At 41.2% G+C, this 107,617-nt stretch overlaps 2 protein-coding genes and 1 non-coding gene across 4 annotated transcripts; 2 read left to right on the top strand and 1 right to left on the bottom strand.

Annotated features, from left to right (window-relative positions):
- The first annotated feature begins 10,669 nt into the window (after nt 1–10,669).
- Nucleotides 10,670–17,983, top strand: LOC144528470 (fibrinogen-like protein 1). Of its 2 annotated transcripts, none has more exons than XM_078267072.1 (7): nt 10,670–10,986; nt 13,106–13,274; nt 15,932–16,091; nt 16,301–16,398; nt 16,479–16,567; nt 17,176–17,372; nt 17,553–17,983. In XM_078267072.1, the coding sequence occupies exons 2-7, from the start codon at nt 13,163–13,165 to the stop codon at nt 17,785–17,787; spliced, it is 891 nt and encodes a 296-aa protein (XP_078123198.1). In that variant the 5' UTR covers nt 10,670–10,986; nt 13,106–13,162; the 3' UTR covers nt 17,788–17,983. The 2 variants fall into 2 exon arrangements, with proteins under 2 accessions (XP_078123198.1, XP_078123189.1); XM_078267063.1 differs by lacking the exon at nt 10,670–10,986 and adding an exon at nt 12,542–12,648.
- trnar-ucu (transfer RNA arginine (anticodon UCU)) lies at nt 11,125–11,216 on the top strand. Its single transcript is given in 2 exon segments — nt 11,125–11,161; nt 11,181–11,216. It is a non-coding gene; the product is annotated as a tRNA-Arg (tRNA).
- Nucleotides 17,980–103,441, bottom strand: LOC144528480 (uncharacterized). The gene is made up of 18 exons (XM_078267085.1): nt 103,284–103,441; nt 84,586–86,244; nt 84,082–84,498; nt 81,635–81,866; nt 69,690–69,908; nt 63,442–63,663; nt 62,931–63,098; nt 47,056–47,174; nt 45,790–46,137; nt 38,445–38,511; nt 30,274–30,397; nt 30,027–30,117; nt 27,386–27,491; nt 27,016–27,089; nt 23,513–23,611; nt 22,351–22,467; nt 21,982–22,079; nt 17,980–19,519 (listed from the first exon to the last, which is right to left on the bottom strand). Exons 2-18 carry the CDS (start codon nt 85,777–85,779, stop codon nt 19,306–19,308), a joined length of 3,909 nt encoding a protein of 1,302 aa, XP_078123211.1. The 5' UTR covers nt 85,780–86,244; nt 103,284–103,441; the 3' UTR covers nt 17,980–19,305.
- Nucleotides 103,442–107,617: the final 4,176 nt, after the last annotated feature.

Here is a 107,617-nt window from a genome sequence, read left to right as displayed (position 1 = left end):
ATTTAAACAAAAGTCAAGGACAACACAAGTAAACACAAAATGCAATTTGTAAATGAAGGTGTTTATTATTAAAGGTGAAAAAAAATCCAAACCATCATGGCCCTGTGTGAAAAAGTGATTGCCCCCCTTGTTAAAACATACTATAACTGTGGTTGTCCACACCTGAGTTCAATTTCTCTAGCCACACCCAGGCCTGATTATTGCCACACCTGTTCACAATCAAGGCATCACTTAAATAGGAGCTGCTTGACACAGTAAGGTCCACCAGAAGATCCTTAAAAGCTACACATCATGCCGAGACCCAAAGAAATTCAGGAACAATTGAGAAAGAAAGTAATTGAGATCTATCAGTCTGGAAAGGGTTATAAAGCCATTTCCAAAGCTTTGGGAATCCAGCGAACCACAGTGAGAGCCATTATCCACAAATGGCGAAGACATGGAACAGTGGTGAACCTTCCCAGGAGTGGCCAGCCGCCCAAAATTACCCCCAAGAGCGCAGCGACGACTCATCCAAGAGGTCACAAAAGACCCCACAACAACGTCCCAAAGAACTGCAGGCCTCACTTGCCTCAGTTAAGGTCAGCGTTCATGCCTCCACCATCAGGAAAAGACTGGGCAAAAATGGCCTGCATGGCAGAGTTCCAAGGAGAAAACCACTGCTGAGCAAAAGAACATCAAAGCTCGTCTCAATTTCTCCACATCTTGATGATCCCCAAGACTTTTGGGACAACATTCTGTGGACCGATGAGACAAAAGTGGAACTCTTTGGAAGGTGTGTGTCCAAGTATATCTGGCGTAGAAGGAACACTGCATTTCATAAAAGAACATTATACCAACTGTAAAATATGGTGGTGGTAGTGTGATGGTCTGGGGCTGTTTTGCTGCTTCAGGACCTGGAAGACTTGCCGTGATAAAAGGAACTATGAATTCTGCTGTCTACCAAGAGATCCTGAAGGAGAATGTCCGACCATCTGTTCGTGTACTCAAGCTGAAACGAACTTGGGTTCTGCAGCAGGACAATGATCCTAAACACACCAGCAAGTCCACCACCCGAATGGCTGAAGAAAAAACAAAATGAAGACTTTGGAGTGGCCTAGCCAAAGTCCTGACCTGAATCTATTGAGATGTTGTGGTATGACCTTTAAAAAGGCCGTTCATGCTCGAAAACCCTCTAATGTAACTGAATTAGGACAATTCTGCAAAGATGAGTGGGCCAAAATTCCTCCAGGACGCTGTAAAAGCCTCATTGCACGTTATCGCAAACGCTTGGTTGCAGTTGTTGCTGCTAAGGGTGGCCCAACCAGTTATTAGGTTTAGGGGGCAATCACTTTTTCACACAGGGCCATGATGGTTTGGATTTTTTTTCACCTTTTAATAATAAACACCTTCATTTACAAATTGCATTTTGTGTTTACTTGTGTTGTCCTTGACTTTTGTTTAAATTGGTTTGATGTTCCGAAACACTTAAGTGTGACAAACATGCAAAGGAACAGGAAATGAGGAAGGGGGCAAACACTTTTTCACACCACTGTAGTACACCACCACAGTCTGTCACTCAGTCATTATACAGAGCATCTGAGTGGGATTGCTCCTTGGGCCCGTGATACATCATATCCCACTGATATATATCTTTTGTGGACAAGGAAACATTAAAAAATATCAGATACAGACAGAAACTTTTGTAATTTTCTTTACATTTTACTTTTTTAATTTAGTCACATACTTTTATTTAGACCTTTTATATTTTGTCTGCATGTAAGTGTATACAGTATCTGGGAAATGATGTGCTGTGTGTGTATGTATGTGTGTATATATATATGTGTATGTGTGTATATATATGTATGTGTATGTATGTGTATGTATATATATGTATGTGTATGTATATATATATGTATATATATATGTATATATGTATGTATATGTATGTATATGTATATATATATGTGTATATATATGTATATATGTGTATATATGTATATATGTATGTATATATATATGTATGTATATATATATATGTGTGTATATATATATATGTGTGTGTGTGTGTATATATATATATATATATATATATGAGAGAGAGAATTGTGAAAATCAACATGAGACTATTCTAATATTGTGTGAGTGTTATTCTGACTGAAGTGAAATGAGTCTGTGTGAACAGATCAATCTGAGTCGGGGTTAAAATATAGCATTAATAAGTCATTTTCCAGGGCTTTAATTTCTACATCAGATTTGTCTGATATTAACTGAGTGACAGTCTGAGGTGGTGTTATATCAATCTGAAGTGAAATGAGTGTGTAAACAGGTTTCCTTTTCAGATCAGCCTGAATAAGAGTTAAAATATAGCCTTAATTAGCCATGTTCAAGGGCTTTAATTTTAAAATCCTACATCAGATTGATGTGAATTCTTTAAAATGTCACTTTGGGGTGGTGAAATGAGTCTCTGGAAAAGGTAGGTTGTCTTTGAACACAAATTAAAAATGCCTTTGGCAGCAGCCATAAGGGGGGATACTAGCTTCCCAGGTGTTATGGTAGGGGGTGTAGTGCACAAACTTTATGCAGATGATCAATTACTTTTTGTGCAGATCAATACCCTGTCTGCTCGGGATCATTGACTCTTTCTTGAAATGTTCAGGTTATAGGGGAAATTGGTCCAAGTCAGAAGCGTTACCTTTAACAGCTCAGTGCCCCGTCACAGCCTTGCAATCGGGTGCATTTCGGTAGCCAAAGCAAGGTATGGTATATCTGGGTATCTTATTCACTACCCAGTTAAAAGACCTAGTTAAAGTTAGTTTGGATCCATTATTTAATAAAATCTCTTGATGTGATGGCAATAGATGGGTGACTCAAAAGCAGGGAAGGTCAATGTTTTAAAAATGGTTTGTGTTCCAAAGCTCAACTACTTTGTCCAATATCTTCTTTTGGGGGTTCCTCTGTCATACTTTAAATGGTTTGACAGGATAACAAAGACATAGGTTTGGGTCTACCAAAACTGTTGTATTATTACTTAGTTTTTTTACTTTAGGCATGTGGTCCACTGGTCACTTCCTCCTGAGAGAGCCCCACCCTGGTATTGTATTGAGCAATCTGTTTTTGCCCCATTATCACCCTTGCAATGCCTGTCTGTTAAACTGTATGGTAAGGCAAATACACGTCCAATAATCTCTCGCTTAAATGTCGTTTGGACAAAAGTGGCCCGGCTGTTTGAACTGGATCCATATCCATATCCAACCAAATACTTTATCAAGTGTTTGGCAAAATCAAAAGTTATGTATTGGTACTGTTTTTGGAGGGATTGGTTGGAAAAGGCAATTGTTACACGGGGGGATCTGTATCTCGGTGGCATATTGAACTCCTTTGAGGATGTGGTACAGCAATTTGGAATCACGAGGTCTCAATTTTTTTTAGATATGTGCAACTTCTTCATCTGTTAGTGGGGATTTTTGGATCCAGTTCTTCAGCCCCGAAGGCACCAGAATGTTAAAGGTTAAGGTGTTGTTGAAATATGGAAAAGGTCATGAGGCTTCTGGGTATTATTCTATGCTTATGCAGAACCTGGGAGATGGAGCCTGGATAGCCCTCAAAAAGACATGGGAAAGGGATCTGAGTATTACACTGCATGATGAGCAGTGGGACAGAATTTGTAGGAATATCAAAACTATGTCACATGACGTGAGGGTGCTCCTCATTCAGTTCAAGATTATCCATCGTTTCTTTTGGACTCCCTCCAGATTATCTGAAAGACACACCAAATTTTTGCAGATCTAAGACAGATGACAGCCAATTACTACATGTCCTATGGTCCCGTGATATGGTCCAGGAATTTTCGATTGGGATACATGATAACCTATGTCGGATTGCAGGGACCCTGGTTCCATTCAGCCCAAGATTATTTGTTCTGAGAAAAGGGTCCATCCTTAACAGGATGGATTAGCACATAAAAAGCTGGGTACAGACTAGTTTAATGATAGCTAGACAGATTATTTTAAGAGGATGGAAGAATGAAGGGGTGCCCTCAATCCAGGTGTGGGCTTGTAAAATGGCTAGGGTGGCGGCGTTTGAAAAAATGTCATATAAACGGTTTGCCAGAGTGGTTTGTGTGTCCTCCAAAGTCTCTAACGTTAGCTGCAGTGAAATGTCAGGGCAGGCAGGCACTGAGCTGTCACTCAAACGTACCAAAAACTCATTAGCCAATGGGGACGCACCCCTGTAAGACCTGCCAACGTGAGAGGTTTGGGCCAGAATTGCAAACAAAGAGTTTGGCAGCGCAAACGAAAAAGCTGGGAGCGCAACTGCAAACGTGATGGAGAGAGTAAAAGAAGCAGAGGGAACTGTAAAGAAAAGGACATATTATCAAACGAATAAAAGACCAATAGTTTACAACTACACAAATGTTTGCAAGTTTTAAGTTTAACCTTTGAGGTGACAATTTTTTTGCTTGAGTTAGTGATTTTTGTTTGATGCTTGAGAAGTTTTGCTTGGAATTAAAGGCACAAAAATAATCCCACAGTTTTGAATTTTGGTTTGAGTAAAGTGGCTAACTTTTTGAAGTCAATCGACTCACACAGTTGTATAGACATCCCAGGATCAATACACATATTAACCCATGCTTCCTCCCGCTTTTGGTGTTCCTGCGTATTTACTAACCAGCAGCTGTCGGGCCGCCGGTGAAAGCCCGCCTGTAGTGTTCTCTGTCCTATGGTTGTCTCCGTCATGCTGCCTGGCCCTGTACCCATACATCCACACCCTGTACCAGGGTTAGCTTCTGTTTCAGGAAAAGGGGGCTTTGCGTTCTCCTTTACAAAAGGTAAGGTAAGCTAGGTTAGCCTCCTTGTGCGCTCTTCTCAAATGTAATTTCAAATTCGTGGGATTTTTCCCTTTAATACATTTTCCACATATTTTACCACCTTCCACTGCAAACATAATCAAACAGGAATCTTCCGCTTTCTTCCGACTTTCGGTACTGCCGTGGAGCCAGGCGAGGGGCATGGACAATGTTGTGTTCAATTTGACATGGAATTTCTGGGTTCCCAGTCGGAAACTATATATGTCTATGGCATAGACAGGTCTATGGTCGGAAATGTCAACTCTGAAAGATATAACATTATTTTCTCTATGAAAGACATTGACAAAGACGAAAACTAAGGACATTTACTCGATAATTTCATTTAGTTAGTTTTGCAAACAGACATTACAGTTTTTGTTAGTTTTTTGTAACGCCTGTTCAAATGTTTTTTCCCACCTAGGTTGTAGTTAATATTTCATGAGTTAGTCCAATATAGAAAGCCTGAGTCACATTTTAGCTTTTTTTGCTTACATAGTAGTAGTGTATAGCAGCTGAATCTAAACATGATCATCAGGTAAACGGCACATGAATTCAAGTTAATGTAATAGGAACTTAGTGTAGCTCTCGATGTAAACAGCTAGATACCCGTAAACCAGCTAATCACATTAATTACAGTATTATTTCATCAAATATCAGTGTGTGGCAGGTTGTCTTAGAGCTCAAATCATCATCAGCTATGTAAAAATAATACTGCTACTATCTTACATGAGCAGACCACTTTAACAGTGGAAGCGAAAGGCCACTTCTTCACTGCCCCACAGTCCATCAGTGCGTGTTCAGAGCCGTCACAATCAGAATAAAAGCGCCACGCAGGCAGAGGTTCAGTCAAGTTGTCTACTTTACTGGTTGAAACAGTGGAGCCACAGTTGAGCTGTATGCACACCACAGCTGTCTCCTTGAGACTCCATGAGTGTCGGTAGCTCACTGGTCTCCACTCTTTCTGATGCTCCACCTCCTGTCTACCAGCACAGCGGGTGTCTCCTTTCACCAACCTCACATACTCGTCCTCTGCAATTAAATCATCAGTCACAAGCTATGTACAATATATCAACACCCATGTGAAATCAAAATACAGGAGGATATGAGTGCTGGCCTGCTGTTGATCAGATACAAATTAAAAATGATCCTCACTAGTTCGGGGATGTCTCAAAATGTCCCAATTAAATATCTGTCTATTGAGCTGCTGTTCAGACAAGCTGTCATGGAATCCCAGAACATAGTTTGGCTTTGTTCTACATATTAGATATTATCTTGATAACTACTACTAAAACATTTTAATAAATGTAGCTAAAAAATTTACTTTTTTTTTAAATTAACTGGATACTTTGTCTCCTCCATTGACCAACTCAGGTTTACCTTTTACAGCGAGAAAGACAGTTCTTGGCTTAGAGAAAATTTCTAAACTGAAATCATATTTGTAATCACATTGATAAGTCCCTGTATGGGCATCCTCTGCCACAGGAAAGATGAAGATGGCTTTCCCATTAACAGGTGACTGGGTCTGCTCAGTGGGGTGTTCACATTACCAGAATCAGACCCTTAAAGGGTATACACGGTGATAAAAGGTTCACGTGGACGTTCTGCAAAGAAAGAAAGTTAAGGGACTATTCTATTCTTTATAAATCAGACCCTAAGAACTACTGTGGCGTTTGTGGCAATGTATACTAGACTTTCTTGAGTAAAAGTCAGATTGTCTTCCTCCCAAATCACCGCACCACCAACCATCTATATATCCCTCACACTCTAATTAACAAACATGTACACCAGACAAAAAATGGTACGATAAAATATATTCACTTTTTTGTTGATTTCAAGAAAGCTTTCAACTCTATTAGGCAGAGGCTCTTTTTACAGACTTCTACACTGAGGTATAGGGGGCAAAATGTATGATCTGGTTAAATCAGTGTATTTGGAAAATATGTGTGCTGTTAAAATTGGAGACAAACAAACTGAATTCTTCACCCAGAGAAGAGGTGTTCGGCAGGGTTGCAATTTAAGTCTGACCTATTTTATGTGCCTATTAATGAGCTTGCTGAGCTGGATCAATGTGCTGCTCATGGCCTCTCCCTCGATAGAGAGGTGAAGTCTCTGTTTTATGCTGATGACCATGTTCTACTGTCTCCTACTGAACACGGACTACAACAACAGCTGGATATAAGCCGCATTTTGACTGCAGAACCCTTTCCCCGGAACTAGAAACATTTCGAGGAACTTGTTGCATTCTTTATGTTAATAACCACATTCAACCATGAAGGTACAAACTCAGAACATCAAGAATCGCTTAGAAGTACACCAGCTTTAAATAAGCCAAACTACAAGTGCAATGTAAGTGCAACAAGTAAGTGCAAATTTTTTTTTTTATAACCATCATCTTCTTAATCTGGGTGCAGTTGGAAGAGATGTGTTTTTAGACTGCAGCGGAAGATGTGTAGACTTTCAGCTGTCCTGATGATTGACCCAAGCAATCGGCCCGTTCCAAACAGCCATGCGATCCAAACGGGTCTAGTATTTTAAATGCCTAGTGTCCATGTTTACCTATGACTGTACCAGTTCATCAAATAGAAAATAGTCTTGTCTTTGACAATATTTAATACACATTTAGCCAAAATTCTGCCAGACATATTTGACGTCTTTGAAAACTTTGAGATATTGACAATAAATTTAGATTACTGTGTTGATATGACACATGCCTTTGGAATGGGAGATCTGGGTTATACCCACTGTGATACATCAACCAGCATACATCAGCATGTGTCCCTGAGGAAGACATTGTGCTCCAGAGGAGTGCAACCTCTGGAGCAATTGTAAGTCGCTTTGGATAAAAACATCAGCTAAATGACATGTAATGTATTCAACATGTTCCACTGTGGGGTCAATCACTAAGAACATGTCTTGCAGTGGGTTCTTGCCATACAAGTGACTGTAGAATGACAGAGTCTACTATCTTTTGTAACTCAGCTTTATTTGCTGGCAAATCACAATCAACAACAAGCAACAAGCGGCAACTGGTAGTCATGAGCACAATGTAGGTTCTGTCGTAAAGCAGTGTAACACTGTCGAAACAACTGCTATAATATATGACAGTGACAAACCTTCAACCTATAGGTCACAACTGCTCTAGGCTACATTTTGCAGGGAACCTGGTCAGGGAAATGCTTAAATGCCTTTCCAAATACTACATCATAATGTTGTAGGCTAATCCATGCTTTTCCAAATTTACAAGCAATGATTTTAAATGATATATAGTTAAGTATTTGAGTAGTGCCATCATAGCCATACTCTTTCCCACCTGGGTATGAGTAAACAGACAATTTGAAAAAGGAGAGTGTGACTCAGCAGCAACAGCTAACTGCGGTTTAGGTGAGTGTGATGAAAGACTGATGTGTGAGCCTACCTCCCAGGGCGAACCTTGGGGCACATCTTGACGGATTCCATGGGGAAAGGGGAGAGTGAAGCTCGGTTGGGACCACACCCTAGAGACCGCTATGCAATGCTCCCCAGTTCCCGGTAACAGAACCATCCCCTCTCAGGCCAGGTCATATATATCATATTTTTAAATATATATATATATATATATATATATATATATATATATATATATATATATATATATATATATATATATATATATACTGTATGTGTTCACTAACAAGTCTAAAACAAGACACCTGCTTAATCTTTCAGCTGAAATTGCAATCAGCAGTTTTCTATTCTGTTTTGAATGCGTGGTTAACAGTTTTGACAGCAGTGTGTTAGCATTTGAACAAAGTGCTGTAAATCCACAGTGTTGTGCACGTTGTGGTTAAAGTCATGGGATAAGTGTTTAGAGTTTTGAAAACTGTGTCAGGCAATGAAAAACGAACTAGAGATTGGTTCAGGTGAACTAATGCTGTACAGACTGTAGTTAGAGTTTTGCACATCTGTCTCCAGTTGTGCCCACTGTGGTGTAGCCATAAAAAAATCAGAATGTTCATTTTTATGACTCGATCCATAGATAAACTTGTTGCTGGACACTGAGTATCGCTGAACCCACGGATGGAGCTATAGCATGTTGTTTGAATCATGTGTGTTAACATGGACATGAATATTGCGGTTATGAGGCTTATCCCGTTTTTGATCACATTCGGGATATGATGTTTACATGGCACAAACGTCCCCTCATAGCTGACAGCTGCCTGCTCTGAGCGCATCCACCTCTCTCTCTCACAAAACGCTTCAGTAAAAATATTTTCATGATCTGGTCATCATGATATGATAAAAGTACGCTAGGAGCACAATACACAAAATATTATAAGATCAGCTGATTTCTGGCGCAGTAAACTGCTTCAGCAGGCGTTTTTTGTGCATACTATGAAATAGAATAGCCGGTGCCACTGCTTGTGTTATTATATTTTCTGGGTCACATGATAGTGATATAACCAAAAGATCTATTTGTTTGAAAAACTAATACATAAAAAAATATATTTTTCTTTAAATATTTAGAATATATTAATATTAAGAAACGATTAATTATACAGCAAAATTTGGTAGTGTTACAACTCTACACACACACACGTTTATTTTACTTGTACAGTGGCCTACACTATAATTGTACATTTTATATCAGTATTTGGTAATTCATCTGCTTTAACTCCCTCTGAGGTGACAGTGTGGCCCATCCAATGTAGTTGACACTGCTCACCTTGTACTGTATCAATGCAGCAATTATCAAGCTGTCAGCCATTATGTGGACTCCTCGAGGAATTTCCCAGTATTTTGTTTCAATATGCATTCATTAAAGTGAATTGACTGGCAAAACAGTCAAAGGCAGTTGACAACAACACACAGACCAAAACTAAAACAGACATTCCGCACCAGAATGTAAATTTCAAAGGAGATAATACTGGCTTTAGCATTGTTGTCAGAGAAGATAGTATTTCAACTTAGCATGTTACCTTAGTATATGATGACATATTGTGGTGGTCATTTTTTGATTTAATTAATGAATACATATATTACATATTGTTCCTTTAAGAGTCTTTCTTTCAGGTGCTGATCATTCATGCATGCTAAACACAATCTTGTCTCTGATCATGTCGTTTTCTGAGGCACCGAATTCACAGTCTTTTGACTTTTGCCTGAGTTCAGTCACGTATTTCTCTAATTGTGATAGACTCTATCACATAGGATGTGCCCAAAACTGATGTCACTCGAATACTGGGCGCCTCCCTAGGGAGGTGTTCCAGGCACGTCCAGCTGGGAGGAGGTCTCGGGAAAGACCCAGGACTAGGTGGAGGGATTATATCTCCAACCTGGCCTGGGAACGCCTCGGGATCCCCCAGTCGGAGCTGGTTAATGTGGCTCGGGAAAGGAATAGCCTACTGTATTTTTCTTAGGCTGGCTCTGAAATCTGTTTTGGGAAACACCGCGATCCGTTACACGTTTTCTTCCTCTCAGAAACTATTCAAAAATTACTTTCAACTACCTTTTCAATACCTAAATGCCAGCAGGGGTTTAAACATGAACATAAAAAAACAAACAGTTTAAAAAAAACATTTTAGGAAGAACGGTGTTTGTTTACAAAAGTTACTAATTTGTGTCACTGAATTGCTCAACACAGGGGATACTGCCATCTTGTGTGCGGGGGGGGGGGGGTTGTCAATTAAAAAAAATAAATAATAAAAGGTAGTGGCTAACAAAGACTACACATGTAGAGGGTTAAAGAACGTAGAGCCGCTAACATTCTAAACTCTGCATTACTCCCACGCATAAACGTAACATTACGTGCCTGTCATTGGCCCATAGTTGTTTCCAGATTTCTTATCTAGAGTAACTATTCATACTTTGCACGTGACGTCACAACTACTGGCTGGCCTGGCGGGCAAGAACGTCATTCTCCTAGCAACGAAATCTAGTAAGCTAATCAAGGATCTTACCAGGACGTCGCCAGTTTTACCATACAAAAGTTGGTGTTTTGAGGTGAAAACTACATGCCAGATAGTTGTTGGGCGATTGCATGCACTAACCACCGAGGAGAGAATCCGGGGTTATGTTTTTATCGGATCCCATCTGATAAGGATCAGACGTGCAACCGTATCAGCAAATGGGACTTGGCAACCTTCACAGTATACACGTCTGTGCAGTGATTCATTTCATCAAAGGTATGTCGTTTTGAGGTTTGTAATATGTATGTAGTGACAGAACGTAGAGACAAAACACAGCTCTACTGTGTAGAAACAACTTTTGACAATAATATCGAGAGACTGTTTTTAATGTTTAACGAGTGATAGCCAACAGGTGGCTCCGTGGCGCAATGGATAGCGCATTGGACTTCTAGTCAAGCACTTGAGCAGTGATTCAAAGGTTGTGGGTTCGAGTCCCACCGGAGTCGCATTTTTCTTTTTTCAGTCGCGCTCCGTAAATTACAGAGATTTCGTGACACAAATAGTATGGTGTTGGTCTATGTTGGTTTTACATTAAATGCAGTCACCTAACTTGTATATCCGAGTGGCTCATGGTTCTCTTAGCTAACCTCCGTTTTGCTTTCCTGCTTTCTTGTTATATTTTACTTAGCTTAGCAAAAGTGTGACTTCAGATAACAAACAAGTCACATAGTATTGAGCGTAAAAAATGACATGCTGAAATAAGTACATAAAATTCATACTTAAATCAATGAATGAATACATGTTGGCAATTCAAATATGAAATATGGAAATAGAGAAACATTTATTTAGTTAATTGTTGAAGTATTCATTACAGCATATTCATGTTTTGTCAATTTTATTTATTTATTAAAATATATATTTAGTCATCTAATTATTTAAGCTTTTATGTATGTATTTAAATGTGTTTTTGCTGAATAAGTAATTAAATTATTAAATTATAATTATATTATATTATTTAATTATAAATATTGGTAATTAATCAGGAAATTAAAAAAAAGACTAATCTACAAAACTTCTACAAATCCACATTTATACTTTTTATATTTCTACCTTTTTCATTTATTAATTTCGTTTCTGTATTTATGTTAATGAGGTAGATGGTAATCTAATCTTTCAATCTAATCTAACTGTGGCAGGATTGATTCAGGTCCACTTTGCCTTACAGTATACCTCATTAACATACAGACACAAATACTGAAATTAAGTTTTAAGTTTTTTAAGTTTATTCGTACATTTATTACTGCCTCTACCAACATTTTTTTTATTATTAATTTATGCATTGAATTATTTATGAACGTATGTCAGTATTTATTTATTTTAGCATTTATGTATTGATTTAATCATTGACACATTTTTTGTCTTAAATAATCCCAAATGACAACTGTGTAACAAACAAATAACTACTCTGTTGTTAATAGATTTGTTAATGTTGCTGGAATTACAGACAGTGGAAAAGTGAAATCTTAAATTATAACACACATTCATAATTGGAACATTTGGTCACTGGCATCACCTGTGGTCACATCACATGAGTGAAACTATAGCCAAGTGAAATTATTGTAGGCCCTTTGGCAGTTTGTAGGTTCAGTTTGAGGCATTAGGTATTAGCAGGAGACAATAACTATTTATTCTAGCCACTAGATGGAGGCTATGTGTCAGTAATGTGCAGTTTAATAATCTCTAGCCATGGTCAAAAAGAGCAGTGAACAATATCAGCAACAGCCAAACAGGACAGAGGAGAGAGGAAGTCCGTTAGACTCTATAGACAAAGTGAGACAAGAGTCACGAGTGTGGCAGTTTGAGTCAATCAGATCACTGATTATGAGAATGCTGAGGACATCAGTGGCCTTTCTTCTTCACATGGTTGCCTCTCTGGCGGTAAGAAAATCCAACTTATTTTCACTATATCATACTAAAGACTATACTCTAATTACTCCATATACAGACAGTTTGGATTTTCTGAGCGTAGATGTTTGAGATATAAAATGCCAGTTACAAAAGAGCAGCAATCTCTTTCCTGAAACAGTGTCTCTACACTGGATAACAAAGACATGACTGGACAGTTTTTATACGGACTATTTCTTTGGTAAATCAGTAGTTCATATGCAAAACTACTGTCAAGAAGCCCAGCTTGTTTTTTATCTGACCAACTCAAGGAGATTTTAGAAGGTTCATTGTTGATTTTAAACTATAAAAACGCAAAGCCACAGAATGTCAAACATGAAACATTTATTCTTTGCATAATGGTTGCAGTTTTTATCTGGTTCTACCCTTAAAGTCTGTGTGTATCACTCGATGTACCAGGTACTAATCTTCTCTTTCTGTCTCTTTTCAGGCCCCTGTGCCATGTGAGGAGAATGTGGTCCATTTGGAAGCAAAGATCCAGGGCCTGATGAATGTGATCAACAACCAGCATCGCTACATCCAGGACCTCCACAGCAGCCAGGCACAGCATCTGGAGCACATACCCAACTCACACCTGGGCCCTGAGAACCTCTATAGAGGTAGGGAGAGATACATACATTAGCGTTTACTGTATCTGCCTTCACTTCAAAACTTCCTACATTGTGTCACTTGTTGGCTGTCCTACCTGCCTAGCTATCTACAAACCATTCTTTAGTGTTAAAGCTATGCTAATTAGTATTTTATTAACAGTGGATTAAATGACCAGTTGTAATGTAAAAGGGTTTTGCTTGTAGTGGCAAACCCACAGAGAATAATTACCAACTCTTTAGCCTCTATTAGCACATTGTTTTAGTTTTTGAGCCTAAAAACTGCTCATATTAACCTTGTTTCCAACTGCAGCAGATGTTTGGTTGTATTGTTTTTTATATGTATGTATCTCAGCTAAAACAACTTTGTAAGGCTATTATGTCAGGTCTTGGTCAGCCAATCAGCAGTTAGCATTTAGTGTTTTATGCTGCCTTTAAATGTGGTTGTGTTTACTGTGTTTACGATAAGAGTCCATGAACACACTTCTGTTGTGGTAATTACTACCTCGTAAGTGGGGAGCTCAGAGTTCACGAGTTTTGGCGTGTTTGACGTTTTCAGAAATGGCGCAAAGTAATAGAGCGCACTACCAGAGCCGCCCTTTGCATCTACCAATTGGTAGGTCGGTCATTCAATCCCTGGCCCCTGCAGTCTACATGTACTTGGGCAAGACACTGAACCCGGAATTGCTATTGGTGTGTGAATGTGTGAATGTTTATCTGATAAGCAAGTGGCACCTTGTTAGCAGCCTCGGCCACCAGTGAATGAAGTGTGTTTGAATGGTGAATGGTATCGAAAAGCACTGAGTCGTTAAGACTAGAGAAGTGCTATATAAATGCAGTCCATTTACCATGGTAGTTCATTTTTCTGTGGATGTAATTATATTAATGTTAATATATATGTTAATATTTTGTCATTTTAGTCGTAGATTTAGAGTTTTTTGTTCATAATTTGATATTAATTAATGTTGATATTAATGACCTCATCTTTTGCCTTTATGTTTTTTGCATTACGTTACCTGCTTGTTCGCCTCCTTCCAGCCGCCGACAGTAACCTTAAAGCTGTAGTGCGCAACCATTTTATATTAATGAACGTCTGTTACATTCAAGCCATTGCCAAATTACTTGATACAAAGCAAATTAAAGGTGCTCTAAGCGATGTCATGCGTTTTTTAGGTCTCATACAGCAAACATCTCCTCACTATCCGTGAGCTGCCTGTCCCCTGAACACACTGTAAAAAAAAACGTTGTCTCTGTAGACAGCCCAGGCTCCACAAACGGCAACAAAAACAAACTGCGCCAACCTGCACCACGAAAAAAAAACTGTGTTCCAGCCAATAACCGACAAGAAGGATTTGGGGGTGGGGGTTGGGGGGTTAGTGTGTGGAAGACATAGACAGTTAAAGAAATGGACAAAGTGACACCATTGTTTTCAACAGAAACCAGTGAAGGACATTAGAAGCACTTTTCTGGTGATGGCTGAGCGTTACTGCACAGCCTCCAACTGAGAGAGACGACGTAAATGTGCCGTGAGCAACCTGTCTGAAAGTTGTAAGTCTTCTGGTAGCTGTGCCAAGAGAAATCTCAATCATTCCGAATCTTGCAGAGACGGAGAGCGTAGGTATATGTAAGGAGATAACATAGGCACAGGCTAATTATTGCTAACTAAAATGCTAGTTAACATTAGTAATTAAACTTAAACAGCTAATGTAAGTCGAAACTGCCTGCGAGCTTCTCCTGTACTATATGGTAATTCCTCTACTAAGTCGCGTGGTTATGACACAATCGTTAGCCTATTTTTACAAAAACGTCTGCTACGGAGCCATAATGTGAGATACAAGGTAATGTAGCCTTTTATACATTGTCGTGTTTCTTTTTAAATAAACAATGGACAAATAAAGTCTTTATACGCTTCAGATGTAAAGTTACTCGCTGTCAAAGTGGTGCCAAAATGAATGGCAGTCAATAGGATGCTAACGGCGGGTGATGGCTTGATAGCAACAAAATGGCTCCATAGGAGCTACGCTTTGCGGAGGCTGGCTTACCCCCTTGGTGGAAGGGAGGGGGAGGGGACAGGATGAGGAGGAGGGAGGGGCGAGCTAGCCTTCGTTTAGTTTGAAAATACTTCGAACGTCAACAAGAAGTGACATCACCCATCATCGCTTAGAGCACCTTTAAGCTTATCAGCTCCACAAAACTATATTTGTTAATATGGCTATGTTGACAAAATGGTTTAGTCATCAATTACAATACATCAATTTACAAGATAATTACCTCTTCTGAAGAATCCATCATATTTTTTTATCCTCTGTGTTAGCAACTGCGTGGAGGAGGGGTGGGGGTGATGCGCGATCACCAAAGGCTTGCGTCATGTGGATGCTCCGACAGTGTTGTTGTCATTACATCGAACTCCTCATGGGGGCAACATAAATGACTCACTATAGCTTTAATGCTGCCGTTGCCGAGCGGCAGCGTTCTCATGACTTACCACTTGAGTTCCATTAAAAGTCAGCATTAGGCAATTCAGGAAAAAAATACTTCCAGCCGCTAGGAATCTCACAAAGATGTAAAGCAAATATGTCTGTGCGTTTCTGTTTGCTTCTATTGCGTTAATACCAATTATTCACCTACATGGTTTTAATATTTTACCTTGTATATCTTTGTGCATACAGACTGCTCTGAGGTGTTTGCAGACGGTAACGTGGCCAGTGGCCTGTATGTGATTCGTCCAGATGCCTCTCTCGCCGCACTGAGCGTCTACTGTGACATGAACAACGGAGGAGGATGGACTGTCTTCCAGAGGAGAAGAGATGGCAAAGAGAACTTTGACAGGTGTGTGTGTGTGTGTGTGTGTGTGTGTGTGTGTGTGTGTGTGTGTGTGTGTGTGTGTGTGTGTATCCTATACTCACATCTCAACTACATAATTGTCTCAAAAGAAATGTCAAAGGTGAGAGCTTGCCTCGCATTTTTGGTTCCTTTTTTTGTGTATAAATTAAATTCTTTCTTGTATGTGCATGTATGTATAATCATTGTGTGTCCAGAGCGTGGGTGGAGTACAAGCATGGATTTGGAGACCTCTATTCCCCTGATGGAGAATTCTGGCTGGGCAATAAACCTCTACATGCTCTCACCTCACAAGGTGTGTGTTTATGTATGTGTGGTTTGCATGGTTTGTTAGACATTATGGGATTGTTGCCTGTGTAACTCAGTGTTTTCTAGGAAACTACACCCTGCGGATCAACATGGAGGACTTTGAGGGTAATCAGCGCTATGCAGAGTACAAGAACTTTAAAGTGGATGATGAAAAGGTAAAACAGAGACACTAGCAAAATTAAAATAGTATGAGAAAGTAAAAAGGCACTTAGTCCCATGGTTGAGGGTTGTCTTATTAGTTATTGCAACACATTTGTTTTAACCTCGCCCTCTCTTTATTTCCCATAACAGTATTCTTATTTAGACTGTTTTATGACCTTCGTTATGGGAACAACAGCGAGGACGTCTGGCTCCAGTCCTGCCAGCTGACAGCTGTTCATTTCTTCCTATGCAATCTCCTTTAACCATTTTTCTTTGTCTTACCATCATACTACTAACCCCTTACTGCTCCTTAATCTTCCTCTCGACACATTTTCCTCTTCTTATCTCTATCCATTCACTTTTTCCTCCATTGCTCCTATTGCTATCTTTTCCATCCTCTTGTTGGCCTATCTTGATGTCATTTTTGCGCTCTATTCAGAACAAAACTTCATCACCTCCATCAACCTACAGTATCATAAACGTGAATTTAAAATATGCCACATTTCTTGCAGTCCTAAAAGTTTGTTATAGTAATTTTATAGTGTAAAATGTAAAAAAGCGCTTTTGCAACAGCAACGATTTATTCAAAACTCTTTGCTTTTACTCCCCTGTTCACGGAAAGGACCAGTACCAATTACATATGAGAGAGTACACTGGGGATGCAGGGAATGCCCTGGCTGATGGGCCCCCCTTTGCTGGGCAGAAATGGACCAGTCCAGGCTTGGGCTCAAGCGGGGTCAAGTTCAGCACCTATGACCACAAGAATGACGGTGACGCTAGGTGTATCAGACACAGCAAGTCAGGCTGGTGGTTCAGCAGGTAATAGACTGATACTTCAGGTTCAGTCTCACTGTGGCATTCAATTCAATTATGCCGCTAAGAACAACATGCAAATTAATAATAGAAAATAAAGGGAGAAAAGTTGAAAATGGCAATATACAAAACACGAACGAGAGTATATATGTCTAATCTTTTTTTCCTTTTACTTCCTCATCACAGGTGTGATTCAGGCAACTTGAATGGTCACTACTACAAAGGGCCGTACCAAGCAATGGCGGATGACGGGGTGGTGTGGTACACATGGCACGGTTGGTGGTACTCCATTAAATCCGTAGTCATGATGGTACGAGCCGCTGACCTCGAACATCCGCCACTGGTAAATGCGCCGTTACCGGGACAACGTGATTCCAGAAAAGCTGCAGGCGACATCATTGATGTTCCTCATGGCCGATAGGCTGAAGGCAAGTTTGGAAGCAACGCGTCTCCCTACTAGAGCTGAAAAGCTTCCTGTTTTTTGTTTTTTTTTACACATTTGACTTAAACTTAACATTTTCACCCAAGCCTTTCCTGATCTTTGCTTGTTTGACTTTTTCAAAAAATGTATACCATTGCATTTATTTTAATGTTCAAAATAAAACAATGTTGCTTTACTCTAATGTCATATTGTATTTATTCTGTGTCCAAAATAAAACATGGTGAACTGAGGCAATTTTAGTACATTTGAGGTTTTTCAGGACAAACAGGCCAGTTATCGGTCAGTTACAGAGTCTGGGAGTTGTTCTGGTGATTTTATATGTGACCCAAAGCAAAAACAGATATTTGTGATTTTAGAGGAGGTGGGGGAGTCGTATGCCTTTGTTAATGAGAGATTTAAAGGAAAAAGTAAAGTGGGAAGGGGGTGAACACTGTCCTGGCCAACACACACTGCATATTTGGCTCTGAGATAGTGACGGTCAAATGAAGCTTCGCGAACCACTCTTTATTTTCTGAGCTCACTAGCTGGCGCTCTCTGTTCAACAAAGGGTTGAAAACACACTGAATTGCCATTCCTTTAACCTTTTTCTTTGAACAGAGAGCGCCATCTAGTGATCTCAGAAACTAAAGACAGTGGTTCGCAAAGCTTTATTTGACCATCACTACTCTGAGATGCCTGCTCAGATTTGACATCCGAGGGTGATTACATTCCACATAGTTGATTAAGGTAGAGGGTTGTGAGGAGCTTACACGGAGGAACAGATATCCTTTGGATGAAAGGTTCATGTCAGTAAAGGTCAGTTCCTCAAATGAACGAACTGAATATTTTTTCCTGTTTTCCCACAGTAGGACATCAAGTTCATCCACTTCTTTCAGAGGTCCAAAGCAGATTGATTGAAGTGATTGAGCTTCGCTCTTAAGGGGGAAAAAAACAACATCCTCTTTAAAAAAAGGGAAAAAGCAAAAGAATCCATGCTAATCAAGAAGTACCCGTCATTTTATGATTTGCTAAACCCAAACAACTTTGAGTATGTTTACATATGCCACAAATCCAAGGTTTTCTCTTATCCACCCCTTATCCACCAGAGTGGTATAAAAGAGCAGGATTAACTGAACTTAAACTGTACAACATTTTAGAAATAAAAGGTAGTAATAGTCAAAACGAGAGTGAGGCGCCATGTACAGACCCTGAGGTGTGCCTGTTTATTTGTGTTTTCTTCAGAAAAAGAAGAAAGGTTTGTTGAAGAACCAGGCATTTGGTAGAGAACAAGGCCAGTCCCACTCTCAGATTTAAGTGCATCGGTGCCACTGCAATGTCTTTTCGCTTTCAAAATAAGCGTCTTTAATGCAATTTATTCCAAATGTACAAGTTTATCATTAACATCCAACAACACCACTGTGACTGAAGTCTTCCTCTGTATTTGGAACAGCTCTGCGAGGCTTGTAAAGGTTATGAGGAGAAGCAGGAGGAGGAAGGGGTCGTTGCTTGTTGTTGGGGTTATCTGGGCGATACAGGTGCAGTTGTGGGGAAGGAGGCAGAGTTCCGTGGTGAGTTGAAGGGTGAGGTGGGTGAGAGGCGGCGGGGGCTCGCCAGCAGGTCACCGTTGTGCAGCTTCCACAGCAGCTCCTCATTCTCCATGGACAGACGCTTGTTGACCTTGGACTCTTTCTGCAGCGTCTGCTGGAGAATGGCCTGTTCACTGGACAGCTGCCTGCAGGGGGAGACAGAGAGCTGGAGTGGGCTGAAGGGAGACACACTGTGGCTATCATGGTTCATAAAGATTAAAGGTCCCATGGCATGAAAATATCACTTTATGAGGTTTTTTTTTAACATTAATATGAGTTCCCCCACCCTGCCTGTCAGTGTTGGGAAAGTTCACTTTCTACATGAACTAGTTCAAAGTTCAGTTCACAAATTTTGAACTAAGTTCACAGTTCCAAAAATGAACTAGTTCATAGTTCTTTTTTTCCATATGTTGCTGCGAGCCATTATTTATCAAAATTATTGCCACACAACCTTGTTGTGGATTTTGAATTATTTGTTTACATCTGGCAATAATTTTGCCAACACATCATGTGTATGTGCTCCTTTAATCCGCCGGCATGCCAGTACTGCAGAGTATCTCTTAGAAACATCAGTTTTGTTTAGCCAGTGGAGAGTGATGCCCATAAATGCCTTGTTCACAGCTGACCAGCAATCCGCTGTTGTGCACACAGCATCGATCTCAAACAGTTCAGTCTTAAGTTCACATATGTTTTCTTTAAATTTCTTGTTTAAGTGTCTGTACTTTTTTTCTTGATGGCACCTTTTTGGATGGCTGCAACCCCTTAATTAAGTTTATGAAAGCTGGGCTTTCCACTTTACTCAAAGACAATATACTGCATCACCAGGTTGTCCAGCTGGGAGATGACAACGGAGCCGCTACTGTACGCAGTTAATGGGATTTGGGTCGAGGATCTGCCTTGAAAGGCTAGCCGGTTGCTTCAGTTCAATGTGCTGTTTCAGGTCTGCTGTGGATGTGACTGAAGTGCGGATTTTCTTTTTGAAAATCAAAGTTTGCACAGAAATGTAAGAGTTTTCCATCCTCACCGACCTTGTCACGAAACCCGTTTAAATGATCATACGAGGCCTCCATGCTGCTTTTTGTTTTGATGACGCATGCGGCTGATTGGGTGTTCTTTCCGCTACATATTAAGGCCTGTTTACTGTGTGTTTTCGCCTGGAAGGCTCTATAGAAATCTGGCACCCTATTGAGTTAAACTGAGAGAGCGTGCCGTTCACAGACACCAGAATGAACGAGTTCACAGTAACGTTCATCAGGCAGTAATACAGTACGTTCAGTTCACGTTCGCCCAAAATATGAACGAGTTCATGAACTATCGTTCAATAAACGCGTTCAGGCACAACAGCCTATGGTCCCCCAGTGGCTAGAAATGGCGATAGGTGTAAACCGAGCCCTGGGTATTCTGCTCTGCCTTTGAGAAAATGAAAGCTCAGATGGGCTGATCTGGAATCTTGCTCCTTAGGAGGTCATAAGGAGCAAGATTACCTTCCCTTTCTCTGCTTTGCCCGCCCAGAGAATTTGGCCCACCCATGAGAGAGAGAGAGAGACATCTTGGCTTTCAAATGAGCAAAGTGGCCTGGTCAAGGCCACACCCCCACCCTTAATTTGAGATTATTGTTAGTGTTAAACTGTTTAAACTCAGGGCCTCACAATAAAGACACTTCCTTTATCTGGCTGATATAAGCAATTGTCTAGACCGAAACACAATGTCCTATTTTATAGATTATGAGTTAAAGAAAAGGCAAATGTGAGAAAAAGGTCAGATGTGAGATAAAACCACAGGAAAACATGACTGATGACCTTTTGTTCACTCTGCGTGGGCTAAAAGTCCACAGACAATCCACAATCCACAATCATTTCACATATAGATCTAACTAATTTAAATGTGTCAGTAAAAATCCTACCCTAAATTAGGGATGGGCAATATATTGATATTATATCGATATCGTGATATGAGACTAGATATCATTTTAGATTTTGGATATCGTAATATCGTTATATGACATTACTGGTGTCTTTCTATGGCTACATTACAGTAAATGTATGTCATTTTCGAAACTTATCTATTATTTACTTTTACCCACTTAGTCAGTATATCCACATTACTGATTATTGTTTGTCACAAATCTCATTGTGTAAATATTGTGTGAAAGCACAATATAACTATTGGTGCTTACCAATAGCTTACCCTACAATATTGTCACAATATCGATAGAGGTATTTTGTCAAAAATATTATGATATTTGATTTCCTCCATATCCCCCAGCCCTACCTTGAGTTTTATCCTGTTTGTAGTCACTACCTCAGAGGGTAAGACCTCATAATACTTGGTATCTCAGGCAGGTTAAATCAACAGTGAGTCTTATCTGTTACAAGTCTAATGTTGTCATGAAGTAGAGACAGATGGATTACTGAGAGAGGAGTGGAGCAAAATCAGGAGGCACATAGACTGAAAAATCCGGCTGTAGAGCAGATGGCAAAACTAACACCTCTGCAGAGAGATGAATCACCATCTCACCACACACACACACACACACACACACACACACACACACACACACACACACACACACACACACACACACACACATAGCACCGGGAGAACGTACTTGGAGAGAGCCGCGTGTTTGTCCATCCTGGCCTTGTAGTCCTCGTTCTCCTGTTGGACCTTCGTCAGACACTCCTGCAGTTTCACATTAGTCTCCAACTGTGACACACAGTAACAAAAAGACTATATAGTCTATATAGGCATATATTCCTCTGAACGGTGACAATATGTCTGGACTGCATGCTTCGTGCTCATCTTCAATTTAGCAATTTTCCCCCACAACAGTGAAGAAAAAGTCAAAAAGTAATCAGATTTCTTTCTGAATACTGGACTTTTGTGAGAATGAAAAAGCCTCTGAAAAAGCATTTAGACCACAGGGGGGCAACTGACACTCCAAGATGATAATATGTGAAAGAAAAAAGATGCTTACTAGTTTGTCCATTTCCATGAGCTTCTTCTCCTTATGGTGCAGCTGGTTGTTCTTGATCTCCAACACCACCTTAAGACTCTCCAGCTCCTGCTCCAGGTAGACTGTGTGGGAGTCCTTCTGCACAAATAAACAAACATACAAGTTAGAGCAGGCTACATGAAACTGTAATGTCCTCTGTGGGGAAAGCAGCTCCCTGAGGCAGCACAGACAAAGACAGGAATACTGATTACAAGTCACCATGTGATCATGCTTATCATGTCATTTCTGTGAGCTAAAGGCTCTGACACACCAACCCGACGGCCGACGGTCAGCAGAAAAGGCAGTCGGACTGATCAGTCGGCTCCCTGAGGTCAAAAACGTGACTCGGAACACAACGAAGCGACGCCGACTTGAGCGTACATTCTGCATGTGTGCGAGACGTAATACGTCTCCATAACAGCAGGCGGTGCTAATCTGTATTGTCGCCCAAAAAATGAAAACCGGAAATGACGGAACATCTCTCTAGACCTAGTAAACACAGAGCACGCTGTCGTCAGTCATTGTTTTCATCAGCGAGTGTTGATAGTAGTCATTACTCGCTGAACGGAAGAAAATACAATGGCTAGTAATGAGAAGATACTGGCGTTGTCAGCAACGGTTTTCTCGTCACTGGCCGATTCAACAAGTCAAATCGGCCCAAATGAACGGCTCCTCCGACTGACGACAGCACGGAACACACCGAATCGGGGGGGTAACCACCACCAATCCATTGGGCTGTCAATCTGACAATTGTGATTTTCATTGGATCAGAGTTCTGTTGCTTGGCTCCCTGTTCTGCCAATCTTCCCAGCCCTTGTCACATGACCAACTAATGTTTCTATGGTGACTATCTAAAATTCTGATACCATGGAACTAGCAATGGAATTGTTTTTCAAAAAAATGGCAGACTGAGTCTATAGAAAATGTGTATTGTATTCTGATATACAGAATACAATACACCCACCCCCTGTGCCAACCCACTCAAAAAATCCTGGAATTGCCCCTGGTGGTTAGAGATGTCAGTTGATGGGGCTCAGAATACATTTAGAGTGTGTGACTCTTCCAAACCAGCAGGGGGAGGTTGTGTTAAACAGATTCAGACCAACCCTCTGTCAATTATTATCACAGATGTAACCATCTTTACCAGATTTTTGTCAGTGAGTATTTGCTTCCTCCTCTCCTCTTCTGCTTTCAGCTTCTCATTCAAAGCCGCCTTCTCTGCTGACAGCTCAGATATTTTCTCCTGGTAAGGGGGATAGAGGTGGACAGAGACAGAAGACGTAAGAATTATTGAGTGAACACTGAGCTTTGGTTCTTACCAATTTAGACGGACACTTCAGAGTCAGAAACAGTACCTGCGTAAACTCATCAAAATGCTGCTTCTTCACTGTGGACCTGAGAGGGATTAAAACACTTTACTGCCAATATAAAGAATGAGCAAAGTGTTTGTTTTTGTTTATGCAGGAAAGATGTGCTGTATGATGTGACACATTAGAACTTTTAGAATTCATCTTCCTGCAGAAATCTGTCCTTTTTCTTTACATGTATTCATACCTATCATAACTTTGAGTATGGCAGGCAGCACACTGACACATTATAAGAAATAATCTTTCTATGATAAATCATCCGCACTCCTTTTGGGCTATTTTTTCCTGGAAAAAACAATTTTTGTGTAGCAAGGCAACTAATTTTTTTCTATCCAAACTGAAAAATGATGTGGTTAGAATGCTATAGCACGTTTAGTAAACTCTAGTCTCGCTTTGCCAGGGCCACGTTCACACGACAACACGTTTCTTTAAACTGAAACTGGGGTTGGTTGAACACACTGTTGTGTGTGCAAGCGCTGTGCCTTTTTACTATCAAGAGTTTACATACACGTCTCTGCTGATTGGGTATTACCTGTGACACAGCCAATACTGTAAACAAGAGACACACCCACCAAATGAGAGAAAACATAACTCAAAGCCTGTTGCACACCGTTGGAAACCGTAGCAAAAACGGTACACACTGTTTTGAGATTGAATGTGCCCCAGACCTTCCTCCACAGCGCTGCGAAGGAGGGTCTGGGTAGTCCACACAGCATTCCAGGATGGGAGAAAAACATGCTCTGGTTTATTGGCATTTCTTTAAACCAATCACAATCGTCTTGGGTGGTGCTAACCGCCCGGACGGAGCCACGGTGCCGCTGCAAAGTAGCCTCGGGAAGGTACTTGTTTTGGTGGAACGTGTACATTCAAAGGTTGTTTTAGTCGTGCAACAGAAAACTCAGATTGGACAGATAGTCTAGCTAGCTGTCTGGATTTACCCTGCAGAGATCTGAGGAGCAGTTAACCATAGTCCTCATAAATCCACCGGAGTTTAGAACGCCAACACAAAGGAAGAGGAAGGGGACGGACACCTGGCCGAAAAGAGAGATTTCACCGGAGCAATCCCAGAGGTGGTTAGAACCTCTAACCACCATACACTGTAAGATCCTCTGCTCTTATCTGCTATAGGTCTACTGGACATTCAGTGCTTATGCAGGGAAAATTAGATACACACTTTACACACACTGCTAATACTCACTGTGTTATTAAAGAAATAGTTCACCCAATAACAAAATACACTTTATTTAGTAGGCCTACTCACCTCTCTAGGCTCTCTATGGTCCCAGAAAAGGTTTTCTATCAAATGGTGTTAAGGACAGCAGAGCGCCCGAAAAATGAAAGCATATCAGTGCAAACAGACTTTGACGGAGTCCGAATGAAAGACAGCAGAAAGGTTCTAAAATATGGCATGAGGATTATGTCATATCTTGCGAGCACGAAGAAAACATGCTCACGAGCAAATTATATCATTTCACACGTTCAGATATTACTCTCTCCGAACCAATTCAACAATCAAGAGTTGTACAGGCAGCTGCGAGTGTGAAACATAGGGAGAGGGAAAGAATGGCACCTGAGTGTATTAAGCTGCACGGGCCCGTGAGTGTCTGCTTTGCGATCACTGGAGGGCATACACACTCTGGCAGGTAAACTCTGCTCTCGAATTGGATTTCTGCTCGCCCGAATGAAACCGACTTTGACAGAAACCAGAGGGAGGCACTGGCCCTCCTATGATTGATCACTTTTAGGGCAATCTCACCCACACAGAGCTTATTAGTCTAATTCAGAAAGCCCGGAGTGTAGCCTACCGGCTGAAAAAAAACGTTTTTTTTTCTGTCTTTGACAATGTAGCGCAAGACAGCACCGTAAATAAAGTAATGTATGTAAGTGTCTCTCATCTGTTTTGTTGTTGGGATGCAATGCTTTTGAAATGTCTGTAAATCCTTGCCAATGTACCCTTATCTCATAACATAAGAGCTAGCCTCAGCTACCATGGCTATTGTTTAGCCTGGCCAGCCAGTTTGATTAGCCTAATCTATAACAGAAATTTAGAGCCAACTAGCCAGATACTTATATTGTTTTTGGCATGTTTAACTTATTAGTGGAACGTGATCACACTTGAACTTTACATCATAGGCCACGTCATAAAACATTATTTCTGTTTCTGGATTAATCAGATTGAACAACAGCCATATTAGCTAAGGCTAACGTTAGCTCTAATGTTAAAGGTAGGCTATATGGTTACATAGATCGGCAAGAATTTCCGGACATTTATCGCACATATCCCAACAACACAACGGATGAGAGACACTTATACAGTCCTTTATTTACGGTGCTATCTTGCACTACATTGTTAAAGTTACTATATGTATGTAACTATATGTGTAATTTTTCATCTGATGATCATAAGTGACCAGTAACAGTAAATGAGACTAACAGTGAAAAGAATGCTATTATTATTATTATAGCTTTTATTAATGCCTTTGCCCGGGTCCGATTTTCCCTGCAAAGTCACAAAATGATTCTTTAACGAATTTTTGTTTATAATATGAAGAATTGTAAAATATAATTTTCCTGAAGCTGTTAAGTCAGAAAGTTACGGCTTGATCATAAGTATTAAGTAAACTGGACACTTTTAAAAGGGAGTCAAAACATGTTTTAGTCCAATGAACCTCAATTGCAGCTTAATTGCAAACAGGTGTAGGCATAAAGCCAAAATATTCCCAAAACATGCTCCTTGGGAAAAACGTTAACGTCATGCCCTGTTCATATTAACTAAACAAACTGGCCTTTGGGGTCAAGTGTAGTCAGATCCGGGCCCAGGTCCCGGATGTGAAAGCCCCCTTACAGCATCAATTCCATTTGATTTTTATATTTTAAATTGCTACCTGCCTCCAGAATTTGGAGACACACTCACAGGCACGTGGTGGCTGCTCTGTGAGCGTGCTGCTTAGTTTAATACACGCAGGTGCCATTCTTTCCCTCTCCCTATGTTTTGTTTCACGCTTGCAGCTGCCTGTACAACTCTTGATTGTTGAATTGGTGCGCAGAGTGATATCTGCGCATGTGAAATGATAGAATTTGCTCGTGAGCGTGTTTTATCGCTCTCGCAAGCTATGATTTAAACCTGATGCCATAAAAAAAGTCTGAAAACCTTTCTGAAACTTCCTGTGCAGCATTATTCTTCCTAAGTTTCTTGTATCCATTTGTGGGCTCACTAAACTATTGCTAAAAGCATCTTTTGAAACCTTTGTGTTAATATTAATATATGAACGTCTCTTACAGAGAGAGATGTTTCAGTCTCCTTCAGAGTTTTATTCAGGTTCTCCAGGTCTGTCTGCTGGATCCTCTTTAGCTCTGAAATGCGCAAACATATACACAAACACACATTTATTTATTTTTAATTTAACATTTTACACAAACACATTAGCATCAAGTGATCGAGCAAAACAACGGACTAATCAGTAATGACTAATCTTGAAAATACTCATTCAATATTTTAAAGCAATTAATTACAACACAGTACAATTAAATATGGAAAGAACTTCAGATAATCCTCAGTTTTATGAATGACAGTGTTAGACTGGTAAACTTACAATATTGTAATAATATTTAAAATATTAAGCTGTGGTATGTATTTGTCCTGCACACACCTTGTGTGGAGGTCTCATACTCCAGTTTGAGAGACTCCATATTCTGGCTGTGACTCACTTCCTGATTCTTTCTCTCTGCTTCCTGTTGGCTCCTCAGCTCCTCCACCTGAAAGATGAAGATGCAAATTAGGGCGGTGTGCAAATTACTTTATAGCGCTTAATCACCGCTAGTACCAGCCCTGCTCGACTCGGCTGCGGTGCCCCGTCCTCCATTTTCCATTGAAGATTTAGTATCGCCTCATGCGTGAGGCAAGCGTGACTGAAAACTGCCGTGACCTAACGCGACACACACACACACAGAATGTGGAAGGTGTGTAGTGTTTTTGATTCTCGGCATGTGGCTGTTTGCCAGAAGACACATTTAGTTTCAAAAGAAGCTGGAGGCAGCAAATAAATCACCGCTGGCTAAATTATTTAAAAATGGGGGTCTGTTCAGGACACCCCCGTCTGTTGCTAGCGATGATGACGCAGTGATTAGTGACGATTCTCTCCGACCAATCAGTAGTCTGCAGGTTTTCACATCACCTTTTGGTATCGCCTCAGCTCGCTTGGAACCTCGACAGAGGTGATACTAAACAAATTACCTGTCAGCTAGTACCAGGGACTTTTTTTTCATAATGGAAAACCTAAAAAGGCGAGTAGAGTCGAGGCGAGTAGAGTAGGTGCCATGTAATGGAAAAATGCCATTAGCAAAGCCAAGTGAAACTAATGCCTACCATAGAAGACTTTGAAATGACTTAAATGTGACACCGTCCCACATCACATTGTCACTGAGTTTTAGTCACGGACTATACCATTTTACTAGCCTGGGCCTACCAGACTCTCGTACATTTCATTTGTACAGAGAGTCTGGCCACTCTCCATTGACAAGTGTTAACTTCCTTGAAAGTACTCTGTTGAAGTTTAAAACTATTGGATCTGCCCAGAGCCACTCTGGATCTGCCATAACCAATCGCTAACGTTTGGTCGTGACGTATGTCATGCGCATGTGCAACAAGAGGGGAGACCAACAACTATCGGCTTATATTTAGCATTAGCATCGCTAGCATTAGCCTTAGCCAACTCCTTCACCACTAACAGAGCGAGCTGGAAAATCTAATTTTTCCCGAACCCCATGGAGAGGAGTGCCACAACATCATGGCCACCAACACAACTCAGCAAATATTGTTCTTGCTCGGGCTTTAACTTCTGGATATTCGGCAGCGTTGCTGCCACAACGGATCGAATGGCTTCCCTCGCATCTTTCTCATGCACGTCCTAATGTCATTGTTCTCAGCCACTCCCTCTGTTCGCTGATTGGACCGCCAAATATTTGGCCGGAGAAAACCCAAGAATATACTGCGAACCCAGGCGGAGTACTGAAGGGAAATGACAATTGAGTGGAAGTACGTAGGAGGGCGGAGCCGGGCTACCATTTTACTACCAAGACTTAAAATTTACAATAATATCAAACACGTTAATTTTGTCAAAACGTCAAGATGGGAAAAGACAGACTCAAGAGTTCAGTCTGAGGAGGGTAGGATGATGTCCAAGGTGTTTACAGTAATTCAAAGAAGCAGTAGAGACATTTTGTTTCCAGTCAGAGCTCTGTGCAGCGTCTTTGGTGTTTCCATCATCTTAGATAATAATGTTCAAGATTCAGAGAGATCAATGCATTCAATTACATGGAGGGCTGCACGATTATGGCCAACATGATAATCACGATTATTTTGATCAATATATTGATCACAATTAATTCTCACAATTATTTGTTGATTTTAACCAAAACAAATTTTATTGTCACATAGGCTAATTATAACTGCTTTCACATCCATATTGTGCTACATTCCTGCCAATACATCCTTATTGTGCTACATTCCTCCTTTGTTGAAAGATACTATGGAGTATGCCATTTCAGCTGTTGTGCGACCGCTTTCCAAACATGTGCGTTTGCCCTGAAAAGATGCAGGTAACGTAATTTTCTGTTCATGTTAACGGCGCATGTTAAAATCCGGTGCCAATAGGGCACCGATGCCCGGTATCTACCGGACGAAATAGCAACGCGGATTATGGTGATTATGATGTTACTCTGTCCTCTGTGACTGTCTACATATAAACTAAGCTGCGCGGTGCAGGGAACAACTCTGACTGGCTCATGGAGGCACATGTTCAGAGAGTGGTTTACGTAGCTTTGGAAAAAAAAAACTTGATACAGAGCGTTCTATGAACGGAATGAAGCATTTTAAATATCGCTCCATCACGTGAATTTAATCGTGAGAAGCCAAAATCGTGATCGTGATTAAAATTTGATAAATTTTGCAGCCCTATTACATATCATGTTTCATTGAGTGCTGTCTCTGTCACCTGTTGTGTTCAACTGTCATTATTTCATAATAAAACTTGGTTTTATAGGAGAGACTTAGGCTGAAGAATATTTTACAAGACAAACATGCAACTACTTGTTACTGTATACACACAGAAGAGTGACTAACAACATTTGATAAAAAAATTAAACCATCTAACATTAACCACTGAGACAGGAAAAGGTCATTCCCATCCAGTTTGACTTAGGAGACTAAGGTCAGGAGACTAACCCTATGAAGTGTTTGTGTGTGTGTGTGTGTGTGTGTGTGTGTGTGTGTGTGTGTGTGAGTGAGCTGACCTGCTGTTCCATTAACATGCGGCATTTGTCAGCCTCCTCCTGGTACGTCTGGTGGACTTTGTCCCACTCTGTTTGGTAAAAACTCCTCAATCTGACACACAGAGGAACATACAAATAGACACAAATTACATCCAGAGAACAGTAAAATCACAGTGTGGTAACACTGAGGAGTTATAGTTATAAAAATCACATGTATGTGAGGATGAGTGTCCAGCTGTGAGCACAGCAGCAGAGATGAATGCCACACCTGTCCTCCAACTGCACTAGCTCCTCCTTGTGGTGCTCCTCCTGCCTGTTCAAGGCCTCCTCCAAGCTAAAGCGCACTTCCTCCTTCTCCTTCTGCAGTCGGTCGCAGCACTGTGATGATGAAACTGAAAGGAGACAAGAAGAGCGAGAGGAAATGTTAATTTGTACTACTGACTATTAACACTTCAAGGACCCTTTAAAGTACCTGGACTTGTGTTTGGGAATAAATGTTTCATATGAAATGTGGAAGAGAAAAGGAGAGAGTGACCGAGCAAGAAGCCGCCCGACAAAATTAAATCTCAGACAGGCTTTTAGTTGGGGAGAGCGAAATAAAAAGGTGGCCATCTTGTCTCTGTAGTTTTTGATCATGTGTAGTGTAATCATAACACATGCACATGTACAGCTGTTCATATTTACGACAGTGTAAGTGAATTGCACTCTAAAACTGTAGGGTTCGCCAAATCCCAAAAAATCCAGATTCTTACACAATGTTGCTATAAAGTGTGATTTCCATAACATACACTGATACAATCATCATATCACATTATGTCAGTTCAGACTATACGGAGATTGGACATGCCTGGAACTGTCAGTGTCTCAACAGGTAATGAATAACAGATGTTGTGTGTGTGTGTGTGTGTGTGTGTGTGTGTGTGTGTTCTTCAGCATTCTCTGACAACCACATTCCAGTTCAATTACTCTTACAGCAGACATGAGATCCAACCCTGAAACATCTGCAAGTCAGCTCAGAAGTATGCAGCAAGACTCATTCTTCTCATTACTAATTTGAACTCTCACAAGCACATGCCTGCTTCCCTCTGTCTTTACCTATCATCACACGCCATTTTGATTTAAGTAAAAATATCCAGATAAAGAATTCCTGGACTACCAAAGTTCCCAGATTTACAGCAGTGATCTTTCACTCACTTAGTGTTTTTACATGCAGATAAAAAAAAACGATTATATCTGGGTTAAGGCAATACCCTGATTTCTCAAACGCCATGTAAACACTTTACCCCGATTAAAATCAGAGTTCTCATAACTCCTTCAGTAACTGGGATATTCCTGCATATTAACCCAGTCTCACGGCAGTTCGTGAAATGGTCACGTTATTTAATCTATTAATTCGTGTTCACAGGGACGTTTTTTTCGTGGTGGCCAGCAGGAAAATGTAAAGTAATGTATTTCAATGGGAGTTATATTTCGTGATCACAGCACGAATACGGTAGGGAGTAGTATGAAAAGCCGCGTAGGGAGGTTGGTCGTGGTGGTGGATGGGTCAAACAATACAGGACTTTCACCCGGGAGACTGGTGTGTGCGTGTGGCGTTTTGTTTCCCCGTTGTTTTCCTAATCACAACCGTCCCGTTATTGTCGCGCGTCCCCCGCGGCCGTCTCCCACCGTGTGAGGCGTCCTTTCCCCGTTGTTTTTTTCCTAAACCCAACCTCTGAATAGATGGTTCCCATTTCGTGCTGGCCACCACGAAAAAAACGAGATAAACGTGTTGTTGTACACAAATCAATAGATTAAAAATAACGTGACAATTACATGAACTGCTGTGAGACCGTGTTGTGCATATATGCAGTATATAACCGGAGTATGATCAGGTTAAGCATCTGCACATTGTTTTTAAACCGGAAATAATTTGTCAGCGCTGTGAGTCGTGGTCGTTACCATACAACAAAACCATACCATACAACAAAACAGCGATGCCTGAATCAGCGGTACATCGGGAAATGGCTAAACAGATTGTCCATCTCCGGGGCTGTCAACACTGTGTTTCGGCAAAAAAAGTGGAGGGACCGAGCAGCCCCCGCTGCAGCCGTTGACTAACGTTAATATTAATTAGCTAACAAAGTTAGCTTGCTAATTCCACCTGACACTGGGTGACACTTGTTACAGATATAATGATCCGAACAAGTTGTCAATTGTCTGGCGAGAGCACTGTGCTTTCCTATGCTGTGACAAGAGAGTGTAAATGAAATATCCAGTTGTTAAATTTTACTAATTTCGGTGGCCTGTCTGTGTAATTTCGACATCAACAAATCAAGAAAAGCCAGTTGTGCATTGGTAGAGCGTCACCTCCTGTACCGGAGTAGGGTGACAAGACGTCCCGGTTTGACCGGGACAGTCCCGCTTTTGAGTTGCATGTCCCGAGTCCCGACAAAAGCCTGTCGAGACGCTAAAATGTCCCGGTTTACACCAAAGTGTCCCGGTTGTCAGCGATTACATAGCTGACGTGGTCTTATTATAGCCCAGTCATTAACTAAACCCATGTAGAAAGACTAATAAAGCGTCCAGCGTATGATTTTAACAATGTGTGTGTCAGTCAATCGTACCGGCCTGCGTCTGCATAATCTGTGCAGCCAGCATTACAATGTATATTTGTAAACATTGTTGCAATGCCTCTTCTTATCTGTCTCGTTTTAACCATAGACCATAGTGAAAGAAAGGGACACAGCGCCACTGGGTGGAAATGTTCGCGCATTTCGAAAGCAGGGAGTTTCCGTTCAAAAATGTAGGTCTATGTCAGTTCGCCATGTGTCTACCGGGCACAAATGCTCCCGTTGAGCGGATCTTTTCGCTCATGAACAACACATGGACTGACGAAAGGAACCGCATGACCATTCCCACCTTAAAGGCGCTACTTGTCACACGGGCCAATCTTTCCTGACACCTGTGCGCAATTTCACAGTAGGCTCAACCAACAAATTAATTCTTGAGCAAATTCAATCTCTGCTCTATCAAATGAGATTACATTTGTGTGTGTGTGTGTGTGTGTGTGTGTGTGTGTGTGTGTGTTGTTGTTGGTTAGAATAACACTGGTAACACTTTACGGTAAGGGTACATGAATTATCATGAATGCATGCATTAATTAATTAATTGATGTATGTATTATTATGCATTATGTAATTAATGATTTATGTATTACTGCATTCCTTAATATCCCATGAATCATCAGGAATTGACGTGTTCCTAGTCTGTCATTCGTGACCTCATACATGAAAAACACAACTAAAGCATTAGGTAAGTGGGCACATCATTATGAATTATGATTTATTAAGCACGATCATGATTATTTATTTTTCTTCAAAAAAATGCGGTCATCACTGCACAAATTCTGATTTGAACACAACTTGTGCATAATGATGTTGTACCCACCTTACCTAATGCTTTAGTTGATGTGTTGTTCATGCATGAGGTCATGAATGAGAGGCTATGAACTCATGTCAATTCCTGATGATTCATAAGATATAAAGGAATGAAGTAATGCAAAAATCATGAATTAATTCATGCATGAATTCATAATTCATGCACTAAAGTGTTACCATAACTTTAGTTCAAGCCTGTGGCAGCAGTTCCAAATAATTTGTTTAGTGCCATGCAATCAAAAATACCTTTTCACGAAGTTTTTCACAAGTTCAGTGGGTTTAATTCTGAAAAATAAAGTTGGTCCCACATGAAACTCACTCAATGTCTTTTAATATTATTTCTTAGATATGTAGGCTTCATACCAAGAACATTCATGAATATTAACTGAGATACCCTATTATGTTGTGAGCAGTAGGCCTATGTGTGCTGTTGGCAAAACTGTGTCTACTCTGTCTGTGTCTATGTCTGACCTGGGCTGGCACATGTTCAGGTTAAAAAGCGTGTGCATGTGCGTGTGCGTGCACAAGCAATACGGTCACGCGCAAAGTGTCCCGGTTTTAGTTCCGGGAAATCTGGTCACCCTATACCGGAGGAAGAGTTACTCCTGTCATTCCTCCCATTCTTCCCCGCTCGTGAATATGGGGAGACCCGGTATAACCTGGATATTCACTTAATGACTTAACACTGCTGTGTGTGAGTGTGTAGTCAGAACCTTCCGCTCTCTATGTGTTGCCATTCTCAAACTCTGTTCGCTTCAAGAAACAACAACAAACTTCGAGTTAGCAGCGACACGCTGAAAATGGCAAGTTTTGAAGAAAACTTAGATTGTGCAGTAAGGATGGCCTGCTTGGTTCATTCGGGGAATGATTGTAAAGATCTCCAAAGAATATGTTTACTTCATTTCCTCTCTAACTGGGGCGTTTTGGGACCGATTGTTGTGGACGAAGTACACACGGCGATACACTGGTAAGAGCAAATGACGTTAAACCATGTATTGAGCTAATTTTAATAGCTCACGTTACTGTATTGTGGTAACAGTTAACTTAATTTAATATTGTATATGGAGTTTTCGTTCAAGTTCTTTCCTCAGACCATTTTGCAGAGCCACCGTCGCTGCGTACAAAGCCTAGCGCCGTCCAAAAAGATTGTTATTGGTTTAAAGAAATAGAATAACCCAAAGCATTTTTTCTTCTATCACAAAATGTATGTGCTGTGTAGCCACACCTTACTCCAGCGCTGTGGATATAGGTCTGGCAATGCGAGACTACTCAGCGTGTTATGTATTGGAGGAGTAGGGACCAGGGACACATGGATGCCATCACTTAAAAGGGTACATTTAATCAAAGCCCCTGTACATACACATTGACTGTGCCTGCAATAATAATAATGTTCTACCTTATATAACTGTGTGGTAACAACTGTCTGTAGCTGGGACACTTGCTGTTTCCCTCTAAATGGAGCTCTATAGTGCAAGTGAAAGCGCCTGTCACCATGCTGATGGAGACACAAAGCCAACGACAGCTGAGCTTTAACACAAGCTTGCTCTCTATCATAGACTGGAGAACACAAACTCTGTGTGTGTGTGTGTGTGTGTCTGTGTCTGTGTGTGTGTGTGTGTGTGTAACAGCAGGTGCTTAGCAGGGGGCGGTGTAATATAATGACATAATTTGAGAAGAGACCCCTCTTCTTCCCCTAGTATAAAAATGTCTACCTGGGGGTCATTTGTGCGATCATGAGGTGGTATGAGGGCTTTACTTTTTTTATTCAGATAAAATGAAAACATGAGGCAGTAAATGCAAGGAAACAAGGAAAACAGAGAGCGATTAAGAAAATGCACCTGACATGTTTAGAAGAAAGCCAAAGCATTTCAGGCCATAGTATTTAGAACTATATTGTTGGATGCAGACACAAGAGAGCTATTATAAAACTAAACATTTGGTTACGCTATATATATGCATATGCAAACATTGATCACATAAGAAGCAATGTTACTGTAATCTGTTCACCTCAAGTCCTCCTGTTCACCTCAAGTCTTCCTAAGTATAAACCTCCTATCAAACATGCATGTTTTAGAAGCACCGTTTGATTAGAAAATAATGTCATTTCAGGATTATTGAGACAAGTTGAGGAAAGCAGAGGAAGCAGGAATGCTGCTCTAACCTGATCCTAATAGTTGCAGCAGCAGTTGTGTTACAGTAACTCTACATTGTAAACCTTCACAGGAAAACAATTTAAACCATTTAAAATTACCCACTGAGACAGGAACAGGTCTTTCCCATTCAGTTTGACTTGGAGACTAACCCTATGAGGGTTTAACAGAAAGAGTGTACATGTGTGTGTGTGTGTGTGTGTGTGTGTGTGTGTGTGTGTGTGTGACAGCAGGGGTCTATACATTGCTGACATTCCTCAGCTCTGTGTGTAAAGAGAAGAGCCAAAGGTCAACACGCAGTAAAAGAAAAGATTATATTCACTGCTGCTCCGAATGATGAACAGAGGAAAAGTGGAAGGAGAGGGGGTGTTTTAGAAAGTAAGTGATGGTGAACAAAAAAAGGCTTTCAGGATGTGCTCTTCTGTTGTGTGTGTATATGTGTGTATGTGTTATATATAGGGCTGTCAATCTATTAAAAAATGTAATCTAATTAATTACATACTCTGTGATTAATTAATTGAAATGAAACATTATTAACGGTGCCTGAACCAATACTTTTTAAGAAAGTAAAAAAAGAAAAGAAAAAAAAGGGTACTAAACAACAGTTTGTGACATTAAATAACGGCTTGTTTATTGCTAAGGCCATATGGTCAAAATGAAATGTTTAATAATAATGTATAACAATAACAATAACTTATTTCACTAGTAAATTTCTGTTGAACGACAAGAACAACCACCAGATGGTAAAGGACATTTACAATAACTTCAAATGCACCATGAGACTGTGGTTTACCAGTTTCATTGAACGCACCGTCTGTGTTGTTTCTCCGACAGCAGCTGCAGATTGTTGCATACCGGTTAAATCCTCTACAGTGAAACACAGTCAAACTTTACACCGTTTAGCGTTAGCTGTCAGCATTTTAACCGTTTTTAATCCAGCTACTAGCTAGCGGTAGGCTAACGTTAGCTGCTGTCGAGTATAGTGTTACCTAACTTCACGTGCAGCGGTGTTTGTGTTACCTGTATCATCTGTTTCAGAGCATCAGAGAGAAGCGCAGACATATCAGTGGCACCAGATTTCGGTAGCCAGGGTTGGCAGGAAGACATTTTTACAAGTAAATGTTCCAATTAATAATCCAGGCAGAACATGCTCGTCTCCCTCCTTCATTTTACAGTCCAATGGTGGCTAGAACGGCTCCGGGTCAAACGTCTATTTTTTTATGTTATTTTGACAGCCCTAGTTTTATATATATATATATTACTGCAGAAATCTGTTTAGAAGGGGTATGCTTAGAGAAGTAACAAAAGAGGACATTGAAGGATGACTATCATCTTTTCTGCCATGGCGAGCCTGCTTCATGTGTCTGTTCATCGTCCCCATTTTTTTGCTGTCATAGGAGAGCAGCGTGCCGCACTTAATGCACCCCAAACTTGCTCAAAGGTAGGCTAATTCTCCTGTTTTTCTTTTTTTTTTTTACATCTTTAAGCTCCATGTTGCACTTAAGCTACACCATACAGCACAGCAGGCCCGGTGTGATGCGTGCAAGTGGTGGGAGACACTGTGCATGATTATGGCATAGCTTTCTCCCCACCCAATTAGGCTAATAAACACAAATGTTTAAAAAAAACACAAATGCTTGATGCAAATGCCCTCAAGGGCCCTGCCCGGCCACGGAGGATAGTGGCGGGAAGAGCCAGTTCAGGCTCGGGATCGGGCAGAGAATCTAACCTCTATCCAGGATTAAGCAAGACCGCTGAAGCAGCGAAACAAGCTGCAATGGGCACATCTTCAATTTACAGCCACAAAAGTGCTTGTATTTGCCAATGACATGCTCAGATTATTATTCTATGTGTACGACAACATTATGAAAAGGATTCCTATAGCGATTTTAGGGCTGTTTCTGGTTAAGCAAAAATGATCTTACTCTTTAACAAAAAGGTTAGATTCTTTCCATAATTTTGTCAGACACTTTCAATAACTATCTGAGAATGTCAGTGGCAAAAACAGCAATTTTGGTGGACGTACATTGACGGTGTGCATTTGCCCTATATGATTATATTGCAGCCTGTATCACGGCTGCCGGTTATAGCTCAATACTGTACCAATTCCAAAGATTTTTGTTCACATTAGTCAATTAGACACCAATGTATGGGAAAATAGGGTTTAGGATAAAAATAGCTGAAATTACCCTTTAAGGAAAGAAAAAAAAAACATCAATATAACAGCTGATTCCAAACTTTTGAACGGTATTGTATTTACTGTTTTGTGCTATGAAGCCATTTATGTTTGTGCTGTAAAGCAGCAAACTAGATTTCATTCAAAATCCTACCCAGTGGCACAGACATTGTCAATGCAACGTGGAGACTGCTACAGGCTGTCAATTTTCTCGATTGGTTAACATGTTTATAGTAATTAAGCAATGTACCAAGATTGAAATCCTAACAACTTATTGATGTTAATGTTAATGTATAATGTAAAAGTCCTCATGTGCACATAATAATCCCATGCAAACACAGGTGCACAGAGCATATGACAGATATGTTGACAGGTTATGGCCTGTGCAGAGGCTTCTTTTGCGCTGGGCCTTTGCTAAGAATGAGGAGCAGCTGCACCTTAATATTACAACAGAAATAACACCAGGTTTTGAATGACAGTGACCTGTCCTAGATAGCTTCATATATGCACGCGTGTGTGTGCGTGTGTCATATGCAAATGAAAGAGAGAGCGAGAGAGAGAAAGAAAAAGAGAGAGAGCGAGATGAATAAAGACAAGACAAGATATGATTAGTGGCTATGAATTAGCAGTTGGTAGAATAATAGTATGATGGTGTGTGGATGTGTAGAAGGATCCTTCTGAAGCGTGTGCTTACCCAGCTCTTCTCGGAGGTTTTCCACTTCCAGCGACAACCCCTTCTTTTGCTTCAAAGCCTCCTCGCGCTGCACAAAAGAGTAGATGAAATTGAGGAATGCACACTGAGGCTGTGTCCAAAGTCATACACTCTTTAGTACATACTATATAGAGAGTGTGGAGGACTATATAGTGTGTTAGGTACACTACTCAGGTCATTTCTCTTATCCAGCAGCCATCTAAGTTCCCCCTTTCCCCCTGTGGTAGTTAGCTCTGTCAGTTAAACATGGATTGTACAATAATTTCTACCATGCATTGGGATGATTTCAGTATACTATCAAAGGTAAATAATTCTTACTATGACTTTACGACACTACAAAATGGTAAACACACAATATAGTGAACTATATAGTGAACAGTGAATGATTTCAAAAACATTTGCCATTCTGGTTTATAATTTGTATTCACTCATTGATGTTAATGATTGTGATACAGTAAAATATTTGTAACTGAGTTTGTTTTATTATTGTTCTATACTGCTCACTCACAACAGCAGCTGTAACTGACCTGGAAAAAGTTTAAAAAAAAGAGCTTCCCAGTCAAATAAAACTTTTAAGGTTAACACCTAAGAATCAACAAAAAACATCCTGAGGAAAACTGTAATTTCCAGTCCCAGCCCTAAAGGAACAGGAGCCCACTATAAGGTAACAATAATGTCTATCTCAATGTTTTTTAAATTTATAGAGACAGACATAAAGGAAAGCCCTTTATATACAGTATTTTACAATATACCACACACAACGTAAGGCTGCCTACACCAAACCAGAAAGCACACACACTTGTAAACATGTGGACTAGCATAAACTTGAACTTAATGAGTTAACCAAAGTGCACTGGTGCGCTCCAAAACAGAACATTATGATCCTATAGTCCCACATTTTTATAAATTACCAAAACATTCACTCTTACAAACACACACATAAAATAACAGCAGCTTCACAACAGGAGCACTGGAATTTACAACGGAAGCAGAACATTTGTGCTCCTGCCTTCTTGCTTTCAAACACACACACACACACACACACACACACACACACACACACACACACACACACACACACACACACACACACACACACACAAACACAGCCATAAAGACCATCTGTTGTCTGAGGGGTCAGCAAAGTGAAAGAGCAGACAGAGACAGAGGCAGTGGGAAAAGAGAGCCAAAAGGTACAAAGACAGCTTGTAATAATGATCAAATGTTTCTGTGAAACAGTGAAAATGTAAACTCTGTAGTTATATGAGAGATTATTGGAGTGGTAAGAGAGAAGATGATGGTGGCATTGGTTTAATAGTTCATAACTTATCAATGGCATTCATTTTCTAAACTTGGACAGAAACCAACAGCTAATGTGATCAATGTGTGAAACATAGTGGAAAGTACATGCAGCTAGATTCCTGTAAAGTGACATGATGATTTCCTTATTCCTGATCCCTGTTGATCACAGCTCGGACTGAAAGACCAACACAAGTGAAGAGAAAGAAAAGAGCAGCAGCAGATGCATGTAAAGCAGAACCCCATCTACAGCAGTAAACACACACACCTTGCGTTTCTTCTTGCGGCGATGAGGGGGGGCCTTGCTGGGCTTTACATGTGCTTTGCTGGCCGTGGAGCCCATGTCTTGGTGAACGAAGACACACACACACTTAAAAAAATGTATTTCTGTTCTTCCCCTCTCTCTCTAACTAATTCCCTACCTTTATCACCAGTGGACATCACAAACTGCAAAAAACACACACGCACGCACACGAACACACACACACTCTCTCTTTCTCTCTGCCCTCCTTCTAAATGAGACACACTCTCTCTCTCTCTCTCTCTCTCTCTCTCTCTCTCTCTCTCTCTCTCTCACTCTGTTACTGACTCAGCCCCTTCAACTCCTCCCACTCTCTACCTGTTCACCACCCTGTCCTCCCCTCTCTTTCCATCTGTTTCTCCTCCTTCTGCCTTGATACTGTGTGTGACAGAGGAATGCAAGTTATTTCTGCACCACCTTCTTTTCTCCTTTCTTATCTTTATACTTATCTCCCTTTCTCTTGTTCCCCATCAGTTGTTTACACAAAAAACTGGTGTATCTGCATTTACCTCATGCCTCTCTTGTCTTTAATCATATCTTTTCTTACTTTCTACTTCTTTGTCTCTCTGTATGTTTAAAGTTTGCATTAAAATAACTTACATTAATTAGTCAAATACTTCAGTCTGTGGAAGGTTAAAGAAAGTGTAGAGACATTTTCTTTCCAACTAGCACAAACTTAAGGTTTTAAAGCACCAAAGAGGAGAACAAAAGCTGGAACATTTTCCTGAATTCAGGGTAGAACTCTGTTTTACACCACAAAATTCTGTCAATGTTTTAAGATTTTTTTTTTGGCTTTTATTGCCTTTATTTATAGGACAGATTAAGTCAGGGAAGTGGGAGAGAGAGGGGGATGACATGCATGCAAAGGGCCGCAGGTCGGAACCAAACCTGCGGCCACTGCAACGAGGACGGAGCCTCTGTACCAGCACTTGCTCAACCAGATGAGCTACCCAGGCGCCCCCTGTTGACACAAGGGGATTTGTCATTTTTAACTTAACTTTTATTGTAACTTATCTCATTTGGTTTTAAAACTGTGTACATTTACATCAACATCTACTAAATGTAACCAGGAAAAGTGGAAATGGCAAATTAAAATAAATTAAAATACTTGGCATCCATAAATAATCCATGAATTAACTTAAGACACTCCATTGCTTTGGAGGCGTTTCAATTACACTTCCTTAGATTCTGGGTATTAAAGTCCTTTCAGTCTTGCAATGCCAGACCTTCCTCCATAGCGCTGCGGAGGAGGGTCTGGCTAGTCCATACAGCATTCTGGGGTGGGAGAGAAACATGCTCTGGTTTACTGATGGTTCTTTAAACCAATCACAATTGCTAAACCGTGCTCAGCAAAACAACAAAATAGCCTCGGGAAGGAACTTGTTTTGGTGGAACATGTGTACGTTCAAAGGTTGTTTTAGTCGTGTGAGAGAAATCTCAGATTGGACAGATAGTCTATCTGGATTTACCCTGCAGAGATCTGAGGAGCAGTTAACCATAGTCCTCATAAATCCACCAGAGTTTAAAATTCTAACACAAAGAAAGCAGAAGGAAACGGACATTGGCCAAAAAGACATCATCCGGTGGAATTTCCGGCGTCACCGGAGCAATCCTGGGAGTGGAACGTCGTTGATATAGACTAAAGTCCTTTGTTTAGACCTCTTGCAGCCATCAATGGTTGCCAACATATGAAATGGCTGCACTGTTGCGCAAAATAGATAAAGAAGTTGTACTGAAAACGTTATAGCAGTATGCTTTTCAGAGTGGAGTATAAAGATAACCCCACCCACACAAACTTAAGCCCCAACCCCTTTCACTAAACCTAACACCCCCAGCCCACCCACAGCCCACCCCCAGGGGAAAGTAGCTCTGCATCAAGTGCGCAGTTTATTCTCACCAGTCACCTTTCAAGTGTGTAGGGCAGATTAGATAGCGTTGGTATTCATGCTTTAGATAAAAACACACACATTATCGCAGACACACATATCAAGAGCTTCAGGGCTTTGACTGCAGCTGCTGCATTCCTCCACTCCTTCCTTCCTTCTATTTATCACTCCCCCTTCACCTCCACGTTCCACCAGGCCATCCATCTAATCAATAACCCAGTCAGGAAGACTCCTGCACTGTAAACCTCTGAAAGCTCTCTCAGCTGATCTTTACATGTTACACAATATGCTGGAGAATAGCCACAGTAATGCAGCATTTATCCTAATAAACAAAACCATTTTAATCCGGCCTGATTCAAAAAGCCGATGCTGATGAGAGTTGTGTAACAGTTAATAATCACACACACACACACACACACACACACACACACACACACACACACACACACACACACAGACACACACACACACACACACACACACACAGAGTATGTGTGCAGGTTAGTACTGCTGATAACAGGTTCCTCAACAGATAATGAGCTTCTTTCCCTCAGAGAGAGACATGCAAGTGTATGTATGTGTGTGTGTGTGTGTGTGTGTGTGTGTGTGTGTGTGTGTGTGTGTGTGTGCTTGTAAAATCCCCTGAGGCCTCACTGACTGAAGGCATTAGTTATTAGCTATTCTGCCTGTGCTCCCCCAGCAGCCCTTCCACCACAAGAAAAACACGACCAGTTCAACCAAACAGCACCAAAGAGAAGAGAATAAAGAATGAAGTTCAAAGTGACAACAGATCTATCCAAAGTGCTGAGTTCATATACATACAAACACAAACAATCACACGCATGAGGAAACAGGTCTAATGAAGGGTTTTACACACTGGATAAGGTGTGCCCAGCTAAATGATAGTTATTGTGGCTGAACCTAAAATACTTTGGTAATTAAGTGTGTTTGTGTGCATTCATTTTAATTTCCCATGCCATTATGATGTGCAAACATAACATTACTAGTCTCTGTAATCATACAGCAAATATTTACTGAGCAGCCTATCTATGTCCGGGACTCTGATTGACGCATCCTGGTGCCTGAATAGGCCAATCAAAAGCCTTTAACTCATGAGAAACCATCCCACTACAATATAAACTGACTTCATGTTTAACCCCCCCTAACAAAAGGGTATGCAGTCTTACGGAGGTAACAAAACCTACATATCTTTTATGGGATTTATTACACACACACACAAAATATTTCTATGTTCTGTCTACAATTTGAACTATTTTAGTAGTATTATGGCAAAGCATACTAAAGATGAGAGTGCTTTTCATTATGCCCAACAGTGTGTAGTTGGTTAGACAAAAATCTGGTAATATGAAGTGTGTGCCATTTGGTGCAAAAGTTTGATTTTGATAATGCTACATGTAGTTTTTGGTTGCAGTGCTTCATTTTGCAGGATATATGAGCGTTTTGCAGTTTGGGTGTGTGGTTTTGTGAATTGTGTTAAGTATTTTAATAAAACCAGCCTAGTTTGCAAAACTGTGTTTTAGCAATTGGAAAAAACTGTAATAGCAGCTAGGGGTGGGCTAATAAACAAGCCTATCCCTGCTGCCTCAACGCTTCCTACTAAAACAGCCATTACTCAGGGGTGCCTGGGTAGCTCACCTGGTAGAGCACGCTCAGCTGTCCTATAAAAATAAAGACCTAAAATGCCCAAAAATAATCTTAAAAAAAAAAAAAAAACAGTCATTGCTCCACTCCTCCTTGACAAGCATCTCAATCAGCACCTTAAAAAGCAACATTCTATATTACCAACAACTGTGAGTGATGCTTTAATTATAGGCTGTGGGTGCTTTGCTCTAATTTGCCAAAGGGGAAGGATGGAGTGCAGATAACTAATAGTTTCCACTCATTTACCCCCTTGAAGCTGCACTAGACCATATTGTATACATGAACAAACACATCCACCTTATCTGCCTTTAAAGTAAAGTGGTGTGGTGCTACAGCAGAAGAAAGGGACCCATCCCCACTAAGTGATGCTGTAGATCCACCCTATTTACCAGAAACAGTATTCTTATTTTTTAGTAACAGCAGGTACAATACAGGCTGCACCCAAAATATCCTCATTGAACAGCAGAGCAAGTTCCATTCAGAGAAAACTTAATTAAAAAATAAGACTGAACCTACTGTACAGCCACACTAGACAAAGACATTTTTTTATATTCTAAATATTAAGACGTAAACAATCGTGCTGCCATGGAAGCCCAGTGAGAAATGACATAAACAATCAGCACAGGTCCCAGTAGACCACATGGACAAAACAGACACACACACACACACACACACACACACACACACACACACACACACACACACACACACACACCAGGATTGATAACCGTGATTAATGTGTCTGTGCAATTCAGTAGATACAACTGTTTACTATCTATTCTCTTTACTTATTAACTTAAGATTCTTTTATTTGTTTTTAAAGTCATAAAACAAAGGCTCCCCAGAATATTTCAGAACTCCTTAGCCCCTACTCCAATTCCAGGCCTCTTAGATCCTCAAATCAATTGTTTTTAACTGTTCCTCGATCGAGGTTAGTGGGTAAGGAAGATCGTGCCTTTTCTGTGGCAGCTCCAAAGCTTTGGAATAATCTTCCACTTTGTCTCAGATGTTCCCCCTCCATTGATAGTTTTAAAACACATCTCAAGACATATTTGTTTTCAATGGCCTTTGGTTGCTCTTAGAGGCTTTTAGCATTTTAATAATTATTTATTTTTATTCAGTTATTTTAAAATTCTTTTATTCTTACATGTTGTAGGGTTATACTTTTCTTGCTTTTCTTGCTATTTTATTTGTGTTATTTTATGACTCGTTTTGCTTTGATTTTACTTGTTGTGCCGTGCACTTCAATTTGTACAGCACTTTGGTCAACTCTGGTGGTTTTAAACATGCTATATAAATAAACTTGACTTGACTTGTATTTCTTTTTTCTTTGTGTATCTTTAGAGTGACTTTTTTGTACTTTTTTGCACTATCCTTTGCTGCTGCAACATTGGGAATTTCCCTGTCGAATCTTGAATAGTATATTTGTTGTATGTTGTTTACTGTGTCAGTAAACTTGAGAAGAATCCACTCATTAAAGCTGAACCAAGCTTTAGCTGGCTAACTAAAGTATAGAAAATAATGTTGGCCTCGACTGTATATATTAAAGCCACACTGAAATCCCTACATTTCCTCCCAGCTCATTTTAATGTTTTGACATAGGTCACAGTTAAGATCAAAATGATTTTGGAGGCACCACCTAACAAAATCAGAGGTTGTAGATTGTGTGCAAACCAGACATGCTTAGACAGGAAAGTGATTACTGTAGCTGTCCAGATACTAATGTCAGCTAGCTGACAAGCTGAGTGGTGTCACTGTTGTCTTTAACAAAGTCTTACAACATTCAAACGGTTAACCTCCCATTGTCACCAATATGTCAAATCTAGAGTTTACAATTCATATCTGGCAGGTAGGAGCTTCACTGGGTTCTTTCATCAAAGAAAGTCCCTATCTGGCAATATTTGCAGTGTAGGCTGATTCCTGCATGGCCTTTCTTGCCAACACTCCTAAAAACTGCTTTTACAGTACTTCTTCAAGCTTTCCTAAATACCAAAGCATTATCACCAACATCAGCAATGGTTTGTCACACAACCATACAGTGTGTTCCTTCTCTGTATTATTTAAAATTGAGGCCAATATAACGATGTGTAAAACATTTGTTATTTTAATGCAGTGAAAAAACCCCAGCAGGTAGTTTGAGTATTTGTTTAATGCTTTGTAAACAGAAATAAGTCAGTACCTCAGTGAAGAGATGCTGGATGACTGTAGCCAGAGCCTCCACTCTCTTATTCCCTTGGACAAGCATCTTTCTCAGCTGGTTGATAGCCTGGTTCTTCTTCTCTGCCTGCTCTTTGTTCTGGTTCTGTTTAGCAGTGACCATCCGGTCTGCCACAACAGTCCTGGCTGTGCCAGGCTTGGATGCATTCTGTAGGTGGGATCCTGTTTTGGGGCTGGATCTTGACCCGTTTTTTGCTTTAAACCCAAGACCAGAGGCTCCAGTGGTGCCTGACCCAGTGTTGGTGGTTTCTGTTTCTGGTACTGGGACAACTGCTGTCACTGCTGCATTAGCATTCACCACCTCTGGTACCTAAGAATGTAAAAACAACATACACACTTTTAGGGAAGGATTTTAGCTCAATAGGTTAAAAAAAATTAATCTTAAAAGACTTGCGTCCAAACACTAGCAGTTAGTAAAGAAGAGTCACCTTTTTAAAATGTTGAACCACATTTAAGAGATAAGGTCTTCATAACTCTTTTGTTAACATGAGAAGATGACACATGAAACAGGAATTCTTAGAACAAGTAGACAAACTCTAAGTACAGATATAAGGATCTTGTGGATTACCACTGTAGGAGCCAAAAAAAGCAGTTTTTGTTTATATTTAAAGAACAATAGTTATTATTTGAAGATTTCCCATATTTTGGTTATAGTTCTGATCCACTGATTTTGATTGACAGCTAGGCCACTGATTGGCAAATCGGCCACACCATAGTAATTGTGGGTGTGGTATAACTGATAAAGGGAAGATGGAAACACGGATGGAGGTTGTTTTTTTTGGAAGTCCTAGCTTTAGTTGAGACCAGAACACAGTTTTTTAACCACATGTAGTCATCCTGTTTCATCTTATTTGATATCATTTAAGAAACCATCAGTATTGTTTATTTTCCCTGATTCACACACATGCAACATTAGCCTACAACATTTTGGTAGGATCATAAAGATTTATTTCTATAGGTAGGATATTTGTGTTTAATTATTATTTTTCAAACAACAACTGCATGCCTGGATCAACAACAAAGGAACAAAGGTGCGTTATTGCTGGGGCAGTGGCTATAATTTTGAAACGGAATAGCCACCACAACCACTTTAAATATTCCTGTCAAGGAACACACCTCTTTCATCGATCAGATCTCGCTAAGTAATGGTCACTGATGTAGTGTCTTGCCCATGACTGAGCTGAATTTGCATCTTAAAGCTCAAAACCTAAAAAAGAAGAGGACATACCAGGTCAGGTGGTGCTTGGTGCTTTTTCTGGCTGTTTCCTCCTCCAGGTGCTGCTACCTGTGAGCTGCTGTTGGTGTTTGTTGGTCTTGCCGGCGCCTCCCGAGGCTTGTTTTTGTCCACTGCAAGAGAACGGCGACCTCTTAGTGTGTGGGTGGCAGGTGCAACATTCAACATGGTATCCACTTCCTCCCAACACACACAGAATACTCACTCAGCCAATTAACAAAGTGTAAAGTATCAACCACAGCAGGGTCTGAGCTAAAACTACAAAACACTCTTTCTTCCTCTGAATAGAATAACAACCAATATGTGAAAAGTAAACTTAAGAAAACAGAAGAAGCAAATCAACACATGCACATGTGGGTCAATCTGGGGTCTAAACACAACCACCACAACATCCAAACACAGAAAACATAAAAATCCTGCCCACACACACACACACACACACACACACACACACACACACACACACACACACACACACACACACGTCTCGTTCGTTTGCTTTCATCTGTTAAATGAGAATACGCCCTACTGACTGCTCAAGGCTGACACAGATGCATCATGGGATTGTGTGGTAATGATGGCCAGTGTGTGTGTGTGTGTGTGTGTGTGTGTGTGTGTGTGTGTGTGTGTGTGTGTGTGATGGGCCATGGGTGTGCATTAAGGAGTGCATTACCAGAGACAACGCAATTAAAGAGACCGAGAGACATTTCTCTTTCTCTCTCTCAATTCAAAGGGGCTTTATCGGCATGAAATCTTCAATAACGATGCTGACAAAGCATCAAACTCTCTCTCTCTCTCTCTCTCTCTCTCTCTCTCTCTCTCTCTCTCCATTAATGTTCAAATTACATTATTGCTAAAGCTAAATTACATATTAAAGGACAATTCCGGCGCAAAACGAACCTAGGGGTTATTAACAGATGTGTACCCACTCTGTCGCTCTCTGGGACATGTTTTCATGCTAATCGAATGTGTTTGTAGCTTGAATGAAGCTAGCGCGGACTGCTGATTAGCTTACAACGCTAGTATTCGGGGCACAGGGAAAGTAAAAACAAATCGCTATTTATACCACTAAAAATGCTCAAAATATCACCAAACTTCAACGGTAGCATAATGAGGGTCCCTACATGTTAACTGAAGCATTGAGAACATTGTAAGTGTACAGACAGTTTATTGAACGAAGAGCTGCAGGAGCTGCGTGAAAGGGCTACAAGAGAGAGAGAGCTACCGGTAGTCAATGCCGTAACACAGCCTCGTACTTCGGGAAACTGGTGGTGTACCTGCGGACATTGTGAAGCTATGGCCACCGAAAAAGAGTGTCTGTGTTGCACGGAGTGGGACCTGTTGTGTCGCGACACCCAAGAGACGCAGTGTTTTGTACAGTCTGAAGATTTCCCCTCTCTGATAAACAGGGCGGTACTTGAAACTTTTTTCCGTGTCCCGAAAATAATATCGCCAGCTGTAAGTCATGACTGGTTTTCAAGACGGCGGCGGCATGTAAACATGAACGTGAGTGTCTTTATAATGTATCTTTTTAATAAACTTACAAAGTTCTTAATGCTTCGGTTAACATGTAGGGACCCTCATTATGCTACCGTTGAAGTTTGGTGATGTTTTTAGTGGTACAAAATAGCGATTTGTTTTTACTTTCCCTGTGCCCCAAATACTAGCGTTGTAAGCTAATCAGCGAGCGTCTTTCAAGCTATATATATATATATATATATATATATATATATATATATATATATATATATATAATATTTGACAGATGTCACAGACTGACAATCATCAAAAATCACACTTATAGCTCCATGGAGGCTCTCCTCAGCCATAGCCAACTGGGCTTCCTCACAAATCACACTTGCTAATCACACTTGCTAAAAAGACATTAGGTGCAAAAAGCCTCTAAATAATTCAATATGAACCAGCAGATATCTGTTGATATCACAGAGGTTTCCTGTGCAGATATACAGCCTTTGGGCCACTGCAACCTGCAGGATGAGTGTTGTGGTGTTTCATGCTTTGAAGATGAATATTATTTCTGAGTCCTGGGACTAATTGAAATTTTATTTTCATCAAGTGCCAAATGCAATTAGTCTTAGCTGAAACTGTCACTGAGTGACTGAGATTTCAATCGAGAGAATCACTGGGTACAAGTCATGTTTTATCCTTATGAAGTTAAAAAATGATTCACCCAATTTAAAATCTAATCCAAATTCTACTGAACTCAAATAAATAGGTCTGTACGCTTTAAGTCAGTTTGCTGGCTCAGGCTCAGGTCCTGAGGCTAGTAGTGACTTCCTTAAAGATACTGCCACCTACTGGCAGCAGAACATGCATGTGTATCCGTCTTTTTAATCAACCAGAGCTGTGATCAGAGCACGTTGTAAGGAACAAGAAAGGTTGAACATAATTTAAAATGGATTGGACTGCTGAACACTTCAGAATGACAGCGATTAGAGAAAATCATTAGCGCGCACTGACATTAGAGCAAACAGTGGAATTAAAAGCTGACTCGCTTTGAATCAATGAGTCACCTTCGGCAGCGGCTAACAACAAGGTAAACATCACTCTAACCTGCTGCTGCTGTCTTACAGTCAGACACTAAAGGGCAACAGGAGACATGACACTTCCTCTGCGTGTATGTTTGACTTTGTACTACTTCAGTTAACTTCAATTACAACAACCCACAGCTTGATAAATCATACTGTGGACACTACAGCTCCGGAATCATCATTAAAACACAACAGGTGTTTCCCTTTCACCTGATCAATGTTCAGATCTGATAAATATTTACCATCTCAACACCAATGTCAGCAGGACACATCGCTCTAATCAATAATTCAGTGTAGGAAAATATTGGTGGGTGTAGGAATATGAAGACTGGGAGGTGAAACATCTTATATTAATGTATGCCTCAGATGAAATTGCACACATTGGATAAACAGTAAAACTAATATTGCATAATAACTGTGCCTTTAGATGTTTACCGTTTAAAACCGAAAATCAGTTTCTCCGACATACAGGTCTTCAACCTGGTCGCATGAAAATATCAAGTGCAGTTTTTTACTGTGTCACAGAGCCAAAATTCACTTGACAGCTGGATAGAAACACACGTACAGACAGTCTCATCCAGGCTCATATACGCTGTAAACATACTGCAGACCAGTTACGAACACTGATATGTATTGTGAATGTATTGTAATAGTGAAAATAAATGCTGTTGTGCTGGATGCAGTGCTGCCACAATTATTATTGCAAGTTAGTGTGAGAGGGATACAGTATACTGACACTAAAACAGACTGCACATTACACACACACACACACACACACACACACACACACACACACACACACACACACACACACACACTGAGTTATGCTTTTATGTTCATATTGCTCTTATATTCCTATGCTTTTATGCATTACGATGAAGGGGAAGATAGTCTGTTGAAACTAACATCAAAATGTAAAAAATCCTCTCCACCTCACATTGTACACTTACTGTAACACTGTTGTATACCGTGACAGTGTCCAATGCTGTCACTGTGTTAAATTGGACAGCAAGTGAACATACAATGCATTATATTTAGGGGTGTCACGATTCTTCATTCTTCAATTTGACTTTCCATTTTAAGGTCACAATTCACTTTCATTTAAATTCAAACATTTTCTTTTCAGCATGCTTGTTTCCATAAGTAAATAACGGGGAAGGCAAAATGTTGTCACACTGATAACTTCAGGGAAGCAGGACGATTTTCCAGTCATGTTGTTTCTCCGTCATCCCGACTCCGGGCAGTGGCCATGGTGTCTGGAAAATGTGCAGCTGCAGGCTACCGCTAAGCTTACGTTAAACTGTGTCTTTAGCTGCATGCTACCAGCTAGTAAGCTATCCTGTAGGCAGAGGTGGAGAGAGAAATCCTGCTTTTGATTTCGATAGTCAAAATCGAACGTTTTTCTTGATAATTTTTTCGATTTATCTACTCGTGAAACCCTAATTACAATGTTCCACTTCTGTTTGCCTCAGATGAAAAAATAAAATATGCCAAACACTGAATGACAATGAACACTGGATAATGTGTTGCTCTATTCTGTCCTTTAATTAGTGACATGCATAATTATCCAAAGTAAACGTTGCACATAATGAATATAAGTGCTCTACACATATATGTTTCATTTCTGTCTTCAATTGAAAGTTGCAGAATAAAAGGAAGATATGAATAAATTTGATGTGAATCTGACACTTGCGAGGCTGAATTACAGTTGATGAAACAGTAACAGTTTGTGTGTGTGTATGTGTGTGTGCGTGCGCGTGCGAGTGTGCGTGTGTGTGAGATGGTGATTTGTACCTGGAATCTGCCAGGCAGTCATGCAGAGCTGCTGAGCCCAGACTGAGAGGGAAACAAGACTGTTAGCATGCACATCACGTCACATAAGTAAAGCGGACAAGGAGTACAATCCTTGCTGTGTCATGAGAATCTCCTTCAGTACACATTAAGATGACCTCCACTTCATAACACATGATAAGATAGGGAATCATCATATGAATTGTTGGATGTCTGCATAATAAATGTTGGCTGTTTTTTCAGCAGTTTAGTACCAAAAATGATAGGGATTTTTTTTTTTTTAAATGCTGAGTTTCAATACTGGTCTATAGTTATATGATACTGAGATATATTTAAAATGTTGAAATATGTCGGCCATCTTATTTGTACCAGTCTCATGATCACTCAGCAGGACCGTCTGCTGTGTGTTTACTCAGAACATCAGTTACCAGTACGGAAAAACTGGTGAGGGACTGGAGTTGGGGAGTGGAGAAATGAAAAAGGTGGAGGAGGAGGAGTGGGGGCTTTGTGTCCAGTTGTTGCACAACTACAGCAACTGTGTCATGTCTTCTCTATAAAATAGCTGTATTGTGTTCAATCGCCTATTAAATTATTGTACTTTGGCACTGAAAAAGTTTCTTCACTTGTGTGGAAGTGTTCATCTAACCACACATATGAATAATACACAGTTTCAGCAGATTGCCATGTTGTGTGATGAGGATTACACCAAATTCCATTTTAGATTTCTAGTCTACGATCAAACAGGATGAGATCAACTCAAATTATAATTAATTAATTTATAATAACAGTAGAGCTGGCTCTGGGTGACATGTTGTGGGCCTATCTTTCATAAACTCCCTCATTAACACAGACAAACCCCCCATAAACAGAACCAGAGCAGACAACTGAGTTTACTGTGCGGCCACATGATGCTGAACAGACTCAGACAGATTAGGGCGGGATTATTCTGTATGTGTGTTCGCAAGACAAAGAAGTGTGCCAGCAAAGCAGGGAAAACAGGGACAGCTCACCATACATACATACACTACAGGTAGTTGTAGAAACCCTAATCTCATTAATCTGCTGTATTTATATTACTCAAATGGATACAATCTAATCCCACTTTACGAAAAGGCAGATTCCAACAGAGGCTCTATTAGGATTTAGATTGGTGATTTGAATTTAGATCGGATTTGCACTTTGACTTCCCTGGCTTGGATTTTTCCCAGAGCTTAAATTGCCATCCTGTAATGAACCACATTAAGTATATAAACCTGTTGGTATACTTTAAACTAAGATGATAAAATATGGAACACATAACCATAAAGGTGTTGTTGGGGATTGCTGGGGGTTAATAAGGAGGGCCACAGTGTGAACTGTGAAAAAACACTGATTTAGGGGTATCATCACATACCGTTCACCATACCTAGAGGTGGCATGGGGTACTTTCCATAAAATCATCTCTCAGTGCAAATCAAACCAGCTATTAGGCTAACTGAAATAAAACCATGCCAATCTCTAGGTATGGTGAAGGGTATGTGATGATGTGGGGCTATTTTAATTCCAAAGGCCAAGGGAACTTTATCATGACGCATAGTATCCTGGATCCACGAAATAACTGGCCTTTAAAAATAAAAATATGTCTGCCTCTATGGGAATTTAACATAGGGGTGTACTTACTTATGCCCCCTGTATTTTAAGGAAGAACATGTATTTATTTACGATACATTATTCATTCACAAAGAAAATTGGTGTCCTTAAAGGTTGGATTTTTCCTCATTTTTTTAATTAAGGCATTAAGATCAATTTCCAAAAGATGATTTTTTTATTCCTCTTTTTAGTCAACTTTAGCATGAGTGTCCTAATTTTTTCACATGACTGTATACTGTTACCTATTTATTGTCACTGGTGGTAGAAGATAAGTGCTACAAGTAGTGAAGGCTTACAAAAGCAAATTTGAATGTTCTCAGGTTTTAAAACATCCGTCCGTGTCTACTGCAATTTCTAGCAAAGTCAAACCTGCTATTGCTGCCATGTTGCAAAGTGTTGAATGTTATACATACAAAGCATTTTATTAATTCTTCATTTTGATATTTACCCATCTTGAAATATGGGGTAACACTTTATTTGAAGGGGTGTGCATAAGACTGACATGACACAATTATGACATGACACCTACTGTATTATGAACATGAAGAAGTCATTTTGAGTGTTCATGGCTGTTGTCATTAAGTGTTATTCGGTAAATTATGACACTTTTAAGGCAAAGTTAGCATTGTTGGAGATGTTTGCCTTATGACAACTTGACATTAACGAAGACAACAATCGGTTACACTTTACTTGAAGGTATCTACATAAGAGTGACATGACACTGTCATGAACGTGTCATAAACATTATAAACAAGTCATAAACGTTTATGACGTATCTGTCACACGTGACACGTATCTGTCATTAAGTGTCATTCGGTTTTTGTCATGACAAGTTAGGGTTAGGGTTCATGTGTCATGACAGTGTCACGTGTTCATGACAGTGTCATGTCACTCTTATGTAGATACCTTCAAGTGTACCTTCAAGTGTTACCCAACAATCTCTGTGTTATAACATTAAGCAAGACAATATAACCTGTCAATGTTTTTGTTATGACAAGTTTAAGTGGTTGGTTTTTACATTGGCTGTCATGGTCATTGGTTTTTACAATTGTGTCATAAATAATATCCTTGACCTCAAGTAAAGTGAAACCATTTAGACTTGTCTTTAAGATGTCTTAAAAGTTATAAGACCAGTTTGACGACAGTAAATGCAGTACCGAGGTGATTTATTTAGTTTTGGACTTGTCGCTAAAGTAACTGTTAACTGTAGTTAGCTGCAGTTAGCTCTGTTAGCTGTAATGTTACAGCTGTCCAATTAGCTGACTCAGCCCTGGGCTGCAAAGAGCTAAACCCGGAAAGAAAACCATCTCGGTAATGTTAGTGCATTCCCTGTCGTAAAACTGGCCTCCTCCGTAAGTCTCGGAGACTGTTTTTAGTACCGGTCCGGCAACACCTAGCTAAAGAGCTAAATCGCTCTGAACTGCTGCCTGTGTGGAAACCCATCTTAACGCGCATTTAGCGCTATTGGCTAATGACGTAACTCACACACATAACGTAAATGCTAATCAATATCCGCAACGCGACAAGTCCATCCCTACTCGTTGCCTTCGTTGGTTTGATTGGTTAGGTTTAGGCATTAGGAGTGAGATTGGTTAAACCGCTTTGCGCTGGCCGTTCCATTGATTTCCTATAGGGAGAGACGGTGCTGCCCAACTATGCACTACCCCTGGCGTCGCGCACCACTCGGATTTTCCGCTTTGCGCCGCGCTCAAAGTTCAAATTATTTAAACTTTTATCTAGTTGTCGCTGACCTTTCGAAAGCGCAACCAATGAGATAACAGCTGTCATTAACTAGCAACGGGAAATAGCTTCTTTGCCACCCTTGATGACGAATACCTGCTCTGAGCTTTGCCATTAGCTGTTAATGGAGCATTCGGTGACCTCGGCCAAATGGATGGAACCAAACACAGCAGGGACCAGTTTTACGACAGGGAATACACTACCCTGTATCCGAGCCAAACCCGGTTTTCTTTCTGGGTTTGGCTCTTAGCAGCCCTGGGCTGAGTCAGCTAATTTGACAGCTGTACAGCTAACTGGATTCACTAGCTAACGGAAGCGAACTACAGTTAGCGGTAACTTTAAAGTAGCTGCTAACTGTAGTCAGCTGCCTTAAGCTAGTTTTAGCAACAATAAACGTTAGACTAAAGCTAACATTATCCGTTCAAAATTCATTAAATCACCTCAGTACTGCATTCACTGTTGTCAAACTGTGCTTATAACTTTTATGACATCTTAATGACAAGTCCAAATGGTTCCACTTTACCTGAGGTCAAGGATATTATTCAGCACCGTCATTTAAGCATTCGATGATGAAATCAAACTTCATGACAGGTCCAAATTGTTTCACTTTACTTGAGGTCAAGGAAAATGACTCATTCATGTTCATGATAAGTGTCATGTCATAATTATGACAGTGTTATGTCAGTCTTATGCACACTCCTTCAAATAAAGTGTTACCAAATATTGGATTAGCAGACACCAAACACTATTTTACCACTATTAATCTAATTATGAGGAATAGTTTTTTCTTCATCTTAAAAAGGCTACAATTGATGGAAAGAGATTTTTGGTGAGACTTCAAAGTAGCACTGCAGAGGAGAGTATCTAACCAGTCAGGCAAACTACAGTACTACCAAACCACGGGAGATGGATGAGCCAAACCATTGAGAGAAACTATAGAGTCAAAAACCACGTGTTAAGTAAAAAAGGCAAACAATAGAATTCTCAGTTTGAAACTAATACCCTGCTCTTCATTAAAGAATATGTCAAACAACTTCTGTGACATTAATGCACAGATCATTCAACCACCAGCTGTTTCTGAGTGAAATATAAAGTCTTTGGCCTCAGAGGCAGACACTTTGTAAAACAACTGCTACTCATTTCACATGAGGTTTCTACTTCAGATGCACCTCCAGATGTGGACAGAAGATAAAATGCACATTTCTGTCCTTGATCTCCACAGAGAAAATCTCTACCTAGTTTTAAAATATTAAAGAATACTGCAGCCCAAATGTACTGGACATCTCTGCTGAGTGTCTGTGCTGAGTGTGTGTGGACATGCACATGTGATGACTAAAGCCTGCTCTAACCTACATTTCAGGGCAATGGCAGGCAGCAGCAGGGAAGTGGGTCTGTAGAGCTCAGACTGAGCGTGAACACGTGCTGCTGGGCTCAGATGGGCCAGCAGGGATACACACAGTACAACTGAGAGAGAGCAACATAATGAGGGCAGTGCGGCTGAGCTGAACAGGGAGGAGCATGTTCAAAAACCAAATGAGAAAAATACTGGCTGCAAAACATGAGCCGATTAGTAGATAATATGCTGCTGAACATATAAACAGTATAGATAGTTTAAATGGATTGAGATGATTTGTCAAAGATGAGGAATTAGTGAGCAATTTAGCCAAGACAAATTAATGCTTCAGAGTAAGCCCAGTGGCCTAATGATACTGGCAAACCCACAAGTCAAAATCCATGTGAAGCTGTTGAAGCCCAACTGGGGAAATGTTAGCTTAGCTTCTTTTCTCCTTGTAAACTAAGCAAACTGCATAACAGTAATTCTCTGGTGTCTTTGGTGGATTAATTCATCTTGTCTTTCACAGATGTTCCTGTTCTAGTCTATATCTATGACGTTCCACTTCCGGGATTGCTCTGATGCCGCCGGAAATTCCGCTGGATGTCCATTACCTACGCTTTCTTTGTGATGGAATTTTAAACTCCAGTGGAGGACTATGGTTAACTGCTCCTCAGATCTCTGCAGGGTAAATCCAGACAGCTAGCTAGACTATCTGTCCAATCTGAGTTTTCTGTTGCACAACTAAAACAACTTTTGAACGTACACATGTTCCACCAAAACAAATTCCTTCCCGAGTTTATTTTGCAGAGGCCCCTTGCCTCCGTCCGGAGCTCCCATCCCAGAATGCTGTGTAGACTATCCAGACCCTCCTCCGCAGTGCTGTGGAGATAGGTCTGGCAATGCGATACTATTCCTGTTATAATCAATTTCAAACATACAACATGTGCACATAAAAAAAAAACTAGCAGCTTTTTCAATGGGTTTAAATGTTTATCTTTAGTTCACTCTCCTACATTGACTTAGCCTGCCAAGCTAACAAGACACAATGTTAGCATCATGTTAGCACAGAGTGAAGTTTCAGGAGCCAAAGCGCTAACATTGTGCTTGAAACTTCACTCTGTGCTAAAATGCTAATATTGTGTTCCAAAGAAAGTTATTTACAATGACATCCTCTCTTTTTCATCTACTAGTGAATACTGCAAAATTTGGATCGAATTTTCATGGCCTTAAGTGTTTTTGTGATTTTTGCTTTGGATTATTAGTTAAAACCCAGGACAGAATTTTCATATGCTTGTATACATTTGTTGTGTTAACACTGTATCTTACAGCATTTTAACAAATTAAACAGCTTGCTGTTGTTGGCTGCTTGGGGAGGAGATATTATCGTATTGATATTATCGATATTTGGATCAATCCGCCCACCACTACCTTCCACATAGCACTTAAAAATGCACCAAAGCTCTACTGCCACAAAAACAACAAATGTTCAGAGGAACCCAGCAGTATAATGCCTAATACAGTACCTCATGTATAAAATAAATAAACTCTGTTAACAGTGAGGACTGACTCCGTGCCAGACGTTACTAGCCTCCTACAAATAGAGAGCACGCTTTTAATGGCTAAATAAGTAAAAGCCAGATGTGGCTATTTCTGGTTTATGTGTGTGAGTCACGTGGTTGGTGCCTCTCTGAGCATGAATATCACGGCTAAAAAGAGCCTGCAGCCACGGCTATTCATCAAGCCACTGCTCAAGCACTTATGCAGAAAGCACCCACACACACATTTGCACAGACCCGTGTACACACACTTGTGTTAAGACAACTGACGGCCCTATTGTAACCCTATACATCCAATGGCGGATGTGGTAACCGGCATATACAATACTGAAAGCCCCCACAGTGGTGGAGAGATAGAGGCAACAATGGCTGCCAACACCATGCAGGAAAACAGGAGGAGCCGGACGAGGAGGAGGTGATGTGGGAGGGTGAAGTGCCTTTGAGGCTGATCTGGGGTCAGGCTTGCCATCTCATGACTAAAGATTAGGCTAAAAAAAAATGGCCAAGAAAGCTGATCTTTACACGGTATTCAAAGGCAACCTCACCCATCAGACAAAGTCGAAGAGGAGGAAGACGGATTGAAAGAGGAATTAAATATGGAAGGGTGATTGGTAGACAATATATGTAAAATAAGTATTTAATTGTGTAATGGGAAATAGATACACAATGCACAGCCAGGTGTTTTTTGCGTTCACCTGCTTGTGATGCTTAGATATTAACATTTCAAAAACAATAATGCTTTGAGTTTTTCTTATCACAAAATGGACAGCTAATAAAGTTAAAGCATCACAGATGGATGGATGGATGGATGGATGGATGGATGGATGGATGGATGGATGGATGAGTAGGTTGGTGTAAAACTGAAACTAAAAGCAGCTATGGAGGATGGGAGTTGGTCACAGATGGTTGGAGGTTTGTGACACACTTCAGTGATCAACCTGTTGGCATTAAATATGGGTTGATCGACTAGTGAAAAGATGGATGTGTTGAAAGAAATTAAATAATTAATGGCTGGATGATGGGAGGGCATGGAGGACAGTGGCCACAGACCTGCATGGAAGACCACAGTGTTTTTCCTGCATCCCGACAGCAGCTGAAGGTTTCGGAAAAGTCCTTTGGCCGTCAGCTTCACATGGAAGTTGGACAGCGATAGTCTTGGAGACCATAACATTGTCTCTGTTTGTCCTCCAACACTCTTCAAGATTTGATTTCAGACTAATGTTTCTAGTCTGAGTCGTCTTTTCGTGTAAGAAATGACTTTGACTTTGAGCACTTTCTCTGCTCCACTAACTCTCAAACAGTCCTGGGCTGCAGGAAATCCAGTTTTTTCTTATATTATATATATATATTATATTATATTATATTATAGAATAACTGTCTGGTAAGTAAAAAATCTTCCTCTTTTCGGCTTTAATTTGATTGAAAATAATTCCACATCAAAAATAAAGAAAAGTCTTGGAGATTGTTGCTGTTGGAACTTAAGCCTTGCATCTCCATGACAGCCACGTGGAGATTGAAATAAAGAAGAAAAAAACTGAATTTGAATTTAAAAGGGAAAAATGTGACTCCGTACAGAGGAAAATAGAAACATTAAAAAACAGAGGAAAAAAGGGAGTCCTTTAAGCTGCAACCTGCCCTTCTTCCATTCAAAGCCAAACAGTCACCACTGCAAAACAAAAATAATAAAAACGAAGGAGAACTGGTTTCTGTAGCCGAGCCAATAGACTACGAGAAAATCGCCAAAAATAGCTGTGCTTTACCGTCGTCCAGGTGGTAGTGAATCATCCAACGATAAAAGATGGAGAGAACGAGAGAGGCAGTACTTGTGTGTTTGTGTGTGAGGGAGGAAAGTCAATCCTCATTGCGGTGATGATTAGTAGTCCATCTTTGCTATTACACGCAAAACACACAGTGATCCGTCCCACTGACACACCACAGAGATGTGTGTGTCTAGAAATGTAGCTCTCCCTTGCACACACATGCTGGGTGGTTGGACAAAGACAAGCATCTATACACTCCCTCTATTTCACGGCTGTTTCCAAAGCTCTGTGAAGCCAGTATACACACACACACACACACACACACACACACACACACACACACACATACACACACACACACACACACAGAGGGAGGGACTCTGCAGGGGAGAAGGGGGAAGGAGAGTGGGAGGGATTTGAATAATCTGTCTCCGCTGCTCCCTCCCTCCCTCCCTACCATCCCCATTTTTTTTTTCAGGTCTCTCGTCCTCTCTCGGTCACTATTTGAACATTTGAATGAGATGAAAGGACTAGGATGATGAAAAAATACGCCAAGAGGGTGGGAGGAGCCTCTCTCTTTCACAAACACACACACACACACACACACACACACACACACACACACACACACACACACACACACACACACACACACGTCTTTGTCTCTTCAGCTCTCAGTGGCAGGTGCCATATTAAAACTATTCAGCCAAACACAGACCTCTTTGTTTTACACAAACACACACAAACATACTATGCATGCAGCTGAGCCGTTCCTTCAAGTTTTGCAATTTAGCAACATTTCTGTTAAAATGTCTCAATGTAGGTTGAGATTAAAGTTTAATGTAATACTGCCTGCCGCAGAGAGAGTGATTGCATCTCAGAAGTAAGTAATTTAATCTAACACAGAGATCTTCAACATGGGGTCCTCAGAGTTACTGCTGGGGTGGCCCCAAGTTATGTTTAATCTTCCCCTTTTTTAAGTTCAAAAGTTAATATGTATTGGTATGCATTAGATTAGCTTTAACTGGGTGGATTCTGAAGTTGATATCAAAGAGAGCCTGGAAAGATTAGGCAAATAACATTAAGCCATAATAACTGGACTGCATTTTATAGAGTTTATGGTGCCACCTGCTCATCAGATAGACATTCACACAACGATGGAGCAACATCAGGAGCAATTCGGGGTTCATTGTCTTGCCAAAGTACACTTAGAGATGGGACTGCAGGGCCAGGGATCGAACCACCGACATCCGATTGGTAGACAACTGCTCTACCACCTGAGCCACATTTCTCTTTTGTGGAGAACGTCCATCTTAAGAAAAGTCTAAGTTGCCACTTGATACAGAACAGCGCTAGAGTTGCACTTGCCAGGAGCTTCCTCAGCTCACTCCTACAAGACATTCAAACAGTAGCTCATTCTTATACTCATTTAGTGCATGCTTTCATTTTCAAAATAAAAGTACGCATAACTAACAGTCTCAGAACTTAGATCAATTCAAATACACTGATCAGTGACTTTCTAGAATGCCAGCCTTACGAGACTCTAAACAACATGTATTCATTTCAAATGAATCTTAAAAGTATAACTGCCTTTGGCCACATGGTGCTCTTTTCAGAAACAAGGTGGTCACTTAGACAAAGAAGCAAGAAAGAAAAAGTTGGTCAATGTTGGGCATCTTTGTCCACTGGTAGCCCCAAAGGGCAGCAGGAGGCAACTGAACTGAACCAAAATTCATGTGTTTACTTTGACTCAACATATTTTTCTGTACTGCAGTGCTTTGTGATGGGGATACATTTTTACATAAAAACCTTTCCTGGTACAGTGCATGTGATACAAACAAAATCAGACTGTAATATGAACCTTGAATCAGCCTTCAAAAATTACAACTCAGCCATGATACATAAATAGTCTCCTGTGAGCACAACACAGGTCATGGACAATAAAACCAGAGTCAGAATATGTCAGAATCAATAAAGTATATGTCCAATGGAGACAAAAAGAGCTCAAGAAACACACTGGGTGCTTTAAAAGCGCACACTGCTAACCACTGTCGCCTGACGGGCTACTGTGGTGTGTGTGAATGAGAGCGAGGGGTGAATGAATCAAATTCATATGGGGGGCTCATGAAGTGTAGGCTGCCTCACTGCCTGCCTGCCTGTCTTTCTGACTGCGTGCTTGTGAGTAAAGCGATCACGAGGGTGACAGCATGTCTGTTAATAGTAGCTTCCCACAGGCCCTAAAGAGACTTCCAGGCCCAGCCACGGACGGGAGACAGCTAGGCGCCCGGGTCCAGACCAGAGACACCACATGGGGGAAAGGCTGCGACCACAGGCCCTGGATTCACAGGGCCCGCATGGAAGGAACCAGCAGTACTTTACAGACGATGGGCTTCAGTAAATATGACCAGCGTTTATAATGCTCAACTTTACTGTAACACTCCATCAGTGAGAACACATGTATCTGTTACTTGCACTACTAGCTAAAATATTGTCTTGATTCAAAAATCATTTCTAAAACAGCTTTAAAATGAGTTTTAGTTGATGTGACATGACATCAAAAGTGTGAAACGTTGGACTTCATGGTCAATAGCCATTTCCTGAATATTACTGCTGGGATAATTCAACCAGTGAACACATGAGTGTTGAGAACTGAGAGTTAAAGCACCTTAAACAGCAATAAAAGATTCAATCCAACTTAAGTATTGCTGAGATGTAAATATGGTTCCACTCTAAATTCAAAGAACATAATTTGTGTGTGTGTGTGTGTGTGTGTGTGTGTGTGCGTGCGTGCGTGTGTGTGCGTGTGTGTGTGTGTGTGTGTAGCTGAACAGTAAACATCCAACAGAATTATTTCATATCACTATTAAAAGTTGTACTCAACGTACAAACTGATGCAGAGTTTGGAGATTGTTTCTTAGCAATCACACCAGACTTGTCCTGCACTCAGCCAACCAATTTCTGTCAAATACCTGACCATCATAATGCATTGCAAAAAGTATTTGCTTTTAAAAAAAACATCAAGTCAGAAGCTTTTCTTCCAGTACATTTTTTGATGTTTAAAGACATTATTTAGCTGCACGAAACACTAGCTTTCTACAGCATCATTCTAAAACTAACAGCACTGGCTTTTAAAAAAACACACACCATCTGAACCTTGCATAAAATCAAATCAAGCCACTGGTAAAAAGGTTAACAACAAGATTTTTAAGCAAAAGAGTGTTGTTCTTCCAAAGAACCTCAACAGCTTCAGATGCTTAAATGTCAATATCATTCAAGATGCACCCACACGTCAATGCACACAAATCATACAGTATCTGTGATAACGCTGTATGGTTGCTATTGTGGCTATTTGCCAAGAATCCTGGGATTACTGTGGTTTTAAGACGCTGACACACCTGCAGCCCTCACACACAAACATTTCTCCTTGCCAACACACAACATGACTACTCCTTCTCTCCCCACATACACACACACACACACACACACAGCTCTCACACATTCTTACCGGCGCTGTTCAGTCGACTGAGTCTTGCTGAGCCGCTTCTTTGCAAGGGATACTGGGATACCTGCTTGGTCAGGCCCTGATTGGCAGCAGGAGCTGTCTTTGCTGCTATGTGATTGGCAGCTGCTGTCTTGGCTGTGTTGTGGCTGGTGACTGTCGGGGTCTTTAGACCTGTAATGAGGAAAACAGAGGAAGTCAAAGCTTCTCCTTTGGCCTTTGTTTTTACTCACTCGCCAGATGTTTATGCTCGTACTTTCCTGTTGCAGTTAAGGTAGCTGCAATTGTGAAAACAAATCAACCCTGATCTAGGTTTCCACTCTTTCCACTCAGAGCTACTGCACTGAAGGGAATTATTATTTTGGCTTAGTTGTTTATTCATGGAGGGCGCAGCTGTAAAAAAAATGGAGTTTAAGGACGTCATACTGCCAAAGTGTGTGGGTTATACCACACACGCGCGTGCGCGCGCACACACACACACACACACACACACACACACACACACACACACACACACCTGTAGCAGTGGTCCTGGCCTGCAGTGACAGAGCTCTGCTCCTCAGTGCAGGAGGCTTTGGAGCGGCAGTGATGCCACTGGGAACTGCGTCACTGAGAGTATTGGTACTGGTGGTAGCTGCAGTGCTGGAGATGAGGGGCTTTGCCATGCACTGGTTGCCCACAGGAAGTGTGCTTTTGCTGGGCTGCTCATCTGGCTTGGTCCCTGTTGGTGCTGGAGCTCCTGCAAATGTGGAAGGAAAGAGGATACAAGAGGTTTTAAATACTTAGAATGCAAATTAGATGAAAGAGCAGAACTTTTGGGTGGATGTTCAAAATGTCAGCTCTTTTTGAATGTCAATGTTTGGAATCCTATAAAGAATAATAAAATATCCAACAGAGAAAATAACATTGATAAACAGAGAAAAAAGGAGAAACAAGAGGACGAGAAGACAAAGGAGTCCAGAATCTGTAAGTATGGGCAAACTTTACATTATCAACCTAGTCCAAATTACTTTTCAGCTTCCTTTGTACAACAGAAAATTTTAAAAACGTAAAATGAGGTGGTGTATATGAGGAAGGTTCAACAGAGAGGAGTCCTCTCAAAGATGTCCGTGTGTGTTGTTGATGTGTCACAGCATCTCATTTGTTAGAAGATATATATATAAGTGCAATTAAAACACAGCAAGGATATATGCTGTTTTACACAGAAATTAAAGTTTTTCAGCTAATAAACACATACATAAATAATTAATAGCATGTTCTGTTATGTTCGGGGCTTTGTAGCTATGCTTGTCTGCTAAGCATGTCAAAGAGCAGTAGATGAGGTTGGTGGAACACTGGAGGACTGACCAACAGCACAGGCAGTCTCTTACCAGTACAGCTGCAGAGAATATATATTATGCCACAGTTACGTATGTCCTTTACAAATGTTACTGTTTCCATACCAAATAGCTAAAACTGCTTTGAGTGTGTACCGCAATATTGTCTCTGTTTGTAATTATAGAATAATAATAATACAGTATTTTCCACTGGAACCCATGATAATCATTGAAATGCCATGTGGAATCTGATCAATATATGTTAATATCTTCTGTAGGCCCAAGTCTTACAAATCAATTCTTTAATCAGTATAATCAAAGTGCAATATCTGAGGCAGCTCGTAAAATACGGACGTTTGGACAGTGGCTGTCAGCGTCTGAAGCGACGAAAAAGGCGTCCTTCAGCGTGTTTGTAGAACGTACCGGGGAAAGCAGCAGCTAGACGTCGTTTAGCGAGTAGTATGTAAGGCCGGAATTCGGCGTAGGGAAGCTGGTTGGGGTGGTGGATGGGTCAAACACAGGACTTTCACCCAGGCGAGCAGGGTTCATAACCCGCTTGTAACGTTTTCCTAAAGCCGCTTTCTTCTTTAACCTAAACCCAACCGTCTCGTTATTCCCGTGTGTCACGGAAGCGTAAACCCACCCACGACCTTTTCCTAAACCCACCGTCCCATTCTTCCTGCGTGTCACTGAACCGTAAGCCCACCCCCGACCTTTTCCTTAACATAACTGCGTCAAAAGGGATGCCAATAGTCCCGACCAAGTGTGTTTAGTTAAAACGCTAAAGGAGACTTTTAGCATCAATAACAATGACAAAAGGCACCTGACCAAGCGTCCTTATTTTACGAGATGGGAGTGAGAACCTGTTGGAGGCAGATGCCACTGGGTGGACCAGATCTGAATTTGACTAGAATGTAGGGATGTGCTACATGACTGAAAGTTATTCCTTTATTTATATAAACTGTTCAAAACAAAAGATGTGTCCTCATATCAAATGCAAAATGCAACTGAAATTGTATGTTATCTTAAATAACAAAAAATAAAATTAAAAATGTATAATTAGATTTTGTTAAATAAATCTCACATCAAACAAACAACAAAGAAGGAGTAAAATAAGTGAAAGTAAAATAGATTACACTCTGGGCTGCTTAGAAATTGCATGGAGATTCCTTTTTTATCTTAACAAGTTGGAATATTTACACATAAATATTGATTTTTAATTGATTCACGATGCATCGATACATCGCTGAAATGACCAACATATACTGGTGTATTCCTGCGTTCTAAATGCACAGCATAATGAGCTCAGAGTTTGACTCACAACCAACACAAATGTGAGTCAATAAAATGAGTTGTAAAATAAAAAGAACTGTGTGGGGGTGTACTACACTGACGCTCCGCTCTGATACGACTAAATACAGAACCTAAATATTACCATGGTAACTAGGAAATGTAATCTGGTTACCATAACAACCTAGCAATCTGTAACCATCACTTTAATGTTACTTTATGAGTGAGAAAAGAAAAAATGAAATAACCTGTAGATTGTTTAATATGTCAATGTCAGTATTTTGTCAATATTTCTGTGTGACAAATAATCTCATAATAGATTATTTTCTGAACCATATGTCATGGTCTTCAGCCTATATTATACAGCAAGTATGTAGATCCGACAATCTGATTGGTCAACTAGACATTTACAACATGCTCAAATCAGCATGACACCACACCCAGAGCCATTTGAGCACACCTGGCTCATCACTTAAAATATAACTCTGTGTCAACGTTACGGAGTTGAATTAAAAAACAGTTTCAAAATATTTGTATTCATGGAAATAATTCAGGAACCACAGTGGAACACACAAAAGCTCTCCAACTAGTATATAAAGTTATTCATCGCATTAAACAACTTATTTGTAACAGAACTAACAGTTGTGTTTCCATGGTAACAGTCTCCCTCTCCTGACAACTGACACAAAGAGAAGAATGTGACTAAACTCTGGTCCTAGCCGCATCACTGTCGTGCCAATAATGATGTTAAATCAAACCCTTGAGTGTAATACTGCCTAATTATTGGATGTTTAGTAGGGGTTTGTAGAGCCTCTAAACAGCAAAGACTGGAGGACGAATGAGAAAATGTGGAGATCCCTGCCCCAAAGGAATGCCAATTTCAGTGACAAATAGAAACCCAGTAAGGGTCCAATATTGTGACTGTTTCATGCTTTGAAAGAGAATAAATACTACGTATTTGTAAAATTACATTACATTAGTATTTTGTTAAAAAGAAAAGCATGGAACTTTAAAAGTACTAATCTCAGTACTTCTTTACTCACTTTTGGTAAGCCTGCCACTTCTCTTAACGTTGCTTAAGTTGCCAGGTTTGTACATCTTTCCCCAGAGACTTTGCCTGCATCCAGCTGTTTTTTTCTGTGTAGGTGAAGAGTCTCCAGTGGCTCACTTAAACATAAACTGTTCTTGTGGCTGTGCATAGTCTTCGTCAGTCTTAGTCTGTGATAAAGTTAGACAGTGGTACAAAACAAAAGACTGACTAATCTTAAGTCTAAAAAGATAATACCTGCCAAACATCTCCATTCTCAGAACTAACAGTTGTGTTTCCATGGTAACAGTCTCCCTTTCATGACAACTGACAAAAAGAGTAGAATGTGACTAAACTCTGATGGATAAACGCAGAAGGGATCATTTTTTAGAGATCATAGTAAAAGCGAATTTTTTTCTACAATTTCCCATTAAAATGTCTGTGCTACTCTTAACATTTGAAATAGTTTCCTGCTGGAGCCAACAGAGCTGAGCAGTTTGAGCAGCCATGAACAAGCAAATTAGACCAACTTGACAGCCAGCTTGAAAAACGTTCAATGGCTCGAGTCACTTTAGAGTGTCTTCTCTATCCACTGTATGGAAGGACTTTTACCACTCAGGGGGTCCACCCAGTTTTTTTGTTTTTTTTTAAGATTATTTTTTGGGCAGTTTAGGTCTTTATAGGACAGCTGAAGACATGAAAGGGTAGAGAGAGGAGGAACGACATGCAGCAAAGGGCCGCAGGTCGGAGTTGAACCTGCGGCTGCTGCATTGAGGAGTAAACCTCTATATATTAAACCTGTTTGAGTCGTGCCTCACTCAGATCTTTAAATTAACTCATGAGTCGCGAGTCTCTAGTATCATTAACTCGGATCAGTTGAGTCCTACTACAATTCAATCTAAAATGATAACAGCGCCACGCACACACCTCTTGCAACATTAGCTACTACTAGTCCTAGCCACCTTAGCTGCCAAAATCTTTATAATATACAATTTCATAGGCAACAACAACTCCACAAGTCAACTCAAGCGACTGAGTGAGCAGAGACAGTCCGAGACAGGTTATAGGAACTTCCCGCAGACTCAGAGCTGGAAACATTGCAAGCTCGCAGACCATGGGACTCATGAGCTCTTGAGTCCTCGAGTCAGTCAGTCGCGCGAATCAGCCGGCTACGTTGTATGAGTGTAGAGCGAGTGAAGTCTCTCCTCGAGTCAGGGTGAAAAGCGAATCCACAACAAAAGCCATTCTTTCACTTCTGAAATAACTAGTGCTGTCAAACCATAAAAATATTTAATCGCGATTAATCGCATTAATTTCATAGTTAACTCGCAATTAATCACACATTTTTATCTATTCTAAATGTCCCCAGATTTCTTTTTGTCCAATTATTTTTTTCTCATTTTAATGCTCTTATCAACATGGAAAAGTGGATCGGCTTGCTTTGTGCTCTTGTTGCCTGGCTTTGTCGAGGGGGCAGAGAATTCGCATCAGCTGTGTGCTTGGCCATCAAGTGGTATTTCAGACTGGATGTGCTGCGATGATAGCTCAGTTCAGCGAGAGAACGACAAAACACACAGATCAGTTTAAATAAACAAAGTAAACTTTCCATTCAGAATCTTATTGGCATCTATTTCGGCGTCTCGCGCTCGCCATCCACTCAAAACGTAACATTAGCCTACCATCTTTGGCCGCTCGCAAGCCCAAACCTGTTGTTTTGTTTCCAGTCTAGCTAGATCCGGTGTGGTATTGTAGTTTTTCTAACGTTACTAGTTGTTGCAACAGTATGTGAAAAAAACTACAAAGTTTGCTATGCCAAAAAGAACGTTAATCTTGCGATAAAAAAATTGACGCCGTTAATAACGCGTTTAACTGACAGCACTAGAAATAACATACAATGTTCTGCACGTAGCATAAGCATACTGTAGGTTTGGTGTATAAATGTAGTATATTAAAATGCAATTAAGTCGAGCAGACAGTCCAAAACATTGCAAGCTCGCTAGGACTGAGTTTCCTTGACGATTTAGCAATACTGACTCAAGTGACTCGCACAACCCGAATCTGTTAAGTGAGTGACTCAGAATAACCCGAATCCTTAAAAGGAATCGAGTTTGCCAGGCCTACTATATGTGGGCGCCTGCTCTACCAGATGAGCTACCCAGGCGCCCGGATTCAGAGTTTAACAGGTTAAAACATAATGTTTTTTATCTCTCATTCCACCAAACTGTTAAACATTCAGGATAGAAAACTATTAAGCAATGGGTTAGGTGATGATGGGTGGATGTACTCCAGGTTTTATGTAAAGCAGTCACTTGAGGTTCACTGTGAGCTTGTGTGTTTTGTTTTATGCATTTTCACGACATGTTTATGAATTTATTTATGTTTTATGTATCTTAGGTTTATAGTGTGTGTGTTTAGTGCGAGTTTTAGGTTTCACCTAGATGCAAGACACATTTCCTCCAGGGAACAATACAAGTTGAAGGTAAATGTCATTAAAAGTGGTGGTTCTACAAACACACACATTTTTTATTCTGAGGGACTGACACTAAAACCTGGTGTGAACATTTTCTTGGTATCAAGTTCCTCTGCAGCTGCTGCTGGACACAGTAACTAGCCAAACATCATCTACTCGTGGCTTTGAATCGGCAGCATTAAGCAAACTGTTTAAAACAATAAGAGGGGTAGAGGCATACATTGCAGAGATGTGTGTTTTAGGGAGGATTTGTCCTTTAAAGAATGGCGCTGTAGACACACACACACACACATGCACGCACGCACGCACGCACACACACACCGTCTGTATTCTCAGTCCTGACCAACTGTGCTCCTTGACCTCTAGAGAAAAGGGGGGATATTGCTGTGCACACACTAACTCTCTCTCTCCCACTAAAAATGAAATGTTATATCAAAACACAGTGGATCTTCATTAGGATCTTCATTAAGCAGCTGATTTTACATGACACACTGTGTGTACACGATGGAGACAGACTCTGCATGTGTGTGTGTGTGTGTGTGTGTGTGTGTGTGTGTGTGTGTGCTGGAGAACACCAACAGTGAAAAGAGAAGAATGTTAAGTTGTATGTGAGCGAGAGAAAAGAAGAGAGCTCAGCTAATATGTACACCCCCCCACCTCACCTTTGCTTATGGCTCCATTGATCTCAGATCCTAGTGCTGAAGAACTGAGGCTTGTGGGTAATCCTTTCACAGGAAGTTTTGATGCGGCGGGTGTGGCAGCTCGTTTGACCACCCCCGATGCTGGCTGCTGATTAGCTGTTGGTTTGGAGTTGGACGTTGCGGGATCTGGAACAGCCAGAACGGATGCTCGCTCTGCATTGGTGTGAGGTTTGGGGATACCTGGGAGAGTAATACAGAAGGCCATATATTAGCTCTATTCATCATTACACACACAATACAGAAATTGACTTAAAATATTTGGTCTTTCTGATGAATTTTGAAACTAACTGGGAACATAATTATGTGTGTGTATTACATATGTGTATGAGAAAAGCCAGTAGAAACCAGCTGAACAGTGAATGAAAAGCCGCAGTTTTTTAAATGCAGACCCAAGGCTTTGAAATTAGGTCAATTCTAGTAAAGCCAAACCTTTAATTACGAATGACATACCAATCATCTTACTCTAAAGCAAGAAATATATATCAGATCTACTTCACACTTGGAGGTGTATTGCTGGGGACCCAAAGACGTGTCCAATTTGGGGTGGGCCTTCAGGGCTCTGCGAAACTAAGTCGAGCATGTCTTAACCTGTTCTTACAAACGTGGTGGTTATGTCAAAAAAGGGTTGGGCAATATGACAATATGTACATATATAAATATGCAATATAAAAATGTCTATCGTATATATGTTTCTTTTCTATATTGTTTCTATCGAAATGTCGATAGGACGACGTTTTACGTTCTGATCATTGAACTAAAGTTAGCCTTTTTGGACTTATTATTTCTTGTGTGTGAAATAAATGTATAATGTACAAAAAAACACATTTCAATCCAAAAGGTTTCTCTCCCACAAACAATATGTAATATATTTACTGTATGTAATCAGATATTAATATCTGCATCATCAGATATTAAGGAAACATGCTAAGTTAAACTACTATGTTTTCTGACAACAATGCTAAAGCCAGTATTTTCTCCTTCGAAATTTCCGTTCCGGGATGGAATGTCTGTTTGTGTTATGGCCTGTGTGTTGGTATCAACTGCCTAGTTTGACAGCCGGGCCAGGTTGCCAGAAATACCTGTAAAAACGCAAACCTGTAGTAGGCCTAAAGCTATGGAAGCAGCAAACAACCGAACGGGATCAACAGAGATAGATTCATTCTACCCGCCCTAAAAAAAACAAAAAACGCCATCTTTCTAAAAGGTTGCATCTAGAGACGAGTTAAAACACGGACAAATATTGGAGATGCATTTAAAAGATGGAGGTTAGAGCCTAAAAGGACACTGAGTTGACTAATTTCCTCCTAAACAGGTAAGTGTTGAGCTTCATTACTTTATATCATGGGACACAGTGTTCTCTACAGGTTGTTTTGCAATGTAACATGTAACGTTATGTTATTGTGGCTTACAGCAGCTTGAAGGTTATATGTTGGACAGTAAGATGGTGTAAGACAGTGTATAGATAAACTGTATAACGGGTCTGGAAGTAGTAGTACCAGCAATCTCCCACCAGCCAAAATTGTTCCCTGTTCAGCTGCTGTTGTAGCCGACAGACAGTGACTGTGCCCTGGGTACAGACGAATGAGAGGTTACGGTCTTGTTATCGGCTGTTGCAGTGACGTTAATCCAAGTAAAGGTGGCTCTCAGTCGGGCACAGCGCTCCGCAAGATCGCAATCTTTTTAGCATCGTTGTTGTTATGGTTAGTCAATAAAAGGTGACTGTCAGCCGGGTACAGACCTCCACTAGAGCATGGGCTTTTATAACCTGCAACTCTGCTGCGCTGTGGAGTAATGTCTGGCAATGTGAGACTAACATCTAGCTAACATTGACCTTGTGTGACATTGGGTTTAGCGTTCTCAACCTGGCAACTTCCGTGAACGAACACTCTGGATCTGCCATAACCAATCGCTAATGTTTGGTCGTGACGTATGTCATGCGCATGTGCAACAAGAGGGGAGACCGACAACTATATGCTATATTTAGCATTAGCATTGCTAGCGTTAGCCTTAGCCAACTCCTTCACCACTAACGGAGCGTGCTGGAAAATCTAACTTTTCCAGAACCCCGTGGGGAGGAGGGCCACAACATCATGGCCACCAACAAAACTCAGCAAAGATTGTTCTTGCTCGGACTTTAACTTCTGGATATTCGGCAGCGTTGCTGCCACAATTGGACCGAATGGCTTCCCTCGCATCTTTCTCGCTCACGTCCTAACGTCATCGTTCTCAGCCACTCCCTCTGTTCGCTGATTGGACCACCAAATATTTGGCCAGAGAAAACCCAAGAATATACCGCGAACCCAGACGGAGTACTGAAGGGAAAATTGAGCTAAGTACGTAGGAGGGCGGAGCCAGGCTACTGCAGCTAGAAAAGCACTATATAAATACATTTACATTTATTAGACCCAAAAAGTAAAAATATGATGCTGAAAAAGAGTATAATAGGGGTTCTTTTGTAATTGTCGCCACCGCCACCAGTGTCTTGACTCCATTGGGGGTTATGTCCTGTTTCTCTACCCCTTAAATGTTTTTTTATTATAACGATGGAGTCTAATCTCCAAAGACTCTGTAAATACTGTACATTTTATTATGCATTTGTACAATAAATCTTTTGCATATCTGCAAACAAAGTCTTTCCTGATTGACTAGAGACTGTAGATCTATAGTTAAGGAAATGTGAAACACAACATCTCAAACTCTCATCATTTTAGAGCCTGAGTCACACGTTCCAAACCCCCAAGAGCCATGATACCCTCCTCTTCTCACACACACACACACACACACACACACACACACACACACACACACACACACACACACACACACACACACGGGCCAGTTGGTTGAGTGTTGTCTCTTCCGTTTTAGCTTAGTGAAGATCACAGTTGTTCTTGTCTGTGTTTCTATAAAACGCAATAAAAATGCAAATGATATGATGATGTCTTATCTTTGCCATTATGAGGTACCTCCCCCCTGCCGTTAGCGTAGCATCGCATACCTGTAACCCAGCCAGCTACAAAGAACTGGTAAGCATCCAGACTTTTAAAAGCTTTGAGATCAGCACCAGCATATGGGGATACGCCGTTTACCACATAGTGGTACAGATCGAGACAGACAGAGACTCGGTGATTTAATGAGGTCCGTGAAAACGGAGGGAGGAAGAAAGTAAGGGTCGGTAGCCAATCCTGCGATCTCCAACTTCTCCTATAGATGCCCTACTTCGTCCGATAACGACACGACAACTTGTTGTTCAATAGAAGAAGCCATAATGAAAAAGATAGTATTATTATTACAGTTTATTTAGTGTTATGTATTTTAAACTGATTGAAACTAATGAAACTTTCTGCTCGTCTACTACACTGTTTAGCTTGTGCTGCCGGTGATTCTGCCGTCCGTCATGGCGTGGTCGTGGTCACGTGTTTGCAAATAGGCCACATTTTAAAAGGTAAGCCAAACAAAAAATCGGAGCAAAAAATCCAAATTAAGCATTAAGACTTGCGGTGTGAACATAGCCTTACTGTTGTTAATGTGTGCATCCTGCATGTGCTGTACAGTGGGGAAAATAAGTATTGAACGCGTCAACATTTTTCTCAGTAAAGATATTTCTGATGGGGCTATCGGCATGACATTTTCACCAGATGTCAGTAACAACTCAAGTAATTCACACATACAAAGATATCAAAACAAGTAAGTCCATAAATTAAGTTGTCTGTAATAAAGTGAAATGACACAGGGAAAATGTATTGAACACACTTGCTGAAATTTATTTAATACTTAGTAGAAAAGCCTTTGACAGCTTCAAGACCCCTCCTGTATGAAGAAACTAGTCGCACACATTGCTCAGCTGTGATTTTTGCCCATTCTTCCACACAAACTGTTTTCAAATTTTGAAGGTTCCGAGGGCATCTTCTACGAACTCTGATCTTCAGTTTCAATTGGATTCAAGTCGGGTGATTGACTGGGCCATTCTAACAGCTTGATTTTCTTTCTCTGAAACCAATTGAGATTTTCTTTGGCTGTGTGTTTGGGATCATTGTCTTGCTGAAATGTCCACCCTCGTTCCATCTTCAGCATCCTGGTGGATGGCAGCAGATTCTTATCAAGAATGTCACGGTACATTTCTCCATTCATCATTATATGAAGTCTGCCAGTGCCAGATGCTGAAAAACAGCCCCACACCATGACGCTCCCACCTCCAAACTTCACTGTTGGTATGGTGTTTTTAGGGTGATGTGTAGTGCCATTTAAAAAAAAAACATAATGAACATTATAACTCCTGTAAAAGGACAAACTATTTACATTTCTTCAAAAAAGGCCCAAATGTGTGCGACATTTCAAAACATTCTTCTCTGTAGAACGGTAATAGACTGGAGTGACCTATCTTGCCACTCTATAGTCTTTGTTCTCGCTCGGATTTGCTGAAGTGATCCATCCGTCAGTACCCGATCCGTAACGCCTGTAAGATCCGTTCTGCGCATGCGCATAGTTACGTAGTAGAAAACTAACAATGTCCCTGTGCGATTTGTACCACGCATGCGTTGAAACACTTTACGACCAAACATCACAACTTTTTTATTAAATCTTTATTATAAAATAGTCATAGCTACAAACAATCAATACTTGTCACTGATCCAAAACCGTGTAGCGACGTCGTTGTTGTGTTGTTTATGTTAATGTTTTTACTTTTAATACTTCGTCTTGACTAATAACCATAGACTGTCTATTATTAATGCGATGAAGTGTAAACGTACATAAGTGTCCTTTTGAAGACAGCCACCACTGCTGTATACCACTATAATAGCTACATGCTAACGGCAGTAAACATGTCATCTTAGCTGGCAATGTTGTTGAATTCTCCCCAATTCCGGGTCACATTCCTGCTGAAACATGTCCGATTGTGTAGTGTTTGGTTCAGAAGCCTTTATCTGCGATTTTTGACGTTAGAAAGTGCTGCTTCGTTCCACTAATCTAACGTTAGCATACTCATAGCTAACTATTGTAGCTACATGCTAACGCGACATAGCGGAGCATATATAGCTAGCTATATATGTACGTATGTAGCAGGACTTTGTACCGTAAAAAATCACCAATAAAGGCTTCTAAACCAAATACTAAACAAATACAAATACAGTAAAGTGACCAGAATTTGGGGTGAAATGTCCAGCATTGAGCTACATAATAGTTTGCTAGGAGTTTGCTGGTCTCTCACAGAGATCTCATTTTTCCTGTTTTTACCTGATACTTTCATCGAAGTACAAACACATGAAGTGATTAACCTGAAGCAGGACAGAGTCATGACTTAAAACACCAAAGCAAGGCTTCTAGCTCAGGCTAGCTAGCGTTAGCAAATTACCTTCAAAGTTGCAAAGAAATGATGAAACGTAAAATTTGAAGCCTTTATTTAATTTGCTATATGGTGTTGTACTGGATGGCCGGACGACCCTCTGTCTATCATTAACAGATACTTTAGCAACTCCAGCAAACACCTAAACTTCATCTCTGCCATCATAACGGTCTACTGTCACTGTCTAATGTTTTCTTCTGGTAACCAGAAATGTCCAAACATCCTTACGCCAATGCGTGCATAGAGCTGTTAAGTTTGCCGGTGTTCGCGCAAGTGTAGAACTGATCAGGCAGTGTCGTAAAACACGTTGAGTTTCTGCGCATGCGCTGAATCGTGCGCATGTGCAGAACGGATCTAACAGGCGTTACGGATCGGGTACTGACACCATCTTTCCACTCCATAAACTCTTTGTATGACGGACCTGCCTTCCCATTGGTTGAAAGACGTCAACACAATCTCGCAAAGCATCATGGGATATTCAAAATGGCAGCTAGCATCGAGCTAGCGGCAAAAATGATGGAAAATTGATCAATTATGGACATCAAGTGGCTAAATCTTGGATAGAAGCGTTTGGATTTATTGCTGAACAACTCCGAAAAGAGGCACAACTTCCAGGCTGGATAGAAAACCTTCTGTAACGGCTACAAAGACACCCCCGTGATGGCTAACTTAGCTTTTAGCAGGAAAAATCGGTAAGTGGCTAAATTAAACCGTTATCAAATTATCTAAATATTAATCAGAGGTGCCGTTTCGTACGGTACCGTATCGTGGATGATCCCTTAGGGCTCGATGTTCTTTCCACTTCCGGATAATGGCCCCAACAGCACGCACTGGAACTTTCAGAAGTTTAGATATTTGTCTGTAACCAATGCCATCCGTATGTTTTTCTACAATAAGCTTGCGAAGATACTGGGACAGCTCTTTGCTTTTACCCATCATGAAATGCTTCTTGAGTGACAGCTTGGTAATGAGAAACCTTTTATAGGCCATCAATTAGGACTAATCCAGCTGATATTAACTTGCACTAATAAGGCGGCAGGATTGCTTCCTAAATACTGACAGATTTCAGATGATTTATTGGCTTCCCATGCATTTTTACATCCCTTTTTCTTCATGTGTTCAATATTTATTCCCATTATCATTCCACTTTATTACACATAACTTTTGTCATGGACATACATGTTTTGATTTCTTTGAATTTCATTCCAATAGTCCCATCGGAAATATATTTACTGGGAAAACTGGACGCGTTCAATACTTATTTTCCCCGCTGTAAATTAATTTCATGTTATACATTCATGCTTAATACTGTTGGTTTTGTATGTTTACAACATGTTTACAATTTGCTCTTTTTTATTTGATCTTCTTGCTGCTGCTGTGCTGTACCCTATTATACACTGCAACAACCTAAAGCAAGAATCTCGTTTATCCACAGAGATCATTAACTTTCACCAACTTTCTACAAACATAAATTCTGTCTGGCAAAAGAGGAGAGAGAGACACAAAGAAAAAAGGCTTGTTATAAAGAGAGGGAAAAAAGTTTACATGTGTTCACCAATTACACACACACGCACCCCCCCCCCACACACACACACACACACACACACACACACACACACACACACGCACACACACACACACACACACACACACACACACACACACACACACATACATTAAACACACACACAAACAGTCTCTGTTGGTGAAGGTAGAGCAGCAGTAAAACTTGTACTGGGACTGAAGCCAGCAGGAAACATCTGGCTTCATTTGGTTTCAGTTCAGATGAAAAGCCAGCCAGAGAAAAGCAGCTGGAATTTGTTACCTCAAATCAATGTTAGGTAAGAGCTAGTATGTATCAACGACGTCTAATTTCCGGGATTGTTCAGGTGCCACCAGAAATTCCGCTGGATGTCCCTCATTTCGGCCGGATGTCCGTCACCTTCCTCTTTCTTTGTGTTGGCGTTCTAAACTTTGATTTATGAGGACTATGGTTAACTGCTCCTCTGCAAACTCAGGGTCCTCTCTACCCGACTGACAGACACACTTTCTTGGCTTAAAATTATTCACCGTTGGTTGTCTACGGCTGCTGAACAGGCTACACGGTTGTTTTGCCAAAGTTTAATTGCATATTTCCATTATGAGGAAGTCAAACTTGTGGTTTCTGTCATAGGTCTGTCAAGGTGGTTGTAAACAGCCGTGGTCCGCTTGTCTGGTCCTCCGGTAACGTTAGCAATTATTGCATGTTAGCATGGTGGCGTTAGCCAGGACCAGTCGGGATCACTTCACTGTCTATGTCTCAGTTGTTTTTGCGAGTAACTAACTGGAGTAGGCTACTCTATATAATTCAATGTGCTTACACAAATGTTGAAATGACTGAAAATGCCCATCCCTAGTAGCCGTGATAGCCTGAAGCTTAATGCTTACCTGTTCAGGAGGAATTTAGCGAAGTCTCTGTCCTTTTAGGCTCTAAGCTCTGGTCATGCAACTGTTTAGAAACACTGAGGTTTTTTAGGTCGGGTATAATCTATCTCCATTGATCCCATTCGATTGTTTGTTTCTTCCATGGCTGTAGCGCGCTGGGTTTGCGTTTTTACAGGTATATCTGGCAACCCGGCCTGGCTATCAAAATAGGCAGTTGATACCAACACACAGGCCAAAACACAAACAGACATTCCACCACGGAATGGAAATTTCAAAGGAGAAAATACTTATTGTGGTAATTTTTTGATTTAATACAGTAAATAAATGACATATTCTTTAGAAGTCAGAAACCAATATCACAGTCTGTAAATGTATTTCAACATCTGACTCAGATGGCAGTTGTCTCAGCCTCCTACAAGCACATGAAGGCACTAATAAGATGGTGAGCTCCTGCTCTCAACTGCAAGGACACTTAAGTTCTACTCGGAATTTTTGTAACTCGCCGCGCGCTACGAGTCAAATGGCTTGTGGTAAGAGAGAAACACCATTCTGGGAAAAGGAGAGGCATTTTGCTGGAGGGTGTGGGAAAACATGAGAGATCAATTTGTTAAAGTTAAAAGACCTCATGGAAGACAAACAGTAACAGACAATAATTTTGCCTTGGAAGTAAGCAACAGTAACTTTGATAATTAGAATACATAAATGCAATGTTTGGCAGTATGGCGGTGTTTAACATGTATGTGTTTACGAATGTTGCCAGGCAGCCTGCCTTCCTTTATTTCCACTCTCTACTTCTTCTTTACTACTTCTTGCTTATTCACAGATTATTTTGTTTATATGCCCCGTAGATATGCCCCCTGGCGTTTCGGAGAATACTGCAATGATCAATGCCTTAAGCATAAACGTCTCTGTGCATGCTCGCAGCACAAGCGCAATCTCTGGAGGCCACGGTGTCTTGCCCGAGAATAAACAAAGCTTTACCGTCAGTGGATCATTATTCTTGGTTTAAAAACGAATTGCAGCAAATGCAACCAACTTATTCAGATGTCTTCCTCAGGCCTAAATCCTTCTTAATAATTGTGTCTGCTCTAAGCCCTATGCTATCTACAAGGATAATGTTATAGGAGTGTTGGGCATTAGCATTAATGGTTGAGTGACATAACCAAATCCACACTTGCAAAGCAAACAGGAAAGACAACCATATGTTGCAACGTCCATGTTTCCCCTGGATACATTCAACTTCTAAAACTGCGTTTCAATAGTTCAACATTCCCTTGTTCACGTCCCCTCAGCACTTGTCCTCGGGAAGTCAGAGATTCCATTTGCCTGAAAAACTGAAGTGAATTTGGTGAGATCAACCCTCAGGTGAGCGAGTGAGCACGATGGTCAATCCAGAGGTGGATATCACCCACAATGCTTTGCAGTTATGCATTTGGTGCAAAAAAATACATCCATGGTTAGGTGGCAGCAGAGACCATTTGATGGCAGTAATGTACAACCGGTAAAACTCCTGTTGCTGACCACCAAAGAAGGACAAGATGAATAATTTGAATAGAATTCGACTTTTTAGTAGATAGTAGATATTTTTTTAAGAAAACCTCCAACTTCATATTTTACTGACAAGACAGATAACTAATGTTAGTTAATATTTACTTTATACTTTAATTTACTTTTATTTACTAGATAGTTGTACTTGTGTACTTTTTCTTAAATATTTGTATAGCGCCTTTCATACAAGACATGCTTCATTAGGAAATTGCATGACATAAGCAGACATAGAACAAACATAAAAATATAGAATGCCATAATTAATGGTAAATAATATAAATATAAAATAAAACACACTTGAAGCAGCTAACCCTGCAACTGGCGGTCGATCTGTATAGTTTGGGCTGAAGGTGAACCAGGGCAGGTGCGTTCCATTTTAATTCCCCGCTCTTGCCCCGCCCACTATCACTCAGCTCTCCAAGTGGCCTCCATGCGACACATGCTGTTACGTAATATCAAGGGCTGAGGGGAAGTGAAGGAGGGCATGTTGAACCACTATTGAAATGCAGCTTAAGTGGTGAGATGTGCATATGCATGATGAGCAGTTCACGTAACACATAGTGAACTAAGGAGACAATCTACTAAAAACTGTTGCACTAAAGCAAGACCTGACCTGACCTGTCAGTTTACCCTCATTTAGGTGAAATTCTTTCATCTTATAAGCAGATTTAATTGTTTACAGAAGCCTATCACATCTAAGTACAGATAAAAACACTGAGCTCATGAATACAGTTGGCTAAACCTGTAATGGAAAACATATGTAATGAAGTAATCACGTCACGACCAAATTTAAAATGGCCCAATGTGCGCATGCACGCACACGTGTGCGTGCGCACACACACACACACACACACACACACACACACACACACACACACACACACACACACACTAAAAGGAATCCATTGATGGCAATCTCAGTGTAAGGTCAAGAGGCATCCGTTTGTTCCTGTGCATCAGCAAAGAGGACAGAAAGCTTTTGTCCGTCAGAATGTGATCTTTATAAGGAGAGAGATCTGGTTTTACACACACACACACACACACACACACACACACACACACACACACACACACACACACACACACACATTTCATTTCACAGTTTCTGCTATCTACATGACACAATGAACCTCAGTGATTATGGAAAACAAGTTACACACAAGCACACATACACTCAGTGGAATTACAGGGCACTGGGCACCAGACAGGGGACACCATGTTTAGGTTAGGTTAGGCAACATGACAACATGACTTTGTGTAAACATACAACCGTCACTTTCCTAAAGCCAACTGGTGTGTTATCTGTACGCATTTTGAGCTATCGCGTGTAAGTCTACGCTGTATACAGCGTTTCACCTGTATACAGCTGTATACAGCGTAGACAGACAGACGGCAGTCTGCAAGGTCACAGCGTAAACATACACGCCACTTTCTAAAGCCACGTGGCGTGTTATCGCGAGGCTGCGTGTTATCGCGAGGCTACATGTTATCGCGAGGCTACGGTTTGGTTTCGGAAACGTCACACGCAGGTTGGGTTTAGGAAAAGAAGAACCGGTTGGGATTAGGAAAAGAAGAACAGGGTTGGGTTTAGGAAACGTGACACGTGGGTTGGGTTTATGAAAAGAAGAACCGGTTGGGTTTAGGAAAAGAAGAACGGGGTTGGGTTTAGGAAAAGAACAAACGTGGAAAGAAAACATCACACGCGGGACACAAACGAAACGTCACATGCGGGACACGATCCGCGGTCTCCTGGGTGGAAGTCCTGTGTTTTACCTATCCTCCATCCCGACCAACCTCCTATGCGGATTTTCTCCCTTTCATACTACTCGCTACAGCATCAATTCACACTCAATCGCAAGGTCAATGGAGTCACTGGAGGCCAAACGACATTGATAAACACGCTTAAAAGCGAGTATGCGTCTTGATAACACGCCAATAATGGCATACGAATCGGCGTGTCATACATACGCCACTTCATGAGATCAGTCTGGGTTAGGAGTGTCTCATCAACACCAGCATTATTTACACACACACACACACACACACACACACACACACACACACACACACACACACACACACACACACACACACACACACACACACACACACTGTGACTGACAGCCCTCTCCATTTCACCATTAAACACAAAATGACTTTGTACGGAAAATACACACACAGAAGACATGCACAGAGCAACACACAGGAAAGAAAATGCCAGCCTGAAAAAAGAAAGAGGAGAAAGGAAAAAATAATAATGAAAGCATTTGCTTACTGTATGTCACACTGTAAGGCCTGAAAAAGTGTGTCTGTGAGTGAGTGTTGTAGTGGTATGTGGAAGGCATTTTAACTCGCAGCTCTGCATTGTCAGCCTGTTTATTTCCTGAGTCTGCTGCAGACGACACACACACAAACACTAAGTGTATTTGCCTGACAGACAGCTGAGAAGCATGTTTTCAAGCAGAGCAGACATACAACCCATGTGCAGTGTTCTGCTGTGTGTTTGTTTACATTTCAGGTTTCATAAAGTAAATGGGTCTGTACTGAAATTGTTTGGATCCACATACATACAGAAACCACGTTGACTTACCCTGGCTCTGACTTTGGCTTTGCCTTGTTGGAGATCCACCCCCAGTGCTCTGTTCACCCTCTCCCAATGTGAAGCCATCACTCTGGGTTTGCCTGGGCCCAGGGCTCCCATGTCCTGGAGGTCCAGTCCCTGTCACTGACCCTGGGGGTGGGGCTGGTCCTGAGGGGCCCTTATCCACTCTGGTGCCTCTCCCCTGCTGCCTGGCACTGGGCCCCAGCTTGGAGGAGACTTTCTGTAGAAACAGATTACGTTTAGCGACAGCGTCCCAGTTGAGGGGCCCCAGCTCCGAGTTGCGCACCGAGACCATGGTGTTAGCCATTCCCCGCTCAGAGTCAGAAATGTGGAAGCAGTGAAGGAACAGAGGGGAGGAGTGAGGGAGAGAGTGTGTTAAGACAGAGGGGGAGGAGGAAAAGAGAGAGCAGGAAACAGAGGTCGGAGGGAAAACTGGGAGTGTGCTGCAACCACAAGAGGGGTAAAAAAGTTGGTATTGTGTTGTACATTCCTCTTGAGAATCCCAGCTCTGACCAGGCCAATTTTTTTCTCTCCGTCTGTCTTACCCCCACCCCTTCCCTCTGTGTTCCTCCCCCTCTGACTCTATAAACACCAGCACACATGGAGTGAGTTTGTAGATGAGCGTCTGGCATTTGTCTCAGACTTTTGAAAGGAAAGACACAGTGTATAGAAACAGTTGTATTTATTTGTTACTTATTTGTGCTAACAGTGCAGTCAGGGACTTTGGAAAGTGTTGAAGTTAGTGAATGTTCACAAATCCATTCTTGTGTCAACTTTGGTCAAGGAATTCTCAGATAAAATCTCTGATGTGCTTACATTCAAAAAACTTTGCCCTGTCACCTTTACCTCCCTACCCAAAATTGCAGAGCAGAGCTTATTCAAAGGAGATGAAACACTTCAGAGTGTCCTTCTAGGCTATAGCCTCCTCGACTTTTCAGCTGAGCCAAGAGGCTGAGCCCAAGGATTACTGTAGCATACCCATACACACTAAATCATGTGTTGACATGCTAGCTGGCAGCTGGACTGGGCCTAACTGATGCTCTGTTGGGTAATACATGGATGGATGCATAGTGAATGTTTCTGCACATGTGCAACAACATTTCTCCGAATATCAATAAAACAAAGTATTAAACTATAATAATGTTAAAGTTATAGTAATTGAATAATTTAGACATCTGAACTCTATGGATGGGAATATTGTCAAGGATGGAATAAGTAAACTGATACCCAGCAAACACAGCTTGTCATCTGCACCTTTTTTACACATATTTGTTTCTATTACACATTTATAGGTACACGTGTCTGTAGGACAATTGGCTGTTTTAAACACCCTTTGCTGATACAACCCTGAGGCTACCTATGATAGAATACGCTGGGGCAGGTTTTAAACCTGTCACTGGCTCACTGGATCTTTAAAAACACATACCAGGGACAGAGCTTACATACTGCAAACATACCACTCCCTAATTTGAAACATAGGGCACACTTTAAACTACTGTGACTTTGTTTCTCCTGTGTAGGTACAGTATGCTAAACAACAACAACAACACAATCAGGGGATTAGACAGCTAAAGCTCACTTTCTCTTGACAAAAAGTAATTTTATTTAGTTAATTTTACAGTCTTGAATTATATTTTACATAACTGCATCTTACTCTGAGTGCAAATGTTAATGACAATGTAAAACTCCAATATATTATGCTTGACCACATACTATGACTGCAATATTACATTTAGCTGCAAAGCCAGATCTTAAAAATAAAACTCTGAAGAGATTTGTAACAACCTGTGCTCATATAAAAAAAAATAACTATTCAGGGCGATTTTAATTTGATCGTGGACTTAGTTCTGGACTATAGTGGGGCTGCAGCACGCAGCCCTACTATGTGACAAGAGCATGTGAATTAAACATTAAGTTGTTACATAATTTAGAGGCTGGTAAGCTAGCTAGCTTGCTTGCTAGAGGGCTAATTGTTTAGCGGTGCAGAGAGAGAGAGGTCAATTACGGTCTTTATATTAAATATCATGGTATAGGATATTAGTTCATTAACGTTAGTTTATTTTGTAATGTGTAATGTTAGGTATGTAGAGATCTTTTAAAAGACATGTTATTGTTAGAATAAATATACCTACACAAGTAACGTTAGTTATTTATATTTTGTTTTACGTATGCCATCTTATGGACATAATGTGCAAAAATACTGTAGTTATTCCAATAGTTCGAACCTGTGTGTTTTTAGAAGGAACATTCAAGCCTAATTTTTGACCAGTTTTGACAGCTCTTATGTGTATTGGATTGATCAGATGAGATGAAAAATGAATGGAGCCTGTGTGTGTGTGCCTCTCACAGTTTGTTTGTTTCTCTCGTTTTCAAGCTGAACAGCCAATCATATGAATTGGCTCTTGGCTGGCGGCTAACATGCTTATAGTACTCACCCTGCTAGGATTCCTTGGTTTTTCCACAGCAGCCTCCATCTTTAAAGCCTTTTCAATACCTCTGTGAGCATCTTCACTTGGATGTTTAGTCTCCACACCTCCAGTTTCATGTTTATCAGGCACTTCCTGGACAGCTTTCTTGGTAGTGTCCAGGGGTCCTTCCTCAACCAACTCAGACCCCAGAGAGCTGGTTGAAGTAGAGAGAGTTTGACTGACGGCCAAACTCTTCCTCTCTGGCTGAGCAGAGCCATTGTGGTTGGTTTTGAGGTGACTGAACTTTACTCTAATGGATTTCCGCACCACAGCCACTTTGACTGGATCTGCAGATGACCTTTGCTTTTTACCCCCATCCCCAGTCTGTGCTTCCTCCTTCCTAGTAACAACTCTCCTTCCATTGGCTGGCACAGATTTGTTCTGCTGAGTAGAAGAGAAATTACAAATGTAAGACAGAAGACAGCTGTACAATACATGATACATGTAAGCTTTTTGGTAGAACTACAGTACCTGGTTGGGTGTTTTAGGTAAAGACAGGGTGGACCGTGATCCAACTTTAGCCTCAACATCTTTTAGATCCAGTTTGGAAACTCTTTTTATTTCCACACTGGGAGGTCTGATGGCTGTGAACACAGCTGTCTTTGGAGCAGTTGAAGCAGCAATGGTTGGTTTGGTTTTTGCTGCTCTGGCTGGCCGACTGGTGGTAGGTCGGGAGGGCTTGGGGCTAACTGCACATCTTTCAGCTTCCTCAGGTGGAGGAGATAGGACTTCATTAGGATCCTTATCTAGATTGGGAAAAGAGAGAGATGAAGACAATATCTGGGTGGTTTCACAAAGGTCCTCAGAAGCAGGAGGCTCTGTCTGGCTTTCCACAGGTAGACCAAGGGGACAGGGAACTCCAAACCCTTCTACCACCAGCTCTGAGCTCTCATCATCAGCTCCACCCACAGCCAACGCCCCCTCTGTTGTCGCAGCAGAGCCACCTGGGTTCATCAGGGTGTCGCTGAGTTGACTAGTTGAGCTTGTGAGGGTCATGCTTCTTCTCCTCACACCCATATCAGAGCTCACAGACAGAAACAAAGTCTCCTCTTCATCATCATCATGATCAGCAGGGATTTCCGTTACGTCTGAGTCTGGAGTTGAGGAGCCATGCCTTCGCCCATTACTGCTTCCACTGCTGAGTTCATCATTATTGTAATGGCTACTGCTGTTTGTCACCTGGGACAGGGCCAGAGTCAGTTTGTCATTGTCGTCCCAGGTGTCTTGGTGGTATTCATAGCTGTTTGCGTCCAGATAAACAGACTCAGAGTTGTCGTTGGATTCTGATAGCTCTGTTGCTGTTTGTATCTTTCCCACAGGGACATCATCATTGTCATCTGGTTTACCTTCCTTCTCTGGCACACATTTTGAAATTACAAGATCTGTCATTTTGTCTGTTTTGGTCATCTCTGTCGCCATCAGGGTTACCTCAAACATGTCATAATCCAGTGGGCTGTCAGTCCTGCCCCCACTGAGGCTGCTCAGACTCCGCAGTGACTCAGGAGATGACTCCCCCAGACAGGAGGAAGAGCAGGAAGAGGAGGAGGAAGAGGCAATAGGTAAAGCATTCCCATTGTGGTCTCCTGCTCTGTGAAGAGAGAGCCTCATGCTGGATCCATTTTCTCCCCTGAGAAGGAAACCCTCACTGGGCTTAGAAACACTCATCTTGGCCAGGAAGGCAGAGGTTCAGTCACTTGTTACAATGTTGTAACTTTCTTCTGATCCATAATTTTTTGTTTTATTTGCCCATTGGCTTTCTGTTGTTGTTCTTGCTGGTTATGGAATGTTATGGGCAGTGCTCTTTACAGCTATTTAGCTTTAATCCTCTTTATACCGCTTTATACTCTCTATTTTGACATTTGATAGAATGTCCAATCCATCCTCTGTGGGGCAGTTTTTCTTTTCCTCTGAATTTCTTTACCTATGTTTTGATCATATATTTAGTATGTGTCTGAGTTGCAATCCATCCCCTTATACATTTTGAACACTGTGCAAAAATTCTGCAGTATTTCCAAAAGGGCTGTAAGTCATTGTGTCTTTGTCAATGTAGAACTGTCATTTAGAAAGGTATTCATTTATGGGCCCTGATCCTCGCATGTTCACATTTTGAGAGTCTGCTGTTGAAAACATCTGAAAAACAGCAAGAAGAAAGGAAAATTAAATGTTTCAACTTGTAGTTTTGACAAAACAGCGTAACTGTATCAATTAAATTCATGGAATTATATCTCATTTGGGGATAATTAGCCTTCATCCTCTCAAGCATCATAAACAACAACACTGAAAAAAAAAAACTTAGTGTTATTATACTATACTATTAATCATCCTTGTAAAGTATAATAATATAATATACTAATAATAATAATAATATACTTTACAAAGATTATTTATTGTGTTCACATTAAACAAGCAGCTGAAAACCTGAAAAACATCACACTTGCTAATTGTTAATAAAACACTTAATGTACTTATTAAATTATTATTTTAGTATTTATTATATACACTCTGTTAGCTCCTGAAACAAACACTGATGGTAAAAGATTTGAGAAACACTGCCCTCTGCAGGTTAAAATCAAGAATTTATATATTTTGGTGCATTACTGACTGCAACTACAAGAATGATTAGATACAAACTTTAACAAACTATTTGAGGTGTTTCTGATTAACAGCCTTCAGAATCCCTTGTAAAATGAGTGGGAAAACCAGTCACAGCAAGTCAAACTCCTTCTGGAAGTAATGCACTTGGTGTGGAACAGATTTTGACCCGTCCATCCATCTTCCATCCATCTTCATCCACTTATCCGGGGTCGGGTCAGGTGATTTTGACCTTTATCAATTATTTTCACAACCAGAAGCCCCACGTTTAGGGGAAACCTATTTGAATGTAACACAGCTGCCCATGCATGTGCACGTGTGTGTATGTGGGTCAGGGACAAAGAAAAAAGAGAGGAGCAGCTATATAAAGGCAATCAGAGAAAGTCGCGTGGTTATGACACAATCGTTAGCCTATTTTTACAAAAACTGCTGCTACAGGGCCATAACATGAGATATAAGGTAATGGAGCCTTTTATACATTGTCGTGTTTCTTTAGAAATAAACAATGGACAAATAGAGTCTTTAAACGTTTCAGATGTAAAGTTATTCGCTGTCAAAGTGACGGCAAAATGAATAGGAGTCAATGGCTTTAGCTTGCTCTTGGGGGAATTACTAGAATTCTTTGTAAGTGTGAGTGTGGTCTAGACCTACTCAATCTTGTGTGTCAAAGTGTCTTGAGATAACTCTTGTTATGATTTGATACTATAAATAAAATTGAATGGAATGCTAACGGCAGGTGATGGCTTGTTAGCTTTCTGGATGCTCGCTTACCCCCTTGGTAATAACAGCAGGGTCCCTGGGCTATACAAGTTCACTTACTTCAAGGTAGACAGACAGAGAGAAGGCACACCGTTAAAAGCCTTCAACTGCTCAGGAAAACAGGATGTCTGAATCTTTCTCTTATCCAAATGAGTTTTAGAGGGGCAAAATGAGCTGTCACAAACCAAACTCTCCATATAAACCAGTCTATAATACTAACGCAGAAGGCATCAGCATCCTTTTCATTGGAGTAAGCTTCTTAGTTGCTACAGAAGTTCCACGCCACTAATTCCTAATAACAAAATGTTGACGTCACAATTCATGAACAATAAAAAAAAGTATTTTGCTACATTAAGGCAGTGTAGAAGTGTTTCTAGTAGTGATGGTCAAATGAAGCTTCGCAAACCACTGTCTTTATTTTCTGAGCTCACTAGATGGCACTCTCTGTTCAACAAAGGGTTGAAAACACACTTAATTGCCATTCCTTTAACCTTTTTCTTTGAACAGAGAGCGCCATCTAGTGAGCTCAGAAAATAAAGACAGTGGTTCACGAAGCACTTTCTAGTGCTCCCATTTTGAAAACAGTGTGTGGATGAAAAAACAAACACCACATACAAAGAAAGTTCTGTATGAACAGTCACAGTCTTGTGAAATAGTCACTTTCCTGCTACATAATCCCTGCCGTCTACCTCTCAACTAATCCATAACGGATAAGCAAGGGTTGGGGCAAGTCAGAGAGAAAGCCAGACTCAAAGGCATTTTCAAACAGTCCCATCACCTTATAGTTCCACCAGGTTTGGTTTACAGGGTTTACACAGACAGTATATTCAACACAAGCATTTCTCTTTTGTGACGCAAAATAAGCAGTACACATCTGATAATGATACTGGTCGGTATGCAGGTACTATGTAAGCAGAGAGTATGTCTGTCACAAAATTGCATTAACTATGAAACAGACCTGAGACAAAAGGCCCACATGACAATTTACCAGGTGGGCATCAGATATCTGGTATTCTCCACTGTGAGGAGTTTTACTAAGAGATTTACACTTCAGAGAAAGAAAGTACCAAACTTCCCAATGTTAACTCCAGAGAAGAAGCTGGCAGTTATCCTAGGAGAAGGGACAGCAGCTCCTCTGGCAGCTAAAAATGTATCTGCTGCCACAGCCTGAGGGACTCACTACCCCTATGGGATCCCCAAAATTAGGGAATTGTGTAGTATTGTATATTGATTTTGATGCATCAGTAAATTTCAATAAAGCAATACATTCACTCAAAGAAAACAAACAAAAAAATGTAACTGAATTCTGTTGAAGAACTCTAAATGTGCAAAGGAAAACACTAAATAATGCCTGCCCATCGGAACTGGGGTGTTTTCCAATGCTACTTAACCAGCTATAACATTTTGGACACATCTAAATTCAAGTCGAAAAGACACACTACATTTCAAAGCACTAAAACCCCAAGAGCTGAACCCTGAAAACAGTCCCCTCAGTCAGAGAGAGAGAGAGAGAGAGAGAGAGAGAGAGTGTTTTCCTGACAGGGTAGGAAATAGGCTGTGTCTGAAATGACTGCAAGCTCGTTCACTCGTGCCATACTCCCTATATAAAAGACAGTAGTCAATGTACATTGCTGGGATAAAGCCTGACATTGGAATAATTCAATTAATTCAATTCAATTCAATTAGTGGGCATATGACTTCCGTGTCCTGCGTGAACTAACACCATGCTAAATTATGTACTGATAAAAGGTCAATTTATTATGGTTTATGATTTTTGAGGGCATTTTTTCCCTTCAACAGTGCACAGTCTTTGGACATGCACATGTTTCTGTCTTTCATATGACTATGATATAGACAAATGAATTGTAATGCTCCAATTCAGTAACCACATTCCAACAAGATTTATTTTATCATGCAGAGACTAAAAGGCAAAAAGAGAAAGACACTGTAAAATATTGTCCTACATTACACTCAGACAGAGTGAGCAGCCTGCTTTCTCTGACATGAAGTCTCTAAAACTGAACTGACTTTTTCTGGCTCACCAACCAAACGTCTCATCCATTCCTGTTAGGATCAGTCTCACTTTAGGCTTCCGGGGGCCCCACTGTGAGTGTGTGTGAGTTGAAGTGAATAACAGGGTTAATCCACAAGTATATTAGACTATAGTTGACATACTTGTCAAGCAGGCAGTGCTGGAGGAAGCATTCAGATTCTAAGAAGTAAAAGTAATAATACACACTGTAAAAAATACTCTGTTACAAGTAAAAGTCCTGCATTTAAAACATTACTTAAGTAAAAGTAAATTATGTTAGTATAATCAGGAAAATGTATTAAAAGCAAAAGTACTCATAATGCAATGTTCACCGTGAATTATTATTATTATTATTATTACTAATGCATTAATCAGGATTTTACTGAACAGGAGTCAACCAAAAATATGAATTTGTAAAGTAACTAAAATGGTCAGTAAGATGTAGTAGTAGAAGATGTTGTAGAGTATAATGTACCATATTTGCTTTTGAAATATTGTGAAGTAGAAAGTAGCTAAAGTACCTCACGTTTGTATTTACCACGTGAGAGAAAAAACTTGAAGAGGATGAGCGTGACACAAGTGAACACAAGATTAAAGAAGCACTACTTAATTTGCGATACAACAGGAGGCCTAATAACCAGTAGGCCTTAAAAATGGTTTAGTAAATTAACTACATCAACTCTTACCTCATTCAGTTTTTCCAACTGGATCAAAATACTCAGCACTTATTTTCTCTACACTGATGGAAAACCTTTCAATGCTCAGTTAAGCCAGAGCAGCTTCTCATTATGAGTAAAGCACTTCTGTGTTTACAAAAGCAGATGTGATGCATGTTGTTTTACTAACTTTATAACATCTCAGCATCTCAAGCACAAAGAAATGTCTGATCCTGCAAAATTAAGAACTCTAACAAATACATGCAAGGCATGAACACGTAATTTATCGTAAACCTACTCTTTTGAACTCCTCCTAGGCCGTGCGACTGATCTACACGAAACTTGATACATAGCATCTCCAGACCGATCTGACAAAAAAGCTGTCAAAAGAATTTGAATTGGTTAAAGAATGCACAAATTATATACAAACTAATTTGTGTAGCTAGCTATGTAAACCTTTACATACTGTATCTTGGCCAAATTAAATGCTATCAACGCAAAACTTTGGATTCTTGTTTGGCATGGCACTCAGATTCGCCAACAATTTGACAAAGATTGGCCTATAGGGGATGCTACAAGTGCAAAAAGTTTATATCTCATGAAAGGCTCATCCGATTTTTACGGAATTTGGAGGGTACCATCTAGGGACACTTCTGAGGCCTACAATGGTGTGCCAATTAGTAAATGGGCGTGGCCTATTGCACCCAAAAAAATGTATATGGTAGATGTACAATGCATCAATGACCTGACATACCAAAAATTACACCTGTAGACGTGGTTTGGCCTATAACTTGCACATTACACATCGCACATTTAAAAGCCTTACAATTACGCATTCCTTGATTCGCGCTGAATCACATAATATAGGCCATGCCCATTCCGCAAAACAAAATTAAGTACCAAATTGGGCAAAGATCAGCCATTAAGGGGCACTATAATAAACTTAAACGTGTGTTTTGGCCAATAACTTAATGCATGTAAATGGGATATTTGCAATTGCAATTTCTCTGCCACAGTAAATGCTATCAACCTGAAACTTGTGATGCATGCCACTCTGAGGCTCTGTATCAAATTAGATGAAGCTCAACCATTAGGGGGCGCTATAATCAAGGTAGATGTGTTTTGGCCTGTAACTCAATGAATGTAAATGGGAAATTTGCAATTGCAATTTACTACAGACGTTGCAGCTCATCTTTGCCATTTGCCTCGCCACTGGCGCTCTTTGGGTTCCGCTTTCGCGGGCTCAGTGGGTCATTGGGGGCAACTCACACCAGGGAGGCTTGGACCCCGTTATAACTGCTGGCAGTTCTAGTTATGACTTGAATCTATACACATTTGTACTGTATTCAATGACATTTTCAGTAGTTGTATCTGGGAAGCTGTGTTTTGTCAAAGTCTTGTGGTGTGTTCCTGTCTTTAATCACTATTCCATCTATGTAAACACCCCCTGCAGATGCAAAAATCCCCCTTTAGCGTCTACGTATATGGAACGCACCAGACATAGCAGCAGCTTGTCCGCGGTGCTGTAAGATGAGACCAAAAATCTGCACTAAGGACGTTGGTTGGGGTGGTGGATGGGTCAAACAACACAGGAATTTCACAAAGACAACGGGGTTCGTGTCCGGTTCTTGTCCCGCGTGTCACTGAAACGTACATTTTGTAACCCCACCAACGATCTTTTCCTAAACCTAACTGTCCCGTTCTTGTGCCAGGTCAGTTAAAGGTACGTCCCGACCGTCAATATGTGAACCCATGTGTTCCGACCAAGTGCATCTATATATTACTATAGGAGCCATGTATATTATGTTTGTTTATGGTTTATAGTTTTTTCACTTATGACGTAATGTAGGACGTCACGGGGGGTTGGTCTGAGAATAATCATTGTCTATTTATACACCTGTGCACCTGCATGGTGGGGGCTAGAAAGGGGGTGAGTTTGGGTTTTTGCATTTTCTGTTGACCGCAATTTCACCGCAAGTTTCACCGCAAAATCAAACTTTACCAGGTTCACCTTTACGCAGTATTTTTCATGCCACTGGATTTTGTTTCTTTTTGTTTTGTTGTGGAACTGAATTATTCAAACGGCACATCATACAGGAGATTGTTCCCTGACTCAGCCTCTCGGCGGCTTATGGAGGTTGCAAAGAAGTCGCTACAATGACGCTAAAGGAGACTTTTTGCGTCAATAACAAACGCCACAGGCACCTGACCAAGCGTCGCTTTTGGATGCGATGGGAGTGAGAATGTGTTGGTTCAGTCATTGCACACAGTTTAATTCAAACAAGAGGATCACTGCATAAACAAAGTAAAACTACCATGAAGGAGGCAGACCTTGCTCACAACTGGACTTGAACACCAATCATTGTGGCTGCAGCAGGGGAAGAGGTTTTAGTTAACTAATAATTTAGGACTGTTACATAACAATACACACATCAATATCAATCGAACTGTTAGAGCCCAGTGAGAATAATAACACATGTTTTAACATGTATCCTGAAACTATCTAGTTCATGATCTAGTTCTTTTGTCCCCAACAGAAGACAGTTTACAACAGAGCCTGTCTGTCCTAGAGCAATACTGTCAGAAATGGGCACTGACAGTCAATCTGAAAAGTCCAGTGTTATGGTATTTCAGAGGAGATTTTGATCTTAGGGAAATAGGCAGAGTTGCAACGTCACTCTGGGCAATACCAGGCTAAAACAAAAGGGCTTATATAACTACTTAGGGGTTGAAATTAGTGCTTCGGGGAGTTTCAACCTGTCCATGAACACATTGCTTTGTATACAATTAAATGCAAATTCAGAACAACAAATATCCCCACAACAATTTGGCTAAGAATTTACAACTGCGAGCACCTGGGTAGCTCACCTGATAGAGCGCACGCCCATATATAGAGGTTTACTCCTCGACGCAGTGGCCGCAGGTCAGAGTCGAACCTGCTGCACGTCATTCCCCCTCTCTCTCCTCCATGTCTTCAGCTGTCCTATACAAAAAAATGCCCAAAATAATATAAATAAAATAATTTACAATTCTTTGGTCACACCAATTATGCTGTAGCCCCACATGACGCGTTCGTCCAATCAGCTGTAGCCATCGCGGTTGTAGGAGGGCAGTGCTTGTCAGTGGTCAGTGGAGAGAAACTGGTGGCGAGCCCACTAGCGTGCAATGCTGGGAAGCGGGGCAATCTCATTTGTGAAAAAATTGACATTAGCCTTCGCTTCGAGCTAGTGTGTGACGTCACAGATGACGTCACAGACGAGTCCATTCTTTTTACAGTTACTGTGCTGCGACTGTAAATCGGAAGAACGATGGGAAATAGTTTTAACGTGATTTTAAAATCGACATCCAGCACATTAGTAAAAAGATGCAGGGAGGGAATGGGAGATGACACTCTGATTGGTATACACACCTATGATTAATTAAAACACTAAGTACAACCCTTTTGAACCATGTGTCACTAGCAAAAGTGGATTTGTACAAGCCCTAAACGTACCTGCGCCAGGCGATTCACACCATGCGCTTAGATCGTTAAAATAGGGCCCTAAGTCTTATCGTTCCACACTGATCTACTGTTTTCATCTGCTGTTATTTTTCATATTTATTTCAAACTGTCAGCATACACACTTCAGAAGAAGAGGGCACAACAACAGTCGGTGGACCCTTGCGGACTGAAAGAATTAAAAAAAATCTACGAACGGCGATATTAAGACTTTATGACTGCTTCAGGTAGGGAGTCTCCACTTTTCTCACTTTGCTGGTGTCATTCGTCCCTCCTCCTCCCCTGCTGGTGCCGGATTCTTCTTTGTTGGCAAGAAGATTAAGTCCCTATGTCCATGTATTGACTTTAGAGGGACTAACTTAGCACAAAAAGTAAGGAAATTGTGTTTGGTAGATTATTTATCTGTGGTAACAATGCTTTTTGGCAATAAATCTTATACCGTTGGAAAGCCTGTTTAGATCCCTTTCAAATGCTGGCCCATTTGAAAAATTGAAAAAAATTTACCAAATCTTCTCTGCCATTGCCCTTCACCGTCAGGCCCGTTTGCGCTGGTGTCGGCAACACGTGCACTGGAACCTGAACATGTGGAGGAACATTATGTTCAGTGATGAGTCCAGATTCTGCCAACAGCAGTTGGATCGTAGGGTCAAAGTGTGGAGAAGACGCGGAGAACGCTATGCTGATTGCTGTACCGATAGATGCACCTTTTGGTGGAGGCAGTGTGATGGTGTGGGGCAGCATCTCCCTCACTGGAAAAACGAGGCTTGTCATCATTGGAGGCAATCTCAATGTAGAGAGAATTAGAGATGAGATTCTGCAACTAGTGGCAATCCCATATCTCCACAGTCTGGGACCAAACTCTATCCTCCAAGATGACAACACTCACCCCCACAGGGCGGCGTTTGTCAGCGACTACCTCCAGAATGTGGGAGTGGAGAGGATGGAATGGCCTGCCAGTTGGCTGACTTGTGACAAATGCTGGTTGAAGAATGGGATGCCATCCCACAGCAGTGTGTGACCAGGCTGGTGACCAGCATGAGTAGGAGGTGCCAGGCTGTTGTGGCTGTGTATCCACACGCTACTGAAGCTCCTGTTTGTGAAATGAATAAATTGTTAAATTGCCAATATGTCTTGTTTTTCAAACTTCATTCATCCAATCCACCACCATCAAACGAGTCAATGGCAGAATAAGCTGTTTGGCATTGGCAGAGAAGATTTGGCACATTTTTCATGGGCACAACCCACATACTCAGCGCTGCTGCTCATCCCACAAATACATGTTCCTTACAAATGTGGCACCATTTGAAAGGGAACTAAACAGGCTTTCCAACGTTATAAGATTTATTGCCAAAAAGCTTTGTTACCACAGAGAAATAATCTACCAAACACAAATTTCCTTACTTTTTTAAGTTTATAAAGAACCGGTACCCTCTGATTTCCACAGCATTTGAGCTCCTTCAGGGAGCTAAGGTCTTCACCAAATTGGACCTACATAATGCTTACCATTTAGTGAGGATAAGAAAAGGGGATGAATGGAAGACTGCTTTTAACACTTCCACTGGCCATTATGAGTATTTAGTCATGCCTTTTGGTCTCACCAGTTTTCCAGGCGTTGACAAATGACATACTCAGAGACATGTTGAACATATTTGTGTTTGTCAACCTGGAAGGTATTCTGATATTCTCCCCACAAGACTTGCAGACACACATCCAGCATGTGTGACAGGTGCTCCAACGCCTGCTGGACCACCAACTCTATGTGAAGGCAGAAAAATGTGAGTTTCACGTCTCCACTTTCTGGTTGCTGAGTGGCCAACTCCAACCAAGAGCAAGCAGATCCAGCGGTTCCTCGGGTTTGCCAATTGCTATCGAAAGTTCATAAGAAATTTCAGTGCTGTGGCTACCCCACTTCATGCTCTCACCTCAACCCGCCAAGTTAGCATTTCAGTGGGACCCTTCAGCGGATCAGGCCTTCACCTGCCTTAAGGGAAGCTTCTGCACCACTCCAGTTCTGGTCATTCCAGACCCACAACGTCAGCTTATGGTGGAGGTGGATGCCTCCAATGAGGCATGGGAGGCTTCAGCCATGCGCCTTCCTTTCTCGCAAGCTGATGCAGATAATGATGTGGGAAACAGAGAACTTCTGGCGGTCATGGTGGCTCTGGAGGAGTGGCGTCACTGGCTGGAATGGGGCCGAGCAGTCGTTTCTCATGTGGACGGACCACAAGAACCTGGAGTACCTGCGCTCAGCTAAGAGACTAAACTCACGTCAGGCAAGGTGGGCTTTATTCCTTAATAGATTCAACTTTACCCTGTCTTACCTGGCTCCAAAACTGTCAAGCCCGATGCTCTGTCCTGACCCAGACCCATCCCCCCGAGTCCTGTGTGGTTGGGGCACATTGGTCACATTGGAGGTGGAGGAAAGGGTGAAGCAGATGCAGGTTGCTCTAACTGTCCTGGTCGGGTGTCCCATTTGTTCCCTCTGAGCTCCGCCCCCAGGTCATCCATTGGGCACACACCTCCACTCTCTCCTGCCACCCTGGAGTCAAGAGGACCATGTTTATGGTTCTACAGCGGTTTTGGTGGCCGTCCATGGAGTGCGAGGTCGGAGAGTATACTATACTTTATACTTATATACATTTTTGTATTGATCCGCAGAACACACTACACACAGGCCTGAAATACAAACACATGCTCAAGTCCTATACATGCTCAAAATGAAGAGATGTCAAAGTGAGTGGGCTGCGACTGCTGGACAGGTGCCCCAAGCGGTCGGGGGGGTTTGGTGCCTTGCTCAAGAGCACCTTGCTTGCCCGGTGTGCACCCCGAAAAAGAACTCCTGCCAAGAGTCTGTCGGTCTCCAGCCCTGGAAAGGGAGGTGGGGGTCCCTTCTGCAGTAGCCTTGGTCAGACGCTGTTGGCAAACGTGGACACGGGCCCGACAGGTCTCCCTGAGAAACAGAGCCCGATGGCTGGTCACAAGGGACCTTCCTCTGCGCACTGTGAGCCGTAAGTTGTCCCCTCGTTTTGTGGGCCCCTTCCCTGTATCTAAAGTTGTTAATCCTGTGGCTGTGAAGTTGCAACTCCCCAGGTCGATGAGAGTCCACTCATGTTAATATGAGCCGAGTCAAGCCTGTGAAGGACAGCGCGCTGGTCCCGGCCACACCTTTTCCCCCATCTCCACGCCTCATTGATGGAGGCACTGCCAACACCGTCCACAAGCTTCTGGTGGTCAGGAGGCGGGGTCGTGGACAAGAGTATGTGGTTGATTGGGAGGGGAACGGACCGGAAGAGAAGTCATGGGTGTCTGCCAGAAACATTTTGGACTCAAGCCTGATTAGAGACTCTCACCAGCAGCATCCGGAGGAGCCTGGGCCGTCTTGTGTCAGCCTTAGAGGGAGGGGTACTATCACGTCCAGCTCCCACACCTAGGTCATGTTTTGTTTTTATGCACATTCCACACTTTCTGTTTTATTTTGTTAACTCACTGTCTGTCTCTGTTTCAGGTCACTTCCTGCCTGTTTGATTACATCCCCTTCCCTAATGTGTGTCACCTGTGTGTACTCGTCTTCCCTGCCTTAGTGTATATATACTCACCTTGTATCTTTCATCAGTTGCCAGATTGTACCTTTTGTGTCTCACTTTCCAGCGTTTATTTCCTAGTGTATTCCCAGTGTTTTGTAGACCTTTAGCCCGTTTTCTGAACATGTCTTTTGCCTTGTGTTTTTAATAGCTTCGCCTGAGATTTATACTTTGTACAATAAACACCGTTACATCTTACCACTGAAGCGGAGTCGTGCTTTTGAGTCCTCTGAGCTCCCTGACAGTAGGCTTAATCAGCATTGTGTGAACTCTTTTGGCTTGATTGTAACAGATGTTAGTTCATATGTAAAAGTTCTGCACTCTAGCTTTAAATCAAACAAACGTCATCACAGACTTTAATATACTTATAAATACACAATATTCTGTGCTGATGTTTTTTCTTGGTACATACTTATCATAGATGTGGCCACTCAAAAAAACCTTTTCTATTTCGGGAACATTAAAGCTATAGTGCTAACTGTGTTATATTAATGAATGTCTGCTACATTTAAGCCATTGCCAAATGAGTTGATACAAAGTTAATTAAGCCTATCAGCTTCACAAAACTCTCTGTATTTCTCAGTATGGCTATGTTTACAAAATGGTGTCGTCCAGTGACTTTCGAGCAGAAGCTCGAGTGATGCGTTTTACGTCACCGCTGAGAAAGGACAACAGCGTTCAGCTTTGAAGACGAAGAGGACCTAAGAATTATAAAATAAGTACCTCTTCTGAAGAGTCCATCATGTGTTTTTAATTCTCCTGTTAGCAACTGCATGGAGGAGGGGTGGGCGTGGAACGCGATCACCGAAGACTTGCGGCATGTGAATGCTCCGACAGTGATGTTGTCATTACTTAGAATTCCTCATTGGGGTGACAGAAATTACTCACTATAGTTTTAAGTTGCAAAAAAAGGATCAGCCAATAGCTGAAGTTGAGAAATACCCCCAGCATTAGGGTTGGGTACCGAAACCTGGGGCTAATATGGTACCTTAACGACCGGTATCTACTGGACCGAATAGCAAAGCAGATTTCGGTGCCTTGTTTCGGTGCCACCCTTGCTACGAAACAGACGTTAGAGCCAACAGAAGCATCGCTGCACGTGACGCTAGTTAACACTACACTTGACAGCAGGTAACGTTAGCCTACCGTTAGCTAGCAGCTGGATTAAACACGGTTAAGATGCTGACAGCTTTAACAACGTTAAGCGGTGTAAAGTGTGACTGTATTTCACTGTAGAGGATTCCAGCAGCGGGACATAACAGTCTGTTATGTTGTCAGAAAAACAACACATACGGTGCATCTACTTGAAACACGCCTCACCAGCCTGTGGTGCAATCAAATTTATTGTAAAATACCCTTTTCCCATCTAGTGGTTGTTTTTGTCATTTACCAGCAATTTACTGGTGAAGTAAATTATAAACAAGTTCTAAAATGTCGCTGACTGTCGTTTTGTGCTCCTTTAAAAAAAAATATATATATATAAAATAATAATAATAATAATAATAAAATAAAATAATTTTAAAAAAAATTTCTTGCACCTGGGACTCAGGTGAGCTGTCATCAGCTTTAAGCTTGCGACCCTTGTGAGCTACTTCACTGTTGGTGTCTGTCCTATTCGCAACAGCAGGATAGTATGAACACTAACAGCTCTGCAATGGCAGAGGCAGCAATACCCAATCAGGCTCCAGAATCATCCACCTGACAGCAGCACCTAAGGCACATCTCAGGCACAATACAACTGCTTACACAAGTGGTTTTATATTACACAAGCTAGCTCAATTCAACTGTATTCATGTGATTTAAAATGCAAAAAAGTGTGGAAATGAATAAGCTAATGGCAGTCCAATCATTTCCTATGTCCCAATACATGTACAATAACATGCCCAATATTTCAGACTTCAGACCACTCCAGCTATGTGCTGAATTCATTTCGAACTAAATCCATTGGGTGGTTTTTGTTTCAGCCGGGCACACAGCCAACCATGGAGCTTGTTAACAGGCAGAAGGCAGCAGGTTCACCTTTCCTTTATAGAAATACCTGGCCAACGTCACCAGTGCGTCACATTACTGAACACAGAGCAACACAGAACTGGTAACACTGCACACACATCTCTGCAGTCACATTACAGGCATGTCACACAAACAGTAATAATGACACGTTAGTTATTAACACACACACACACACACACACACACACACACACACACACACACACACACACACACACACACACTCTGACAAGGTTTCAGTCAAAGTTACACTCAGCCTATCACTGCATCACACACAAAGGACACCCCCAATGCAGAAAAAGTAGTTGCCATAGCAATATACAGATTGCTTAGTCATTCTGAGAGAAGTTGACTGTAACTGTGTGTGAGTGACTTAATAACAGCTTGTGTCATTCTGCCATAAGGATTTTTCCACCTAATGTTTACTGGTGAGAGCATGTTTGGATGTGCATGTGTACATTTGTGTTGTAGCAGGAAAAGTGACACTGCTGACAGGGCGTGTGTGTGTGTGTGTGTGTGTGTGTGTGTGTGTGTGTGTGTGTGTGTGTGTGTGTGTGTGTGCGTGTGCGTGTGTGTGTTTGTGTGTGCGTGTGTGTGTTTGTGTGTGTGTGTTTGTGTTAAGATGACGTAAATGAAAGAGATAAACACACTGATTCTCCCTATGACTCCACAGTAAGGAAGGTAGAGGATCTGAGCTGGTGAGAGACATAAAGAAACAGTCATATTAATGGCATAGTATTCTCTAATATGAATATTATGATTATATAATAAACCCTTATGTCTAGAAAGCAGGTGAAATGCTACAGACAGCCCAGTTACAATGCTCGAGACAGAGATCGCAGGAGGGAGACGATATTAGGATCAATGAGTGTCAGGAGAAACTATAAAATATGGTGAGTCACTGTTGACAGAGAAAGAGGCAGCATTTGAGCCAAGAGAGGGATTTCGATGGAGATGAGAGTTGTGTGGAGAGTAACAAGGTGCTAGATGAAGAAACAGAGGTTGGCTGGCTGCCAGTCCAATCAGGACTGGTCCTGAGGTGACACTGCAGGGTGGATCGAGATATTATACAACCAGCTAGCTGTCCCTCCCCAGCTCTGACACCACAACTATCTTAACAGATCAATACCTGGATACAGGACAGTGGATGAGGACTAATTTGGACTGTAGCCTTACTAGCAGTGATGTACTGTAGTATTAAATATACATGCCAATCAAAACAAAAGTGGCATATTTGCAATAAAGTGTAGTAGTAAACATGGTTAAGATGTGTTTGGCATTCACCACAACCCTTTTTATTAGGCCACATAACTAATTCATAATGGTACTGATGTTATTTTGATATGTAGGCTAAACATAATTCAAACTGGTAATGATACTCTCTCTATGAGCACTGCAGTAGTGCTTGCGTGGGGGGAATGAAATAGAAATAGAAATACATGACTAAAACACGTGATGTGTCCATACATGGTCTGGTCTGTACAGCGGTTTTACTTCATGAACCAAAAGAATTCTTGAAACTAGCGTTAATGCACTGAAGAGCTTACACAACCCCTCTGCTCAAACCCCGTTGGCAATTTTTTTTTAAATGTCATTGGTTCTAAGACAGCTTTTGCAGAGTATAAAATATAACACAAATTTGGAGCTTTTCAAAACATAATCATCTCAAACTTTCTACACTGCTCTCTCTGCCTCTGTGTGACCTATTAGATGTATTGCTGCTTTCTAAGCTGCTGTGTGATTCTGTTTACACAAACTGAGCCTCCTCTGGAAACAATGACGCCTCAGCACCAGCTGCTGAACTTCATTAGCAGGTTATGTCATCCTCCAATAGTATAATCAGAACTTGTTAGTAACAAGTTGTAACAGTTAGCTTTACTGGGGACCTGAAGAAACTAAGGCATGTTACCTGACGAGAAGCATTCAGTAAGTTAAAGTTGTTGTCTGTAAGATTTGAGTTTGGTTGTTTCTAGCGGCAGCTTTGGTGGTAAAATGTAAGATGCAGGCAGGTGCCGACTGTCTGACGTCGTAGATTGGCAGCTCTAACCTATGCGATGCTTTCACATGCTCCAGTCCACACTGATAACAGTTTAGTCTAAGATGATCTAAGAGCTAATACATCCATGAAGATACGGGCCGTGTGGGGACATGCGCAGCCGTGGAGATGATAGAGCCGGGGAGGCAGCGGCTAGCTAACAAGGCTAATCGTGCTAAAACGGTCAACACTGCTAACACAGCTAGCAGGATTACTTACCGAGGCTATCAGGGAGGCGCAATGTTTTCCACAGTAAAGCTGTCTCGTCTGCACTAGCACTGTTGCCAGGTATTAGCTTGGTTAGCCATGTAGCGTTAGCATGTAATCTAACCAATGTGACACAAACCCCCTATTAGCCACTGAGGCAGAAAAACTCTTGAGGCCGTACAAAGTTTACAACCTTTATTGATAAAATAAGGGGGTTGTTCGTGGTGCTGCTGCCTTCTCCCGAAGGTAGTGGCATGAGCTGGCCCGAAGCCCAGGGTGGGAAAGGGTGAGCAGGTCCGGGATGGCAAGTGGCAGTATCGCTCCATGGGCTAGCGGTACTGCCGAACCCACTGGCAGTGCCATGACTGCTGCTGCCATGGGTGGCGATGAGAGCCTAGCTGCTGTAGGGCTTTATGGCTGGCTTCAAGCCTGGCTATCATTTCCTGAATGTTCGTCCGAGAGAGGGTGGGTTAATACAGGGAGTACAGACCGAGCATCACGTGTCCGTGTCCCACCTGAGCTGCACACAGACCGGTTGCAGTTGATGGCAGAGGTTGACATGTCATCTCATGTCATGTCCTGTTTTTTTTTACTTATATTTGGACTCAAAATTGAACTTGTCTTCTTTCTCTGTCTGTTGGTCCCCCATTGTGAGTCAGCAGTATGAAATGAAGGCGCCCGATTAACGAACAGTTTCTTTGCATCAAGTTCCCAATATCAGAGTAAAATGGAACGCAACATAATCGGCAGTGACATGCTCCATCTGGGCATACAGTGCAAACCAACACCTGCTCTCTGACATAAATAGCGTCACTAACTGTGCGCTCCATTTAAATTTGGGGCGGGAATGTCGCTCCAGACAGTCAGATTGTATTAATGGCAAAGCAGCAAATACAAGCGCTTTAACTCACTTTTTGATAGATAGCTACTTTCTAGACAATTAACTTCATGAAAATCTTACGGACAATAACTTTAAGGTTAGTTTATCTCATATTACTAAAGCTCATCATGACTGCTATCCATTTAGGTTTCATACGTTTCATACAATCACATGATGAAACATTCTAATTTAAATGTATGCCTATTAGCTACTTCAAACAAAGATGTTAAGATCTTTTTCAACATTAAAATGCATTGTTTCTCTTGACTTGCTCTTCATTAGTAATATGGATTTGACAAAATAAATATTGTAAGCATTTAATACAAGTCTACAATGGCCTATATGTTAAGTCGCATTTGAAACAAAGACACCTTTAAACCCGTTAGTTACATGTGGAATCTTCTCAAAAAGCACCTGGATACCGTTTTCAGCGCCATCTTCAAGCACTAGCCTACAGAGGAAAGAGTACAAGACTGCTTTATATCTTCAGTTTGGCCACAGCACTTTCACCTTGGCAATTATTGGAATTTGTGCTGGACTTTATATAAACTTCTCAGCACATACTGAAACATGGTAAGCTACAGGCAAAGGTTTAAACAGGTTATTCCAAAAATTAACATGACTTCCAAATTCAGTCTCATTTACAAAATAGGCATTTACTATAGTAGGCTATAATAAGAATTGTATACTAAAACTGTTTACTATAAATGAATATAGTTTGATAACACAATATTGACCAGTTTTGCACCAGCCAACCTTTCAAAGTGCACGGAACATTTGCATTCCAAAGGATCTATGCCCCAGAACACACACACACACACACACACACACACACACACACACACACACACACACACAAACAGTGGAAAACACACACGTGCTAATCCCGTGCATAACTGTAGCCACAGACATAACTTACTCTTCCGTCTCCTTCTTCTCAGGCTTAAAAAAAAACATCCAGCTAATAATTATGGAATCTTGCTCACACTCCTCGCTTCAGACTGACATGTAGGCTACTTGGCTGGCTGTCCACCTCCACACAGTCCTCGCTGCACTGCAAGTTCATGACTGCGTCGTATTTTATCCCATCACTGCTGTGTGTGTGTGTGTGTGTGTGTGTGTGTGTGTGTGTGTGTGTGTGTGTGTGTGTGTGTGTGTGTGTGAGCACAGGCGAGGTAAGACTACGCAGGCTCTGACGGTGGTCGAGAGAGGGAGGAGACAGAGAGAGAGAGAGAGAGAGAGATACACACCTCCCCTTTTGGTTATGAATCACAAACATGCTGCTCAGTGCTGCAGTAACAAGAAAAACACACTTTCTTCAAGGTCTAGTTTGGGAGGGGATAGTCAGTCCTATGTCTGTTACAGAGAGTTTTACTGAGGAAACAAAGAGGGAGGTTTTGGACTGAAGAGGTAAGGGCAATGAGAGTAATGAAAAAGTAACCCATACATTCGGATGAAGAGGAATGGAGGAGGAGAAGTAGAGGGAGGAGTAGAATCCAATGAAAGTAAATGTCATGAAGTAAAATGACAGAAAACAAGAACTAAACTGCTAGTGGTATTCTTTACATTAATGACAGACAATTACAGTTTAAAACTCAAACTTCAACGCAACATACAGTGAATCCTATAATCGGCAACCAAACAGGAACGTCGGAATGTCAGTTGTACGGCGTAGTGTACAGCGTAGTTTTAAAAATAATAATGTAATAAGCTTAATTCAGGGCAATCTCTAGCTCACCTGGTAGAGTGTGCACCCAATGTAGGCTTTATAGTAGTCGTTGACAGTGGCCTAGGTTCCAATCCGAACTATGGCCCTTTGTTGCGTGTCAGTCCTTCTCTCTCTCCCCCCCTTTCCTGTATATCTCCTACCACTATCTAATAAAAACTGTGATGGCGGGGTTTTTCACCCCCTCCCTCCTTGCTGTTGATGGTGTCAATGTTCATGATGCAAATGTAAAAGATGTTTTGCCCAGTGTCAAAGCACTCACTCACACACACACAGACCACCACGCCTTCAGTGAAGTGCCTGCAGGTGGTGGGTAGGCGTGCTCTCGCTAGTGCATAGCCGAGTGTGTGTCCATTCATGAACGCTATACTCGGCGTCATGTTGTCAGTAGGCAAATTTATTGTTTTGTAAAAAAGAAAGCCGTGATGGTGCATCCACGGACCTCATTGGGAAACTAGAGATTTTAAACTCATTTTTGGATCTTCGCATATTGAACCGAACCGTAAGGCTCGTTTAGGTTTTGTGAGTGCATCTCTGCAACCAACAGGCAGGCTGAGCCTGAGAGACCCTCCCACTGTGGTTTGCATGCACTCCACACTCGATGCCGTTTTAAGCCCCCAACATCTCCTTCCAGGCAGCACTGCGACCGTTGACCTCAAGGCACCTAACCTTAACCCTAAGACCACACTCTATAATTTCCAAAGCCCCAACAATTCTAGTAATTCCCCCAAGAGCAAGCATTAGCAATGGCTAATGCGACAGTGGCGAGGAAAAACTCCCTTTTAGGAAGAAACCTCGGCAGACCCAGGCTCTTGGTAGGCGGTGTCTGACGGTGCCAGTTGGGGATGTGATGAACAGTGGCAGTAATAAATAAACTGTTAAAAATAATTTAACAGTGACTACAAATGGTAGTCGTAGTAGTTTATGTCATAGCAGGGCACTGAAGGGCGTTACAGGATGTAGCGTGGCACAGCAGAGCATGGGTGGACATAGCAGGACGCAGTAGGACGCAGCAGGACGCAGCTGGACACTGCAGGGCATCGCAGAGCGTAGGGCCACAGTGACAGCTCCAACCAAGATCTTGGTGCCACCCTAATCCAAGGGAATATTCTGGGTGAAACATAACCTAACATAACACAACCTAGAAACATAAGGTAATAAAGTAATGCTTGTATAACAAAGTAACAAGCATTTCTGGGATGCGCACAAATGGAAAGAGAGAGGAGAGAGCAGCTCAGTGTGTCACAGGAAGGAAGGGACTTCCCCGGCAGTCTAGAACTATAACAGCATAACTAAGAGAGACAGGTTAAGGAGAGGACCCTGGTCGGGGTAGAACTCTCCCCAACCAGATCGGGCTGTACTGGCCTGCCTACCTCTACTCTACTCTACTCGCTCCCTAACTATAAACTTTATCAAAGAAGAGTGTTTTCAGTTTATTCTTAAATATGGTGACGGAGTCTGCCCCCTGGACCCAGACTGGGAGCTGGTTCCACAGGAGAGGAGCCTAATAGCTGAAGGCTTTTAGAGACTCTAGGAACCACAAGTAGCTCTGAGTTCTGGGAGCGTAGTGCTCTAGTGGGACAATAAGGTACTATGAGCTCTTCAAGATATGAAGGTGCTTGACCGTTTAGAGCTTTGTAGGTCAGGAGAAGAATTTTAAATTCAATCCTGGAATTTACAGGAAGCCAATGCAGAGAAGCTAATACAGGAGAAATATGATCTCTTTTCTTAGTTCTTGTCAGAACACGCGCTGCAGCATTCTGGATCAGCTGGAGAGTCTTAAGGGACTTATTTGAGCATCCTGATAGTAAGGAATTACAGTAGTTCAGCCTGGAAGTAACAAATGTACGGACTAGTTTTTCAGCATCGTTTTGCGACAGGATGTTCCTAATTTTGGCAATGTTACGAAGATGAAAAAAGGCTGTTCTTGAGGTTTGTTTTAGATGGGCGTTGAAGGATAAATCCTGATCAAAAATAACTCCTAGATTTCTGACAGTAGTGCTGGAGGCCAGGAGAGGCCAGAGTGGCTATATCTTTAGATAATGAAGTTCGGAAGTTTTTGGAACCCAACACAATCACTTCAGTTTTGTTTGAGTTTAATATCAGAAAATTGTAGGTCATCCAGGTTTTTATATTGTTAATGCACACTTGAAATTCAGCTAACTGACTGGTTTCGTCTGGCTTGATTGACAAGTATAATTGGGGGTTATCTGCATAGCAGTGAAAGTTAATTGAGTGTTTCCTAATAGTATTGCCTAGAGGAAGCATATCCTGACTGAAAGTCCTCAAATAGACTATTCCTATGTAAAAAATCACATAACTGATTAGCGACTACCTTCTCAAGGATTTTGGAGAGAAAGGGAAGGTTAGATATAAGTCTATAGTTGGCTAAGACCTCAGGATCGAGGGTGGGTTTTTTCAGAAGAGGTTTTATCACAGCGACTTTGAATGACTGTGGTACATAACCTGTTAATAAAGACATACTGATCATATCTAGTAATTAAGTGTTAACCACGGGTAACGGTTCTTTAAGTAGCCTTGTTGGGATATGATCTAAGAGACAGGTAGATGGCTTAGCTGAAGAGACCTTTAGCATTAATTGTTGAAGGTCTATAGGAAAAAAGCAGTCTAAGTATATGTCAGGTCTTGTCGTTCTTTCTAGCACTCCTGTGTTTAAAGGTGAACCGTTAGAAGTTGAGGGCAAAAGGTGATGAATTATATCTCTAATTGTTATAATTTTCTCCTCTCCTGTGACGACAGCTGGTCAGTCGGCTTTGAAGCGGGGCGAGCCACATTGGCCGCTATCGGGGGGACATTCGGCTTCAACAGGGCATTGAAGTGACTGGAGAGGCTGAGGGCAGGAGGCGATGGAGCCCTACCCGAGGCTCTCTTTCGGCCGCAAACCATCTCAGTCCAGGATGACCTGGTGGCCGGTGTCGAGCAAGAAGATGGACATGGGCAGTCGGATGGGTCCCATGGTGCAGTATCCTGGAAGGCCGCTGAGAGAGTTGAGATTTGGAGCGATTGATTATGAGCAACGTCCAAGTAGACGGTTAACAAGGCATCTTTGGTCTTTAAGTCCTCGGAAAGCCGACGAACATCTTCCCTAACGTCAGCAATTTCCTTGTTTGCATTCTCAAGCAACGAGGAAATCCTGTGGGGAAGTGGGGACTCGCCAGGTGTAGAGGTAGCCATGCAGCTGGCGTTAGTTTTAGCCAGTAGGCCTAGTTTTGATAAATTAGCCTGAAGCTAATGTTAACTACACGTAGAAAATGTGCAGTCCTCCACGCACAGGTACGTAGATTTGCGTAGATGCTGGCTCTTTCTAGAGACTAAAGACTACCAGGGGGCTAAAAAGAAACAAAAAACTAAGCAACTAGTACAATATTATTCTCAAAATACTATTTTCCTTCGTCTGTCTTCTCTTCCTCCACACTCTCACACTGTGTTACCTTCCGCTTCCGGTTCCGGAGTAACGAGAGTCAATGTTGTGTTGAATAAGGTTAGAAAAAAGGAGCTCCATAGCT

This window comes from Sander vitreus, chromosome 2, assembly GCF_031162955.1.
Source record: "Sander vitreus isolate 19-12246 chromosome 2, sanVit1, whole genome shotgun sequence".
In the NCBI taxonomy this organism is placed as follows: domain Eukaryota; kingdom Metazoa; phylum Chordata; class Actinopteri; order Perciformes; family Percidae; genus Sander; species Sander vitreus.
The sequence above is the reverse complement of the archived record's forward strand: the minus strand, read 5'-3'. Positions and strand labels throughout refer to the sequence as shown.

What these genes read in the sequence shown, in the direction of transcription:
- LOC144528480 (XM_078267085.1), bottom strand. Translation starts at nt 85,779, where the DNA reads ATGAGTGTTTCTAAGCCCAGTGAGGGTTTCCTTCTCAGGGGAGAAAAT. An exon ending in GTATGAGACCTCCACACAAG is followed by an intron (nt 27,090 to 27,385) that starts GTGTGTGCAGGA and finishes TGCGCATTTCAG; the next exon opens with AGCTAAAGAGGATCCAGCAG. An exon ending in AAACACGCGGCTCTCTCCAA is followed by an intron (nt 19,520 to 21,981) that starts GTACGTTCTCCC and finishes CTCCCCCTGCAG; the next exon opens with GCAGCTGTCCAGTGAACAGG.
- LOC144528470 (XM_078267063.1), top strand. Translation starts at nt 12,592, where the DNA reads ATGAGAATGCTGAGGACATCAGTGGCCTTTCTTCTTCACATGGTTGCC. An exon ending in ACATGGTTGCCTCTCTGGCG is followed by an intron (nt 12,649 to 13,105) that starts GTAAGAAAATCC and finishes GTCTCTTTTCAG; the next exon opens with GCCCCTGTGCCATGTGAGGA. An exon ending in ACATGCTCTCACCTCACAAG is followed by an intron (nt 16,399 to 16,478) that starts GTGTGTGTTTAT and finishes AGTGTTTTCTAG; the next exon opens with GAAACTACACCCTGCGGATC.